Source organism: Macaca nemestrina, chromosome 17 (assembly GCF_043159975.1).
Source record: "Macaca nemestrina isolate mMacNem1 chromosome 17, mMacNem.hap1, whole genome shotgun sequence".
NCBI classification, from domain to species: domain Eukaryota; kingdom Metazoa; phylum Chordata; class Mammalia; order Primates; family Cercopithecidae; genus Macaca; species Macaca nemestrina.
Window position 1 is genome coordinate 67,061,386 of NC_092141.1, and position 141,358 is coordinate 67,202,743.

General features: G+C 47.0%; 2 protein-coding genes, 1 long non-coding RNA gene, 3 other non-coding genes and 1 pseudogene across 17 annotated transcripts; 5 read left to right on the forward strand and 2 right to left on the reverse strand.

Moving 5' to 3' along the window:
- The first annotated feature begins 6,393 nt into the window (after positions 1-6,393).
- Positions 6,394-6,500, forward strand: LOC112424644 (U6 spliceosomal RNA). Its single transcript, XR_003015422.1, has one exon. It is a non-coding gene; the product is annotated as a U6 spliceosomal RNA (small nuclear RNA).
- A 24,906-nt stretch (positions 6,501-31,406) lies between these two features.
- Positions 31,407-31,508, forward strand: LOC112424607 (U6 spliceosomal RNA). Its single transcript, XR_003015399.2, has one exon. It is a non-coding gene; the product is annotated as a U6 spliceosomal RNA (small nuclear RNA).
- A 3,199-nt stretch (positions 31,509-34,707) lies between these two features.
- On the forward strand, positions 34,708-35,175 carry LOC105485225 (large ribosomal subunit protein eL29-like; annotated as a pseudogene).
- A 7,725-nt stretch (positions 35,176-42,900) lies between these two features.
- On the forward strand, positions 42,901-87,291 carry LOC105469530 (DEAH-box helicase 8). Of its 3 annotated transcripts, XM_071083213.1 has the most exons (24): positions 43,172-43,310; positions 43,424-43,544; positions 48,635-48,720; positions 49,577-49,649; positions 50,353-50,438; positions 51,691-51,800; positions 52,187-52,552; positions 52,956-53,100; positions 53,194-53,397; positions 56,278-56,365; positions 59,291-59,388; positions 60,384-60,531; positions 65,138-65,319; positions 67,495-67,689; positions 67,996-68,181; positions 68,304-68,514; positions 68,825-69,006; positions 73,599-73,739; positions 77,698-77,853; positions 80,650-80,787; positions 81,274-81,402; positions 81,891-82,087; positions 82,572-82,751; positions 84,131-87,291. In XM_071083213.1, the coding sequence occupies exons 4-24, from the start codon at positions 49,616-49,618 to the stop codon at positions 84,348-84,350; spliced, it is 3,396 nt and encodes a 1,131-aa protein (XP_070939314.1). In that variant the 5' UTR covers positions 43,172-43,310; positions 43,424-43,544; positions 48,635-48,720; positions 49,577-49,615; the 3' UTR covers positions 84,351-87,291. The 3 variants fall into 3 exon arrangements, with proteins under 3 accessions (XP_070939313.1, XP_070939312.1, XP_070939314.1); XM_071083212.1 differs by lacking the exon at positions 43,424-43,544 and having other exon boundaries at positions 42,901-43,310; positions 86,724-87,291; XM_071083211.1 differs by lacking the exon at positions 43,424-43,544 and having other exon boundaries at positions 42,902-43,310.
- LOC112424631 (U7 small nuclear RNA) lies at positions 45,541-45,601 on the reverse strand. The gene has a single exon (XR_003015414.1). It is a non-coding gene; the product is annotated as a U7 small nuclear RNA (small nuclear RNA).
- A 1,050-nt stretch (positions 87,292-88,341) lies between the features above and the next one.
- Positions 88,342-106,837, reverse strand: LOC105469507 (ETS variant transcription factor 4). 8 transcript variants are annotated; one of them, XM_011720638.2, is made up of 13 exons: positions 106,682-106,837; positions 106,068-106,178; positions 105,784-105,877; positions 105,509-105,556; positions 97,003-97,056; positions 94,387-94,513; positions 93,714-93,875; positions 93,202-93,467; positions 90,602-90,676; positions 90,379-90,447; positions 90,002-90,174; positions 89,634-89,735; positions 88,342-89,259 (listed from the first exon to the last, which is right to left on the reverse strand). In XM_011720638.2, exons 2-13 carry the CDS (start codon positions 106,125-106,127, stop codon positions 89,035-89,037), a joined length of 1,455 nt encoding a protein of 484 aa, XP_011718940.2. In that variant the 5' UTR covers positions 106,128-106,178; positions 106,682-106,837; the 3' UTR covers positions 88,342-89,034. The 8 variants fall into 8 exon arrangements, with proteins under 8 accessions (XP_011718940.2, XP_011718914.2, XP_070939315.1 ...); XM_011720612.2 differs by having other exon boundaries at positions 90,379-90,477; positions 106,682-106,812; XM_071083214.1 differs by lacking the exon at positions 106,682-106,837 and adding an exon at positions 106,382-106,452 and having other exon boundaries at positions 90,617-90,676.
- Positions 97,030-112,671, forward strand: LOC105469527 (uncharacterized). 3 transcript variants are annotated; one of them, XR_979960.3, is made up of 3 exons: positions 97,030-97,075; positions 109,333-109,408; positions 111,513-112,671. It is a non-coding gene; the product is annotated as an uncharacterized lncRNA (long non-coding RNA). The 3 variants fall into 3 exon arrangements; XR_979959.3 differs by lacking the exon at positions 97,030-97,075 and adding an exon at positions 105,288-105,350; XR_979958.3 differs by lacking the exon at positions 97,030-97,075 and adding an exon at positions 105,350-105,563.
- The last annotated feature ends 28,687 nt before the right edge of the window (positions 112,672-141,358 follow it).

The window sequence follows — 141,358 nt, forward strand, 5'->3', positions numbered from 1 at the left end:
TTTTGCCCTAGAAAACAAACCTGACTCCTTTGTTTTAAGTCCAGGGGCTGATGGTCCACCCTCAGGGATGGGGGGTGTGTCCTGTCACACAGGAGGTGGTGCTTTGTGTGGCTTCCAGTCTCTGCTGGCTCTTTAGGAGTTCAATTTGGGAAAGGGAAAAATAAGGCAACTTAAGTTGCTGCCATCAGTTCCTGGGATGAATGGCTAAGGATGATGGTGCTGATGAACAATTTGCATCTAAGAGGCTGTTTGGGAGTTGGAGAATAGCCCATGATTGCAGATAAACACCACCTGCCATGCTGTCCACCGCAGCCCCCCTTCTACTTGGGAGGCAGAGGTTCTCCTTTTCCTTCTCTCTCCATTGTTTTTGTGCTAATGCTTTGGAGCTGGATGAGAAAACTGGATTTATCGAAAGTCTAGTTGGTTCCTCTGGAAAGAGCCATTTCCAGTTGAGGCTTGTCTACATTTTAACTAAATCAGAAAAATGGTGGCTGGAGAGGCTCTTTAAAAAAAAAAAAAAATTATTGGCTGGGCATGGTGGCTCATGCCTGTAATCACAGCACTTTGGGAGGCTGAGGTGGGCGGATCATGAGGTCAGGAGATCGAGACCATCCTGGCTAACAAGGTGAAACCCCGTCTCTACTAAAAATACAAAAAATTAGCCAGGAGTGGTGGCGGGCGCCTGTAGTCCCAGCTACTCGGGAGGCTGAGGCAGGAGAATGGCGGGAACCCAGGAGGCAGAGCTTGCAGTGAGCCAAGATTGAGCCACTGCACTCCAGCCTGGGCGACAGAGCGAGACTCCATCTCAAAAAAAAAAAAAAAAAAAAAAAAAAAATTATGCTTACCCTACTTTCAAGCCAATTAGTTATTTTTTTGTTTATTATTATTATTATTTTTTATTTATTTGCTTTTTGCAGAGACTCTTTCCCAGTCCTTGATGGTCCCCTTTGTGTGGACTGCGGACATCATGATTGTTGGAATGCAGATTCCATGGCCCTACACCAGATCCCTGGTTGACTGGGAATCTGCATTTTGGCAAGCTTGCCTGGGTGATCTTATAAACCCTAAGGCAGTTGGTCCTAAACCTAGGTGAGCCTCATAATTAATTGGAGGGTGTTAAAAACTATAGATCTTCAAGCCCTGGTCCCTGGAGATTCTGATTCCACAGGCTGGAATCTGTACATGGGAAGAGTTCTCCCAAGGGACTCTGGAAGCAGCCAGGTATAGGAATCACCACCTTAAGGAAATTACTGGAGGTGAAATACTCAGACTCTCTTATTAACTCTATAAGAGTTAGAGCAGAAGAGGCCAGGAGGGGGCCGGAGGTGCCAGGATCCTTTCTGGGGCTGTGTTTGTGTCCTCTTTGGACCTGGGCTGATTGCTTGGAGCCAAGCAAGCATTAACTGCAGAGTTTAGAAACACTTTGGATCAGCCTCTCATTTGCTTGTGGGAGGGAATTGCAACCCCAGAAACTGGTTTCATCACTGAGCATGTCTGAGCTGGGGGAGGATATGGGGTGGGATGGAAAGGGCATTGGACTAAGCAGGCCTAAAATATTTTGGGTTTTTGTTTGTTGTTGTTTGAGATGGAGGTCTTGCTATGTTGCCCAGGCTGGTCTCAAACTCCTGGGTTCAAATGATCTGGCCTCAGACACCTGAGTAGCTGAGACTGCAGGTGCACACCACTGTGCCTGGCTAGAAAATGTTTATTCTAAGTTTAGTCAATTCTGTCAACTTGAGCAACTTTACCTAATGTCTCTGATCTTCGGAGTTTTTATTCGTAAAATGAATATAACTCTCATTGTAAACTTATATACAGCCAGGCGCGGTGGCTCACGCCTGTAATCCCAGCACTTTGGGGGGCCGAAACGGGCGGATCACGAGGTCAGCAGATCGAGACCATCCTGGTTAACACGGTGAAACCCCATCTCTACTAAAAATACAAAAAAAAATTAGCCGGGTGTGGTAGCGGGCCCCTGTGGTCCCAGCTACTCAGGAGGCTGAGGCAGGAGATTGGCATGAACCCGGGAGGCGGAGCTTGCAGTGAGCCGAGATTGCACCACTGTATTCCAGCCTAGGTGACAGAGCAAGACTCTGTCTCAAAAAAAAAAAAAAAAAATTATATACAATTTATTAATATAAGAAGGAATGGAAATAATAAACAGCATTAGGACAATGCACTAAATCATAGAAATGCAAATTCAAACCAACCTGAAGTACAATTTCACATATATGTAAGTTTTTTGTTTTTGTTTTTGTTTTTTTTGAGATGGAGTCTCACTCTGTTGCCCAGGCTGGAGTGCAGTGGCATGATCTCAGCTCACTGAAGCCTCTGCCTCCCAAGTTCCAGCGATTCTCTTGCCTCAGCCTCCCAACTAGCTAGGACTACAGGTGCCCACCACCACACCTGGCTAATTTTTGTATTTTTAGTAGAGACAGGGTTTCACCATGTTGACCAAGCTGGTCTCGAACTCCTAACCTCAGGTGATCCCCCCGCCTTGACCTTCCAAAGTGCTGGGATTACAGGCGTGACACACCGCACAGGGCCAAGATTTTTAATATTAAAGTAGTCAGGGTGTGGTTCATGCCACTGGATAGGTTACACTCTATACAAATGAAGGATTCTGCCCAGGACCAATCAGAGGCATCCCGCCTGTGACCTATGAGCAAATGAAGTCTTCAGAATGGACCATTTACAGAAATTCCCGTTTTTGACATAAGGGAGGGGAGGTTCAGAGAGGGAGGGGCCTACCCAGTGACTCATGTCTGAAATCCCAGCGTTTCGAGAGGCTGAGGTTGGAGGATGGCTTGAGGCCAGGAGTTTGAGGCTTCAGTTGAGGCAGGAGAATAGTGTTTGGAGGCAGGAAACCTAAGGCCAACCCACAGCTGCCTTCTTGGAATTGGACTGAAAGAAAAACCCCACCTTTCCATGATCAAGTAATGAGGGGCCAAAGGCCCCTCCCTCTCTGAACCTCCCCTCCCTTATGTCAAAAATGGGAATTTCTGTAAATGGTCCATTCTGAAACCTTCATTTGCTCATAGGTCACAAGTGGGATGCCTCTGATGGGTCCTGGGCAGAGTTCTGCCTCTTATTGGTCCTGGGCAGAATCCTTCATTTGTATAGAGTGTAACCTATCAGACGCTGCTAAAGGGTACTTAGGGGTGTCACCATGCTCTTTTAATTTAATGAAAACCCCAAGACACATTACAATCAGGGTTCTTGAGCCACTCTGTGGAGTGTACTTTCACTTCAATAAATGTATGCTTTCATCTTCTATTGTTTTGTTCTGGGCATTTTGTTCAATTCTTTGTTCGATGCGCCAAAACTCTGGACAACTCACAGTCAAGGCTTCCCATCCTAAAACACAGTGAGCTATACTTATGCCACTGCACTCAGCCTGGGCGACAGAGTGAGACCCTGCCTCTACAAAAATAGTAATAATAATAATAAAATAAAAGTAGATTTATGCAAAGGAACACTATGCAGACATTTAAAAAAAATCATTCATTATGAAGACCACGTAGCAACAAGGAAAACATTTATAAATGTTAAGTGAGAGTAGCAGAACCCCAGATGGTACACTCTTTGACTATAACCATGCACACCAAGAGAGAGCGTGTAGACAGGACCAGGAGGTAACATGCAAAGCAGGATAATTGTGCAGAGGATAGGCTTATAGCTGCTTTTTTCTTTGCCAAAATTAAAAACAATTTTACTGTTACATTCTTTTTTCATAATAGGAATGACTAATTCCTGCCCTTCCTACCATGCTGGCTTGTTCGGGGGACCAAATGAAAAACAGAAAACTGTTGTGTCTTCCTGTAGGATGTTGGAGTTAATCTACCATGCATGACTCATGTTTCCATCCCTATCATCCTGGGTAGGGAAGCACCAAGCTGAGGACTCTGGGTCCTTTCAGGCTCTAATGACAATGCACACCCAGGATTTGTGGAGTATGTATACAGTTGTCTGGGCCAACTACTGTGGGAGGAGAAAAAGAAGTCACATTGCTACTAGCCATCAAGAGCTCACAAAATAGAGATGTAGACATCATTTGGGGCTATCTACTTATCCTAGTGATTCTCAACTGAGGTTGATACTTAAAAAAATTTTTTTTATTTTCCTTTTTTTTAAAGTTTGAAGAGATTGATACTTTTGATTGTCACAGTGATTGGCTTTTGATTGTCACAATGGTTGGGAGGGTTACTACCACTCACATATAGTAAATGAAGGATGGGATAGTACTACACAAAAAATTGTCTAGCTCCAAATGTCCTTAGTATCTCTGATGAGAAGCACTGATCTAGTCCATAGTCAGGGCTGCCAGGTATGGGTGTGCAGGTTGCCCACTATACAACTCTTGAGGGAACCATTCCCCTGGTGGCTAAGTGTGTGAATTCTGAAACCATACTGCCTGAGTTCAAATGCAAACTGGAACTGGCCCCCATCCCCTACTTCTTCTTCTTCTTCTTTTTTTTTTTTGAGACTGAGTCTTGCTTTACTACCCAGGCCGGACTCCAGTGGCACAATCACAGCTCACTGCAAACCCTATCTTCTGGGCTCAAGTAATCCTCCTACCTCAGCCTCCTGAATAGCTGGGACCATAGTCACCACCACCACACCTGGTTACTTTTTAAGTTTTTTGTAGAGATAAGGTCTCCCTATGTTGCCCAGGCTAGACTCAAACTCTCAGGCTCAGGTGATCCTCCTGCCTCGGCCTCCCAAAGTGCTGGGATTACAGGCGTGAGCCACCAGACCTGGCCTGGAAGCTCTTGAACATATTGCTTATCTTCTGTGGACCTCAGTTTACTCATTTATAAAATGGGAAGAGCAATAGTAACATAACTCATAATGATAACATAAGAATATGTTATCAATAATGTATGTGCCTGGCACATAGTAAACATTCAATTCATGTTCAGTGATTATTATTCTCTGAGATCTGACCTCCCCATTGACTGGGGTGGGGCCCTGGTGTCTACCCCCTGATAAAGATCACGTATGTCTGGATTCCTGCTCTCCCTGAGGCTTAACTTTCCTGGTTCCACCTGTAATCTTATTGAGAACTCCCCTTGTTGCCTAAACTTGCTTGAGATGGTTTTTGTAATCTACAACCAGAAGCCTTAATAACTAAGGGCTTTCAAGTTAGTGTGAGATTGCTTGGCATAGAGAGACCATAAATGCCACAGACAAAACCTAATCATAACTGAAAGAAATAAATTCAAACAACAAATTGTTAAGTGAATGGAATGCAGCTAGCTAGGATCCCATGCTCTGTTCTAAGAAAACAGACAGGTCAAACAATCAGGACCAGTCCAGACATGTGTCTGGGAAGTTAAAGGAAAGAGACCCTGTCCCTCAAAACCCTCCTTACTAGTACCTGTAATTCCATCATTAGTGACTCACATCTTCATTTACCAGGAGGTCTTCTTTGAAAATATGAATGTCTCTGGGAAGGGTAATCCAGAAAACCACTGAGGCTCACCCTACTAGGAATGTATTTACTGTTTTTCTTTTCATTCATGTCTGTTTATTGAGAACACAGAGAATGTATTTATCAAGTGACTTTCTCTCTCCTCCACTTCCCAACCCCAGCTACAAATGGGGACAGCAAGAGAGAGAAAACCTGGGGAGAACGGAAGAAGCCACGCTTTGTAGAATTGCTTCAGAATGGCTGATCTCATCAACCACATGTTTAGAGAGAGAGTAGTGGCCCTTAAGGAACTGGAGAGAATGTTCTGATCTGCATCTGTCCGACATGGTAAACAGCAGGAATGACTGTAGCTGTTCTCTTTGCCAAGGACAGATCTGATCTGATTGCCTTGAGGTGAAAGTGAGGTAAGGTGGGGCAGGGATTGGCTTTTGGCTCCCAAGAGTGGTTGTTCATCAACCTTTTGCTAAGCCCGTGGTTCTCAATTTTTGCTGCATGTTAGAATCACCTGGGAAGCTTTTTAAAAAAAATCTCAGTACCCAGGCTGTACCTCAGACCAATTAAATCAGAATGTCTGGGGGTGGTTGCCAGGCATCAGAAGTTTTCAAAGACCTCCCCCGGCCAGTGTACCCATGTCCAGGAACCACTGTCCTCAGCATTTATTGTATGAGGCAACTTAGATGACACACAACAGGTGAGAACCTGGCTCCTGCCGTTCAGACGCAGGACTGAATTTTTTTTTAATTTTTAAAATTACGCAGTAACATTTTTTCTGTTGGTGTACAGGTCTATGAATTTTTTCATAGTGAGTTTTTTATACTGCCTAAGTACAATTTTATGGTATACCATAAAATTTTATATACCATAATTTTATTTTTATAAAGTATACCCATAATTTTATGGTATACCACAAAATTAGTATAGTATACCATAAAATTTACCCTTTTAAATTATACAATTCAATGCTCACTTCAGCAGCACATATACTAAAATTGGAATGATACAGAGAAAATTAGCATGACCCCTGCTCAAAGATGACACTGCAATGTGTGAAGTGTTCCATATTAAAAATAAAATTTTTTTTAAGTGTACAACTCAGCCATATGCTGTGGTTCCCACCTGTAATCCCAGGGTTTTGAGGCCGGGTGCGGTGGCTCACGCTTGTAATCCCAGCACTTTGGGAGGCCGAGGTGGGTGGATCACCTGAGGTCAGGAGTTCAAGACCAACCTGGCCAACATAGTGAAACATCATCTCCACTAAAAATACAACAACTAGCCAGGCATGATGGTGTGCGCCTGTAATCTCAGCTACTGGGGAGCCTGAGGGGGGAGAATCACTTGAACCCAGGAGGTGGAGGTTGCAGTGAGCCAAGATTGTGCCACTGTACTCCAATCTGGGTGACACAGCAATACTCTGTCTCAAAAAAAACAAAACAAAAAAAAAGCTGGGTGCCGTGGCTTACGCCTGTAATCCCAGCACTTTGGGAGGCTGAGGCGGGCAGATCACCTGAGGTCAGGAGTTCGAGACCAGCCTGACCAACATGGTGAAACCCCGTCTCTACTAAAAATACAAAATTAGCCGAGCATGGTGGCGCATGCCTGTAATCCCAGCTACTCAGGAGGCTAAGGCAGGATAATTGCTTGAACCAGGGAGGTGGAGGTTGCGGCGAGCCGAGATCTCGCCATTGCACTGCAGCCTAGGTAACAAGAGTGAAGCTCTGTCTCAAAAAAAATAAAATAAAATAAAAACAATCCCAGGGAGGCCTGGGCGGGAGGCTCACTTGAGGCCAGGAGTTTGAGACCAGCTTGGGCAACTCAGAGAGACCCTGTCTCTACCAAAAAAAAATAAAAAAAAAATTAACTGGGCATGGTGGCAAGTGCCTTTAGTCCCAGCTGCTCAGGAGGCAGAGACAGGAGGATCGCTTGAGCCCAGGAGTTTGGGGTTACAGTGAACTCTGATCATGTCACTACACTGGCTAGGGTGACAGAGAAAGACCTTGTCTCTTAAAAAAAAAAAAAAAGGAAAAAAGTTATCAAAGTGTACAATTCTCTGTGCAGACCTAGATTTACAAGAAAAAAAAATGTAAAATTTCATGGTTTTCAGTATATTTGCAAAGTTGTGCCACCATCACCACTAATTCCAGAACATTTTTATCTCATCTCCCCAAAATACCCCAAATCCACAGTGGCTTCTCCCCATTTCCCTCTCCCCCAACTCCCTGGCAAATATGAGCCATAGAGACTCTCTCTATGACTTTGCCTATTTTTGATATGTCACATAAATGAAATCACAGAATCTGTGGCCTTTGATGTCAAGCTTATTTCACTTAGCATGCTGTTTTCAGGGTTTATCTGTGTTGTAACATGTATTAGTACTTCATTCCTTTTTATTGATGAATAATATTCCATTGTATGGATATACCACATTTCATTTATCTTTTCATCAGCTGATGGACATTTGGGTTGTTTGCACTTTTTGGCTATTGTGAATAATGTGGCTATAAACATTCTTGTACAAGTTTTTGTGTGAATGTATATTTTCATTCTCTTGGTCTCGGATACTTTTTTTTTTTTTGAGACGGAATCTTGCTCTGTCGCCTAGACTGGAGTACAGTGGTGTAATCTTGGCTCCCTGCAACCTCTGCCTGCTGGGTTCAAGCAATTCTCCCGCCTTAGCCCCCCAAGTAGCTGGGATTACAGACGTGCTTCACCACGCCTGGCTACTTTTTGTATTTTTAGTAGAAACAGGGTTTTGCCATATTGGCCAGGCTGATCTCGAACTCCTGACTTCAAGTGATCTGCCTGCCTTGGCCTCCCAAAGTGCTGGGATTACAGCCATGAGCCACCGAACCCAGCCCATAAATCTTTTTATATAGGAGTGATTTCAGCTTAACATTAGGAAAAAAAATTTTTCATAAATTTATTTTCATTTGAGCTATTTTGCAATAGAATGAATGACTGGCTGCTTCACTGGGACTATTAATTCTACAAATATTTATTGAATGCCTACTATATGCCAAGCACTGTTTTCCTCCCATTTGGTGATTATTTATTTATCCTTTTATTTTTAGTTGACATGTAATAATTGTACATATTTATGGGATTCAGACTGATACTTCTTTTTTTTTGTGGTTTGAGACAGTCTTGCCTTGCCTCCCAGGCTGGAGTGCAGTGGCACAGTTACGGTTCCCTGCAGCCTTGACCTCCCAGGCTCATGCGATCCTCCCACCTCAGCCCCCTGAGTAGTTGGGACCACAGATGTGTGCCACCATGCCCAGCTAATTAAAAAAATGTTTTGTAGAGACGAGGTCTCACTATGTTGCCCGGGCTGGTCTCCAACTCCCAGGGTCAAGCAATCCTCCTGCCTTGGCCTCCCAAAGTGTTGGGATTTCAGGTGTGAGTCACTGTACATGATGATTCTTTTTTAAAAATTTATTATTTTTTTAATAGAGATGAAGTCTTGCATGTTGCCCAGGCTGGGCGAACTCCTGGCCTCAAGCAAGCTTCTTGTCTCAGTAATTGTACTGGAAGTGACCCATTACAGGCCTGAGCCACCTCACCTGGCTGTTGAACATCTTGTCATGTGCCTATCTGCCATCTTAATATTCTCTTTGATTAAGTATTTGTTTACATCTTTTGCTCATTTTTCAACTCAGTTATCTGTTTTCTTATTTAGTTATGAGAGTTCATTATAAATTCTGGTTTTTGTTTGTTTGTTTTTGTTTTGTTTTGTTTTTGAGACAGAGTTTTGCTCTTGTTGCCCAGGCTGGAGTATAATGGTGCAGCCTCGGCTCACTGCAATCTCCACCTCCTGGATTCAAGCGATTCTTCTGCCTCAGTCTCTTGAGTAGCTGGGATTACAGGCATCCGCCACCATGGTCAGTTAATTTTGATATTTTTAGTAGAGACAGGGTTTTGCCATGTTGGCCAGGCTCGTCTCAAATTCCTGACCTCAGGTGATCCGCTCACCTCGGCCTCTCAGTGCTGGGATTACATGCATGAGCCACCCCGCCTGGCCTATTATAAATTCTGGATACAAATCCTGTGTTGCACATATGATTTGTAAATATTTTCTCTTAGACTATGTTTTGGACACAATACTTTTTGTACATGTGTCTGATGAGAGAAAGGTATGGAATTAACATTTACTGAGCACCTACTATGTGCTGGACATAGTAGTGGATTGCTGGAGGAACAGGGATATAAGTAAGATAGAGTCCCTATCCTCAAGAGAGGTTTCCTGGAGGAGGGGTGAAGTTTGGACACTACTGTCTATACTACAGGCAGAAATTTTTTGTAGAGATGGGGTCTCACTATGTTATCCAGGCTGGTCTTGAGCTCTTGGGCTCAGGCGATTGTCTGAGCCACAATGAGGCAGAATAAGGAAATGTAGAGCCAAGTGGTTACAAGTAAGGACTTTGGAGTCAGTTTGTCTGGTCCTAGCTGCAGCAGTTACCACCTGTATGTCCATGGGCAAGTTACTAAATCTCTCAGTACCTCAGTTTCTTCATTAGCAAAATTAGGGCAGTAAAAATGCCCATGGAAGGGCTGGGGGGTACTAAATGAGAGGGTGTAGGTGGCAAACAGAAACTCTCCACTAATGTTAGCTACTGTATTATCATGTATTTGTGTAGCAACATTGTTCTGTGGTAATCGGGGGAAGCTACCCTCCACCTCCCAGAGGAGGTGTCATTGGAGCTGAACCTCAAGGCCTGGAAAGACTTCCAGAAGCTGAGATGGGTGCATTGAAGAGGTGGAAGCTGCTCTTTAGAACCATATATTTTGCCCGAAACCATATATTCCTCCCCAAAGAGAGACGTTTTCTTCTTTCTTGTTCCATCCCCTCCTCTCTTCGTCCTGCGCTGTCCTCTCATCAAGTGTTTTTCTTTCTTTTCCCTGTCTCTCCTTCTCACCTGCCAGAGGCTTCTGTGGGCCTCTCTCGTGTCCTTGGCCTTATGAAGTCACCGACACCTGCGTTATGGGCTGCTGCTCTGAGGCTGCACGGTCACCTTCTTCCCCTCGATGGGGACTTTACACTCCACTCTAAACAGAAGCAGGATGCTGTCATGGAGGTTTTTCTCCCCTGCGTTCTGGTGCCCCTGTGCCAGTGCTCAGGGAATGAATTTAGTGCTGGGTCACTTCCAGTATAAATTATTGAGCAATTTTTTGTGTGGACATCAGGCCTATGTTGAAACTACAGCTCTGCCAGCTTGAGCTTGTTCCTTTAATAATTTGCTGCCAGAGAAATGGGAGTTAAATGAGCCAGGAGGCATATTTTGCATGAACTTTGGGGGTACCTCTGATAGCAGTTCAAGTAATTTGTCCAGGAAGATACTAAAGCTGTCTGAATTCTAATGTTCTGCCTGCCACACTGACCCTTCGGATCCATTTTATTAACACGGTTGGCTTTGATTTATGTTTATTTTATTGCTTTGGTTTCTCCTCTGAACTCATAACCAGAGTAGTGGTGCATGTGGAAAATGGCTGTATGAGGAATTAGGTCCCAGGTGTGCTTGTGGAAGGAAACCTAGCAGCAGCTGTGGGTTTTTCTCAGCTTTGCAGGACTGGGACGTCTTGCGGCAAAAGTGCCCCTTTCTGAGTGACTGGCCACTGTGTGTGTGCAAGGCCAGCACCATTGCTGTGTGACCTGTGCAGTTAAGCAGGACCCCATGTTTAGAAGGACCCCCTGCTTGATGTAATGCTCTGCTGTCACCATTTAAACTTTTTAATAATTTAGAAACAAGGAGTCATACTTTTTTTTTTTTTGACGGAGTTTTGCTCTTGTCACCCAGGCTGGAGTGCAATGGCGCGATCTCAGCTCACTGCAACCTCCGCCTCCCGGGTTCAAGCGATTTTCCAGCCTCAGCTTCCCTAGTAGCTAGGATTACAGGCACCTGCCACCACGCCTGGCTATTTTTGTATTTTTAGTAGAGACGGGGTTTCACCATGTTGGCTGGGCTGTTCTCAAACTCCTGACTTCAAGTGATCCACCCACCTCGGCCTCACAAAGTGCTAGGATTACAGGTGTGAGCACCGTGCCTGGCCGGAGTCACACATTTTATACTGGCCCCTGAAAATTCTGTAACCAGCCCTGAGTGTGTGCCGAGGTCCACATTCCCAGTTCTCTATGTTGAACCTAGGTAATCCGCCATGTTCATTCTGTTCTTTCTGGTGCCATCCCAAAATCCTTAAAGAGGCTATGGCAACTCTGTCCAAGTGTCTTACAGGCCCACCAGCCAAGATATCTGAAAACACATACAGATAAAAAGTTTGTTTTAAAAAAAAAAGTCAGTTACTGCCAGGCTCAGTGGCTCATGCCTATAATCCCAGCACTTTGGAAGGCCAAGGAGGGTATAAGGAACATGGCTGTGATTTGGTCAAAGATAGGCCAAGGTAGGATGTTTACATCTTGCATAACTCAGCGAGTTTGTAGCACAGGAGTGAGCCAGGACATTGCTTGGCTCACTCGTGCCCAGAGAGAGAAAGAGTTAAGCCGCTAACCCTGAAGGCAAAGGAGAACCAGCCGTGCAGCTGCGTGTGAGAGCCATTGTACTAAGCAGCCGAGACAGGGAGGACAGTATGAGAAAGTTGTTAATGAAAGTTGCTGCTGAATAAAAATCATCTTTCACCTGCCTATGGCCCCCCGAGTATTCTTTCTGCTCATCCACCCACTCCCTTTGGACCTCAGCATAACGACTGGCATAGTCATAGACCTAACAGCGGGCAGATCACTTGAGCTCAGGAGTTCCAGACCAGCCTGTCCAAGATGGTGAAACCCCATCTCTACCAAAAAGATACAAAAATTAACTAGACGTGGTGGTGTGTGCCTGTAGTCCCAGCTACTTAGGAGGCTGGGGTGAGAGGATTGTTTGAACCTGGGAGGCAAAATTTGCAGTGAACTGAGAATGTACTACTGCACTCCAGCCTGGGCAACAGAGTCCCTGTTAACAAAAAAAAAAAAAAAAAAAAAAAAAAAAGGAAAGAAAATAAAAAAAAGAAAGAAAGAAAGAAAGAAAAAAAAGAAAGAAAGAAAAAAATCGGTTAAGTATAGATATATTTCAAAATTCAAAAGGTAGAGAAGGCCAGCCTGGGCAACATGGAAAACCCCCCTACTCTACAAAAAATACAAAAATTAGCTGGGCATGGAGGTGTGCACTGGTAGTCCCCACTTGGGAAGCTGAGGTGGGAGGATCACCTGAGCCCAGAGATGGGGGCTGCAGTGAGCCGAGATTGTGTCATTGCACTCCAGCCTGGGTGTAGGTTAATGCTTCCCTATTATTCCCTGGTTCGTTCGTTCATTCGTTCTCTCTCTCTCACTCTTTCTCTCTCTCTCTCTCTTTCTTTCTTTCTTTTTTAGATGGAGTTTTGCTCTTGTTGCAGGCTGGAGTGCAATGGCGCAATCTCAGCTCACTGCAGCCTCTACCTCCCGGGTTCAAGCGATTCTTCTGCCTTAGCCTCCCGAGTAGCTGGGATTACAGGCATGCACCACCATGCCCAGCTAATTTTGTATTTTTAGTAGAGACAGGGTTTCTCCAGGTTGGCCAGGCTGGTCTCAAACTCCTGACCTCAGGTGATCCGCCTGCCTCAGCCTTGCAAACTGCTGGGATTACAGGTGTGAGCCACCGTGCCCGGCCTCTTCCCTAGTTTTCTTGTTCCATTTCTACAGAAGCAAGTACTGTTACCCATCTTTGAGCATCTTGCAGAGAGTCTATGCTTTGAATGAAATACATGTACATATCTCCATATTTATTGTTCTTTACCAGATGGTGGGATAAGTTGTACACTATTTTGAACCTTCCTCTTTTCCACCTAACTGCATTTTGGAAAGAATTCCAAGTCATCATATAAATCTACTTCATTATTTCTTTGGTAACAGTTTCCTGTTGTTTGGATTTACCGTAATTCACTTCACAGGTCCCCTATTGATGGACACTTAGGTTATTCCCTAACCTTTCCTTCTATAAACAATGTTCTTAGAATAGGCTGGCCAGATTGAGCAAATTAAAATACAAGCTGCCCAGTTTTGAATTTGAGATTCGATTTTTTAATTTGAAATTTCAATTTTGAATTTGAAATGCAGACAACAAGGAACACAGTAGAACCCCCTTATCCATAGTTTCACTTTCTGGGATTTCAGTTACTCACGGTCAACTGAAGTCTGAAAGCATTAAATGGAAAATTCCAGAAATAAACAACTCATAATTTTTAAATTACATGCTTTTCTGACTAGTGTGATGAAATCTCACACCTTCCTACTGTGGCCTGCCTGGGACTTAAGTCACCCCTTTGTCCAGTGTCTCCATGCTGTACATGCTCTCTGCCTGTTCGTCACTTTGTAGCTGTCTGGCTTATCAGATTGACTATTTCAGTATTGCAGTGCTTGTGTTCAAATAACCCTTATTTTACTTAATAATGACCCCAAAGTGCAAGAGTAGTGATGTTGGCATATTGTTACAATTGTTCTATTTTATTGTTGTTGTTGCTAATCTCTCTTACTGTTCCTAATTTAGAAATTAAACTTCATCATAGGCATGTATGGGAAAAAAACATAGTATATAGAGGGTTTGCTACTATCTGCAGTTTCAGGCATTTACTTGGGGTCTTGGAAAGTATCCCCCCACGATAACAGGGGACTACTGTAATTCCTTAGTATAAACACATTTCATACTTATGACTCAAGAGGGTAGGATATTTGAGGAATAGTAATACTAAACAAAATGTTGCTGTTTATCTGAAATCCAAATTTAACAGAGAGACCTGTATTTTATCTGACAACCCGATCCTAGAACAAAGTCTAGTACACAGTAGGGGCTCAGTAAAAATTTATTGAGAAAGAGTGCTGTGGCTCAAAACCTTTGGGCACTTTGGGAGGCTGAAGTGGGAGAATTGCTTGAGCCTAGGAGTTTGAGACCAGCCTGGGCAACAAAGTGAGGCTCATCTCTACACAAAATTAAAAAAAAAAAATTAGCCATGTATGCTGGCATAAGCCTGTAGTCCCAGCTACTTTGGAGGCTGAGGTGGGAGGATTGCTTGAACTCAGAAGTTTGAGGCTGCAGTGAGCTGTGATTGTGCAACTGCACTCCAGCTTGGGCAACAGAGACCCTGTCTCTAGGAAAAAAAAAAAAAAATGAATGAATGAATAAATGATCCCTCTCCTGAGTGAAAGCCCATGAGGGCAGCTACTTTGTTATGTCCCCTGCGCTTTCTTCAATGTTTCTTAGGCATTTGTTCAATAACTGGACAAATGCTGTAGTGAATGTCTTCATGAACGCTTCATTTGGCCCATGAGAGAATATGTTTGTAGAATAAATTCATTTGTTTGAATGCCTGATGGATTCTGCCGAATTGCCCCTCCACAGGCCTTCAACACTTCTTAGCCAAGTTGTCCAGTTGTATTCCTGCTGTCACCTAAAGTTGTTTAACCTTTGGGGAACTTCCTCCCTGAGGCTGCCCTAAATGGGGTTCAGAAAGGAACTGAAAGTTCCAGCCCCATTATACCACCCCTTTATGTCCCTTCCATCAATCCACGCCAGGAAATGAGGAATTTTAGATGCAAATGGCAGGACATAACATCTGGCTCATCAGAGCCCCAGACTGTCTCGTCCCCAGAGGTGCTGAGAAGCCCAGTGGGCTCTGCCAGCTCCTGATGATAAATGGTTCATGTGGGTTGAGCCATCCTAGAAGCTCACTCGGTTCATTGTCCACCTGCCTCCAGTCCTACAATCTGTCACCAGCACAGGACGATTTAATCATCCTAATGAGGCTGTCACTGACAGCATGCTCCACCACTTTCCAAGTGAAAGTCAGTTCTCCCTCTTCCCCCAGCCAATCTAAGCACATGTGGTCTCTGTTTGCCAACCACAGAAATGTGGGTGGAGGAGCAGCTGAGGTTACACGGAGCAGCGGGGACACAGGGTTCAGCCTTTTGGACTAGGAATTGAGAAGCTTGGATCCGGGTCCCTATTTCACCACTTCCTGTATTAGCTTGATAACCTTGGACAAGTTACTTAACCTCCCTGAGCATCAGTTTCCTCTGTACATTGTCCAGTTTACAGCATGGATACACTGGACAAAGGGGTGACTTAAATCCCAGGCAGGACACAGCGAGAAGGTGTGAGATTTCATCACACTATTCAGAACAGACGTAATTTAAAAATTACGAGTTATTTCTGGAATTTTCCATTTATTTTACTACATTTATTTCTGTAGTAAAATGGGGCTAATAGCCCTGAACTATTATCTCATGGGTTCATCATGAAATTAAATCAATAACTTAAAGGGGAAAAGGATGTATAAATTATGAAGCATTCTATAAATATAAAATACTTTGAGGTTGAGTATGGATAGCAGACGGTCTTAATCAGCTTCCAAGCTATTGCTATTATTATTTGTACTAGTGTGGCTTCAAAATTTCTATCCAGTAGGGCATAAAGGGTGACAACATGTAGGGTAGGAGGGGGGCTTGCCCTTTACAAAAGATTGGGGAACAGTCAGTATCAATAGCACCCATCAATGTCAGGGGGCAGGGCTGGCTTATTACAGGACAGGGGGAAGCCTCTCTAAATCATCTTTTGGTGACCCCATTGTCTCTTCCCAGGACTAGGCATTGGGGTCCTGCCCTACTGGGGTCCTCTTTATGTAGAAGCCTCTCTCGAAGCTGTTCATGGAAACAGAAGATACTAACCCCATTAGCTTCTGAAAACCTGCTATTCTAAGGAGGCAGCTGTCCAACCTAATTTAAGATGGGGCTTCTCCTACATTCTCTTGCACTTTAAGAAGCCAGTTTCTCAGCACCCTTGGGGAAGGGAGAGCCTTCCCAGAAGTGGCTGGGAAGCAGAGGAAGTGCTGAGCCCTAGGGCGAGGGAGGGTGGGTCATTCTCAATCAGTGAATGTTGAAGAGAAGGCCCTGACCCACCCCGTTCTGCCTGCCAGCTCTGGGGTGTGACTCTGAACTCTTTTTTCCCTCTAAAGTAAACGGAAAAGTGGCAATTCACAGTTGTGTGTGTGTGTGTGTGTGTGTGTGAGAGAGAGAGAGAGAGAGAGAGAGAGAGATGCAAAAGGCATCAGTGACCTGGCCTAGAGGGGCCCCTTTCTGGGAGTACCACTGTGTTTTTATCATTGTGTGAAACGCCAGCAAGCTGCAAATTAAGAATAACTTTCAACATGTCCTTTCAGTGTAAATTACCCCCAAAAGCATCATGTTGCACCTTTACAGGGTGGCTGCTGGCTGCCCCGTGGAGATGCCTTTGCCAGTTGTTGGCCCTCACACCCAGAGGTGGAAAATACACAAGACTGGCAATGGGTTTGTCTAGGCTGCTTAGGGGGTGGGAGGAATTCCCTAAGTGGAGAAAACAAACAGACCTAACAAAAGCAGATCAAAACCCAGCTTATCGCACATGGGGGCAGAAAAAAAATTAGAGCTCTAACAAAGCAGGGAAGTGAGAGGCCATGTTTGGCTGCTGGAAAAATTTAGTGTACCTATTACAGCACGTGCCTGGGTGCCTCGACTCTCTCCAGAAAGGGAAAGGTAATGCACCCAGCAGAGGAAGCCTCTGTAGTTTGGAGAGGGATGACTGGCTCCCAGCATGGCAGGCAGTAGCACACCAGTGTCTCCTCACCAGCACTCTCACTTCCCCGGGAGTTTGGGATTAGGGAACTGTTCTGTTCCTTTCAGAGCCCTGTCCCAGGCACAGAAACTAGGTAAGTAGAAGGAAGTGAAAGCTTTCCTCCTCCCCAGTGCCCCCAGATCCTCCTGTCCAGCTACAGTTTGAAAGTTTGGGGACCTGGGGCGGGAGCGATGGCTCATGCCTGTAATCCCAGCACTTTGGGAGGCCAAGGCAGGAGAATTGCTTGAGTTCAGCAGTTCAAGACCAGCCTCGGGGACATAGCAAGACCTTGTCTCTATTAAAAAATAAATGTAAAAGCAAATTATCCAGGCGTGGTGGTGCGTGCCTGTAGTCCCAGCTACTAGGGAGGCTGAGGCAGGAAGCATCACTTGGGAGATCAAGGCTGTAGTGAGCTATGATCATCCCACTGCACTCCAGCCTAGGTGACAGAGTGAGACTCTGTATCAAAATAAATAAATAAATAATAACAGGCGTCAGGCACGGTGGCTCATGCCTGTAACACCAGCACTTTGGGAAGCCGAGGTGGGCAGATCACAAGGTGAGGAGCTCAAGACCAGCCTGGCCAATATGGTGGAAAAAAAAAAGTTTGGGAGACCTGTGAATTTTTTCACAAAGCATGAGTTCTGCGAAGCATTACTTCAGCTCCACTAGCCTCTTTTTTTTTTTTTTTTTTTTTGAGATGGAGTCTCACTCTGTCACCCAGGCTGGAGTGCACTGGTGTGCTCTTGGCTTACTGCAATCTCCGCCTCCTAGGTTCAAGTGATTCTCCTGCCTCAGCCTCCTGAGTAGCTGGGATTACAGGCATGCACCACCACACCTGGCTAATTTTTGTATTTTTAGTAGAGACCGGGTTTCACCTGTTGGCCAGGCTGGTCTCAAACTCCTGACCTCAAGTGATCTCCCCAGCTTGGCCTCCCAAACTACTGGGATTATAGGTGTGAGCCACTGCACCCCGCCCACTAGCCTCCTTTCTATTCCTGGAAGCTGCCTTCCTGCCTCAGGGCCTTTGTACCTGCTGTTCTCCTTACCAGGCTCTTGGAGAGGCTCCCCCTTCAGCTAAAGTCCCTTTCTCAGAGAAGCATCCCCTGTCCACTGCTTCTAAAATAGGATTCCAACCTCCAACCCCACAACTTCTGTCATCTCTAGGAGCTGGAACATAAGGTTCAGGGAGCAGGGATCTCTGTCAGGCTTTGCTCATTGATGTGTCTCCAACACCTAGCACAGTGCCTGGCCCATTGTTGATGCTCACTACAGTTTATTTGAATGAATGCTGGATTAGTGAATGAATGAATGAATAGCCATAGCCATTATTGCTATTGTCAGGGCTCAGAAAATGATACCCCCAGAATATGGCACTTTGGCATGCTGAGTGCTTTGAATTAAAGGAGACTGGAAGACCTCAGAGGCAAAGTCTGTCTGACTTTCTCCTGCCTTCCTGTCTTCCACCCCTTTTTCTCCCCTGAAGTGAGTCATAGGAATCAGAAGTTCCTTTCCCGATGGCAGCTCATAGAAGGTAGAACCCCTCTCTCCCAAAGTAAGACATAAAACTTAGAAAAGTGACTCTCTTCCTTCTCCCTGGAAAACCCTCATTCCAGAGGGGTCCTGCCTCATATGAATTGGGGAGGGAAGGGGGAAGAAATGCTACACAGAGAGGCCAGGAAGAATCTGAACAGATGGATCTTGGTAGGTTTTCTCCCTCAGTCTATTGCCATTAGATCATACTCTTTCCTTTCTTTTCTTTTCTTTTTTCTTTTCTTTTCTATTCTTTTCTTTTCTTTCCTTCCTTCCTTCCTTCCTTCCTTCCTTCCTTCCTTCCTTTCTTTCTTTCTTTCTTTCCTTGTCTCTCTCTCTCTCTCTCTCTCTTTCTCTCTTTCTTTCTTTCTTGCCCAGGTTAGAGTACAGTGGCACAATCATGGCTCGCTGCAGCCTCAATTTCCCGGACTCAAGCAATCCTCCCACCTAAGCCCGCTGAGTAGTTGGGACTACAGGCACACACCACCATGCCCAGCTAATTAATTTTTTTTCTTTCTTTTTTTTTTTTTTAGAGGTGAGAGTCTCACTATGTTGCCCAGGCTGGTCTTGAATTCCTGGGCTTAAGCAATCCCCCTGCCTCAGCCTCCCAAAATACTGGTATTACAGACATGAGCCATTACTCCCGGCTAGATCATACCGTTTTGTGCAATCACTTCTACATGGCTATCTATTCTTCACAGAATCTAAGTGTCAAAATAGTTTTCCGTGGGTCTATGGGTCATTATTTCTGAAGGCAACCATATCATGTAAAACTTTGATTAAATTCATTTGTTATTCTTTTCTCTTGTTAATCTGTCTTTTGTTTTGAGTGTCAGCCATGACCTTTATGATAGAAGGTGAGGAAAGGTATCACACCTTTCCGCCCCATACTATCAAACACCATCCTGTTTACTTATTGATTTGTGGCCAGATTGGAAGCTCTGTGAGAGCAGAGATATTTCTGTCTTGTTTTCCAATGCTTATCATCAGTGCCTGCAAGAAGAGTGCCTGAAACACAAAAAGTTCTCAGTGTTTGTTGAATGCATGGTCCTGTTCAGGGACTATGTTTGTCACAGACAGATGTGTCCAGATTAAAGAGAATATCCTCTTTAGAAAAAAGGAAGAAAATGCTGATGCACAGATAGATTGGGGTTGTGGTAGAACTATTCCCATTAATCCAGAATCATTTTCTATACTACAGCATAGATTTAGGGTTTCTTTGGCTAAATTTTTTAAAAAATAGCTTATATATGTTTGAGAATAGACGAAGTTCCAGATATGGATTTTTCTGGTGTTAAAGGAGGGCTAACAAAAATCTCTTTTTTTAGACCAGGCCTGGTGGCTCACGCCTATAATCCCAACACTTTGGGACACTGAGGCAGGTGGATCACCTGAGGTCAGGAGTTCGAGACCAGCCTGGCCAGCATGGCGAAACCCCGTCTCTACTAAATATACAAAAATTAGCTTGGTGTGGTGGCAGGCGCCTGTAATCACAGCTAGTTGGGAGGCTGAGGCAGGAGAATCTCTTGAACTCAGGAGGCACAGGTTGCAGTGAGCCGAGATGATGCCATTGCACTCCAGCCTGGGCAACAAGAGTAAAACTCCATACCCCCCCAAAAGAAAAAAAAAAACCTCTTTTTTAGGATGCTTCTTGTAAATTTTTATTTATTTTTAATTTTTTATTTTTTTGAGACAGCATCTTACTCTGTCTGTCACCCAGGCTGGAGTGCAGTGGTGCAACCAGGGCTTACTGCACATAGCTTCGACTTCCTGAGCTCAAGTGATCCTCTCAGCTCAGCCTCCTGAGTAGCTGGGACTACATATCTGGCTAATTAGAATTTTTTTTTTTTTTTTTTTTGTAAAGATGATGTTTAACTTTGTCACCCAAATTGTTCTCAAACTCCTGGCCTCAAGCGATCAAAGTGCTGGGATTATAGATGTTAGCCACCTGGCCTGGCCTACTGTAAATATTTTTTCTTTTCTTTCTTTCTTTTTTTTTTTTTTTTGAGATGGAGTTTCACTCTTGTTGCCCAGGCTAGAATATAACAGTGCGATCTCGGCTCACCACAACCTCCACCTCCTGGGTTCAAGCGATTCTCCTGCCTCAGCCTCCCGAGTAGCTGGGATTACAGGCATGTGCCACCACGCCTGGCTAATTTTTTTGTATTTTTAGTAGAGATAGGGCTTCTCCATTTTGGTCAGGCTGGTCTCGAACTCCCGACCTCAGGTGATCTGCCCACCTCGGCCTCCTAAAGTACTGGGATTACAGGCGTGAGTCACTGTGCCCAGCCTATTGTAAATCTTTCTACATTGTCCTGGCCCATGATTCTAGAAGAGTGTAGTAAAGATGATGGGATGGATACTTTTAGATTTAGGATCAAGGGGTTTGCTTTGGAGTGATTATGTTTAGCATCAGCAATGCTATACATGACAGCAAATGTATGTAAGTGATTTGGGCTAAAACCATAGCAACACCTAAGACTAAGCCTGGACTTTACATTTAGTTAGAACAAATTATTGGCTTGTTCTGCTTTTGTACTGCCAGTTAAAAGGGAAGTACTAAAATAAAAAATATATATTTTTTTGGTTAAAGATACACGTTAGAGGTCGGGCGCGCTGGCTCATGCCTGTAATCCCAGCACTTTGGGAGGCCGAGGCAGGCGGATCACAAGGTCAGGAGATTGAGACCATCCTGGCTAACATGGTGAAACCCTGTCTCTACTAAAAATACAAAAAAATTAGCTGGGCTTGGTGGTGGGCACCTGTAGTTCCAGCTATTCGGGAGGCTGAGGCAGGAAAATGGCGTGAACCCGGGAGGCGGAGCTTGCAGTGAGCCAAGATCATGCCACTGCACTCCAGCCTGAGCATCAGAGAAAGACTCCGCCTCAAAAAAAAAAAAAAAAAGATACACGTTAGAATGTGTCTGGTCAACAAAGATTTTATTCTATTTTTTTTAAGAGACAGGGTCTCGGCTGGGCACGGTGGCTCACACCTGTAATCCCAACACTTTGAGAGGCCAAGGTGGGTGGATTACCTGAGGTCAGGAATTTGAGGCCAGCCTAACCAACATGGTGAAACCCTGTCTCTACTAAAAATACAAAAATTAGCTGGGCATGGTGGCAGGTGCCCGTAATCCCAACTACTCAGGAGGCTGAGGCAGGAGAATCGCTTGAACCTGGGAGGCGGAGTTTGCAATGAGCAGAGACCACGCCATTGCACTCCAGCCTGGGCAACAAAAGCGAAATTCTGTCTCCAAAAGACAGAGAGAGAGATAGAGAGACAGGGTCTCACTCTGTAACCCAAGCTGGAGTGCAGTAGCACGATCACAACTCACTGCAGGCTTGAACTCTTGGCCTGAAGCGATCCTCCCACTTCAGATCCCAGAGTAGCTGGGATTATTGGTGTGAGCCACTTCACCCAACTAATAACAGGGATTTTATTGAATTTTGCTGTCTCAAAAAAAGTAAAAAATAAAATTCAAAGCACATTCAGATTGTGCTTTGATATTACACAACTTTGAATCAGTAATAGTGGGTGACATATGTCGTGCAGATACTACGTCCCAAACAATATCCTGAACTGTTTACATTTATTAACTCATTTAATTCTCACAACAATCCTGTGTAGGTACTTGTATTATCTCCATTTTACAGATGAGAAAACAGAGGCTCAGAGAAGTTAAGTAATTTGTCCAAGGTTGCACAGTTAGGAAACAGCAGAGTGAGAATTTGGAGCCAGGAAGGCAGGACTAGGCGGGGTGGAGTGGGGGCAGAGCTCGGACACTGGGCTCCTCCACAGCTCTGACTCTTTCAGCCACCACGTACCAAAAAAAAAAATTTGAATCCAGTTTCCAGAGCCTACATTATGCTCTTCTGCCTATGGTGACCAACTTGTCCCAGTTTGCACAAGACTTCCCCGATTTGGGCACTGAAGATCCTGTGTCCTGGGAACCCAGTCAGTCCTAGGCAACCCAAGATAGTTGGTTACTTTGGTCTTTCAAATACAGCTTTTCAACGTCAGCTGTTTTGTAAATAAAGTCATAGTTACCTCTAGCCTATGTGACATTCAGTTTGCTGATCACTAACACAAGATAAGGGGGTTGTGAAAATGACCTTGTTAGGCTCTTGCTATTAAAGTAACACATGGAAGGCCGGGCGCGGTGGCTCAAGCCTGTAATCCCAGCACTTTGGGAGGCCGAGACGGGCGGATCACGAGGTCAGGAGATCGAGACCATCCTGGCTAACATGGTGAAACACCGTCTCTACTAAAACATACAAAAAACTAGTCGGGCGAGGTGGCGGGCGGCTGTAGTCCCAGCTACGCGGGAGGCTGAGCCAGGAGAATGGCGTGAACCTGGGAGGCGGAGCTTGCAGTGAGCTGAGATCCGGCCACTGCACTCTAGCCTGGGTGACAAAGCAAGACTCCGTCTCAAAAAAATAAATAAATAAATAAATAAATAAAGTAACACATGGAAATAACATATGGATAATATATGGAAAAAATATGTGCAGAGTACAAAAACAGGAGCCATGGAAAATATTTCCAAATGAATAATAAATAGTGACTGAGAAAGAATAGGATTGGCAAAGAACTGACTGTGAGGGAGGCAAGGACAGTTGGAAATCCCAGAAATAATGATGGTGATGGCGGTGTCATCTCTAACACAGGCTGAGTGTTATGTGCTAAGTTCTGTCCAATCGTTTCACCAGCGTTAACACATTTAATCCTCAGGCAGCATGTGAGGTAAGCACTACCTACTATTATCTTACTGTGCAGGGGACACAATTGAGGCTCAAAGAAGTTAGGTTAGGCAAATCCTTTTAGCAGCAACGGAAGCAGCTGACCTTGGCAGGGGATTACTTGAGAAAGCACCAGGTGCTGGGGCGGGGTGCAGTCGCTCACACCTGTAATCCCAACATTTCGGCAGGCCGAGGCGGGTGGATCACCTGAGGTCAGGAGTTTGAGACCAGCCTGGTTAACATGATGAAACCCCATCTCTACTAAAAATACAAAAAATTAGCCGAGCGTGGTAGTGGGCGCCTATAATCCCAGCTACTCTGGAGGCAGAGGCAGAAGAATCGCTTGAACCCGGGAGGCAGAGGTTGCAGTCAGCTGAGATCCCACCACTGCACTCCAGCCTGGGCAACAACAGCGAAACTCCATCTCAAAAAAAAAAGAGAAAAGGCATCAGAAAAAGGGATGTGGACTCAGGTTTGTTCTTGGCTCAAAAAGCTTTTTCTAAATGTTGCCTGCTTGCAGTTTTTCCAGAATTTCTGAGGACAGACACACTTTCTCTAGTCCTGTAATCTTCTCAGATTTGAACTGGAAATCAGAATAAGGACTGAGTACCAGCCTGCTCCTTTCACTCACCAAACAGATTACTTCCCTGCAATCAGTAAACAACTACTTCTTCTTCTTCTTCTCCTTCTTCTTCTTCTTTTTTTTTTTTTTTGATGGAGTCTTGCTGCAACGCCTGGGCTGGAGTGCAGTGGCACCATCTCAGCTCACTGCAATCTCTGCTTCCCGGGGTCAAGCGATTCTCTTGCCTCGCCCTCCTGAGTAGCTGGAACTACAGGCATGTGCCACCATGCCTGGCTAATTTTTGTATTTTTAGTAGAGACAGAGGTTTCACCACATTGGCCAGGCTGGTCTCGAACTCCTGACCTCAAGTGATCTGTCCACCTTGGCCTCCTAAAGTGCAGGGATTACAGGCATGAGCCACCATGCCCAGCCCAATAAACACCTTTTGCCTGCAGAGCTTGCCACATGTTCCGGGTTTTTCTGAGTTAGTAGGAGTCAGGCATCTCCTGAGTGACTTGGCCAGACAAGTGGATGTTAATGAGTGACTGATGAGAAGACATGGGAACAATTGCCCCCGTTGGATGTCCCAGTGTGCAGGAGAAGCTGTGCTGATATCTGTGTTCAGGCCTCTTTGGAACGCCATTATGATTTTATGTACCAAGATGTATTATTGTATTGTAAGAGTTTCGGTTACCCTTAAGGGCTTGCAATTAATTTTCATTTGTCCTGGTCTTTTACAAGAGGGTTACAAATGGCTCCTTTTCTAGTGTTCTACAGAAGTCTTTCCTTTTAAAATAGTACCCTATGACACGGACACATGGTCCTAGAGCCTGTGTAATATATATATTTTTTGAGATGGAGTCTTGCTCTGTTGCCCAGGCTAGAGTGCAGTGGCGCGATCTCGGCTCACTGCAAGCTCTGCCTCCCGGGTTCACCCCATTCTCCTGCCTCAGCCTCCGGAGTAGCTGAGACTACAGGCGCCCGCCACCACACCCGGCTAAATTTTTTGTATTTTTAGTAGAGATGGGATTTCACCGTGTTAGCCAGGATGGTCTTGATCTCCTGACCTCGTGATCCGCCCTCCTCAACCTCCCAAAGTGCTGGGATTATAGGGGTGAGCCACCGCACCGGGCCGAGCCTGCGTAATTTTAGGCTGGAGTCCTGCTAGCACTGGAAAGCTTTGCCCTCATTATAAATGGTCAACTTGGCCTTCTGATTTCTAAGCTCATCTCTTGATGATTTTGGCAAGTATCAATAAATTATCTGGAGACTGCTCACCAACGTAGGGGGACTGATATGATTTAAAATCCAGTCTCTTTACTTGAAGCTTGAGTGATCAACCAAAGTTTAACTGTCCTAAGAAGCCCTGCTTGAAAATCCTTTCCTGGCTGGTCATGGTGGCTCAAGCCTGTAATGCGAGCACTTGAGGAGGCCAAGGCTGGAGGATTGCTTAAGCCCAGAAGTTTGAGACTAGCCTCGGCAACACAGTGAGACTGTCTCTACAAAAGATAAAAAAAAAATCCTTTCCAGCATGTTCTCGTCTTTCCTAATACTTGTTCTTGGTGGATGTTCTAAGAATGTCTATTAAATGAATTAATTGCCATTATGTGATTTACCTCCTCTGAAGATTATAAAAAGAAGGCTTTTCCCAGTCAGGCACAGTGGTGCACACCTGTAATCCCAGCACTTTGGGAGGCCAAGGCGGGCTAATAACTTGAGCCCAGGAGTTCGAGACCAGCCTGGGCAAAATAGTGAGACCCTGTCTCTACAAAAAAATAAAAATAAAAATTAGTCAGGTGTGGTGGCACACACCTGTAGTCTGTAATCTCAGGTACTCTAGAGACTGAGATGGGAGGATTGCTTGAGCCCAGGAGGCAAAGGTTGCAGCGCACTCCAACTTGGGTGGTAGTGTAAGACTCTGTCTCAAAAAAAAAAACAAAAAAACCCAAAAACTTTTCTGGGAGGTTGCAGTGAGCCGTGATTGTGCCACTGCCCTCCAGCCTAGGGAACAGAGCAAGACCTCTGTCTCAAAAAAAGGCTTTTTGCCACTGTTGAATCTTCCACAGCTCCTAGCACACACGGGTGCTCACTCGCTTTTCTCATTTGCTTGCTTGCTTATATGACCAAATGCCTCCAGCCACCCTGTGACCTGGGATACATTTGAGTTCTCATTTATCCCAAACTGAGAAGCATCCCAGGCTGGTCTTGTTTGACTCAGAAGAGTCTGTCCAAAGGAGCAAATTATCTCCCCATGAGGATTATTCTATTTATTTCCTCAAGATTGGGTCTGGTTGGAATCTAGCCAGGAACTCAGATGGTCCAAGACAGATTTGAGTTAGATATTCACACCCAGCTGATTCTGCCTGCCCAGGGAACAGGAGCATCTGTCAGGTGCCAGGAAAGTCAATGACAGATGTCTCCCTGTGGGTGCAGGGAGAGCTTCTGCAACTTCAGCCGAGGGAGATTCCCCAAGTGACAGCACTGCCGCCGCCCCCATTTACATTTTGATCTAATTTCTGCATGTGATATCGGAACTGATATTCTTCTGGTGGCAAGGGAATAAAGCAATGACAAGCCTGAATCATCTTCATGTGCTCATCAGCAGAAATCATGTTTTTCTACTGCTGGGATTGCCTACTAATAGAAGGGCAGGGTTTTCCCCTCCATGGGTTTCAGGCAATGGAATGTCCTGCTGCCTCCTCAAATTAGCTTCAAATGCCACTGGCAGCAGCAAAAGGAGCCTGGGCCACGTGTCTGGTTCATAAATTATTTGCTAGCTCCTGTGGTATTGACTTTTTTTTTTTTTCTTGAGCGTTTTTGTGCTTGAGCCATAGGTTTCTGATACAGCTTGCTTGAGAATCAAGATCTTTCAATGCTGGAAGTTCTAATAATTTCTAGGGCCAGCAAGCATTTATTTGAAGAATTTTCTGCAGGGCTGGCAGGCATGAGAAATGCCTCTTTCATGCAGTGGGGAATTAAGGTCTCTGAACTTGCAGTGCATGAATTCAAGAAGCGGGTAGAAATGCTCACAGTTTGGGATGTAGCTTTGTGTACTGTGGCCCAGGGCGAGATAATCCAAGTTTAAGTGCCTCCTCTGCCCCCCCCACCCACCTTATTAGCTGTGTCACATTGGATGAGTCACTTCATGCCACTGAGCCACATTTGTTCATGCATCATATGGTCACTGAGCATCCAAAGCGCATGAAATGGAGGAAGGAGTTTACTGAGCATCTGCTCTGCCCCTGGCACTGTGGCAACTGTTTTTTCATAGTTTTCTTTTCTGTAAAATGTAGTTGATACTATACCTGCTCTTTGTCCCTCCGGGATTGCCATAAGATTCAAAACAAGATAACGTGGGAAAGTACATTGGGAGCCGCAAAGCATATAACCATGTAGAGGCCTGTTACCTTTGCCTTAATTCAGATTTTCCACATTCTCTCACTCTTCCAAGTATGTACAAGCTTGTCTGGGTGTGGCTTTGTGGGGCTGCTTATTCACCATACCCCATCTAAGTTCAGTGTAGACACACAGCTGGGAGTGTAGTATTTCCTTCTGAACCCATGCCCCTAGGTGCACGTGTCATCTTGAAATGAACAACACCAGTGAGAACACCAGCTTCCCACCAGAAGACTGAGGCTGAAATGGGTATGAGTCACGTGAAGTTGAAGGGCTGGGTTTGGTACCTTTGTGCTGTTCATTCGCATGTTGTCAGAGATAAGATCTGAGTGATTAGATGAAACTTGGTCTCCTGCAGCGAAAAGAGCATGGGCTCAGGAGTCAGACTTACCCATCCAGGCCTCTTTGCTCTGCCAGTTACTAGTTATATAAAGATGGCTTGACTCAGCTTGGGCAAAAAGGAGAATGTAGTGGTAGGATCCTAGGGCATCTAGAATAAGGGATAACTGGAATGAGGACTAAAATGTCCTCAAGATACTTTCTCCTGGTTTTGTTTGTCCCCCTCCCCACATGTTGGCTTTATTCTTTCAGCCCAGCTTTTTCCCCAGAGAGGGGATCATGGCTTTTGGTGTCTCTTGTGTCTCATGGATCTAGCTTCACTATCAAAGAAGGCCTGGCTTCTTCCCTCAATTCCAGTTTCAAAAATCCTGGGGCTGAGTGTGGTGGTTTTTGTTTGTGATCCCAGTGCTTTGGGATCTGAGGTGGGAGGATTGCTTGAACCCAGGAGTCCAAGGCTGCAGTAAGCTGTGATTGTGCCACTGCACTCCAGCCTGGGTGACAGAGTGAGTCCCTGTCTCAAAAACAAAACAAAACATAGGTTGGGCACGGTGGTTCATGCCTGTAATCCCAGCACTTTGGGTGGCCATGGTGGGTGGATCACGAGGTCAGGAGATCGAGACCATCCTGGCTAACACAGGGAAACCCATCTCTACTAAAAATACAAAAAATTAGTGGGGCGTAGTTGCAGGCACCTGTAGTCCCGGCTACTCAGGAGGCTGAGGCAAGAGAATGGCGTGGACCCAGGAGGTGGAGCTTGCAGTGAGCTGAGATCGCGCCGCTGCACTCCAGCCTGGGCAACAGAGCAAGACTCCATCTCAAAAAACAACAACAGCAACAACAACAAAAAACCAAAACAACAACAACAAAAAAAGCAAACTTACCTGAATAATATTATTACAGAACTGAAAAAAAAAAACCCTAAAAATACTAGCATAAGTATATAAGAACATAATCTAATGTGAAATATTTCTGTTTTATGTAAATTACGCTTAAAGCTAATAAAGGGGAAATGTAGAAAATTATAAAGAATTTAAGAAATAAATCAGGAATTTCAAGCTATAATAAACCAATATATTAAAATAGATATCATTATATATGCAATTTATAATATATGAGTATATGCAATTAATCAGTTTTTCCTTTATATTTATAGAAATAGCTGAATGACACCCAAAGAACATATTTCTCTGTGTTCTGGAGGAAGAAAGTTATCATAAGCAGAAATTATAATAACTTTGAGCACTGTCTCCTAAGTGCCCAAGGTAACAGTTTCTTGATCACAAACCCGGCTGGCATTTACAGGTACTGTGAAAGACTAGATCAGGCCTTGGCAACTGAGGGCAATATGGCTCTTAGAAAGAACTGAAGGATATAGTTCAAGGCTTAAACCAGCCCTGCTCAAATTTGCCTCTGAAAAGCAACCAAAATTGAGGCCCCATCATTTGAGGTCTGGCCAAATGGCCTTGCTGCCTGTCTCTCCACCTCCTTGTATCTTCTCGTAGTTCCCATCTACTTTCTAGGGTCATGGTAATAATGGTCAAAGTATCTAGTCATATGCCTAAGTAGGTACTCAATAAACATTGCTTCGTTTTCTTTCTCCTATGGCTCTACACATCTTTTTTTTAAAAAATCATGAGCACACAAACAAGATTGGCTATAGACATTTCGTTGTAAGAGCCGGCTACATGGCTCAAATATTGGCTGTGGTACTTTCTGATTTGTTTTAAATTCGCCCAGAGGATCCCACAGTGATTCTCGATTTGATCTGAGCAAGCACAGTTTGAAATATATCTTAGTGTTCTAAATGCTTTCCTGGCCCATAAGGAATCAGGCAGGCTACAGCATGTTTGGATAGAGTCACATCTAACCCATGAACATACATAAAGTGCTTATATCGTTATCTGGTGTTACACAGACACAGGGACAAAATTATAGTGCATGGTATGCCAAAGGCTCAAAATAGCAGGACAGTTATTTAAATTGTAGTTTGGAATTCCTCAAATCACTACCTTTTCCTAAGAAGTCCATATCCTTATGACATTGTAAGCCCAATAAAGGAAGGAGGAAATATAGTGTCTCTCATCTGAATGTGCAGACTCCATCATATGGCAGAACATCTGTAACTAGCCATGTGACTTGGGGCAAACCACTTTATTTCTTCAATCTGAAAAACATTTGCATACCTACCTCATATAAGGCTTTGAGATGGACTTCTGGGGGATGACTCAGACATGCCTTTAAAGAGAAGGGCCTGCTGGGTATGGACTTTCAGTAGAGTTAAGTACAGAATCTACAATAGTTCTAGAAGCAGAATGGTATGTTCTGGAATGGGGATAAGCAAGTGGTCTGATTTGGTTCAAGTATATGGGACATGCAGAGAGTGCAGGGGACTAAGGTTGTTGGGGGGCTATTTATTGGATGTAGAGGTCATAAGAGGGGAGGTATCACAGATGTGGAGCCTAGGTGACTTGGAAAATGGGTTGCCCCTTTTAAATTTAATTTTTTTCTTTTTTTGAGACGGAGTCTCTCTCTGTCACGCAGGCTGGAGTGCCATCTTGGCTCACTGCAACCTCCTCCTCCCGGATTCAAGTGATTCTCCTGCCTCAGCCTCTCGAGTAGCTAGGATTACAGGCACCCACCACCAAATTAGCCTGGCTAATTTTTGTATTTTTAGTAGAGATGGGGTTTCACCATGTTGGCCAGGTTGGTCTTGAACTCCTGATCTCAGGTGATCCACCCACCTCAGCCTCCCAAAGTGCTGAGATTACAGGCATGAGCCACTATGCCCGGCCAACTTTGGTTTTAAATGTACATCCTAGGTTTTAAGATTCTAGTTGGACATTCAGCTGGAAAGTCCAGAAGGTAGCTGAAATGTGGGATTGGATCTTGGGAGTGTTTCAGTGGACGTATAGATCTGAGAGCTGCTGAAAGTGAAAGTTGAACCTGATTGGGTCTACTTACTAGGATGTAGGTTCAATTAATGCAATCATGATACCCAAATAATGGTAGGATTAAACCAGACAGAGGGTTTTTTTTTTCTCTCTCTCTGTCTCTCTCTCTTTTTTTTTTTTTTTTTTTTTTTTTTTGAGATGACGTCTCACTCTGTCGCCCAGGCTGGAGTGCAGTGGCGCGATCTCGGCTCACTGCAACCTCCGCCTCCCAGATTTAAGCAATTCTCTGCCTCAGCCTCCTGAGTAGCTGGGATTACAGGTGCCCGCCACCACACCTGGCTAACTTTTGTATTTTTAGTAGAGACAGGGTTTCACCATCTTGGCCAGGCTGGTCTTGAACTCCTGACCTCGTGATCCACCCGCCTCAGGCTCCCAACATGCTGGGATTACAGGCGTGAGCCACTGCACCTGGTCTTTTTTTTCTCTTTCACATAATCCAAGAGTAAGCAGTCTAGGGTTGGTATGGTGGCTCTGGGATGTCAGAGACTCAGGTTCCTCCTATCTTTTTGCCTCACCAAGCCCAGGGTCATACCTTTGCTCACATTGTCCAAGATGTCTTAACACTACTGTAACTGTACTTCCAGGCAGTGGGAAGGAGAAAACGAGTTAAAAGTATGACCTGGAAGTACTGTAGGACCGGAACCCTGGTCTTTAGCTGAACTCATGCTAAACCAAAAATAAAGATTACATTTCCAGTCTCCCTTACAGATAAGTGGCCAATCAGAGGGGAGCCAAATACACATGAGCAACTTCTAGATCCATTCTGCAAACATCTTTTGAATATCACTATGTCCTTCCATACTGAGTCACAGAGAACAGTGCTGTGAAAGCCAAAGGAAAGGAGAGCACTTGCTTCAGCAGCACATTTACTAAAATTGGAACCATACAGGAAGATTAGCACATCCCCTGTGCAAGGATGATGTGCAAATTCGTGAAATGTTCCATATTTTTTTAAAAAGGGCAGGTGCAGTGGCTCATGCCTGTACTCCCAGCACTTTGGGAGGCTTAGGTTCAAGAACAGCCTGGTCAACATAGCAAGACCTCATCTCTATAAAAAATTTTTTTTAATAACGAGAGGCTTCTGAAGGAGGGGTTTCACAATATTACAGACAGATCAAGGAGGAGGGGAACTGAAGACACGAGGGCAGTGCTTCTCAACCAGGGCCTATTTTGCCACTTCCAAGGGACATCTGGCCATGTCTGGAGACATTTTTGGTTTGTAATGACTATGAAGGGAAATGTGTGTGCTTCTAGTATCTAGAAATTAGAGGCCACGGGTGCTGCTAAACACTCTGCAATGCACACGAAAACCCCCAATAACAAAGAATAATCCTGGCCCAAAATAGCAATTGTGCTGAGGTTGAAAAACCCTGCATTAGGAGATTAGGACAGGCCAGGCCTGGTGACTCACGCCTGTAATCCCAGCATTTTGGGAGGCCAAGGCAGGCAGATCCCTTGAGGTCAGGAGATCGAGACCAGCCTGGCCAACATGGTGAAAACCCGTGTCTACCAAAAATACAAAAATTAGCCAGGTTTGGTGGCATGCACCTGTAATCCCAGCTACTAGGGAGGCTGAGGCCAGAGAATCGCTTGAACCCGGGAGGCAGAGGTTACAGTGAGCCAAGATCACGCTACTGCACTCCAGCCTGGGCAAAAGAGCCAGACTCTGTCTAAAAAAAAAAAAAAAAATCCTGAAGCCCAGGTCACATCCAGGCCAATTAACTCAGAATATCTCAGGGTGGGACCCAGGCATCAGTATTTTTAAAAGATGCTCGGCCGGGCGCGGTGGCTCAAGCCTGTAATCCCAGCACTCTGGGAGGCCGAGGCGGGCAGATCACGAGGTCAGGAGATCGAGACCATCCTGGCTAACACGGTGAAACCCCGTCTCTACTAAAAAAAAAAAATACAAAAAACTAGCCGGGCGAGGTGGCGGGCGCCTGTAGTCCCAGCTATTCGGGAGGCTGAGGCAGGAGAATGGCGTAAACCCGGGAGGCGGAGCTTGCAGTGAGCTGAGATCCGGCCACTGCACTCCAGCCCGGGCGACAGAGCGAGACTCCGTCTCAAAAAAAAAAAATAAAAAAAGATGCTAAGTGATTCCAATGCACAGCAAAGTTTCAGAAACACTGGATCAGGAGGTAACTGGTAAGCCCTCTGAGAGGGAAGTTTTGACAATTACTGGCACACAGAGGGTTCTTGACAACTATCTGTTGAGAGAGCAAATACATAAATGAATAACACCACAAGGACAGAAGCGAATAGTCAGTGGTTGAGGAAATAAGTTGGAAGTGGAGGTTGGGGGAGAGCTTTAAGTACAGATTACTCTTCCCTAAATTCGGTTGTATCAGGAGAAAGAGAAGGGGTAGCACACTGAGGGAGAAGCAGATACGAAAAAGATTTTCTGTATTTTTATTTTATTTTATTATTTTATGAGACAGGGTCTCACTCTGTCACCCAGGCTGGAGTGCAGTGGCACAATCACAGCTCACTGCAGCCTCAACCTTCTGGGCTTAGGTGATCCTCTCAACTCAGACTCCTGAGTAGCTAGGACTACAGGTGCCCACCACCACACCACACCCAGCTAATTTTCATATTTCTTAGAGATAGGATTTCACCATGTTGCCTTGGCTGGTCTCGAACTCCTGTACTCAAGCAATTCACCTGCCTCAGCCTCCCAAAGTGCTAGGATTACCTATGTGAGCCACTGCGCCCAGCCGGGAAAAGATTTTCTATTTTTAGGTTGATGCAGAATTGAGCATGTTTGTGGGAAGAGGGTAAGAAGTAAGGAGAGAGAAAAAGGGTAAGAACATGAGGGATAAGAGGAGTCGTCAGTGGAGGGGATGAGATGAGGCTTGTGCTTTCTGCAGGGGAAGAGATGCTCCTAGAGACAGAAGGTGAAGATATGGACTAATCTAAGGTGAAGGTGATGACAGGGTGGGGGTGGGGTCTTGAATGACCTCCATCTTCCCTATAAGTAGAAAATGAGATCTTATAATAAGTGTGGCAGGGGTGGATTTTTGGGCTTGAGGGAGTTGAGAAGTCTTAGGTAACACTGTACAGAAAGCCATCGTCAAAAAGAGCCCAGGCCAGGCGCGGTGGCTCATGCCTGTAATCCCAGAATTTTGGGAGGCCGAAGCGGGTGGATCACCTGAGGTCAGAAGTTCGAGACCAGCCTGGCCAACATGATGAAACCCCCCCTCTCTACCAAAAATACAAAAAATTAGCCAGGCATGGTGGCAGGTGCCTGTAATACCAGCTACTCGGGAGGCTGAAGCAGGAGAATCACTTGAACCCGGCAGGCAGAGGTTGCAGTGAGTGAGTTGCAGTGAGCTGAGATCACACCATTGCACTCCAGCCTGGGCAACAAGAGGGAAACTCCATCTAAAGAAACAAATAAACAAACAAACAAACAAACAAAAGAGCCCAAGTGGAGCCCAGGTGAGGTTTGGAATTGTGAATCTATACTGGGTCAAACCAGCATGACCTTGGGACTTTCTCCAGCAATACCCTGAAGTGTGGGAGGGGAGAAACAGGGCAATAGGAGCCAGCTGGGGCTGGGAAAACACAGACAGTAGAAAACTAGTGAAGGGAAGAAATCCTTGTCATTTATGAGCAAATTTCAAAATGGCTGAACATGAGGTCTAAGCCAGGAGAAAGTATGAGTGAAATGGAAGAGTGCTGATAACTGGAGAGAAAAGCGTAGATGAATGACTTAGAGACACCATGAAATGTTCAGTGGTGGGCCGGGCGTGGTGGCTCACACCTATAATAATCCCAGCACTTTGGGAGGTCGAGGCGGGCGGATTACCTGAGGTCGGATTACCTGAGGTCGGGAGTTTGAGACCAGTCTGACAAACATGGAGAAACCCCGTCTCTACTAAAAAAAAATACAAAATTAGCCGGGCATGGTGGCACATGCCTGTAATCCTAGCTACTTGGGAGGCTGAGGCAGGAGAATCGCTTGAACCTGGGAGGCAGAGGTTGCGGTGAGCCGAGATCGTGCCATTGCACTCCAGCCTGGGCAACAAGAGCTAAAAACACTTCATCTCAAAAAAAAAAAAAAAAAAAAAAAAAGAGAAATGTTCAGTGGTGGAGAAAAAGAAGAATACTTCCGGTTCTAGATGCTTTGGGAGCCACAGCTTAAGGTGCCGACATGGCCAAGTCCAAGAACCACAACACACACAACCAGTCCCGAAAGAGGCACAGAAATGGTATCAAGAAACCCCAATCACAAAGATATGAATCTCTTAAGGGGATGGACCCCAAGTTCCCAAGGAACATGTGCTTTGCCAAGAAGCAAAACAAGAGGGGCCTAAAGAAGATGCAGGCCAACAGTGACAAGGCCATAAGTGCACGTGCTGAGGGTATCAAGGCCCTCGTAAAGCCCAAGGAGGTTAAGCCCAAGATCCCAAAGGGTGTCAGCTGCTAGCTCGATCGGCTTGCCTACATTGCCTACCCCAAGCTTGGGAAGTGGGCTTGTGCCCACATTGCCAAAGGGCTCAGGCTGTGCTGGCCAAAGGCCAAGGCCAAGGATCAAACCAAGGCCCAGGCTGCAGCTCCAGCTTCAGTTCCAGCTCAGGCTCCCAAAGGTGCCCAGGCCCCTACAAAGACTTCAGCGTAGATACTTCTGTCTGCCAATGTGAGGACAGAAGGACTGGTGTGATCCCTGCTGGGCTGCCATCTACATGGGGCTGGGGTCCTCCTGTGCTATTTGTACAAATAAACCTGAGGCAGGAAAAATAAAAAGAAAAGAAAAAGAAGAATAAGTTGGGTCAGAGGGAATTTCATAGAATGAGATTTAGAAGTCAAGCCACTTTAAATATTGATAGAATCTAATGTGTGGGTAGGATTATATTATCTCTTAAACCCTTTCCAACTCTAAAACTCTACGAGAAATATGAGTGAGTGAATACTGCACTTACATCCACATTTCCAAGTGGCCGACAGTGTGACCCCAATTGATCCTTGTTACATGTGAAGTCCCATCAAGTCCAAGTCCATGGGAACAGACTTGGACTATTTTAGGAATTTCTGCCTGTGTTCAATGATAAGGATAATCAATCACTATTGGACCTCTATGTCTTTCAAAAAAAAATTTTATTTTTTGAGACAGGATCTCACTCTGTTACCCAGGCTGGAGGCAGTGGTGACATCATAGCTCTCTGCAGCCTCAAACTCCTGGCTCAACCAATTCTCCAGCCTCAGCCTCCTAAATAGCTGGAACTACAGACTTGAGCCACATGCCCAGCTAATTTTTAATTTTTTTGTAGAGATGGGGGTTCTTACTATGTTGCCCAACCTGGTCTTGAACTGGCCTCGGGGAATCCTCCTGCCTCAGCCTCCCAAAGTGCTAAGAATGGCCGGGTGTGGTGGTTCATACGCGTAATCCCACCACTTTGGGAGGCCAAGGTGGTTGGATCCCTTAAGCCCAGGAGTTTGAGACCAGCCTGGGCAACATGGACTCCATCTCTACAAAAATTACAAAAATTAGCTGGGCATGGTGGCCCATGCCTGTAGTCCCAATTACTCAGGAGTCTGAGGGAGGAGGATTGCTTGAGCCCGGGAGGTTGAGGTTGCAGTGAGCCATGATTGTGCCACTGCACTCCAGCCTGGGACAGAGCGAGATTCTGTCTCTAAATAAATAAATAAATAAATAAAACAAAGTGCTGGAATTACAAGCATGAGCCACCATGCCCAGCAAAACTTTTAATATAAATTCTAGTCTCACCAGTATTTGAGAGTAGACTGTGGAAGTTAGGTAAGATCAGAGTCTGTGTCATGTAAAAAGCAAATGTATGACAAAGAAGAAAAAAAAATCTTTGCTTCACACGTATCCATGTGATAGAGGTTTATCCTCACTTCCCCCTTTCCCCTCCCTCAGTCAATCTGAAATAATAATAATAATAATAATAATAATAAAAGGTAAAATGGCAATGTCGTGGAACAAATTACTTTGTTTGAAAGACAGAACCGCAGGTTGGTGTTTATGGGGGGACTCAGACTTGACATGGTATTGTGAGGCAAAGAGGATGCTTGTTAGGAACTTGTGATCATTATTGAACCGGGCAGGGAAACCTGGGCCCCTGAACTCTGTCTCTTTACACTGCATTTTGAAAGCAGCGCTTGGCTCTCTAATTGCCCCATATGCTGGTTTTATTTGGTGGCTCAGCTGGGTGGAGTGAACTCTGGGAAGAGATGCATTCATTTTTAGTTACCTCGCCAGCTTGCTAATTTTCACTCTGGAGGCATAAATCACCATAAATTACTGTAATCTCAAGATGAAGGGGCTGCTATTCTGGCACAAGGGCAGCAGCTATTGGTACTGCCAAAGCTGTTCTACCTGAGAGCTGGGGAAAGAGTTGCATATGGCTGGTTCTGCCAGGACACTCTTAGATTTGGGGTGGAGGATGTGCTGGGAACCCATTCTCCTTTACCTGAGAGAAATGGGGATCCTGGAGGAGCAGCTTCTTCTGTGTTAGTGGCAAGCCTGTGGCTTAAGACAGAGCTTTGGCCCTGGGCTCACTGCACAGCCCACACTGCACAGCTGTTGACATGTTTGACTTGCAAACAGAACATCAATAGAACTTCAGTTCCTCTTCTCTCATCTTTTCCCATCAACTCATTTCTTGGTTTGGCTTGGTTTTTGTTTTTGCATTTCTCCTGAGGAAATCCTTATTAATTTCTGAAGAAATTACCTCAAACACAAACCAGAGGCTACAAAAATCCCTTGTCCCCTGGAGCAGAGGCTAAATATCATTAGGGAGGGGAAAAAAAAAAAAAAAACAGTGTAACATGTCACTTTGTCATTCATACTCATAATATTGATTAAAATTGTTTTCGTTGGCCTCCCAAAGAGCTGGGATTGCAGGTGTGAGCCACCATGCCTGGTCAATGTTGTTTTTTTTTTGGAGACGGAGTCTTGCTCTGTCACCCAGGCTGGACAGGCTGGAGGACAGTGATATATGATCTTGGCTCACTGCAACCTAGGACTCCTGGGTTCAAGCAATTCTCCTGCCTCAGCTTCTTGAGTAGCTGGGATTACAGGTGCACACCACTACGCCCAGCTAATTTTTGTATTTTTAGTAGAGACAAGGTTTCACCATGTTTGGCCAGGCTTATCTTGAACTCCTGACCTCAAGTGATCCACCCGCCTCAGCCTCCCAAAGTGCTGGGATTACAGGCATGAGCCACTGCGCCCAGCCTGTTTTTTGTTTTTTGGTTTTTGGTTTTTTTTTCTTTTTTGGAGGCAGAGTCTCATTCTGTCGCCCAGGCTGGAGTGCAGTGGCACGATCTCAGCTCACTGCAAACTCTACCTCTCAGGTTCAAGGGATTCTCCTGCCTCAGCCTCCTGAGTAGCTGGGATTCCAGACGCCCACCATCATGCCCGGCTAATATTGGTATTTTAAAGTAGAGACTTGGTTTCACCAGGTTAGCCAGGTTGGTCTCGAACTACTGACCTCAGGTGATCCACCTGCCTTGGCCTCCTAAAGCGCTGAGATTACAGGGGTGAGCCACCGTGCCTGGCCCAGTGTTTCTCTTTTTAAATAAAATAAACATAAACTAAGTATAAAAAATACCAACTAGATCTGAATCAAGGTCACTTAAAAGATTAATAACTGGCTTGGTGGCTCATGCCTGTAATCCCAGCACTTTGAGAGTCTGAGGCAGGGGGATCACGAGGTCAGGAGATCAAGACCATCCTGGCTAACATGGGAAACCCCGTCTCTAATAAAAATACAAAAAATTAGCCGAGAGTGGTGGCAGGCACCTGTAATCCCAGCTACTTGGGAGGCTGAGGCAGGAGAATGGTGTGAACCCGGGAGGCGGAGCTTGCAGTGAGCCAAGATCATGCCACTGCACTCCAGCCTGGGTGACAGAGCGAGACGCCATCTGAAAGAAAAGAAAGAAAGGAAAGGAAAGGAAAGGAGAGGAGAGGAGAGGAGAGGAGAGGAGAGGAGAGGAGAGGAGAGGAGAGGAGAGGAGAGGAGAGGAGAGGAGGGAGGAAAGAAAGAAAGATGAATAACTAATGAATAAATATGAAAAAATTCCTTACCATTTCCACAGAAGGTGGAGAGGCCGAGATGGGGGAATAACATTTTCTTGACAAGTTCACATCATAATGGTGTCTGGGTGCCTGCCTTTGTGTTTGTGTTTGCCTGACATTTTAAAGAGTCTTAAAACGCAAGAGAAAGGGGAAACCTGACTATACCAAAAAAGAAAAAAATCTGCTTAGGAGGAACACTTTTTTTTTCCCCCCTAATACTATAAAGCTTTGGAGAATTTAGAATCTAAAGCATCTGTTATTGCTGATGACAGGTTGATGGCCTAAGAAGAGAGGGAATTGTAGGTCAGGAATGTTTTGCACAAAAATGAGGCCACACTTGGGCATTAGAAAATAAGGCAGACAAGGCCGGGCGCGGTGGCTCAAGCCTGTAATCCCAGCACTTTGGGAGGCCGAGGCGGGCGGATCACAAGGTCAGGAGATCGAGACCACGGTGAAACCCCGTCTCTACTAAAAATACAAAAAATTAGCCGGGCGCGGTTGTGGGCGCCTGTAGTCCCAGCTACTCGGGAGGCTGAGGCAGGAGAATGGCATGAACCCGGGAGGCGGAGCTTGCAGTGAGCCGAGATCGCGCCACTGCACTCCAGCCTGGGCGACAGAGCAAGACTCCATCTCAAAAAAAAAAAAAAAAGAAAAGAAAATAAGGCAGACAAATAACAGATTGCAACAGGATAAACTGCCCTGTGAAGTGGACTTGCCCCCCAACCCCAACCTGCCTGCCCTCAGATGACGGGAAACAGACCAGCTTTTTTTTTTTTTTTCTGTCTTCCAATCATCTGCCCTCATGTTTAGGCAGCAGAGATCTAAGTTATAAACACAGCTCTGCCAGGAGATCCCTTGGCTGAGAATGGCATTTAGAGTATTCTAGTTCTTCCTTGATGTTTTTCACTTTCAGACCTCCTATCCTTTTTAGAACCTGCCACACAAGCTTGATGTTTAATACAAATTCAATAAGTTGGTCCAAATTTGGAGATGAATTCTGGGGAAAAGTCAAACAGTGAAAAATAAGGAATTTTACTTTCTCTGGGGCTCCCAGGCTCTCTGGTTGGGTCAGGGCCCAAGTGGAGCAGGGAAGAAGGGGCCACTCTTTCTGAAGTCTCCCTGCATGAATGAAAATAACAGTTGAGTGGCAGTCACACACTTAGAAGCAAATCATTCTGATTTTGCCTTCTAGAGCAGAGATGTCTCCCCTAAGATCCATTTTACCCCAGCAGAAAAAGCCAGGGTTGTCTGGGTTGTAGCAACACTGTTTTGACAGAAAGCCCTATGATTTTTCTCACAAACTTCCCTAAGGATGCTATCTTTCAGCTACACATACTTAGATTATTTCTTCTCCCTCACCAACTCAATCTAATGTTGCTAAGGGGTTCAGTACTTTCTCTCTGCTTCTTACCTCGTCCCAACCCCCAAGTTCTTTCCCAAATTCCAGCAGCTGGGACCAGTCTCTGGGACAGAGCAGAAATAACATGGAAATTGGGGGTAGGGTTAAACACATCTATCAGTCTAGGAACAGGCAGAAAAGCAACACCCCCGTGACTACAAGTTTGGTAGTGGGCAACAATGTCTTATCCATCATGGGTGGTGGTGTGGGTAGTAACTGAGCATAAGTTATTTGTAGAGGTGAATTGTTTACTGGGCTATTAAAGGGTCACATGGAGGCTGTCCAAGGAAAGACATACAATAATAATGGAAATTTATTATTATTTTATTTTTTGAAACAGAGTATCACTCTGTCACCCAGGCTGGAGTGCAGTGGTGTGATCTTGGCTCACTGCAACCTCCGCCTCCTGGGTTCAAGCGATTCTCCTGCCTCAGCCCTGGGATTACAGCTGTGCACCACCACGCCCGGCTAATTTTTTGTATTTTTAGTAGAGACAGCGTTTCACCATGTTGGCCAGACTGGTCTCGAACTCCTGACCTCAGGCGATCCGCCTGCTTCAGCCTCCCAAAGTGCTGGGATTACAGGTGTGAGCCACTGCACCCAGCCTAATAATGAAAATTAACTGTATCTGATATTATGTTGAAAACTATTCTATCCAAAGGACAGTTAGGATACATTTACTTTTGCTCTGCGATCGATTCACAGTCTCTTATGGGGAGGAACAGTAGGAGGATTCCATGTGCATCTGTGTTTGGGCTGTCAAGTTATCTGTATCTACATAATTGTTTTCCTTTGGCTTCAAAGAAATTTTTGGTGTTGCAAGTAATATGTATATTGCATAAAAACTGTCACTTCTTAAAATGTGCAGTTAATGGCATATGTAAATAAAAAGTAATGTTTTGCTGTTAATATTTACTATTGATATATATGTTCAATAATTCCCAATTATAACATTTACTATTAATTAATTCTAGTATTTATTGCTACTACTGCTACTACATGTTATGGTTCCATAGCCCTTTTCTGACAGAGCTTTAAAAACAAAACAAACTCCCTATCTGTTCCTCCTTCCGGTTAAATATTGGAGGAAAGCAGAATAGAAATATGAATTTTTAAAGGGAAGGAAGTACAGAGAATGAACATCAGATAGAATAAGCCCTTGAAATCGTAACTCCAAGCTGGCAAATTGAGCACATTGGATCAAGTGCAGAGTTTTCCGTTCTATTCATGGGGAAAAAGAAGCAGCGAAATGTGGAGGAGTAGGAAGAACTCAGAGGGTACAGTAGTGATTCCTTAGGAACCCGGCAACATGGAGCTCCTGGAGGCAGAGAGAACAACTGCTGGGTTTTTCTCTGCCTGTCATTTTTCAGTCTATGATGAGATGTTCAAGAAACAGAGTCCAAAGGTACACCAGTGTAAAAATGTTGCTACAGTGAAAAGTAGGAGACTGATTTCCTCCTTTTGATTGATTGGAGACCCATTCACTTGAGGGTGCTTCTGTTTCCTTACTCATCACACAAAGCACTGGAGTGTGGGAAAAATCCCCATCCCACTTTAAGGTTGCCACAAAGGTAAAAAGGACCTGAAGCAGAAGTTGGGAGACCTAAGCTTATGACCTTGGATTTACAGCACAGCTGATATTTGGGGGAATAAGGTTTGTTGTTGTTGTTTGTGTGTGTTTTGTTTGTTTGTTTGTTTGAGATGGAGTCTCACTCTGTCACCCAGGCTAGAGTGCAGTGGCGAGATCTCGGCGCACTGCAACATCCACCTCCCGGGGTTCAAGCGATTCTCCCGCCTCAGCCTCCCTAGTAGGGGGGACTACAGGCACATACCACCACACCCAACTAATTTTTGTATTTTTAGTACAGACGGGGTTTCACCATGTTGGCCAGGATGGTCTCTAACTCCTGACCTCAAGTGATCTGCCCATCTCAGCCTCCCAAAGTGCTGGGATTACAGGGGTGAGCCACAGCGCCCAGCACCTCAGGGAATAAGTTCTGAGAGGACTCAGGAAAACTGGGGATTGAAACGCAGGTTTTCACGAGAGTGGAGGCAGCTGGCTCTGTGGGTTCCCAGACTAAGGAGATCCGTGCTTGACAGACCAGAGACCAGCTCTACTGTGACCATCGTCTCAGCCTTGGTTTTTTTTTGTTGTTGTTGTTGTTGTTGTTTTTGAGACAGAGTCTCACTCTGTCGCCCATGCTGGAGTGCAGTGGTGCAAACTCAGATCACATCAACCTCCACCTCCTGGGTTCAAGCGATTCTCGTGCCTCAGCCTCCAGAGTAGCTGGGACTACAGGCGCCCGCCACCACCACGCCCGGCTAAGTTTTCTATTTTTAGTAGAGATGGAGTTTCGCCACGTTGGCCAGGCTGGTTTGGAACTCCTGACCTCAAGTAATCCACCAGCCTCGGCCTCCCAAAGTGTGGCATTACAGGCGTGAGCCACTGCACCCGGCCTAGCCTTGAAATATTAACAGTAACTGTCATTTGCGGTGTGCCTACTCTGTGTCACACTCCTTGCAGTTATTCCATTTAGGGTAGAACAACATTATTCTAGTTTACAGATGAGAAAACTAAGGCCCCAGAGATTGATTTGCCCAAGCATCCAGCTGGCAGTGGAAGTGCCAGTTTCGTCCTGTGTAAAATGAGAGAAGTCAATCTACTGCCTACTGGCTTGTCAAGGGTCGCTTGAGATCGGACGACAGGAACCACAAAGAAGTGAGGCCAGGAATTTGCGGATCCACAGTAAAGCAAGTTTGTCTTTTTCCAGACGTGCATTAAGATTCCTTTTTCAAGTGTTCTAAAGCGCAGGCGCAGGCTGTTTTGCGGTTTCCTCCCGGCTTCTCTTGTGCAGGCCGGGGTCGCCCTCTGCCGACCCAGGGTGGGAGGGCGCTGAGTGAACGTTTCCGGGCCTGAGAGCGGGCGGAGATTTTTCTCGCCTGTAGAGGGCGCAGGTCGGCGTGCAGAGTAACCCACTCTAGCTGTCCCTTCTTTAAGCACTTCCTGTCCGTTCTCTATGATCCATCCAGTTGTGACTTGATTTGTTCCTCAAATTTTCAATTTCCCGTAAACAAAGGGGACGCGCACTGACCCGGAAATGAAAGCCGGAAGCCGGCCCGAGTAGCTCTGATCGCCGGCCGTGAGGTCCTGGGTAAGCTATAGCCATGGCTGTGGCTGTTGCCATGGCGGGAGCCATAGTCGGGTCGGAGCCGGGCCCCGCGGAAGAACTTGCCAAACTCGAGTACCTGTCTTTGGTGTCAAAGGTTTGCACTGAGCTGGACAATCACTTGGGGATCAACGACAAGGACCTTGGTGAGCCCGGGGAGGTCCCTGTGGCCTCAGTTTGGGATTGAGGGAAGCGGAAGGAGAAAGGTGGTTGGTGGACAGAAAGTATGTTCGTATGAGTCTGTCTCTCTCTGTCGCAGACACCCGGACCCAGGGTACCCGCTGCCGTGGCCTCGACTTGAGAGACCTCAAGAAACTTTAGAAACTTTTCCAGAGCTGTCAGTGAAGTCCCGGGCGATCATCTCTGCTTGATTGTTTTTTGTGGGTTTTTTTTCAGCCTCAATTAAACATGTTTAACAACAACAACAGCATCAGGTGCTGCGATGACGATGATGATGGCTGACGTTTATTGGGTGCTCACTGTGTGCTAGATGCGATGCTCAGCTCCTTATGGACATTTGTCTTATTTGGTCTTCACGCCACTCTGTGACATAGCAGTCAGCGTCTGTGCTTTTAACTGTGTTCTTTGACCGTTCATTCTGTACTCTTTTTTGAGACAGGGCCTCGCTCTGTCGCCCAGGCTGGAGTGCAGTGGCACGATCTCGGCTCACTGCAGCCTCCACCTCCTGGGCTCAAGCAATCCTCCCACCTCAGCCTCCCGAGTAGCTGGGACTACAGGCGCGCGCCACCAAGCTCACTAATTTTTAAATTTTTTGTAGAGACAGGGGTCTCACTGTATTGCCCAGGCTGGTCTCAAACTTATGGGCTCAAGCAGTCCTCTTGCCTCGGCCTCCCAAAGTGCTGGGATTACAGGAGTGAGCCATTGGGTCCTGTACTATGTCTTAAACACCAGTCACTAGATGTTTTGGGGCAAACTACATCTGGGGAACCCAAACTGAGGAATTAGAAAAGTTTAGGGTCCTAGAGCTAAGGCCATAGACAGATGAAGCCCTTATAAACGTAAAGAGGATGGATGGGATGAAGGGCAACCAATGGAGGGATTGACCTTTGGTAAGTACAGCATTTCTTCCTCAGTTGTAACAGGAGCGAGGACAGAGAATGTAGTTGCAGATTCAGATGAGTTTAGAGATTGGTGGTAGGAAGATGAGTGAGAGAGTTTCAGCCCACTCTTCAGTTTTCTAAATGAAGATGAAATCATCAATTGGAGGGATGGAAGGGAAGGGACCGGTGACAGGAGGAACCGGGTTAGGAAAGTTAGACGAGTGACCTTTGGTAAGATTCATAGTTTCTCTGAAGCTGTTTTTCTCATCTGTGAAGTGGGACAATGTCTTCACAGGGTCACCATGTAGCACTTAGGAAGATGCCCGAAAGTATGATGCCAGTATATTTTTGTTTACTTTTTTCTCTTGCCTCCCAGGCAAGATGTGTCTGTCATATGTAATTTTTCCGCAGTATTCTTCTCTTTCAGTTAATAATGAGGTGATAATTTTGTCGGTTTTGCTATCTTGTTAATATGTTTCCTTTTTTCAGCAAATATTGAGCTGGGGGCTAGGCATACCACAGAGAAAGAGACAGATTTCTGCTTTCAGGGAGCTTACTTTTCTCTCTGTTTTCATTTTAACTCCTAATACCTTGGCCTTTTAGAGGAAACAAAAAAGTTATTGACATCTTCCAGTGTTTGTTTTGATGTTCACTTCATTTACGTACAAAAATAGAGCAAGGTATAAACTCCGTATTCTTTTAATTTATATATAGCTAAAGATCTCAATTAATTTGCAGAAAACCCACAAATATGCTTTTTCTGTTAAATACAGAATTATAAAACCAGTAACATTAAAAGTACTAACATTGGCCGGGTGCAGTGGCTCATGCCTGTAATCCCAGCACTTTGGAAGGCCAAGATAGGCCGATCACCTGAGGTCAGGAGTTTGAGACCAGCCTGGCCAACATGGTGAAACCCTATTTCTACTAAAAAAAAAAAAAAAAAAAAAAAAATTACAAAAATTAGCTGGCTGTGGTGGTGGGTGCCTGTAATCCCAGCTACTCAGGAGGCTGAGAAAACAATCGCTTGAACTCAGGAGACGGAGGTTGCAGTGAGCCGAAATTGCGTCATTGCACTCCAGCCTGGACGACGAGAGCAAGACTTTATCTCAAAAAAAAAAAAAAAAAGTACTAATATTGGTTTAATGTGATAGACTGTTTTTTGTTGAAACTAAATTGGCAGAGTTGGGTTTAATAACAGAAAGGCATATATTTGCTTCTTTTATGTTTTGTTTGCTGACTTGATTCTTTTGCTTTTGACCCTGATGAATGACTTACTAATTTATGTATTTAATTTTTGGGGGAGTTGAGATAGTAGAGTTTCCGATGAATACTGGAAAACCTGCTAGACAAATTCTGAAAGAGCTGTAATACTGGATTATCATTTAAATTAATGTTATTTTTACTGTTTTCACCAATGAATTTTTTTAAACTATGAATTAATTTTTTATAATGGATTCAGTTAATTTAATGATTCCCCTGTATAATTGTGAAAACTAAAAATACTGATTAATGGGACCAGGCACAGTGGCTCACACCTGTAATCCCAGCACTTTGGGAGGCCGAGGCGGGTGGATCACGAGGTCAGGAGTTCAAGACCAGAGCCTGACCAACATGGTGAAACCCTGTCTCTACTAAAAATACAAAAATTAGCCGGGCATGGTGGCGCACACCTGTAATCCCAGCTACTCAGGAGGCTGAGGCAGGAGAATCGCTTGAACCTGGGTGGCGGATGTTGCAGTGAGAGGATCGTGCCACTGCACTCCAGCCTGAGTGACAGAGCAAGACTCTGTCTCAAAAAAAAAAAAAGGCCGGGCGCGGTGGCTCAAGCCTGTAATCCCAGCACTTTGGGAGGCCAAGACGGGCGCATCACGAGGTCAGGAGATCGAGACCATCCTGGCTAACACGGTGAAACCCCGGCTCTACTAAAAAATACAAAAACCTAGCCGGGCGAGGTGGCAGGTGCCTGTAGTCCCAGCTACTTGGGAGGCTGAGGGAGGAGGATGGCATAAACCCGGGAGGCGGAGCTTGCAGTGAGCTGAGATCCAGCCACTGCACCCCGGCCTGGGCGACAAAGCGAGACTCCGTCTCAAAAAAAAAAACAAACAAAAAAAAAACTGATTACTGATGGCTGGCAGTGTGAATGTGCTGCTGACTGCTTTGGGAGGGGCTCTTTTGAGCACGACATGCCTAGCACCATGGGACTTAGTTCTCCCTCCACATTTCTTGAAAGAATATGGGCTCTGAAGTTAGATTGCCTGGATTTTATTCCTAGCTCCCCCTAGTTATTATTGGGTAGGTCAGTGTCTCAAACTGTCAGCTTCCTCATTGTAAAACGGACAGTAGTAGCACCTACTTGTGAGGGTTGTTTTGGGGATCATGAAGTAACCCATAAAAAGTACTTAGCATAGTGCCTGGCACATGGTAATGTTCAAAAAGTATTAACCATTGACAATGTTACTAACTTATTATGCATAAGATGTGTTCATGTAGCCTGATGGCATTTGGCTTTCCCTTCATCAGAAAGATAAAGGCAAATTCCAGGATGGAAATTGTATGGTAGTACTACTTTATGAGTTAGTCATCTAGATTTTTCATGTTATTTATTCATTTACTTTTTTAGGATTAGTATTCAAATGAAAGCATTACAATTTTTTTGTGGGTCTCAGAGTATGAGGCTTATTATCTCAGTCTCCTCCTGAGTAGCTAGGACTACACATGCACACCACCACCACCAGCTGATTTTTGTATTTTTTGTAGAAATGGGGTTTTGCCATGTTGCCCAGGATGGTCTTGATCTACTGGGCTCAGGCAATCTGCCCACCACGACCTCCCAAAGTGCTGGGATTGCAGGCGTGAGCCACTGTCTGAAAGTCGCTTAATTAATAAATAGCTCTAATATTAGAAGTTTCAAGAACTAAGCCGGGCACAGTGGCTCATGCCTGTAATCCCAGCACTTTGGGAGGCTGAGGCAGGAGGATTACCTGAGGTCAGGAGTTCAAGACCAGCCTAGCCAATGTGGCAAAACCCCATCTCTATTAAAAATACAAAAATTAGCCAGGCATGGTGGAGGGCACCTGTGATCCCAGATACTCGGGAGGCTGAGACAGCAGAATTGCTAGCTGGGCACGGTGGCTCATGCCTGTAATCCCAGTACTTTGGGAGGCTGAGGCAGGCAAATCACAAGGTCAGGAATTTGAGACCAGCCTGGCCAATATGGTGAAATCCTCTCTGTACTAAAAATATAAAAATTAGCCGGGTGTGGTGGCGCACGCTCGTAGCCCCAGCTACTCGGGAGGCTGAGGTAGAAGAATCGCTTGAACTCAGGAGGCAGAGGTTGCAGTGAGCCAGGATCACGCCACTCCACTCCATCCTGGGTGACAGAGCGAGACTCCCTCTCAAAAAAAAAAGTTTCAAGAACTAGTCAGGTATGCCGAGCGCAAGTCTTATGCCTCCAATCCCAGCACTTTGGGAGGCTGAGGTGGGCAGATTACAAGGCCAGGAGATCGAGACCATCCTAGCTAACATGGTGAACCCCTGTCTCTACTGAAAATACAAAAAATTAGCCAGGCGTGGTGGCGGGTGCCTGTAGTCCCAGCTACTCAGGAGGCTGAGGCAGGAGAATGGCGTGAACCCAGGAGGCAGAGGTTGCAGTGAGCCGAGATCGTGCCACTGCACTCCAGCCTGGGCGACAAAGCAAGACTCTGTCTCAAAAAAAAAAAAAAAAAAAAAGAATTAGGCAGATTTGTGGAAAAAAATTTGGGGGAAAAGTAAGTCTTTCATCAATGTGGAGATTGCACCACCCAGCAGCTGCCTGCTGTCACATACAGATTGGGTCTGTCCTTCTGTTGTGTGCCGGGCTACATTGAGCCATTTTATAGTAATGTCTTCCTTTCATTTGTATAAATTCACTAGAACACGCGTGGATAATTTCAGCAGTCTAGATTTTATCTCGTTTTCTTTTTTGTTTTGTTTTGTTTTTGTTTTTTGTTTTTTTGAGACGGAGTCCCACTCTGTTACCCAGGCTGGAGTGCAGTGGCACAATCCTGGCTCACTGCAACCTCTGCCTCCTAGGTTCAAGTGATTCTCCTGCCCCAGCCTCCCAAGTAGCTGGGATTACAGGCGCCTGCCACCACACCCAGCTAATTTTTGTATTTTTAGTAGAGACGGGGTTTCACTGTGTTAGCCAGGCTCATCTCAAGTGATCCACCCACCTTGGCCTCCCAGAGTGTTGGGATTACAGGCATGGGCCACTGCACCTGGCCAGATTTTCTCTCTTTACCCTTATCAGATGGTGGTCTTTGTTTTTTATGACTGTTGGATAACCTAATTAGTTTTGTTTTTACCATACTTAAAACTGATTTCTTGCTCATGTCTCTTCTTTTCTGAATTCTGTTTCTTATTTGCAGCTGAATTTGTGATCAGTCTTGCTGAGAAAAATACCACCTTTGATACTTTTAAGGCTTCCCTCGTCAAAAATGGTGCAGAATTTACGGTATGTATATCTGGAGAAGACAATCTGTAGATATTAATGTTTTAATTTATGGGGTTTTTTTTTGAGACAGAGACTTGCTGTGTTGCCCAGGCTGGAGTGCAGTGGCGTGATCTCAGCTCACTGCAACCTCCATCTCCCGGGTTCATACCATTCTTTTGCCTTAGCCTCCCAAGTAGCTGGGACTGCAGGCGCCCACCACTACGCCCGTCTAATTTTTTGTATTTTTAATAGAGACAGAGTTTCACCATGTTAGCCAGGATGGTCTTGATCTCCTGACCTTGTGATCCGCCCGCCTTGACCGCCCAAAGTGCTGGGATTACATAATTTATGTTTTAATGTCACTATTGAATTTAAATTTTGATAGGATTTAATATAGGAGTTTGATATAGGAAGGAGACAATTTTATACGTATCAATTAAATAAGCCATTAAGTGTGTAATGTTTTCATGCCATTAGGTAGGGGTAATGTAACTAGATTTTCTGTGATACCTCTCTAGGAAAACAGGGCAGGATTTTCATCATTAGGTTTTTGTAGGTATTTACATTCTTGTTCTGTAAGTCAGGAAGTTGGAAAGGAGTTTTGGGGATAGTTCTAAACCTTGTGAAATAAAATGGTTGCAGGGAGCCTAATAACTTTTCTCCCCAAAGAGTCCTAAGTATCGGCTTTCTCTGAAGCTGCTATACTAGGTTCATGCTACACCAGGTTGATACTCTATGTTTCATTTATTCCAATTAGCTAAATTCCAGTGCATAACCACCCTTCTCTAAAGGACATTCTTTGCCTTTTCCTTTTTCAAAGTGTATTTAAGCACTGGTACAGGAGCTGACCATTTTTGTTCTATGTTTCTTTTCAAAGGATTCTCTTATTAGTAACTTGCTGCGTCTCATACAAACCATGCGGCCTCCAGTGAAGCCTTCCACTAGCAAAGGTAAGCAGAGCTTCCAGCTGAGCTTAGCTTCTAGAATGGTGTAGATTTTGAACATCCTGTAAATTGCATTTGTTTTCCTCTCAGCAGTTGCTGAGCAAGTAAATGTTCCAGTAAGATTTTTCAAATGGGCTGGGCGTAGTGGGTCACTGCTGGAATCCCAGCACTCTGGGAGACCAAGGTGGGAGGATCACTTGAGCCCAGGAGTTTTAGACTAGCCTGAGCAACATAGAGAGACCTCATCACTACAAAAAAAATTTAAAAATTAACCAAGCATGATGGCGTGCCTCTGTAGTTCCAGCTACTTGGGAGGCTAAGGAAGGAGGGTTGCTTGAGTCCAAAAGGGTGAAGCCGCAGTGAGCCATAGTTGCACCACTGTACTTCAGCCTGAATGACAGAGGTTTTTTCCCCCTGTTTCAAGGGGAAAAAAAGTTTCAAGCGACTTAAGACAAAATCAAAAAGATAAGACATAACCAAATGAGTATTGCTACACTCCTCTCTCTGCTACATTTTGAGATAGTTTGTGATCGATGTATTTAGAAAATTAAATTACATTTATAGTAACAGGTACGATTAATATATAGCAAAATGCCATGTTCTGTTTCGGTTTGATACAAATCTAATGTTGAAGTTATTTTGTTAATCATTAATAATATTAAATATATCTTTTTTTTTTTAACCCCTTCATGCTCTTTAATGAAACAAGATCCAGTTGTTAAACCTAAAACAGAAAAAGAAAAACTGAAGGAACTCTTCCCAGTCCTTTGCCAACCGGACAACCCTTCTGTTCGGGTACTGACACCATTTTGAGAATGTCTACTATAAATATATATTCCCAACCCCTTTGCTTTGTCTCATTAGTAATTTTATTAAGTTTAAGTTTGCCTTTGTTGTAACTTATTTTTAAGAGTGAACGTGTTTGATCAGCCTGGGCGCGGTAGCTCAAGCCTGTAATCCCAGCACTTTGGGAGGCCGAGGTGGGCGGATCACGAGGTCAGGAGATCGAGACCATCCTGGCTAACGTGGTGAAATCCCGTCTCTACTAAAAAATACAAAAAAACTAGCCGGGCGAGGTGGCGGGCGCCTGTAGTCCCAGCTACTTGGGAGGCTGAGGCAGGAGAATGGTGTAAACCCAGGAGGCGGAGCTTGCAGTGAGCCGAGATCTGGCCACTGCACTCCAGCCTGGGCGACAGAGCAAGACTCCGTCTCAAAAAAAAAAGAAGAAAAAGAAAAAAAGAAAGTGTTTGATCACTCCCTGAGCATGTACTATGTATTGAACATGTTAAGGGGTTCTGAGAATGATATTCAAGGGAAATGAGATTGGGAATTTGGGGAAGTAGTGCTTAGGAATATGAAATAAGGTTCTGGAACAGATGCCAGATGTGTGAAATTAGATTTCTTTTTTTGCTCTGTTACTTGTTAAGGGTCTAATTTTTAAAGCGTTTTGATTTTTAAATTTCATTTTAACAAATATTTATTGAGTACTTACTGTATGCCAAACACTGTTCTAAGTACCTGGGTAACAGCCGTGAACAGAACAGACAAGAGTTTCTGCCTTTGGAGATTATATCCTAATTTTGGGGTAGGGAGCAGGAAATAAACATGTAAACATTCTGGTGGGGAGGAGATAGGCAATAAACAAACAAATAAGTATGTAACATAGCAGATAGCAATAAGGACTATGGAAAAACATTAAGCTGGAGTGGGGGGAGGGAGGCAGAGAGTACAGAGGGAGAGTTGTTTTTTAAAATTTTTAACACCTGTTTTTATATAATCATCACTTGCATTCTTTCATGGCAGGGATGATTAATATCTAACTGCCTTTCATAGAATTGTATTAAGGACAAAGGGGGTTTGTCAAATGTAGCAGTGATTCTCAAGAGCCTTCTTTCCATTTCTTCTGCATCTATCTTGAATCAAGCTGGAAATCTCTGCCCCTCTTCCATTTCCCTCACATAGTGGTTAGTGATTTATAGATGTACCTGAGCTGATTCTTGAGTGGTTTTTTTCTTTCTCCTAACTTTGCTGGCCTCTACCTCTGCAGACCATGTTGGATGAAGATGATGTGAAAGTTGCTGTGGATGTCCTGAAAGAACTGGAAGCTTTAATGCCCAGTGCAGCAGTCCAGGAGAAGCAGAGAGATACTGAGCACCGGTTTGTCCTTAGTGTCCTGTCCTTTGGAAGTTTAGGATACTGTGACAGTTGAATTTTGTGGACCAGCCAAGCAAAATTTGGGGCAAGTTTACAGAATCTGGACTGGTCATATATCATATTGTTGGATCTATTTTCATTGCTTCCTGCTAAGTGTATCTAGCAAATGCTAGGATATTCAGAATATAGAAATCAGGGTTGAAAAAGGCTGAATATGTTTGTGGCTTGATTCTTTATTGGCTTATAGGGATGTCATAGTTATTGAAACTAATTCAGCTCAAAACCTAGTGGGCACCTACCATGTGCATGGCACTGTATTGGGTACTTGGGGATGCAAAGATGAAATTGGATTGGTTTTTTTTTAAGACAGGTGCTTATTGATTTGTTAGGGACAGGACAAAGAAGAAGAAGCGGAGTCGAAGCCGAGATCGAGACCGAGATCGAGATCGAGACCGAGATAGGGAACGAAACCGAGAGAGAGACCACAAGCGGAGACACCGATCCCGCTCTCGATCACGTTCCAGGACCCGGGAGAGGAATAAAGCAAAGTCTAGATATCGGTCCAGGAGCAGGAGTCAGAGTCCCCCCAAAGACCGGAAGGACCGGGACAAATATGGAGAGCGGAATCTGGATAGATGGCGGGATAAGCATGTGGACCGCCCTCCTCCAGAAGAGCCCACCATTGGTGACATTTATAATGGCAAAGTTACCAGCATCATGCAGTTTGGTTGCTTTGTGCAGTTGGAAGGACTCAGGTAATGACTGGTGCTCTTCTATCCACACCAGTGATGGGCAGAATTTCTTTTATCACTGAGGATTTTCACATTCTAAAAAGTTACTTTGATTAATGACACTTTAGTCAAATCAGCCATACACGATTCTTAGAAATTGACTCTTTTGAAATGTTACAGAGCCTTTTATTCCTTTCTCTGTCTTCAGGAGATCTGTCCTTTGCTTGTTGGGACAGATAGAATTTGCTTCCACACCCCATGTCTCCCCATGGAGAGAATGATAACACTATTTGATTGTTTGACCACCTTCATGGTACTTTTCTCTTGAGTTTGAGGCCATTTTCTTTTGTTAGTTCCAATAAGGGTAGAAATTGGTTGGGGGATAGTATTTTTTATCATGTTCCAGATGTGTCTGACTCTCCCTCAGGAAGCGATGGGAAGGCCTGGTGCACATCTCTGAGCTCCGGCGGGAGGGTCGTGTGGCCAATGTAGCTGATGTGGTGAGCAAAGGCCAGAGGGTTAAAGTCAAAGTGCTCTCCTTCACTGGGACCAAGACCAGCCTGAGCATGAAGGTAAGTGAGATGGTCAGCCTTTTCTTACATCTGATGGCCAAGGGAATGGAAGAAGACAGCAAGTGAGCTGGCCCCCTTGTTTTTGTGCCTTAGGATGTGGATCAAGAGTCTGGAGAAGATCTAAACCCAAATAGACGGCGAAATCTTGTCGGGGAGACCAATGAGGAGACCTCAATGCGGAATCCTGATAGACCCACTCACCTGTCCCTTGTCAGTGCCCCTGAAGTAGAGGACGACTCACTGGAACGCAAGCGCCTCACCCGAATCTCTGACCCAGAGAAGTGGGAGATCAAACAGGTTGGGGCCATTAGTTTTCGTGGCCAGATAGTCATTCAGTATGTAGCATGGTGCTTAGGGGTGTGCCCTGGAGCACGATGGCCTGGGATAATTTTTGGCCACTGTATTTGTCTGTTTTCACACTGCTGATAAAGACGTACCTGAGACTGGGCAATTTACTAAAGAAAGAGGTTTATTGGACTTAGAATTCCACGTGGTTGGGGAGGTCTCACAATCATGGAGGAAGGTGAAAGCCACATCTCACATGGCAATAGTCAAGAGAAGAGAGTTTGTGCAGGGAAATGCCCCCTCTTTTTTTTTTTCCGAGACGGAATCTCGCCCTGTCGCCCAGGCTGGAGTGCAGTGGCCGGATCTCAGCTCACTGCAAGCTCCACCTCCCGGGTTTTACGCCATTCTGCTGCCTCAGCCTCCCGAGTAGCTGGGACTACAGGCGCCCACCACCTCGCCTGGCTAGTTTTTTGTATTTTTTAGTAGAGACGGAGTTTCACCGTGTTAACCAGGATGGTCTCGATCTCCTGACTTCGTGATCCACCCGTCTCGGCCTCCCAAAGTGCTGGGATTACAGGCTTGAGCCACCGCGCCTGGCTGGAAATGCCCCTTTTTAAAACCATCAGATCTCATGAGACTTACTATCATGACAACAGTGTGGGAAAGAGCTGCCTCGATGATTCAGTTACCTTCCACTGGGTCCCTCCCACACATGTGAAAATTCAAGATGAGATTTGGGTGGGGGCACAGCCAAACCATGTCAGCCACTTACTAGCCGTGTAATCCTTAGCTAAGCTACTCTACCTCGTGCCTCAGTACCCTCATCTATAAAACAGGACCAGCGTTGGTGGTATGATGATTAAATGAGTTAATAAAGGTGAAAGTCGCTGGGCATGGTGGCTCACACCTGTCAGGAGTTCAAGACCAGCCTGACCAATGTGGTGAAACCCTGTCTACACTAAAACTACAAAAAATTAGGCGGGCGTCGTCGTGCGCACCTGTAATCCCAGCTACTCAGGATGCTGAGGCAAGAGAATTGCTTGAACCCGAGAGGCGGAGGTTACAGTGAGCTGAGATCATGCCACTGCACTCCAGCCTGGGTGACAGAACAAGACTCTGCCTCAAAAAGAAAAAAAAAAAAAGTGAAACTCTTAGGTTAGTGCCTGGCATATGGTCATTACTATGTAAGTCTTCATTATTTTTTTCTTTTTTTTGAGACAGAGTCCTACTCTGTCACCCAGGCTGGAGGACAGTAGTGCGATCTCAGCTCACTGCAACCTCCGCCTCCTGGGTTCAAGCGATTCTTGTGCCTCAGCCTCTGAGTAGCTGGGATTACAGGCAACCACCACCACGCCGGCTAATTTTTTTGAATTTTTAGTAGAGACGGGATTTCACCATGTTGGCCAGGCTAGTCTTGAACTCCTGACCTCAGGTGATCCTCCCACCTCTGCCTCCCAAAGTGCTAGGATTACAGGCGTGAGCCACTGTGCCCAGCCTATTATTTTCATCTTTCTTCACTAAATATCATAACCGTGGTGTGTCAAGCACCATGCATAGCTAGGGCTATAAAGACGAATATGTCATGGTTCCTATGCTTAAGGAGCTCAAAGTCCAGCAGAGGAGACAGATCTAAACAAATAATTGTGAGGGGTTACGTATTTTTTACTTTATTTTTGAGACAGGTTCTTGCTTGCACTGTCGCCCAGGCTGGAGTGCATTGGCGTGACCATGGCTCACTGCAGTCTCAACCTTTCAGGCTCAAACCATCCTCCCACCTCAGCCTCCCAATTAGCTGAGACCCCAGGCACATGCCACCATGCCTGGCTAATTTTTAAATTTTTTGTAGAGACAGTCTTGCCGTGTTACCGGGGCTTATCTTAAACTCCTGGGCTTAGCCGGGCGTGGTGGCTCATGGCTGTAATCCCAGCACTTTGAGAGGCCAAGGCGGGCGGATCATGAGGTCAGGAGGTCGAGACCATCCTGGCTAACACGGTGAAACCCCGTCTCTACTAAAAATACAAAAAATTAGCTGGGCGTGGTGGTGGGCGCCTGTAGTCCCAGCTACTCAGGAGGTTGAGGCAGGAGAATGGCGTGAACCTGGGAGGCGGAGCTTGCAGTGAGCCGAGAGCACGCCACTGCACTCCAGCCTGGGCAACAGAGCGAGACTCCAAGACTCCGTCTCAAAAAACAAACAAACAAAAAACTCCTGGGCTCCAAGTGATTCTCTTGTCTCAGCCTCCGAAAGTGTTGAGATTATAGGCATGAGCTGCTATGTCTGGCCTACATATTATATAATAAATGTACCAGAGTGCTGTGGAAACAAGGGAAGAGCAGATAACTCTTCTTGGAGATGATACTTTTGAGCTTATACTTTACAGCGCCATGTTGGAGAACCACCTCCCCAACCCTGGAACGGGACATAGGACATTTGAGGTCCCGACATCGTGGGTCAGAGGAGAAAAAAACTGGGTTTCTTACATGAAACCTCTGTAATTAACTCTCCTAGAAAAGAAGAGTTTTGGCTGGGCATGTGGCTGACACATGTAATCTCAGCACTTTGGGAGGCCAAGGCAGGAGGATTGCTTGAGGCCAGGAGTTTGAGACCAGCCTGGACAAATAGTGAGACCCTATTTCTAGAAAAAATTTAAAAATTAGCCAGGTATTATGGTGTGCGCCAGTAGTATCACCTATTCAGGAGGCTGAGGTAGGAGGATTGGTTGAGCCCAGGAGTTTGAGGTGGCAGTGAGCTTTGATCAGGTCACTGCACTTCAGCCTAGGTGACAGAGCAAGATCCTGTCTCAAAAAAACAAAACAAAACAAAACAAAACAAAAAGAACAAAAAAAGTTTTGATCTTAGCAGGTTACAAATGCTGCCTTCTCTTCTTTGGCTAGATGATTGCTGCCAATGTCCTTTCCAAAGAAGAGTTTCCAGACTTTGATGAAGAGACTGGCATTCTCCCTAAGGTGGATGATGAGGAAGGTAACTAGTCCAGTTGGATTGAGAAGGATAATTGGCAAGTTGAGCCATTGGATTGGGTGATTTGCTTGTAGTTTAACCCAGTGGCTATTAATCACTTGTTCTTTGGATCTCACTACTCATCTCTCAAAAAAAAGGATCTCACCATGATGGAAGCAAGTAGTTCATTTTTCTGACAAGTGCTTATGTATTATTATACTTGTTGCTTATAATAATCTCTCGGCCAGGCGTGGTGGCTCATGCCTGTAATCCCAGCACTTTGGGAGGCCGAGGCCAGCAGATCACCTGAGCCCAGGTAAGCCTGGCCAAGGTGGTGAAACCCTGTCTCTACTAAAAAAATACAAAGATTAGCTGGGTGTAGTGGCGCACAGCTGTAGTCCCAGCTACTCAGGAGTCTGAGGCAGGAGAATTGCTTGAACCCAGGAGATGGAGGTTGCAGTGAGCTGAGATCACGCCACTGCATTCCAGCCTGAGTGACAGAGCGAGACTCTATCTATAAAAAAAAAAAAAGCTTTCAGGTTATAAAAAGTTATAATTGTATTTTTGGGTGTAAATTTGATCTCATATTCTTGGTAATTATTCTGAAAATCCTGGATCCACCTAGATTACCTCTGAGTTGCCCTGGAAACAACTTTTAACTCAGCCCATAATGACTTTTTTGAAATTATGAAGTCTTATAATAGAATTCTATAATTTAAATTATAATAGTAAGTGAGCACCAACGTGCTCGCCACCCAGCTTAAGAAGTAGAATTTTACAAGCACTTCTGAAGCCCTTATGTGCTCCCCTCTGCTTAGATCTTCTTTCGTCCTCCTAGGAGTAACCACCATCTCATATTTGTGTTAATTACTCCCTTGCTTTTCTTTAGTTTTACCATCTACATATCTATTCCTAAACATTATGTTGTGTTGCCTATTTTTGAACTTAACTCATTTTTCTTTTTTTTTGACTTACATATTTTTTATATTTATGATGATATTTATAGTGGTATTTTATCCATTTTCATTGCTTTAGAGTATATATAAATTGTCTATAATTTATCCATTTTACTTTTGATGGACATATGAGTTGTTTCTTGGTTTTTGGTTAATCTTTGTGAATAATAGTATTTTGAAATTGCTATATTGTCTCTCAGTGCTTATGTGCAAAACATTCTTTTTTTTTCCTAAATACATAGACTGGGTAGGCCAAGTGTCATGGCTCAGCCCTGTAATCCCAGCACTTTGGGAGGCTGACTGAGATGATAGGATTGCTTGAGTCTAGGAGTTTGAGACCAGCCCTGGCAACATAGCTATGCCCTATCTTTACAAAAAAAAAAAAAAAATTAGCCAGGTATAGTGATATGTGCCTGTACTCCCAGCCATTGGGGAGGCTGAAGTGGGAAGGTTGCTTGAGCCTGGGAGGTCGAGGATGTAGTGAGCCGTGGTCATGCTGCTGTGCTGTAGCCTGGGCAACAGAGGAAGACCCTGTCTTAAAAATTACTGGGTAGTAAGAAATGTGTGTGTTTGACTTTACTGGGCAGTTCCAAATTGTTTTCTATTGGTTTCTGTACCATTTATACTTCTGCCATAAGCGTAAGCAAGTTCCGCCTGGTGTTGTTCAATTGTCCAACTAATTTTTTGCAAATTTATTATGGGTTAAAAATTATTCCATAATCAAAAAAAAAATAAAAATAAATAAAAATTTAAAAAGCCGGGCGCGGTGGCTCAAGCCTGTAATCCCAGCACTTTGGGAGGCCGAGACGGGTGGATCATGAGGTCAGGAGATCGAGACCATCCTGGCTAATACAGTGAAACCCCGTCTCTACTAAAAAATACAAAAAAATAGCCGGGCGAGGTGGCGGGCGCCTATAGTCCCAGCTACTCAGGAGGCTAAGGCAGGAGAATGGCGCAAACCCAGGAGGCGGAGCTTGCAGTGAGCTGAGATCCGGCCACTGCACTCCAGCCTGGGCGACAGAGCAAGACTCCGTCTCAAAAAAAAATAAAAAAAAATAAAAAATAAAAAAGAATTATTCCATAATGAAGTTGGGTGGCAAATGCCTTAGTACCATTTAGAATGTCAGGAGAGTATTTTCTCACAGGTTTAACTTCTTTCGAAAGTAGGTCTGATCAGTTGTTGGACTGGAGCACAAATGCCCTAGAAATGGCTGGTGGTAGGGGGAATAGTCACCTAGGTTAGAGTTTTACTTGTATTGCCATCCTTTGACCTGGGAAGCTTTTTTTTTTTGAGATGGGGTTTCATTCTCGTTGCCCAGGCTGAAGTGCAGTAGCGCAGTCTTGGCTTACTGAAACCTCCGCCTCCTGGGTTCAAGTGATCCTCCTGCCTCAGCCTCCCAAGTAGCTGGGAGTACAGGTGTGTGCCATCATGCCCAGCTAATTTTTTTGTGTTTTTAGTAGAGATGGGGTTTCACCATGTTGGCCAAGCTGGTCCGGAACTCCTGACCTCAGGTGATCCACCCACCTTGGCCTCCCAAAGTGCTGGGATTACAGGTGAGAGCCACTGCACCCCGCCCTTTTTTTTTTTTTTTTTTTTTAAAGACAGAGTCTCACTCTGTCACCCAGGCTGGAGTGCAATGGCTTGATCTCAGCTCACTGCAACCTCTGCCTCCTGGGTGCGAGCTATTTTCCTGCCTTAGCCTCCCAAGTAGCTGGGACTACAGGTGCCCACCACCAAGCTGGGATAATTTTTGGATTTCTAGTAGAGATGGAGTTTCACTATGTTGACCAGGCTGATATCAAACTCTTGACCTCAAGTGATCCTCCTGCCTTGGCCTCCCAAAGTGCTGAGGTTACAGGCATGACCCCCACACCCCACCAGGGGAAGCTGTTTTTGATAAAGATTGTTGGTGTCTATGGAAATTAATTGTTTTGGTGAAAATTGTTATTCTCTCTTGTTTATGGCTAATTCTTCTTTTGGGGGGACTTTTAGATGAGGACCTTGAGATTGAATTGGTTGAGGAAGAGCCTCCATTCCTGAGAGGACACACTAAGCAAAGCATGGACATGAGCCCCATTAAAATCGTCAAGGTGAGAACTTCTGAACCTTCAACCTGGAAATGTCAAGTGGACTTCTTTTTCTAAAGTAACGGGTCAGGTTATTAGATCTGCGTAAGTAGAACTTAGGCCACATAAAGTATTATTGGCTGTTAGCCAGGGTCTAGAATAATTTTGTTTTAAATGGAGGTTGGGTTGGCTTTATTGCTTTTGCCTGTTTTATTCTTTTGTGCTCCTTTTGTGTATTTTGGGTGGAAGCAGAGATAGATAGGAATGCTTAATCTACCATCATTGCCTTTGTATGGTTTCCTTAGGTCTTGAATCTTGCAGATTTAAAGGCAATTTTGAAGAATTTACTTGAGCAGTTAGGGCTGGCCACCATAGAAAGCTGTAGCACTGGGTGTTGGGGAGGGCAGAGCTGTGAAGGGAATCTAAACCAGAATCTATAGAACGGTAAAAATTTTAGGTATGGAAAAGGGTATCTTAAAGGTCTCCCAGCCCAGCACATATGTAATGCTCGTAATCCACACATACGATTCTTCTGTAGTGTTGTTCTCATGTGGTCATCTCATAGCTGCATGACATTGTTAGTGACAGGGAATTCACCAGCCCTTAAGGAGGTACCTTTCATCATGAGATGAATCTGATCCCTACTTCTTCTTTAGGCAGACCTGAAACCTCGCTCACTGAAGTGTCCACATTGGTCTTAATTTTGGTTCCCGGGGTCATACAGAAAAATTCTTATCCCTTTCTTATGTCCTTCATACATTTAAAGGTAGCACATCATTCCTATCTCTTTTGGGATTCTCATTTTCAAACTAAACATTCAATTCCTTCAATGATTTATTATTGTCCTTGTTCATTTTATCTGAATGTGCTACGGTGTATCCATTTCTTTCGTATAGTCTGTTACACTGATAGGAACTTCATTCCAGATGTGTTCCCATGTTTTAGTTTACAGGGGCTTAACATCTACATTTTATTTCATGGACATTTAATCCCTGTCGTTTTTTCTTCTGTTGCACCAGAACCCAGATGGCTCCCTCTCCCAAGCAGCAATGATGCAGAGTGCCTTGGCCAAAGAAAGGCGGGAACTTAAGCAGGCCCAGCGGGAAGCTGAGATGGATTCTATTCCCATGGGACTCAACAAACACTGGGTTGACCCTCTGCCTGATGGTAGGACCCTTGGAGGGGTGTACGGACCTTGTTTAAAAATCTGAGCCTTCCAGAGCACAGGGAGGGGTCACTCCCAGCACACACTAAAAATTTATCCTTGGGTGGGGGGTGGTGGCTCATGCCTGTAATCCCAGCACTTTGGGAGGCCAAGACAGGTGGATCACCTGAGGTCAGGAGTTCAAGACCAAGCTGGCCAACATGGTGAAACCCCGCCTCTACTAAAAAAATACAAAAATTAGCCGGGCGTGGTAGCATACATGTGTAATCCCAGCTACTCAGGAGGCTGAGGCAGGAGAATCGCTTGAACCCAGGGGTGGAAGTTGCAGTGAGCTGAGATCAGGCCAGTGTACTCCAGATAGAATGACACTCCGTCTCGAAAAAATAATTTACCCTTGGTTTTTCACTTCAGTTAGAGCATGTTTGGTTTTTTTCTTAAACACATGTTTAAAACCAAAAATGTTTTAATAGCCATGGTCAAATCATTAGACTGAGTTTTTCTTCTGAATAACTTTAAAAATTTTACTATAGCCGGGCACGGTGGTTCACACCTGTAATCCCAGCACTTTGGGAGACCAAGGCAGGTGGATCACGAGGTCAGGAAATCGAGACCATCCTGGCCAACATGGTGAAACCCCGTCTCTACTAAAAATACAAAAAATTATCCGGGCATGGTGGTGTATGCCTGTAGTCCCAGCTACTCAGGAGACTGAGGCAGGAGAATCGCTTGAACCCTGTAGGTGGAGGTTGTAGTGAGCTGAGATTGTGCCGCTGCACTCCAGCCTGGCGACAGAGTGAGACTCCATCTCAAAAAAAAAAAAAAAAATTTATTCTAAAGATAATACAGCTTTGAAACTTCCTTTTTCATATATTTTTTTGTGCAGAAATTTTAACTACTATATGTAGTCATAACAAATACTTACTAATTTAATTTGTGTTTGGCAATTGGAGATACAGATGTGAATTAAACAGATACTACCCCTGCTTTTAGACACTACAGCTTAGTCGGGAAAATTGATGTTAATTAAATAATTACCAAATAATTAAATTATGATTAGTGCTATGTGAAGAAGTACAGGCAGTGTAATTGACTGTGGTTGGTCACTTCCCTGGGGAAATTGAGACCCAAAGGATAAATGGGACTCAGTCTGTCAAGTGGGGATGGGATGGAGGTTGGGAGGTGTGTTCCAGCCTGAGGAGTAGCCCGTGTTGGGTTTGTGGGGTGGGAAAGAAGGAACTGAAAGGAAGCCTGTGTGGATGGAATAGAGAGAGCAAGGGGCATTGGTAGGGGATGAGATAAGAGCATTGGACCAGGGCTTTGTAGGTGGCATTAGGAATCTGGGTTCAATTCTTACAGCACTGGGAGATGTTGAAAAGTTATTTTGTTGTTGCTGTTGTTTTTGGTTTTGAGATGGAGTTTTGCTCTTGTTGCCTAGGCTAGAGTGCAGTGGCATAATCTCGTCTCACTGCAACCTCCACCTCCCTGGTTCAAGCGATTCTCCTGCCTCAGCCTCCCAAGTAGCTGGGATTACAAGCATGCACCACCACGCCTAGCTAATTTTTTGTATTTTTAGTAGAGATGAGGTTTCTCCATGTTGGTCAGGCTGGTCTCGAACTCGCAACCTCAGGTGATCCACTCACCTCGACCTCCCAAATTGCTGAGATTACAAGATGCCACCGCATCTGGCCAGATGTTGAAAGTTCTCAGCTGGCACATGGTATGACCAGAGTTGCATTTCCAAAGGATGATTCAGGCTGCCCTGCAGAATGAGTTGGATGGGGCACATGTGATGATTTAGGAAGCTTTTCTAATAATTCAGAAGAGAGAGGATGGTGGCTTGAACATGGAGGTAGCAAAGAGGAGGGATGTACTTGAGAAAAGTGATTCGTTGAATGTGGGGTATCAGGAATGGTCAAAGATAACTTCCAGGTTTCTGGCATGAGCACTAGGATGAATGATGGGAACACCGGAGGAGAAACGGGTTTGTGGGGAAAGATGGTGAATTCCGTTTTGGACTTGTATCTGAGACAACTAGAGGACATCTTAGGTTGAGGTATCCAGTGTAGAATTGAGTATGAGAGCTCAGAATAGAGGTCTGGGCTGGAGACAGAAGTTTGAGAATTGTGTTAATTTAGATATCAGTTTGGCTGCATGTAATAAAGATTTAAATATTAGATTAGGTTCGACATGATGGCTCACGCCTGTAATTCCAACACTTTGGGAGGATGAGGCCGGAAAATTGCTTGAGGCCAGGAGTTCAAGACCAGTCTGGGCAACCTAGTAAGACCTTGTCTCTTTTTTATTTTATTTTATTTTATTTTATGTTGTTAATGTTATGTATTTTATGTTATGTTATTTTATTTTATTTTGAGATGGAGTCTCACTGTGTTGCCCTAGCTGGAGTGCAGTGGTGCAGTCTCGGCTCACTGCAACCTCTGCCTCCCAGGTTCAAGCGATTCTCCTGCCTCAGCCTCCCAAGTAACTGGGACTACAGGCCCCCGCCACCATGCCCGAGTAATTTTTTTTGTATTTTTGGTAGAGACAGGGTTTCACCATGTTGGTCAGGCTGGTCTTGAACTCCTGACCTCCAGTGATCTTGCCCGCCTCAGCCTCCCAAAGTGCTGGGATTACTGGTGAGCCACCATGCCCAGCCCTTGTCTCCATTTTAAAATTAAATTTTTAAAAACAACAAAAATAAAAACCAAAATATTAGATTTAAAGTAGAAGGTTGGAAATATTCATTCATTGTTTAACAATATCATCTTCCATTTCCTCAGAATAAACCCATTCATTCCCTTTTACCCTTTAGTGAAATGTTCTTCGTGACCCTCCTTTGACCTCTGCCAAAGCTCACTTATTTAGTTAGTAGGCACAAGTATTTTTTCATAGCCAGCTTTTGGCATCAAATTTGTAAAATGTTTGCGTATTCTAGAGAGCCACTAAAATTCTGCTCATTTTTTTTGCTCCTCAAGCCACAATTCCAAGGTGAACCTTGAAAATATAAGCTAGGTCCGGGCAAGGTGGCTCACACCTGTAATCCCAGCACTTTGGGAGGCTGAGGTGGGCAGATCGCTTGAGTCCAGAAATTTGAAACCAGGCTGGGCAATGTGGTGAAACCCCGTCTCTGCAAAAAATACAAAAATTAGGCCGGGCGTGGTGGCTCAAGCCTGTAATCCCAGCAGTTGGGGAGGCTGGGGCAGGTGGATCACCTGAGGTCAGAAGTTTGAGACCAGCCTGGCCAACATAGTGAAACCCCATCTCTACTAAAAATAGAAAAATTAATAGACATGGTGGAGCGCACCTGTAATCCCAGCTACTGGGGAGGCTGAGGCTGGAGAATCGCTTGAACCTAGGAGGTGGAGGTTGCAGTGAACCAAGATCACGCCATTGTACTCCAGCCTGGGCAACAAGAGCGAAACTCCATCTCAAAAAAAAAAAAAATTAGCCGGGTGTGGTGACATGCACGTGTAGTCCCAGCTACTCAGGAGGCTAACATGGGAGGATTGCTTGAGCCCAGGAGGTAGAGGTTGCTGAGCTGAGATCTTGCCACTGCACTCCAACCTGCTGGGAACCAGACCCTGTCAAAAAAAAAAGAAAAAATTAATCTGAGAGAAGCCAGGCACAACAGACCACAACAGAAATATCCAGAATAGGTAAACCCGTAGATATAGAAAGTAGACTAATGGTTGCCAAGGGGAAGGAAAAGGGAGGAATGGGGAGTAACTGCTCATGGGTACGGAGTTTTTTTGGGGATGATGAAAATGTTCTAAAATTAGATAGTGGGGATAGTTGCACAGCTTTATGAATATACAGTAAAACACTGAGTTAAACACTTAAAAAGAGTGACATGGAGGCCAGGCTTGGTGACTCACACCTATAATCCCAGCACTTTGGGAGGCCAAGGAGAGAGGATTTCTTGAGCCCAGGAATTTGAGGCTGCAGTGAGCCATGATTGCGCCACTACACTCTAGCCTGGGCAACAGAGCAAGACCCTGTCTCAAAAAAAAAAAAAAAAAGAAAGAAAGAAAAGTGTGACATGGTTTGTGAATTACATCTCAATGTAGCAGTTATTTAAAAAGGGGAGAGTGCTGGGCATGGTGGCCACGTCTGTAATTCCATTACTTTGGGAGGGTGAGATGGATGGATTGCTTTAGCCCAGGAGTTCGAGACCAGCCTGGCAACATAGAGTGACCTCTTCTCTTCAAAAAACATTTAAAAATGAGGCAGGAGGATTGCTTGAGCCCTGGAGGTCGGGGCTGCAATGAGCCAGGATTGTGCCACTGCACTCCCACCCACTTGGATGACAGAGCAAGACCCTACCTAAAAAAAAAAAAAATTCCAGTGTCAATCAGGTCTTCACTTCTCTCAGCTAACCTTTTTTCTGACATCACAGGTGTGTAGCACCACTTGTTACAGTCTGTTTCCCACTCCCTGCTGCCCCTTCTATATTCTTTTTTTCACATTAATTTGTTTCTTTGAGTACTTTTGATCACGGGTCACTGAATAGAGATGCTCCATGTTCAGTGCCCACCTGCCATTTTATTTTTTTCTCTGGCACATCTTGAGGTAGCTTGAGGACAATCCTAAGTTGCCTGTTTTCCTTTCCAGCGGAAGGCAGACAGATTGCTGCCAACATGCGGGGTATTGGGATGATGCCCAATGATATTCCCGAGTGGAAGAAGCATGCCTTTGGGGGCAATAAAGCCTCTTACGGGAAAAAGACCCAGATGTCAATCCTTGAGCAAAGGGAGAGCCTGCCAATCTACAAACTGAAGGAGCAGTTGGTCCAGGTGAGAAGACTTTTATGATGTATTGGTGGGCAGTAGGGTTGTTTTCTAAAAGAGGGATATTTTAAAATTGAAATAACAGGACAAATATGTGCCTCCTTGAAGTGGCTCATCCAAAAGGGTTAAGAAATAAGGGGAAAACTTTCTAAATACTTTTTTAAAAAATGGGGCCGAGCACGGTAGTGCATGCCTATAATCCCAGCACATTGGAGGCCAAGGCGCAGAAGGATCACTTGAGCCTAGGAGTCTGAAACCAGCCTGGGCAACATAGGGAGACCTGTCTCTACAAAAATAAAAAATTTGGCGGGGCGTGGTGGCTGACGTCTGTAATCCAGCACTTTGGGAGGACAAGGTGGGCAGATCACGAGTTCAGGAGTTCGAGGCCATCCTGGCCAACATGGTGAAACCCCATCTCTACTAAAAATACAAAAAATTAGCTGGGCATGGTGGCGCATGCCTGTAATCCCAGCTATTCAGGAGGCTGAGGCAGGAGAATCGCTTGAATCAGGGAGTCGGAGGTTGCAGTGAGCTGAGATTGTGCTGCTGCACTCCAGCCTGGCTACAGAGTGAGACTCTGTCTAATAAAAAAAAAAAAAAAAAAATTACCTGGGTGTGGTAGTCCATGCCTGTAGTCCCAGCCACTCGGGAGGCTGAGATAAGAGGATTGCTTGAGCCTGAGAGGTCGAGGCCACAGTGAACTGCAATCACACCACTGCACTCCAGCCTAGGCGACAGAGTGAGACCCTGTATCACGAATATTTGTGTGTGTGCGTGTATAGACACACGTATGTATGTATATGTCTGTATATTTTCTTTTTCCTGGGGACCCTAGAAAAGTTCCAGGTGGGCAGAGTGTTGTGTTGCATGGACTAACAGCTCTGGTCAGTAATTAAAAACGAGGATACTCAGCCAATAAACTCACATGGGCAAGGCCTTTGCTTTGGTACTCTATATTCTGGAATTCCGATTTTAAGACCACCGAGCCTTCCTTGAGGTAATCAGGTTTACTAGTTTCCAGTGAATCCTTTCAACAATATCTTATATGTATAAAACAAGTACAAATATATGCACACACGCACACATTTTATAAGCATACTATATGTGTTTATAGGTGACAGTGATATATACACTGTTCTACATCTTGCTTTTTCCACTTAATGGTATATCTCAGAAATTTTGTGTGTGTGTATGTGTGTGTGTGTGCATGTGTGTGACAGAGTCTCACTTTGTGCAGGCTGGAATACAGTGGCATGATCTCAGCTCACTGCAACCTCTACCTCCTGGTCTCAAGTGATCTTCCCACTTCAGCCTCCCAAGTAACTGGGACTGCAAGGCATGCACCATCATGCTTAGCCAGTTTTTTGTATTTTTGTAGAGTTGTGGTCTCACTATATTGTCCAGGCTAGTCTTGAACTCCTGGACTCAAGCAATCTTCCCTCCTCGGCCTCCCAAAGTGCTTGAGCCACTGTGCCTGGCCTTATTTAAAAAAAAAAAAAAATGCCAGGCCAGGTATAGTGGCTCATGCCTGTAATCCCAGCACTTTGGGAGGCCAAGGCAGGCAGATCACCTGAGGTCAGGAGTTCAAGACCAGTCTGGCCAACATGGTGAAACCCTATCTCTACTGAAAATACAAAAATTAGCCGGGCGTGCTGATGGGTGCCTGCAGTCCCATTTACTTGGGAGGCTGAGGCAGGAGAATCACTTGAATCCGGGAGGTGGAGGTTGCAAGGAGCTGAGATCATGCCACTGCACTCCAGCATGGGCGACACAGTGAGACTTCATCTCAAACAAAAAGAAAGAAAGAAAGAAAAAAAGCCTTTTCTATTATTTGGATAGGCTGTGGTTTATTTAACTAGTCCTATATCCATAGAACCACAGTTGATTGTAATCCTTGGGTGTTACAAACAATGTAGAAATAAGAAATAATTTTTGGGGAAAGATACTAGAAATTTGGGAGTTACAGGGGAAAGGAACACTTTTTATTTATCTTTTAAATTTATTGTTGACTTCTTTAACCATATGGGTACATCCCCCTTTTCTTTGGTGTTAGAATGTAGTCATTAATTATTTTATTCTAGAGTAATGTAGATTTTAATGATCATATTTGTATTCTGTTTAATGACCATATGTATATTCTGGCAGATTTTAATGACAATATTTATATTCTGTTGCTTTCAGGCCGTCCATGACAATCAGATCCTGATTGTTATTGGTGAGACAGGATCTGGAAAGACAACGCAGATCACCCAGTACCTGGCAGAGGCAGGCTACACTTCCAGGGGCAAGATTGGGTGTACCCAGCCCAGAAGAGTGGCAGCTATGTCAGTGGCCAAAAGAGTGTCGGAGGAGTTTGGTTGTTGCTTAGGCCAAGAGGTAAGTAGATAGTGGAGTCACTCTAAAAATACCAGAAACAAAGGCCCAGATCTCTTAACCTATCAAATGGAAATATTAATAATACTGCCTTTTTTTCAGGTTTCTCCTGAGGGAGAGAGGGTTCCCACTGTCATAATCAGTCTGTTGAGGGTATAGTCTAAGACATACCTTACTATAAGGAAATTACTGTACATCTTGATTAAATTATTAAGATTGTGAGTAACAGTGACTGGGCTGAAATCTTCCCTGGTGATTGGGAAGAGGAGACATTTGTATCCTAGGTTTTCCCCTTCTCTTCTGCTTTAGGTGGGCTACACCATTCGATTTGAGGACTGCACTAGCCCTGAAACAGTCATCAAGTACATGACAGATGGGATGTTGCTTAGAGAGTGCTTGATTGACCCTGACCTCACTCAGTATGCGATCATCATGTTGGATGAAGCGCACGAGAGGACAATTCACACTGATGTGCTCTTTGGATTGTTGAAAAAGGTAACTAGATGCTCTTCAATGACCCCTCTACCTGTTGGAAACTGAATTCTGGGAGTTGGATTTGAGTATCTGTGTCTTTTTGGGTGGTCCTTTTCAGTAAGCCACATAATATTTCTCTTTAGACAGTTCAGAAACGGCAGGACATGAAGCTGATTGTCACCTCAGCCACCTTGGATGCAGTGAAGTTTTCTCAATACTTCTATGAAGCTCCCATTTTCACCATCCCAGGTCGAACATATCCAGTGGAAATACTGTACACAAAGGAACCTGAGACAGACTATCTGGATGCCAGCCTGATTACTGTTATGCAGATCCATTTAACAGAGCCACCAGGTAAAGGGAAAAAGCAATTTTTTCTCTCTTAGCCCAAAAGTCCTCATGTGGTTCTTTTTTGCTAATCTTTTTAAAAACACCTTCTAAATATTCATCTCTCTGCAAGCCTCAGGCTTGTATGTTTGAAATGGTGGTGGTTATAATGTCATATATAAATTGTTTTTTTACTGGTTTGTCTATTGTTTACTTACTGGTCAGAATATGAATGTGTATGTTCTGTTATTTGAAGTTTTATTAATATCACCATAGCCTTTGTATAGAACATACACACACAGTTAGAAAGTAAATGAATGCTCTATTCTGCTCGTAGGTGATATCCTGGTCTTCCTGACTGGTCAGGAAGAAATTGATACTGCTTGTGAGATCCTGTATGAAAGAATGAAATCCCTGGGACCTGATGTTCCAGAGTTAATTATCCTCCCAGTGTACTCTGCTCTTCCCAGTGAGATGCAGACCCGAATCTTTGACCCAGCTCCACCAGGCAGCAGAAAGGTAACATGGGCAAAAATGAAGCTTCCATGTGCCCTGAAACCATGTGTTGTGTGCAACCTGCCAGCCATAGTAGGGATTGCTTCAGGTGTATGTAAGTCTTGTTTGTTAGGTTTTAGAGACTGGTCCAAACAATTTGTTTAGGAATGAGGGCCTAGTATGTGACCTCTCGTCTTCTTCCTCTTCTTCCTCTTCTTCTTCGTTTGACAAATATTTTTTGAGCATCTACCAGGCTTTGGGCTACACATGGGAGCTGCATTGTGAGAACAGGCCTCTGTCTGCTATGGGGCATCCCCAGTCAACAGACTTTCAGCATATAGTGTGAAAATGCCACTCATGCTTGGATACCCAGGTGGGAGCACCCAACCCTGTCTTCTTAGGAGAAATAAGGATCTAAGGTAGTCCTGGAGAACTCATGAAAGGCAAGGGGACAAGCATTCTGAGGACACAGAACTGTCTATGATGGCCTGGAGGCGAGCAAGAGGGGCCAGTTCAGGGAATGGCATAGTTCCAGTGGCTGGAACCAAGTATATGACTGTGTGTATGAGACAATAGGAAAGGAGACAGATGGATATAGGTATATTTTTAATAACAGTTTTATTGAGATATAGTTTACATACCTTTCAATTAACTCCCCCACCCCACACCTTTTTTTTTCTTTTTTTTTTTTTTTTTTTTTTTTTGAGATGGGGTCTCACTCTATCACCCAAGCTAGAGTGCAGTGGTGTGATCTCGGCTCACTACAACCTCCGCCTCTCAGACTCAGGTAATCCTCCTGCCTAAGCCTCCCAAGCAGCTGGAACTACAGGCGTATGCCACCATTCTTGGCTAATTTTTTTTTTTTTTTTTTTTTGAGACGGAGTTTTGCTCTTGTTGCCTAGGCTGGAGTGCAATGGCACGATCTCGGCTCACCGCAACCTCTGCTTCCCAGGTTCAAGTGATTCCCCTGCCTCAGCCTCCCGAGTAGCTGGGACTACAGGTACCTGCTACCGTGCCCGGCTAATTTTTGTATTTTTAGTAGAGATGGGGTTTCCCCATGTTAGCCGGGCTGGTCTTGAACTCCTGACCTCATGTGATCCGCCCGCCTCGGCCTCCCAAAGTGCTGGGATTACAGGCATGAACCACCGTGCCCAGCCAATTTTTGTATTCTTTTTTTGTAGAGACACAGTTTCGCCATGTTGCCCAGATTGGAATTTACCGTTTTTTTTTGGTTGGTTGGTTGGTTGGTTTGTTTGTTTGTTTGTTTTGAGATGGAGTTTCACTCTTGTTGCCAAGGCTGGAGTGCAATGGTTCGATCTCGGCTCACCACAGCCTCTGCCTCGCCCAGGTTCAAGCAAGTCTCCTGCCTCAGCCTCCCGAGTAACTGAGATTACAGGCATGCGCCGCCAGGCCTGGCTAATTTTGTATTTTTAGTAGAGATAGGGTTTCTCCATGTTGGTAAGGCTGGTCTCGAACCCCTGACCTCAGATGATCTGCCCGCCTCAGCCTCCCAAAGTGCTGAGGTTACAGGCGTGAACCTCCACGCCCAGCCAGAATTTACCCTTTTAAAGTGTACAATTCAAAGGCTTTTAGTATACAGTTATCCCGTGATATGTGGGGTTTGGTTCCAGGACCCCTGAGGATACCAAAATCCAAGTATGCTCAAGTCACTTATATAAAATGCCATAGTGTTTGCATGTAACCTGTGCACATCTTCTTGTGTGATACTTTAAACTATCTCTAGGTTACCTATAATACCTCATACAGTGTAAATGCTATATAAGTAGTTGTTTTACTATATTTCTTATTTGTATTATTTTTTATTGTTGTATTTTCCCCAAATGTTTTTAATCTGCTGTTGGTTGAATCCACAGATGGGGAACCAGCAGATATAGAGGGCTAACTGTATTCACAGAATTGTGCAGCCATCACCACAATTGTGTTTAGAACAATTTTGTCTCCCTAAAAAGAAATGCTGTACCCTTTAGCATTCACCTCCTACCCCCATTTACTCCTCTGCTCAGCCCTTGGAAACCACTAATCTATACCTTCCATCTCTGTGGGTTTGCCTATTCTAGACATTTCATATAAATGAAATCATATATTTGTGGCTGGCTTGTTTCCAGTAATTTTTCCAGACTTAGCATGTTTTCAGAGTTCATCAACATTGTAGTATGTATCAGTACTTCATTTCTTTTTCTTGCTGAATACCGTTCTGTTGTATGGGTACAACACATTTTGTTTATCCATTTATCAGTTGATGAACATTGGAACTGAGCACAGTGGCTCACGCCTGTAGTTTCATCACTTTGGGAGGCTGAGGCAGATGGATCACTTGAGGTCAGGAGTTTAAGACCAGCCTGGCCAAGACGGTGAAACCTTGTCTCTACTAAAAATACAAAAATTAGCCAGGCATGGTGGTGGGTGCCTGTAATCCCAGCTACCTGGGAGGCTGAGGCAGGAGAATCACCTGAACCCAGGAGGCAGAGGTTTCAGTGAGCCAAGATCGTGCCATTGCACTCCTGCCTGGGCAATGAGCAAAACTATCTCAAAAGAAAGAAGAAGATAGACATTGGAGTCATTTCCACTTTTGGGCTTTCTTGAATTATGCTGCTGTGAACATTTGTTTACAAATTTTTGTGTAAGCCAGGCACAGTGGCTTATGCCTGTGATCCCAGCATTTTTTTTTTTTTTTTGAGACAGAGTCTTGCTCTGTCATCCAGGCTGGAGTGCAGTGGCATGATCTCGGTTCATTGCAACCTCTGCCTCCTGGGTTCAAGTGATTCTTCTGCCTCAGCCTCCTGAGTAAGTGGGATTACAGGTATGTACCACCATGCCCGGCTAATTTTGTCTCTCTTTTAGTAGAGACAGGGTTTTGCCACGTTGGCCTGACTGGTCTCAAACTCCTGACCTCAGATGATCCACCCGCCTCAGCCTCCCAAATTGCTAGGATTACAGGCATGAGCCACCACACCTGGCAGATCCCAACATTTTTGGAGGCCAAGGTGGGAAGATCCTTTGAGCCCAGAAGTTCAAGACCAGCCTGGGCAACATGGTGAGACCCCTATCTCTACAAAAAAAAAAAAAAAAATCAGCCAGGCGTGGTGGCACATGTCTGTAGTCCCAGCTACTCAAGAGGTTGAGGTGGGAGGATCACGTGAGCCTGGGAGGGTGAGGCTGCTGTGAGCCATGATCACACCACTGTACTCCAGCCAGGGCTACAGAGCAAACCAGAACCTGTCTCAAAAAAGAAAACCAAGTTTTTGTGTGGACATATGTTTTCATTTCTCTTGGACATATACCTAACAGTAGAAGGCAGATGGACTTGGCCGGGCATGGTGGCTCACGCCTGTAATCCCAGCACTTTGGGAGGCCGAGGTGGGTGGATCACGAGGTCAGGAGTTCAAGACCAGCCTGGGCAACATAGTGAAACCCAATCTCTACTAAAAATACAAAAATTAACCAGGCATGGTGGCTCATGCCTGTAATCCCAGCTACTTGGGAGGCCCGAGGCAGGAGAATCGCTTGAACCCAGGAGGTGGAGGTTGCAGTGAGCCAAGATTGTACCACTGTATTCCAGCTTGGGCAACAGAGTGAGACTCTGTCTCAAAAAAAAAAAAAAAAAAAAAAAAAGAAGGCAGACAGACTTGAGTAATGTTAAAGAGTTAAAATGGACAAGAATTGGTGGGTACTAGCAGGTAAAGGAGAGAAGGGTGAGGGAAGTCAGGCATGACTCTCAGGTTTCTGGCTTGGGCAACTGGATGGAAGATGGCACTGAGGAGGGAAACATGAAAGGAGGAGCAGGCTTGAGTGGAAAGATGGTGAATTTCTCCCCTATTCTATTCCTAATAATGAGAGTTCTTTCTAAGCAGGGCTTCTGTAGTTCTGTAGCAGGTAGAATCCTTTCAGGACCAGTAAGATGCTGGCATGATGTGTGATATTCCGGTGCCCCCAGTGATGATTTTTCCAAGCAGTTGTGTTTTATTAGCTGAACCTCTGGGTGGAAGAACAGTGACAGTGCCAAGCTGAGACTAATAATCCTCCAGATCACATAGACTGCTACACACAAACAAACTGTGAAATTCCTGTGTCATCTCTTGGTTCATTTTATGATCAGTAAAAAAAACAATCTCCCTCTTGTTCCACATACATATTCCACAAAATACAAGCAGCCCATATTTTAGTCCAGATATCTCGGTAGGGGAAAGAAAAATCTCATTTTGCATTGGCACATGTGATGCCAGGAAATCTCTGCTTTCCCAGGGTGCTAGAAAATTAAAATTGTTGTAATCAACATTGGATCTAGAAAATGAGATATACAGTAGCTATTTGCACCAAATGAAATTGGCTTTGATTGGCCTTAGCTTTTTCCTATTCCACTCACCTCTCAGGTACCATCCCTTTTCTAACTTTAACCCTTAAGCGGAAGGCACCTCCCTTCTGCTGTTGGAGGCTGAGCTGGGATTAAGTGTCATTTTAACCATCTAGAGAGGGAGATAGCCACATATTCCTTTGGGAAGATATCTGGGTTCGGAAGAACCATTTCATATCTCAGGGTATGAAGAACCATTTCATACTTGGGCACCTCACTCTAGCTTTGTCCCTGTTGCCTGCAGGTTGTGATTGCCACCAATATTGCAGAGACATCGCTGACTATTGATGGTATCTACTATGTGGTGGACCCAGGATTTGTGAAGCAGAAAGTTTACAATTCCAAGACAGGGATTGACCAGCTTGTGGTAACGCCTATTTCTCAGGTATGACGGCTTGTATCAACAGTTTTCCTGATAATCCTGGTTAGGGCCTTGCTGAAATGTTTTATGGTTATATATTTCAAACTTTATTGTTTTCAAAGATGAACTTTTATGATACTGGGTACTATAATGACATGAGATAAAAGAGTTTTTTGTTATTTGTTTTTAATCTTTTTTTATCCCCCAAGTCTGATTGATCCTTGAGGTTTTTAATCTTTAGAATAGTATTTCACCATTAAAATGCCCCATAAGGCCAGACACTGTGGCTCACACCTGTAATCCCAGCACTTTGGAATGCTGAAGTGGGAGGATTGCTTGAGGCCAGGGGTTCTAAACTAGCCTGGGCAACATAGCAAGACCCTGTCACTACAAAAAATAATAAAAAAAATTAGCCTGGCATGGTGGCATGTGCCACTGGTCCCAGCTGCTTAACAGTCTGAGGTGGGAGGATCACTTGAACCCAGGAATCTGAGGCTGCAGTGAGCTAGGATAGTGCCACTACACTCTAGCGGGGGCAACAGAGCAAGGCCCTGTCTCTAAAATAGTAATAATAATTTTTTAAATGCCCCATAAAACTAGAACATAAAAATGTTTGGATCCTAGTACCCTATATTACCTACTTTAGATGGAAAGATCAGTACTTTATTTTCTAAAATACTTTGCTTAGCTACGAGATAGATATCTAAGATAATAATAAATTACATGATTTTCTGTTTTTTTGGTAATTTGGTAAAATGTAATTTCCTGCCTAAATTACATTTAAAAATGAATTACCGATCACTTTTTTGAGAGAAGTTTGGCAACAGTATATCCAAAACTTAAAGGTTCATCTCTTTAACCTAACCGTTCTGCTTTTAGGAATGTATCTGAAAGTTAGAAATGATTAAATACATGTCCAAAGGTAATGGAAAAGGATATTCATTGAAGCGTTGTTTATATCGGGGAAACCTGGAAGAAATTCTAAATGTATTCCAAAAGGGAAGTAGTTTAATAAATTATGGTATATTCATGCCATAGAATATTGGTGGCATTAACATGGTGGTGTGTATCTATATTTAATGACATAAGCATGTAACTATAATATTTTATTTGAAAAAGTGAGCCTACAAAACAACATGAATGATATAATCCAATTTTTATTTAAAAATAGATGGTGCCGGGCGCGGTGGCTCAAGCCTGTAATCCCAGCACTTTGGGAGGCCGAGACGGGCGGATCACGAGGTCAGGAGATCGAGACCACCCTGGCTGACACGGTGAAACCCCGTCTCTACTAAAAAATACAAAAAACTAGCCGGGCGAGGTGGCGGGCGCCTGTAGTCCCAGCTACTCGGGAGGCTGAGGCAGGAGAATGGCATGAACCCGGGAGGCGGAGCTTGCAGTGAGCTGAGATCCGGCCACTGCACTCCAGCCTGGGCGGCAGAACGAGACTCCGTCTCAAAAAAAAAAAAAAAAAAAAAAATAGATGGTGAGCATTTCTACAGAGTGTGTGTGAGTGAGGTATGCCAAAGATTGAAAGCATGTAGTCTAAATGTTAGCCAAGATTATTTATGGGTGGTGCTAGTAGGTAATGTGCATTTTCTTTTTTTTTTTTTTTTTTGAGACGGAGTCTCGCTGTGTCGCCCAGGCTGGGGTGCAGTGGTGCGATCTCGGCTCACTGCAAGCTCCGCCTCCTGGGTTCACGCCATTCTCCTGCCTCAGCCTCCGAGTAGCTGGGACTACAGGCGCCTGCCACCACGCCTGGCTAGTTTTTTGTATTTTTAGTAGAGACGGGGTTTCACCATATTAGCCAGGGATGGTCTCGATCTCCTGACCTCATGATCCACCCGCCTCGGCCTCCCAAAGTGCTGGGATTACAGGCTTGAGCCACCGCGCCCGGCCTGCATTTTCTTTTATACTTTTATATGTTGTCTTAATCTTTTACAGTGGGTATATATTACTTTCATAATTTGTGAAAGCCATAAGGCTATTTTTATTTTGAACTTAAGTAATGATAATAGCTAACACTTTTTTTTTTTTTTGAGATGGAGCCTCGCTCTGTAGCCCAGACTGGAGTGCAATGGTGCGATCTCGGCTCACTGCAACCTCTGCCTCCTGGGTTCAAGTGATTCTCCTGCCTCAGCCTCCCAAGTAGCTGGGACTACAGGCGCATGCCACCATGCCCAGCTAATTTTTGTATTTTTGGTAGGGTTTCATTGTTATCCAGGATGGTCTCAATCTCCTGACCTCATGATCCACCTGCCTTGGCCTGCCAAAGTGCTGGGATTACAGGCGTGAGCCACCATGCCCGGCCCAATAATAGCAAACACTTTTAGTACTTAACGTACTAGATGCATGCATTGACTCAGTGCATTCTTGCATTGATCCTATGTGGTAGATATTATTTTCACAGATGAGGAGCCTGAGGCACAGGGGTTAGGTGACTTGCCTAACATCACAGAGCTAGTGGAGCCAAGATTTAAACCTGGGTAGCTGGCTCCAGCTTGTATGCTCTATACTACTTGTCAGGGTGATGGTGATCAAAAAATTAATTACACATGCCTGTCCTGATTTGGAGAGAGACATCTGTAGAATGCTGTAGAATCCAGTCACTGTGTGTGATTGCTGCCTGGATTTGTGTGGTTAGTTGTCCTTTCATAACCCATCTTTTGGTTTGGAGCTGGCATAGTAATTTGTAAATCCTGGTACTGTTTGTAACAACAGATGGTTTTGTCAGAAAACGGCCCTCTTCAGATTGCTATTCATGGTTTCTTAGCAACCTATGGCTAGACTACATTTTTTTTTTTAATAAAAAAAATTGGTGTTTTTGAAGTAGTGTTATACTATTTTTGAAAAATAGAAGAAAAGAATCTACCCATCATCCTACTACCTCCACTGTCATCATTTTGCTGTTTTTCATTCCTGTCTCTTTTCATGTTTATTTCTTTCATGGTTGCAATTTTAGTAGTCAAGTAAATATGCAGTTTTGTATATTTTTTTGAGTATTTAATTTTCCCGTTAGAATAATACATGTTCAATATTTGGTAAAGTCTAAAGAAAATAGACCTCATCTGCAAGCCTACTATCAGAGTTAGCCACTGTTAACATTTTAGGGTTTTTTTCCCCTAGTCATTTCCTTCTAGTAGTTGATATAGAAAGACTTTTTATAAAATTATTTTATGTTGTTTTGTAACTTGCATTTTGCATATAACGTGAGTGAACATTTTCTTCTGTCATTTAACATTGCAAACATGATTTTTATTTTTATTTTTTATTTTGAGTCAGGGTCAGTCTCTGTTGTTGCCCAGGCTGTAGTGCAGTGATGTGATCACGGCTCACTGCAGCCAGCCTCGACCTCCCCAGGCTCAGGTGGTCCTCCCATCTGAGCCTCCTGAATCCTGGGACTACAGGTGTGAGCCACCACACCAGGTTAATTTTTGTATTTTTTGTAGAGATGGAGTTTCAACATACTGCCCTGGCTGGTCTCGAACTCCTGGGCTCAGGCGATCTGCCCACTTTGGCCTCCCAAAGTGCTGGGATTATAGGCGTGAGCCATGATGCCTGGCCTGCAAACATGATTTTTAAAATGACTGCAGAGTCATCATTGGTATGATTGACATAATTTATTTATTTCACTTACATTTTTGGTCATAACTGTGGGGATGGTGTTCTGTCATCTTGTTTTATGCTTTCTCTTTTATATTGTGCCACACTGTTTTGAAGATATATGTCTGAGATCTGTATAATATTTCTTCCATTAACCCTGCTTGTATTGCCTCCCTTGAACAAACTTCCCCAAAGTGCTGCATATGGAGAGGGGAAGATAAGAGCATTGGCAATCTTGGAAGTGGTCCCAAAGGAAGTGAAATCAACCCCATTCCTGATTTTACCAGTTGCTAATTGTCCCCCTTTTAACAGATATCCTGGATAAAGCTGTTAAGCAGTGTTTAACAGATAGTTTGCTTTTATATTCCCACCCCTCTAGGCTCAGGCAAAGCAACGAGCTGGCAGAGCTGGGAGAACAGGCCCAGGAAAGTGTTACAGGCTGTACACAGAACGTGCCTACCGAGATGAAATGCTGACCACAAACGTGCCGGAAATCCAGAGAACCAACTTAGCAAGCACAGTGCTGTCACTCAAGGTAGAAATCACTGTCTTGTTAGAATGGGTTGGTGGAACAGTCTAATCCTGGCCTTCATAAATGAATCTCAGTTTTATGAACCTTGTTAAATACTTTAGTAACCTCATGAAACCAGTCCCTTTGAGTGAAATGCAAATGGCTCTGATAACAGCCTCTCACGGCAGGTCTGGGGCTAAGTTGGCATGTCTGCTGTGAACACACATTTTTTCTTAACCATAACAGCCAGCAGGATATTAGGTTGTAAAAGGTTCTAGTTAGGAACATTTTCTAAAAGGAAATTAGAAAAATATAATCAATGCCAAACTGTGGACAAACACACCTAACCTCAACCACTTTAGCGTTCAGATCCAATTCTGTTCTTTTAGAACGAGAGAAAAAAACCCTGTTCAAAAACTTTGCAAGGGAACTGTCAGTACAGATTTCAGACTGGCTCTGAGGGACTTGGTTTTCATTCTGAATCATTGTTCTTCCTCTCTCAGTCCCCAGTGAGGACTTCATTCTCTTTTGGCAGGAGGAGCCATATGAGTAATTTCCCAGCTGATGGCGTTTCCCCCGACACTGATGCTACCCTGGAGCCCTAGCACATTCTGGTGCAGAGTGCTCTGTTGTCATTTATTATTTATTCCCTGTAAAAGAGGCTAAAACAGAGCTTTGGAAAGAAAAAAGAAACGTGCTCCAGTCTCTGGAGTGCCAACAGAGAGGCATCTGTGGCTCGGACTTCAGCTCCAAACTGTGTGACTTTGGGCAAGTTTATTTACTTTGCCCTCTGCTCTGTGTTCTCCTCTGAAAAGGGGGCTGTTAATAGTATTTGTTGGAAAGATAAGTGAGATAATGTAGGTAAAGGCACTTGGCACAGTGCTTGATGATTGCTAACATAATTCCTCATAGTTATTATTCACACAATAAACATTTATTGAACACCTGCTGTGTTTATGGTCACGATCACTTTATGAGAAAGAAATAGAAAGCTTAGGTCCTACCACATCACACTTTATACACACTTGAATTGTGCATCATTCAGTCGTTTCTTTTATTCATCAAATTAACTAATGTATTGAATACCTGCTACGTGCCAGGCGTGTAGATTGTACTGTGGTGGTGTTGTGAACATAGTTCTCACCCAGTATGAACTCTCTGAAAGCAGGGGTCATATCTTGGCCATCTTTATATCCCTCCCACCTAACATGGTATGAGGTCCCTCATAGATGTGTAGTAGAGATGATGTATGCAAGAGACAGGACAAGCTGGTAGACTATATTATTATTATTATTGTAAAATACATAGCGACATTTACTGTTGTAACCTTTTTAAACTATACAATTCAGTGGCATTAAATACATTCACAATGTTGTACAACCATCACCAACATCCATTTCCACAACTTTTCATTGTCCCAAACAGAAACTCTGTACCCATTAAACCGTAACTCCCCTTTCCCCCTCCCTCTATATCCGTTGGTAACTACTCTTCTACTTTCTGCCTCTCTGAATTTGTCTATTCTAGATAACCTCATTTAAGTGGAATCATACAATACTCTTTTGTATCTGACCTGTTTCCCTTAGAATAATGTTTTCAAGATTTATTCATGTTATTTTAAAGGTTTATCCATTTATTTCATTCCTTTCTAACGGTGAATAGTATTCTGTTTTATGTATATACCACATTTTGTTTATCCATTCATCAGCAGATGGACATTTGGATTGTTTCTACCTTTTGGCTATTATCAATAATGCTGCTGTGAACATTAGTGTGCAGGTATCTGTTTGAGTCTGCTTTCAGTTCTTTTGGATATATACATAGAAGTGTAATTGCTGGGTCATGTGCTAATTCTATATTTAGCCTATTAAGGAACCACCAAACTCTTCTACAGTGGCTACCTCATCTTACATTCCCACCAGCAATGCATGAGGTTTCCCATGTCTCCTATCCTCACTGACATTTGTTAGTTTCTGTTTTTTAAAAAAGTTATAGCCATCCTAGTGGGTATGAAGTGATATCTCATTGTGGTTTTGATTTGTATTTCCTTGATTACTACTGATGTTGTACATCTTTTTATGTGCTTGTTGGCCATTTGTATATCTTCTTTGAAGAAATATCTATTCAAGCTCTTTGCCTATTTTTTAAATTGAGTTGTTTGTCCTTTTGTTGTTGAGTTGTATGTACTGTCATTTTGAGAGAGTGTTAGGCTTGGTTTTGTTTTTTTTTTTTTTTTTTTTTTTTGAAGACATTTTGTCATGTTGCCCAGGCTGGTCTCAACTTCTGGGCTCAAGCAATTCTCCCTCCTTGGCTCACAGGTGTGAGCCACCATGCCCAACTGAGAGAGTATTTTCGAAAAGTTTCCTGAGAAAGTATGTGCTTTCCTTTGGGAGGCTGAGGCAGGTGGATCACTTGAGGTCAGGAGTTCAAGACCAGCCCAGCCAATATGGTAAAACCCCATCTCTACTGAAAATACAGAAATTAGCTGGGCATGATGGCGGGTGCCGATAATCCCAGCTACTTGGGATGCTCAGGCAGGAGAATCGCTTGAACACAGGAGGCGGAGGTTGCAGTGAGCTGAGATTGGGCCACTGCACTCCAGCCTGGGCGACAAGAGTGAGACTCTGTCTCAAGTATGTGCTTTCTATTATAGTGGTCTGAGTTTTATGTGGCCCAGCCCTGGAAGTTATCACCAATCTCACCAGTGGCTTCCTAATTGCAATTGAAGAAATGGGAAATAAAGTAACAAGTAGCTTCCCCACATGCTGACACTGGCTAGACTGACCCTCTTATCACATGCCTTCTTCCTTTCTGTTCTAGGCCATGGGTATCAATGATCTGCTGTCCTTTGATTTCATGGATGCCCCACCAATGGAAACTTTGATCACAGCCATGGAGCAGCTGTACACACTGGGAGCCCTGGATGACGAGGGCCTGCTTACTCGCTTGGGCCGCCGGGTAAAGGACAGACTTAACTTCCTGTGCTTTTGGGCAGATTCCCTGGTCAGCCTTTCACGTCCTTCGGTCTGTACAAAATCAGGCTGAGGCCATGGATAAGCTTTGAGTAGAATTCTAAATGTGTTTTTTTAACCTGAATTTCTCCACTATCACTTTAAACTGTTTCTTCTTTATACAAAAAGGTGTTCTGTTCACAGTTAATTTTGCCTCAGGATGTATTACTGAATGTGGCCTTAATTAGAAACGGTATCTGCAAAATTCTCACCTACCCCGGCAGTAGTTATGTGCTTGGTCACATACATCCTGTTGGAGTTTATTTGGGAAAATAATAAACAACAGCATTCTTCTGATAGTGAAAGGCATCCCAAGGCATCATTATGCTTTGGGAAAATCTGTGTTGTTACCCACTCTGACCAAGGTCTTGCTATGGTGAATCCGAATGTGTCTTCCACAGGGAAGCAGTTGTAGTTTTTTTTCTCCCTCTAGATGGCAGAGTTCCCTCTGGAGCCAATGCTATGCAAAATGCTCATCATGTCTGTGCATCTGGGCTGCAGTGAGGAAATGCTGACCATTGTATCCATGTTGTCTGTGCAGAACGTCTTCTATAGGCCCAAGGTAGGAAATTCAGATCCAGTTTAGATGGGGGTGCTGTGAAGTTGGGGTAGTTGGCCTGTTACCATTCCAATGCTTGATGTGGACTTTTTTTTTTTTTTTTTTTTTTTTTGATGGATTCTCACTCTGTTGCCCAGGCTGGAGTGCAGTGGAATGATCTTGCAATCTCTACCTCCCGGGTTCAAGCGATTCTCCTGCCTCAGCCTCCAGAGCAGCTGGGATTACAGGCGTGCGCCACCATGCCCTGCTAATTTTTGTATTTTTAGTAAGAGACAGGATTGTACCATGTTGGCCAGGCTGGTCTCAAATTCCCGGCCTCAAGTGATTCTCTTGCCCCAGCCTCCCAAAGTGCTGGGATTACAGGCCTGAGCCATCATGCCTAGCCTGATGTGGACACTTTTGATAGGGTCTTGTAAGCCTCCCTAGAATTGCTCCATGTTCAGTTAGTAGCTGTTGAATCAGAAATGTTCCTCTGTCCCACTGCTTGGCAGGATAAACAAGCCCTTGCAGATCAGAAGAAGGCCAAATTCCACCAGACTGAAGGGGACCACCTCACCCTGCTAGCTGTGTACAACTCCTGGAAGAACAACAAGTTCTCCAACCCATGGTGCTATGAGAACTTTATCCAGGCTCGTTCCCTGCGCCGGGCCCAGGACATTCGCAAGCAGATGTTAGGCATAATGGACAGGTAAGCCAGAATCTGATGACACTCCATGTTTGAGTTGAACCACTTTGAGTATCGTGTCCATTCATCTCTGTGTGTACCTGTAAAGCTATAGGCACCTTTTCTCTTGGTCCTCACATAACCCTTTTCCTCCAGCTTTTCCATCTTTGTTATATTCCTTCTCCCCAAGCAAGGGTATGGCTGAGAATTACCTCAGAAAGTTCCTAAGAGGAAGATTATTTGTTAGTTGTTGAAAAAATGCTCTTTGTTTGCAACCCTCTGGAACATTATTACTGTGGAATTGAATACCTGTATAAACAAAGTACCCGTCTCTGAGTGCCTCCATCTGCCCACTGTGTAGAACTGCCTCTGTAGTACACTTAGGGTTGGAAGAAAAGTCCTCGTAACTACTCTGGGCACCCCAAGATGGGCGTATTGGGCACTGTCATTGTGGAAAATAGACCTGTGAAAGCCGAGTGGCCTCACATCTTTTGTCCCATCTTGATAGACACAAGCTGGATGTTGTTTCCTGTGGCAAGTCCACAGTCCGAGTGCAGAAGGCCATCTGCAGTGGGTTCTTCCGTAATGCTGCCAAGAAAGACCCGCAGGAGGGTTACCGAACACTGATCGACCAGCAGGTGGTCTATATCCATCCTTCCAGTGCTCTCTTCAACAGACAGCCAGAATGGTAGGTGGACATGTCCCAGGGTCTAGGGGCTTTTCTGGGCAGAGAAAAACCTGTAAATCTCCTGGTATTTTGTGATTGTGTCTTCACTGCTCCCAGTATGTCCTAGTATAACATTGCTTGCCTTTCTAGAGCAGCAGAAACCTGAATTAGGCACAGTGTATCAAACCCTATGAGAGAATTAAAATCATAGGGGTGAGACCTAGTTGAAAAAAAAATTGTGGTTTAAAAAAACTACCTAGTGGCCGGGCACAGTGGCTCACACCTGTAATCCCAGCACTTTGGGAGGCTGAGGTGGGCCGATCAGCTGAGGTCGGGAGTTTGAGACCAGCCTGACCAACATGGAGAAACCGTATCTCTACTAAAAATACAAAATTAGCTAGCTGTGGTGGTGCCTGCCTGTAATCCTAGCTACTCGGGAGACTGAGACAGGACAATTCCTTGAACCCGGGAGGCAGAGGCTGCAGTGAGCCATTGCACTCCAGCCTGGGCAATGAGAGCAGAATTCCATCTCAAAAAAAAACAAACTACCTAGTGGCCAGACGCAGTGGCTCACGTCTGTAATCCCAACACTTTGGGAGGCCAAGGCGGGTGGATCACCAGAGGTCAGGAGTTCCAGGCCAACCTGACCAACATAGTGAAACCCTGTCTCTACTAAAAATACAAAAATTAGCCAGGCATGGTGGAAGGCACCTGTAATCCCAGCTACTTGGGAGGCTGAGACATGAGAATAGCTTGAACCCAGGAGGCGGAGGTTGCAGTGAGCCGAGATCGCGCCATTGCACTCCAGCCTGGGAGACAGAACGAGATTCCATCTCAAAAAAAAAAAAGAAAGAAAAAAGAAACAACTACCTAGTGATGTAGTTTTTAAAAAAAAATTGTTTTAAAGTAGCATTTTTTAAAAATTGGACTCTATCTAGAACCCTAATATAAAACTGATTTAAAACCACCATGTTATCACAGTAGAAGGGTTAGAAATGTGGCTCCTTGCATGTTTGGCCTTCTCCATCCCTTGTGGCAGTGTGAGGCCCCTCTTCAGAGCCCTAGAATTCTGTGGAAACATTCTAATAAACCACCCTCACATTTTATAGAGCAAGAAACAGATTAGAGAAGGGATGTGATTGGCTGCATGTCACTTAACTGGTTAAGAGCCAGAGCCAGGACTAGAACACATTCGCCTGAGACCTTTCTTGTGGTTAGAGGTGTGCAGGTGCTTCAGTATTGGGGTGTGGCTGTCATAAACAGACTGCAGTCTTGTAGGGGTCAGACAGGAGAGGTAAGAGGATAAAATGTAAGCGCTGCTGAGGCCTACTAGGGACCAGGTCGACTGTAGAGTGGGGCCTATATCCAGAGGCTTGAGTCCTATCTCTGTCCCTCTTTAGGGTGGTGTACCATGAGCTGGTGCTGACCACCAAGGAATACATGCGTGAAGTTACCACCATCGACCCTCGGTGGCTTGTGGAGTTTGCTCCAGCCTTCTTCAAGGTCTCAGACCCAACTAAGCTAAGCAAACAGAAGAAGCAACAGCGTCTTGAACCCTTGTACAACCGCTATGAGGAACCCAACGCCTGGAGAATATCCCGGGCCTTCCGACGGCGCTGAAAGGCGAGCTTGTTCATTTGCCTCTCCAGCAGCAGTAACCCAGGGCTTGGACTTATTCTCACTGATGACAGGCTGGTCCTGAGGATACAACTGTCCTGTGACTGACTGTCTTAACTGAGCATTTTCTCAACTTGACTCATTTCTTCCCTGCTGGTAAAATAGAAACAGGGATTTAAGCCTGGCTTTCACAAGAGCCTCCAGCCCCCATCACCCCAAGTCCTTGGGGCCAGTTGGGAGCTCATATCTAACACAGAAACACATTGCATCAACTTCAAGAAAAGGACAATTTGTGTAGCCCCAGGATGGGAAAGGGGAGTGGGTGAGCATCTTGTGCAGGGACACGGTGAGGGCCCTGATGCCCCAGCTAACAGGAGCTACTGTGCTCATCTAAAGTGTTTGCCCCACTTCCCACCCCCTCTCCAGCCCCTGTACTTTGGCTTGACCTCCTGGAAATATTTATTTTCTTAAGGAAACAAAAATGGTTTTCTGTGACTGTTCCTTTTAGCTGAAAGGTTAGGATATTGGCCTGGGCTCAGGGTGAGGGAGATTTAGTATCTGTGCTCTGGTGCACACGATGAGAGTCCCCTGAATCCCCTAAAACCAGAGCACAGGGCCTCTTTGCGCCCAGAACATACAGCCCAGACCTCCAGCCTTGTCTTTCTGCATCAGCACTAGCTGGGCCATGCTGGGGGATCGCCCCATGATTAACCATGTCCTCTCCACAGAGCACTTCAGTCTGGAGTCCTGAGTGGTTACAGATGGCACATATTAAATGCAGAAGGTTTCCCCTTGCTCCTTCCACCTCCTACCACATTCACAATGTGCAGCATGTCCCATTTGCTTTTGAAACATACTAAGTAACAACACAGCTTTTATTTTATTTTGTTTTTATTTTTCTCCCCTGAGGTCCTGGATGGACTTTAACAAAGGGATTTTATGGTCAAAGCCTCCCTTTCCCCACCCCAAACAGAAAACAAACATAACACCTCTCCTCTCGGCTGGCTTGTGCTGCCCAGTAACTGTGCTCCAGGGTTGGTTCTTAGTGGTTTTTTCCTAGCACTTGGTTGGGGAATGGCCACCTCCTTGTACTCCCCTCACAGCGCCTGAGGAGGCTTTTTTTTTTTTTTGCTTGCCATAGAGATGGGTTCCCACTATGCTGCCCAGGCTGCTCTCCAATTCCTGGCCTCAAGCAATCCTCCTGCCTCTGCCTCCCAAAGCGCTGGGATTACAGTCAAGAGCCACTGTCCTTGGCACTGAGGAGGCTCCTTACCTGGCGGAACATCAGGCAGGTCTTGCCAGGCCAGGTTGCAGAACTTGTAGAAAGCTGGTCTGGATGTAGTGCTTGTAGAGAAGCCTCTGGGAGATTGGGCACATCCGTTATGGTGCTGCTTCTCCCATCCTTATGTTATTAGTAAGTTCTGAAGTGATGTAAATGCTAGAACTACTATAGAACTGTATGCCAGACACTAAAAGAGACTATACAACATTCCAGGATATAAAGGAATGTATGTTGTCACTGGGCAGCAAACCACACCCTAAAGACACAATTCAGAAAAAGTCCAGGGAGAGGAATATAGGCCAGGCAATCTGCTGACTGCATATCCCTGCCCCTTCATTAAGCTGAGTGAGTGCCTCCTGATTCTGTCTGAGTATGCGCCTTCCTAAATCCAGGCCAACAATCAAGGGGCAGGGCATTGTTGTTTGTTAACCTTGAAGGCCTTCTGGGGAGAGACAGTGCAGGAACTTCAAATGAAACCAAAGGGGAAACGGGGACTGGGCACCCACCTCCCCAATCTTGTTTTGTTTTTGTTTTTGTTGAGACAGGGTCTTGCCATGTCGCCCAGGCTGGCTTCAAACTCCTGGGCTCAAGTGATCTTCCTGCCTCATCCTCCTGAGTAGCTGGGACTACAGGTGCATGCCACCACACTTATCTCCCAGTCCTAATTCCAGCCTAAATTTTCCCCATTCAGAAACACTCCTGGATATGGTGGCCTAGCCTGTCCTGACTGAGTGCCCAGCACTGACAATGTTGGCACCTGGGGAGGGAGGTTTGGGTTTTAAGCTGAGGTTGAAAAGGGATGTTGAATGGGCCAAGGATAAGGGACAGCAGGGTTGGTTATCTTTCTGGCTCAGGTGAGGAAAAAGGATCCCCATTCTGTGGGTGTTCCTTGACCATCTCTACCCTAGAGCTGAGGTCACTTCTCTGCTATGACAACATAGCTGGGTTCTGACCTTTTGACCATCAGGAGAGCAATGGCGGCAGCTGAGCTGAGCCTGATCTGAGGGAGGGGGTGGGGTCCTGTCCAGATGCAGAAGGGGAGCTTGCCTGCTGCTCTCACACAATGCAGTCTTTGTTTCTCTTCCTTGAACCAGTATTTCCCAAGATTGAGTGACAGCCCAGGAGAGGATATGGGTCTATGCAGAGACCTGGGATCTTCTTGGCCATTAAAGTGCATTATTCACCCCGACCCAGCGGGAACCAAGCTCAGGAGTTGCCTGCCTCTGCACACGTGCTGAGCGTGCTGTTGTGTATATGGGAGGACCGTCCCTATGGGGCATGTGTGAGCTCCGCTGCTGGGTCAGGCTTCTCGTCCAGGTTTACTTCATCCCGCCTGGACGTGATTTGGCTTTGACTGTCTCTCCTGCAGCCCAAAGCACTTCCCGTGGTTGCTGTAGCTGTCTCATTGGAGCAGTGTCTCTCCAAGTTTGAGGATTTGAACAAAGAACTGGGACTGGTGACTTGTTAATGAACAGTTCAGAGGGCAGAGAGCAATCATCTCAGCTTGTGGAGGCCTTTCTTTCCCTGATGCTGCTTCTCAGCTAAATCAATCTCTCTTCATGTGTGTACTTGGCCCTCTGGGTTTCCACCTGACTTTTATACCTTCCCACCAAGATAGCTTGGCTTTAATGTGGAATTAAATTATATATTTTTAAAACTTGATTTAAAAAAATTTCTGTTTCTTGCACTAAATTGTGTCAGTACATTGATGTTTTGTGTTTCTAGGAAGAAGTAATGTTGCCTTTTATTTGTGGGTAGTGGTCAAGGGGCATCCCTTCCTGCAATGGATCATCTCAGGTTGGTGCTAGGCCAAGGCTGCTGGCAGTTCAGGCATGAACAGAGTTGGGCTGGCCCAATCTCAGCACAGCTGCAGTTTCTATTTAACAGGAGAGCACCTGTTTTTACCTGAACGTGTCTCCTGGGCAGCGGTTTACATAGGAGCTGGCTCTAGAACCACTCATTCTGCCCCTCCCACCTCTTGTCATATCTACTCAGTTATACTTCCTCCATAGGTGTCACCATGTCGTCTGCTTTGCCATTTCTACCTACCCCCAAAAAAGTCAGCCTCAGGACTCTGATCTCTCCCAAATTTGGGCAAGGAGAATCTAGGTGTTTCCCACTCCCCCGAAGATCTAATCTCCACTGGCCAGAATCCAGGGCCTGCTCTAGCCTCTCTCTGTACCATCTGGCCTGGGAGCCTTTCTCCTTTGCCCCATTCTCCAGACAAACACTTGTCCCCAACCCCAGCAAAAGTAGCAACCTAGAGCTGAAGTAGGATGGAGGACATGCAATTGGGGTCTATGTGGGGCAGCAGGGTCATGGGAACAATTAGGATCACAGAAACCAAAGACCAAAACCCTGTCTGAGGAGGTCCCAGGAGGGAGAGCCTTGCAACTCAGTAGCCCACCTGCCCCACCCGCAGGGGCAGGGAGACTGCTGCCGGAAGCAGGCCCAAAGTGCACAAGGGGGTACCTATCCAGGTTATCAAGTACCCCCTGTCCATTATTTCTGGATCCTCACACAGTAATGCTGGGAGAGGGGAAGGGCAGATATCATTAAGCCCATTTTTCAGAAGAGAAATAGTCAGGTGAACTGCCTTTTTTCAAATCCACATGGGGATTTAAGTGTCAGGGCATGGCCCCAAACCAGTCAGCTCTGCTTCAAGGCCAGAGCTCTTTCTACCCCCAGGTCTGTTCCCACATGGCAGCAAAGAGGACACAGGAGAACTAATGGGAGAAGTGGGGGCCTTTATTAAGGTCTGGCAGATGTGGTGGAGGTGGAAGTGGAAACCCAGGCCTGAGCCTAGGAAAGGGCAGAAGAAAGGCAAAGGGTCCCTTGGAGCAGGAACCCATCCCTCTCTGCTTCTACCCAGCACCCCCCATCCCAGGTTCCTTTCTTCAACCTCCCCCTGCTTCTGGGAACACAGAGCACCAAGAACTGACAAGCCGGGACACTCCAGGGCCATAGCGTGGGGCAGAGTCCAGGCTTCTGTCTCCCCGCAGTGGGAGATCTGGGGAGCTCAGTGAACCTCCTCACCCTCCTGCCAGTGTAAAGTTGGGAAGCGCCTTCTCTGTCCCCCAGAAGAGAACTCTTGTTCTCTGTGGTTGGGGAAAAGGTGTGGGGAGCTTGGACCTAGGAAGAAGATGAGCTGAATTCCTCTAGGGCCCAGGTGAAACCCCCAGGGGAGTTTCTGAGACTCTACCTTTAGACTTGCCATTTCTCCACTTTTCCTTCCCAATGACTCTGGTGAGCAGCTCAGAGTCTGGGCTAGGACAACTGGTAGGACAGTGGAGATCTGACCCAGAGACATCTGTGGGTTTCAGATGAAGGTTTCCCCAACACCAAATTCATCTATATGTACACAGGGCAGCACCCACCTGCGGCAGGGGGAACAGCCGCTGGGGGCTAGTAAGAGTAGCCACCCTTGGGGCCAAACGGCTGGGCAGGGCCAGCCAGCTCTGGGAGGTAGGCGGGGCTCTCGTCCAAGTGAGACAAAGGGACTGTGTCCTCCTCACTGACAGGCCGGTCAAACTCGGCCTTGAGAGCTGGACGCTGATTGTCCGGGAAGGCCAAAGAGAAGAGGGCCTCGGGCTCGCACACAAACTTGTACACGTAACGCTCACCAGCCACCTATGGGGAGAGAGAAGGGCTGGTCAGCCTGGCTAGCCCCCCAGCCTTTGTATGGGGTAAGGTAGGGGAGCAGGGAATGCAGCCCTTCTACCAGTCCAGGCAGATGCTCGGGGCATTTTCTCCTATGCTGGTTCTCCTGAGAAGCTGACTCTCCCTTCACAGTTCTTATCCCTTTTTCATCTCAACTTCTCCATGCTTGGGCTTCTGAGTTGCACTTTTTTGGGAGAGGAGAACCTTGACAATTTCTTGTCCCCCTGACTGATTCATTATCTGATCCTACAAAGTTGCTGAGAACTGCTCCGCTGACCCTCTCCCCCCATCAACTTCATGGCCACTGCCCTCCACCACCTTGTCCCTAGACCCACAGCCCCCACCTTCTGCATGATGCCTTTCTCGTAATAGTATCGGAGCGAGCGGCTCAACTTGTCGTAATTCATGGCTGGCCGGTTCTTCTGGATGCCCCAGAGCCTGGCGACCTGGGGACAAAACAGTTTTGGGGTAGAGATGCTACCTCAGCAGAGGAAAAAATGGGGTAAGGTCAGAAAGAGCACTTGAGATTCTTGGTGCAAAGTGCTAAGCTAGCCCTGCAACAAAGCATCAGCCCACAAACTTATGCTTGGCAAGAATTCCGGTTAGGTAAAGCAAGGATCATGGTGGAGGCACGTGCCACCATTTCCCAGGTTCTCCCACCTCCAGGCCCTAAACTTTGGAAAGGAGGGCTGGGGACATCCAAGAGGCCCACCTCCTCAGGCTCAATGAGCTTGAACTCCATTCCCCGGCCTGTCCAGGCAATGAAATGGGCATTTGTTGGGTCATCCAGCAGGGCCACCAGAAATTGCCACAGCTGTAGGGCACCCCGGCGCTGGTAGGGTGGCCCCTCTCGAAATGCATTGACCCCTTCCTGCTTGATGTCTCCTGGGGAACACGAAAATAGGTGTGGGGTTTGTGTCTTTTGGTCCCCCAAGCAACCGCCTCCCACCCCAGGGATTTCTCCAAGGGGTCTTCCCAGGTACTTTTCTATGGGTCCCACCCTCTTGCAACAATGAAATGTGATGTGACTCCTGCAGGGACACAGCATGATAAGATCTTGACCCTCCCATGAACAGTCACTTCTCTGACCTTCAAACTTCTCAGGGACAACGCAGACATCATCTGGGAATGGTCGCAGAGGTTTCTCATAGCCATAGCCTTGTAGAGGAAGTTGGGGGTTGCTCAGATCTAGGGGTTCACCGATGAGACCCCAGAGAGTCCAGAGGGACTCCTGGCCAGGGAGACCCTCCCCAATGGCAGTGCTCCCTCCCCCAACATGGAGGGCTTGGCAGGGGAAGGGGGGCTGCCTTACCCATGGCCCCGTCACCTGGAGAGGGCCCAGAGAAGCCCTCTGTGTGGAGGTACATTGATGCGCACCCGGTGACATCTGTGGGGGAAGAAAGGGTGATGTGAGGTGGCTTGGGGTGGAGCTAGAGAGCAGGAGAGGAGGAAGTCCTATCTACATTCATGAAGTTCTTCCTTCCAGCCTGCTTCCTGTTCTTTGCCCAAGTTGCCTGCCAACCACAAAATCCCAGGGAAAGTTCACCTAGAGGGAGTGTGACACTGGAACCCCTCCTCAACTTGAGGGCTGGGGCAGAGGCCGTGGAAGGCAGCAGCGGGGGCCGGGCAAGCTGTTAGGCAGGGCCCAAGCTGCCAGGGAGCAGCTGTTTCCTGCTAGTTCAGGGGGAGGAGGGAGGGTGAGATGAACGTCCGGGGAAAGGGTTCGGTGTCCACGCCTAAGACTCCCTCAGAATGGACAAATGGCCGGTCAGCAGGTCAGGTTCCCAGCCCGGGGGGGGGGGGGCGGGGCGGGGTGTGTGTGTGTGTGTGTGTGTGTGTGTGTGTGTGTCTATGGGACAGAAACTGAGAGCATGCGCCTGCATGAGCCTGGCAAAGAGGTAGTGGGCACTGGGCCTTGTTTTTTCAGGTCTAACAGAGCACATTCCACTTCATTTCATTCCATTCCATAGGATAGGAACCTCCCCACTCCACATCGGGGAGGTGGCTGTGTGAAGCCACCCGTTCAAGTTCCAACCCCTTCCCGCCCTCCCCCCACTCCACTCCCACCTATGAATGAGAAGATGGTGAAACATGACACCTCCGGGAGAGGGCGGGAGGGTGGGCTCATTCATGCCTCCATTTTGTGAATGGAATTCCTGACTCCATTCAGGAGTAGCTGGGGGGAGGGGCAGGAGTTCAAGGGCATGTAACACAATCCCCTCCGGTCTACAGCCTTTGAAGGTCAGCAGCAAAGAATGCCTCCCTCTTCCTCTCCCCAGCTCACTGCCAAGCCTGGCTCAGGCTTATGCCCTGGATTTGAGGACAGGAGCACCATCCGGTCCTCAGTTGGACAGCCTGGGGGTTTGTGGTTCATCCCCCTGCCCCTGAACGGTTGTGGGCACCACAAAAAGGGAAATTCTAACATTCTAGCTAGCTCTGGGCCTACTCTAATAAACTCTGGGGCTAGTAATGTAACAAAAGCTAGGAGGAAAGGAAAAAAGGCAGGGTTTTCTGGACCCTTCCTGGGACTGGCCCTCCTTCGGCTCTTGGGGCTTTGAACTATAGCTATTTATGAACATAGCTGAATGCATCTCACTCCAGTCAACAGCCAGGTGGAACTAGAATTTAAAGAAGTTCCTACTTCCAGTGCCCAGCCTCTGGCCTGGGCAAACATCAACTGGGAGGCTCAAATAGGATGTGTAAACCACGTATTAACCTGTGCTCCTACCAGCCTGACCAACATGGTGAAACCCCATCTCTACTAAAAATACAAAAATTAGCTGGGCGTGGTGGTGGGTGCCTGTAACCCCAGCTACTCGGGAGGCTGAGGCATGAGAATCACTTGAATCCAGTGGCACTCCAGCCTGGGCGACAGAGCAGGACTCCGTCTCAAAATAAACAGAGCAAGACTCCGTCTCAAAACAAACAAAACAAAACAACACAACAACAAAAAACCCTGCGCTCCTATTGAGAACTAGCAAGAACCATGAGCCTGGCTAGTTTCAAATTCATGTTTCTCTTCATTCAAATCCCTTTGTATTTTTAAGCCTCTATGGGGATAGGGACCAGACACATCCTATTCATCTTTGTATTTCCCAACTCTGCACACTCATGTTCCTGTCACAGTAGTTTGGTCTTAATAGGTAATTAAAACCTCAAACACCTGTTAAATAGAAATAAATGCCTTAACTTTCCTATTAAGTCACAAGCTACCTGAAGGAAGGCTCTACATCCCCCTTTATTTTAGTTTTATTTTACTTTTTTATAAATAGACACGGGGTCTCACTTTGTTGCCCAGGCTGGCCTTGAACTAATTCCTGGGCTCAAGCGATCCTCCCACCATGGCCTCCTAAAGTACTGGAATTACAGATGACTCACCATGTCCCGGGGTGGGGGTGGGGGCCTTATCTTTTAATCTGAATATAGGTTTGCTCATTGAAAAGTAACAATTTGTCCTGGTGAGGTGGCTCATGCCTATAATTACAGCACTTTGGGAGGCTGAGGCGGATGGATCACATGAAGTCGGGAGTTCGAGACCATCCTGGCCAACATGGCAAAACCCCGTCTCTACTAAAAATACAAAAATTAGCTGGGCATGGTGGCTGGTGCCCGTAATCCCAGGTACTTGGGAGGCTGAGGCACGAGAATCGCTTGAACCCGGGAGGTGGAGGTTGCAGTGAGCAGAAATCGTGCCACTGCACTCTAGCCTGGGCCACAGAGCAGGACCCCGTCTAAAAAAAAAAAAAAGAAAGAAAAATAACAGTTCTTTTGAAATTGTGAAGAAAAAAAGTGGGTGGGTGGGTTGGATGTATGAAATGGTAAACAGCAACGTAAAAAACTGGGGAGACATTCTGGGCTTAACTGAATTCTTCACTTGATCACATGCCACCCTGCCCCACCCTAGTCTCTTACCTGAGTCGTAGGCGAAGTCCGTCTGTTCCTGTTTGATCACCACCCCCGCCCCTGGGTACCTGTGCCCGTTGACCCCACCCTGGTCCACAGCTGGCTGGCCCGCCTGTTCATACAGGGGGTCATGGTATTCTTGCTTAAAGCTCTGCTGGGGGTAGGGTGGGCAGGGCTCCGACAGCTGGTGTTGGTAGGGGGCTGGAAGGGGTTCCCGGCCCCCTCCCTGAGATGTGAAGGAGTGGCAAATGTCCAGGGGCTGCTGGAAGACGGAGCTGGATGTGGTTGGAGAAGGAAGAGAAGAGAACTTTAAATTAATCCCTCCTCGAGCCTGTTACTCCTAGGCTTTTAGAGTGGGCTCTGGAATTGTGGGTAGGGGGTTGGGGCGTCAGTATCTCTCCCTCTCTATTCCGCCGCCCCCCGCCTGCACCACCCCACAGCTCAAGTCTTTAAGGAGAACACTCGGGAATTAAAGAAAAAACACCTGGGCCCATGAGCAGTGCGCTTCCCTGTCTCCTTACCTACGTTCCCCAAGGTACCCATGGCCAGGGTGGGGTTGGGAGGTGCCAGAGGATCTCAGGAAATTCCGTTGCTCCGCCCGGGGAAAGGGCTGCAGGGGCGACTGTCCAAGGGCACCAGGGGCAGGGGACTTGATGGCGAGTTGTCTGGGGGGGTCATAGGCACTGGAGTTGAGAAGGAAACAGGGGTGAGGGGGCAGAGAAGCTGGCAAGCATCTTTGAACCCTTCATTCCAAGGAAAGTGAGGTCACAGGGATTACGGGAGAAGGAAGGATAGAGGGGGCTGAGAAAGAAACAGCAGGAGCCACAGACTCAGCCCTAGCCAATTCTTTTCTTTTTTCAGAGACAGTCTCCCTCTGTTGCCCAGGCTGGTCTTGAACCCCTGGGATTCATAAAGGGGGGATTCGTTGCTCAGAGCAATGGTTTAGGTGGGACAGTGGGCCTCTTGGTGGAAACAGAATCTGCTCTGGCCTCAGTATGTATTCCTGAGGCCCTCTGCTGCATTTTCCGTCTATTTAGAGGAAATCCTTAGCTGTATCGCTTCCTTACAGGAGCTAGAAAATCCTTTCTGTTGTCTAACTTGCATCTCAGCTGCTACCTCTGCTGATGGGTGCCCCCTGCCTCCCTCCTCAGGAACCCTTCCCCTACCCTTCACCAGGTCCGGGCTGGGGCTCACCTGGAGTAAAGGCACTGCTCGCCATGGTGGTAGGGGAGTGGCGGCTTCCTGCTGCAGGACAGGGCCGGGTCTGTGCGGGGACTCTGGGGCTCCTTCTTGATCCTGGTGGTGGGGCTGTGGAAAGCTACTGTGGGGATAGTAGAGGGGGCAGAGCAAGGCCAGAGCCTGTCACACAAGCGGCAGGCAGGTCTTCTGATACCTTCTGCACTTTGAAGACTAGCTGGGTGACTGGTACAGCCTCCTTCCCTCTCTGGGTATCAATTTTCTGAGATCCGCAGTGAGACAAGAACATTTTGGCTATTTACATTATGTCTAGTTTATACATCAGAGTAGTGTCTGATTATTAACCAAAGAAACCATCTAAAGTTCAACATTTAGGCTGGGCACGGTGGCTCACACCTGTAATCCCAGCACATTGGGAGGCAGGAGTCCAAGACCAGCCTGGCCAACGTGGTGAAACCCCGTCTCTACTAAAAATACCAAAAAAAAAAAAAAATTAGCCGGGCATGGTGGTGGGTGCCTGTAGTCCCAGCTACTCCGGAGGCTGAGGCAAGAAAATTGCTTGAACCCGGGAGGCGGAGATTGCAGCAAGCCAAGATCATGTCACTGCACTCCAGCCTGGGTGACAGAGCGAGACTCCATCTCAAAAACAAAAAACAAAAACATTTAATGCAACCCCAGGCCCCAGAAAACACTTTCAAGGAGTGAGCACCTCCAACCTAGGGCCTGTCATTTTCCTAAGTGCCCTGGAAAATTCCAAGGGAGCGACATGTTTTCTTATTTGAGGATATAAAGAATCTTTCTTGGCCGGGTGCGGTGGCTCACACCTGTAATCCCAGCACTTTGGGAGGCCAAGGCGGGTTGATCATCTGACGTCAGAAGTTGCAGATCAGCCTGACCAACATAGAAAAACTATGTTGGTTTTTCCCTCTACTAAAATACAAAAAAATTAGCCGAGCATGGTGGCGCATCCCTATAATCCCAGCTACTCGGGAGGCTGAGGCAGGAGAATCGCTTCAACCTAGGAGGCGGAGGTTGCAGTGAGCCGAGACCGCGCCATTGCACTCCAGCCTAGGCAACAAGAGCAAAACTCCGTCTCAAAAAAAAATTAATTGATTTAAAAAAACTTTTTCTCGTTGAGGTTGGATATTGGCCCACTTGAATGTCAGCTGACTAACATTATACACATGTTCCTACTTATCTGTGAAGAACACTGGCCTTTCCTGTGGCCCCTGCTGGGTTCCCAAACTCTGGCCACGCAGCTGAGCAGCAAAGAGTTGGTTCCAAGTCAGTGTGAGTGAGATTCAGTTTTACCTGCAGTCCACTCAAATGCCCTGCTTATAACCAACTATTCTCAGGTGTTTTTGATTCTTTGTGCCCGTTCTGTTTCACAGGTGAAGACAGTTGACAGCAAAGTATCTGACATTAAAGCAGGGTTTCTTTGTTTTCTGATTTTTGTTTTTTTGAGATGGAGCCTCACTCTGTCGCCCAGGCTGGAGTGCAGTGGCTCAATCTTGCCTCACTGCAACCTCCGCCTCCCAGGTTCAAGCGATTCTTGTGCCTCAGCCTCCTGAGTAGCTGGGATTACAGGTACACACCACGATGCCCGGCTAACTTTTGTATTTTAGTAAAGACAGAATTTCATCATGTTGGCCAGGTTGGTCTCAAACTCCTGACCTCATGTGATCCACCCGCCTCAGCCTCCCAAAGTGCTGGGATTACAGGTGTGAGCCACCCACACCCAGCCTAAAGCAGGGTTTCTCAACAGTGGCACTACTGACATGTGGGCCAGATAGTGTTTTATTAATATATTGTAAGGAGCTGTCCTGAGCATCATAGGATGCTTTTAGCAGTATCCCTGACCTCTCTATCCACTAGACACCAGTAGCACCCCACCCTCAATCGTGACAACCAAAAATGTCTACAGATATTACTAAATGTCTCTTGGGGGGCAAAATTGTCCCCAGTTTATGAAAGTGACTTAGAACACTAGAACTGGGGCCGGGCACGGTGGCTCATGCCTGTAATCCCAGCAGTTTGGGAGGCCGAGCTGGGCGGATGACAAGGTCAGGAGTTGGAGACCAGCCTGGCCAACATGGTGAAACCCTGTCTCTTCTAAAAGTACAAAAATGAGCTGGGTGTGGTGGTGGGTGCCTATAATCCCAGCTACTCCAGAGGCTGAGGCAGGAGAATAGCTTAAACCTGGGAGGCAGAGGTTGCAGTGAGCCGAGATCGTGCCACTACACTCCAGCCTAGGCGACAGAGCAAGACTCTGTCTCGGGGGAGAAAAAAAAAAAAACAAACACTAGAACTGGACTCTGCTGAACTGGCCCAGGCCCCTCACTTCAGATAAAAGGCAATGGAGAACCAGAGGGATAGTGTCTGCTCTAAGGTCACACAGCAAGAACATGGCAAGCCCCAGATTTCAACCAAGGTTTTCATTCCAGTTATTGCCTTGGTCTTTGAGATCAAATCCCAGAATGGGAGCCCTGACCTTCACCCCCACTGTTTTTTTAGGAGAGAACAAGCTGATCTCCTGTGATTCTCTATTATCCTATGACTCACTTCCTGCCATCCTCCACTCTATATACCCTCTCCTCAGGGACCTCTACTCACGGTTTTCTGAATGGAAATCAGGAACAAACTGCTCATCACTGTCTGGTACCTGAGCTGCAGAGAGAGGTGAGAGGTGAGTTTGGGGCGGGGCCCTAGTTGTCCCCTGGGAGGCTCCATTATTGCAGCCCTGCAGATTAGCAACAGCCAAGAAAGGACCAACAGCCTTTAGACCAGGGGTGTCCACATTATAAGAATAGTCTTGGGCCACACATAAAATACACAAATACACTAACAATAGCTGATGAACTTTAAAAAAAAAATCACAGATCTCAAACAAATCTCATAATGTTTTAACAAATTTCATGAGGAATTTGTGTTGGGCCTGGGCCACATTCAAAAGCTACCCTGGGCTGCAAGTGGCCCACAGGCCCACGGGTTGTACAAGCTTGCTTGAGACTAAAGGCTGCTCCACCCTAGGTCCTAGTGCCCTCCAGCTCTGGGCTCCACTAAGACCCAGAAGTGAAGACTTTCCCAGAACCTGTCTGAGCAGATTCCAGTCTCTCTTTTTCTAGATGCTTTGTCTTTATTTCCTCCATTTTTCTGAAGTGAAACAGCCTCGCCCCTCAGAGTTTACAAAACTCCCTTAAAGCTCACAGCAGTCATATCTAGGATGGGCAGACATTACAAGCAGTGGGATCCTGTGGATTTAAAAGCACATAGAAAGCAACGGGGCGTGGTGGCTCACGCCTGTAATCCCAGCACTTTGGGAGGTCGAGGCAGGTGGATCACCTGAGGTTAGGAGTTCGAGACCAGCCTGGCCAAAATGGCAAAACCCCTCTTTACTAAAAAGACAAAAATTAGCTGGGCGTGGTGGCGGGTGTCTATTAATCCCAGCTACTCAGGTAGCTGAGACAGAAGAATCGCTTGAACCTGGGAGGCAGAGGTTGCAGTGAGCTGAGATTGTGCCACTGCACTCCAGCCTGGGCAACAAGAGTGAAACTCCATCTCAAAAGAAAAATAAAATTAAATAATAAATAAAATCACATGGGGGGTGGCTGGGCGCAGTGGCTCATGCCTGTAATTCCAGCACTTTGGGAGGCTGAGGCAGGAGGATCACTTGAGGTCAGGAGTTTGAGACCAGCCTGGCCAACAAGGTGAAACTCCCATCTCTATTAAAAAAATAAAAAAATGGCCGGGCGCGGTGGCTCAAGCCTGTAATCCCAGCACTTTGGGAGGCCGAGACGGGCGGATCACGAGGTCAGGAGATCGAGACCATCCTGGCTAACACGGTGAAACCCCATCTCTACTAAAAAATACAAAAAACTAGCCGGGCGCGGTGGCAGGCGCCTGTAGTCCCAGCTACTCGGGAGGCTGAGGCAGGGGAATGGCGTGAACCCGGGAGGCGGAGCGTGCAGTGAGCTGAGATCCGGCCACTGCACTCCAGCCTGGGCGGCAGAGCGAGACTCCGTCTCAAAAAAAAAAAAATAAATAAATAAAATAAAAAAATAAAAAAATTAGCCAGGCGTGGTGGGGGGTGCCTGTAATCTCAGCTACTTGGAAGGCTGAGGCAGGAGAATTGCTTGAACCCAGGAGGTGGAGGTTGCAGTGAGCTGAGATCATGACACTACACTCCAGCCTGGGCGACAAAGTGAGACTCTGTCCAAAAAAATGAAAAATAAAGGCCGGGCGTGGTGGCTCATGCCTGTAATCCCAGCATTTTGGGAGGCCGAGGTGGGCGGATCACGAGGTCAGGAGATGGAGACCATCCTGGCTAACACGGTAAAACCCCGTCTCTACTAAAAATACCAAAAAAATTAGCTAGGCATTGTGGTGGGCGCCTGTAGTCCCAGCTACTCCTGAGGCAGCAGTATGCCTGAGGCAGCAGAATGGCGTGAACCCGGGAGGTGGAGCTTGCAGTGAGCTGAGATCGCGCCACTACACCCCAGCCTGGGCGACAGTGCAAGACTCCATCTCAAAAAAAAAAAAAAAACAAAAAAAAACATTAGCTGGACGTGGTGGCACGCCTGTAATCCCAGCTACTCCGGTGGCTGAGGCAGAAGAATAACTTGAACCTGGGTGGTGGAGGTTGCAGTGAGCTGAGATCGCACCACAGCACTCCAGCCTGGCGACACAGCAAGACTCCATCTCAAAAATAAATAAATAAAATAAAAAAGAAGGATGACAGTGGAAGAGCAGGAGGCTAGTGACTGGGACTGTTGCAGAAGGCAAAGGACACTGGCTGAGTACATAGGTTCCTCATCCCTTTAATGTGCAACTAAGGAGGGGAGAGATTCCCAAGGTTGGAGATCTGAAGAGCTGTCCCAGGGTGCTAGGATGGGTGGAGCTGGGTTTGGGAATAGGCAGGAAAACTGAAATACAGCAGCAGCTCATCCATGGCTTCTAACCTGAACATCAAACTCTGACTTCTAGTTCCTATTCTGGCCTCCCCAGAGGGGGCCTTCTCAGGTGGTTATACAGCTAAGTATCTCCCTTGATCCCGGAGTCTTTGCCCACTTTTGCCCCTCTCTCAAAACTAAATGGCTCACAGCAGGAAGTGTAGACACCAAGAAGAACTTCCTGATATTATTCCAGGAAGACAGTGGTTCTCGGGTGATGCAGTGGAACCTGTAGCCCAAGGAGGCTGGACTCTCCTTCCCTGGAGACTGCTCTCAGATTGGACAGTGGGGAAACGGATTGATAAAATGCCCAGAGAGGTCAAAAGGGCTGGTGAGAGGTATGAGATGGCTAGAGAAAACCTCCACAGCCCTGGCCTATACAAATACACATCCCATCTCTTTTGCTTCTCTCTAGGCTTCTCTCTAGGCTAAGGCTCCATCATTTCTTATTTGGATTTCACCCACAGCCTCTTACCAGGATACCCTACTTTCACTCTTATCCTCTGTAGTCCCTTGCTCTCCACCTAGCTGTCACAGTGATCTTTTTACAACAGAAATCAAATCATTTCTCTCTGTTATTTAAAGCATGAAACCCAAACGCTTGCCCTTGGCCTCCAAGACTCTGCATGACTCGGCCTTGCCTACCTCTCTGACCTGCCTCTCCTTGCCTGTGAGTCTGTGGCGCTCTGGTCTCCTTTCTAGCCCCCAAACCTGCTGAGCTTGTTTCTTCTTCACCAGATGCTTTCCTGCCTTTTTCTTTTTTTCCTGGCCATCAGCGTCTCAGCTCACTTTGACATCTCTGGAGAGGCCCTCTCTGACCACCCCTAAACCAAAGTGGTTCCTCCTGGCTCTCTATTGCATCTCTGTTTTGTTTTCTCCCTAACACATATTTCCACCTGAACATATTATGTTTACCTGTTTATTATCTATCTATCTCCTCCACCAGGAAGTTAAGCTCTATGAGGGCAAGAGCTTTATCTTTCTTGTCATCTGATGCCCCAGCACCCAGCACAGGGTCAGAGTAGACAGGGTGTTAGAGTAGATGCTCAGTGCATTATTTCTGGACTACATGAATAAACATGCAATACTCGTTTGTCCTCAGGCTGGCAGGAGTCAGCACTGTGGGCCTGGGGGCATGCACTGAAGAGATTCTGACCATCCTAGCCCTTCCCTGCAGCTTCCCCCTCTCCACACACAAAGCAACACTAGAGGCAGGTCCTCTTCAGGAAAGCACATCTCACAGGGGATACTTTAGGTTGTGATATGTTGCTTGGCAAGAATACTCTTCAACAATTTGCTTTAAATATCAGAGCTGCCAAGTGTTTATAAACATAGGCTTATATTAATAGATAGTTGGTTTCCTGACAGAAGCATTACGGAGAGGGAGTTTAAGAATCAGGAGCCACCAGCAGCTAAACGAGAACTTAAGAGGAGTCAACATAATAATACTTTGGTCTGAAGTGACCAAAGATATCAATGAGACATGAAATCCGATGGCAAGAACAAACAGAAAGACACAGCCAGCACACATCTTTTCAGGAACACAAACACAGCAAAAAGACAACCATTCCCAAACTGGCCTGATTCAGGAGTCATCAGGGCATTGTTAAAAACACGATTACAGCCAGGTGTGGTGGCTCACACCTGTAATCCCAACACTTTGGGAGGCTGAGGCGGGCAGATGATCTGAGGTCTGGAGTTCTACATCAGCCTGGCCAACATGGCGAAACCCCGTCTCTACTAAAAATACAAAAAATTAGCCGGGTACGGTGGCGGGCGCCTGTAGTCCCAGCTACACAGGAGGCTGAGGCAGGAGAATGGCATGAACCCGGGAGGCGGAGCTTGCAGTGAGCTGAGATTGCGCCACTGCACTCCAGCCTGGGCAACAGAGTGAGACTCCGTCTCAAAAAAAAAAAAAAAAAAAAAAAAGGCACATTTGGATAGAGGGTAGGAGGCCAAATCCGTCCACCTGCCCAGGGATGCAAAACCAGGCTTGTCCCTGCTGTGCCCTTTGGTCCATTCTGAGGCAACATTTCCCCAGGGTGGCAGGAAGCAGGGGTGATGGGAGCAGAGTCACCAACATTTCCCTCCCTCCTACTAGACAAGAAAAGTCCCAAGGGAAAGGGTGGTGCAGAACTCAGGGGTGGTTGACGCACTCCAGCCCCACCGCTGGGGCCTCATTAACTGCTACTTTCCATTGAGGTAATGGGCTGGGGGTATCTCCTGCTGCCGTCAATGGTGCTGGAGAGCAGAGAGCCCTCAGCATCATCCTGCCTTTCTTCTTGCCTCGGGCCTGACAGTTTAACCAGGGACCCCTCCGGCCCAGCAGTCCAGGAGGCGGCTTCCTCCAGCCCACAGACCACACCCCAAAAGAGGTGGTGCCATCCTCTTCCCAGAGCCAGGAGAAATCGGTCCTAGCTCAGCCCCTCCCCCAAACACTGGCCTTCTCCCAAAGGGGTAGGCCAGGGCCCTCAGTCATCCAGAGACTGTCAACAGGATAGAAATAGGAACACTGAGCCTCGCGTTCCTGGAGAGCAGGAGAATTTTTAATTACCATGTTTGGTCTTGAGTGTACACCACTCTCTCTATTTATTTGTTAACTTGGCTGAGTCTTGGCTGCCAAGCCAGTGTGCCAGGGTCTGTCCCCAGCTCCATCCTGGTACTAAGATGGAGTTTATCTGTCTGGGGATGAGGCAGATGATTAAGGAGGGGATGGGAAAAGTGCCAAGACAGCATAATGCTCAGAGAGAGAGAAAGAATTTTAGGGACTCTCCTTTCAAAATGGGGGTCAGTAAAAAAAGAGGAGGGGGTTGGGGGCCTCCCAAGCTGGATTCTGGAAGAATTGAGAGGTTAAAACAGAGACACACTGAAACCCACCATAGGTTAGCCACCCACACTATATATGCTCCGTCACCCTCTTCCCAGGATCCAGTCATAGGGTGAAGGGGGTAGAGGCATTCTTCAGAGCTTCTGCTCCATTGTGTCACCGCTGTCCCTTACCCTGCCCCCACCCTGGCAGCCTCTGTACTGGAAGAAACCAGTTCTCTAGTTGTGGAGGGGACACATTTGTCCCCAGGAGTCTTCTGGAAAGGGAAGAGACAGAAAGATGGAGAAGGAGGCATTGTAGCTGGGAAAGATTAGGGAGGGGATTAACCTCATCCCTCCCCACAGACATGCCGAAGCACCAGTGTACATGCACTTGAACACATATTCAGGGACGCACACACCCTAATTCCTTTTACTTCACTCTTGCGGCAGCACAACAGCACATGTGCCCTCCATGCACGCCTTCCACACATGGGGTCTTTTTTTGGACCTACAAATATGATTGGGAAAGTCAAAGGGCAAAGGGACTGGAGCCCTTGGAGGAGGGTTGGGGAGCAGTGATTCCTGTGAAAAGGGCAGCCCAGATCGATCCCTTCCAGAATCTGATAAAAGCTATGGGTCATTTTCTTCCTAAACAAATCCATACACCTTTATGTATGGTGCACTTCCAGCAATTTTACACACAGTGTCAGAGGGATCATGATCCCAGCAACTTATCCACAGAGCTTCTGGGAATCCACAGACCCCAGCCTCACACAAAGGAGTCATGGCCTAGAGTCAATGGCCCTTACTACCAAATAGACAACAAAGTCTTTATCCCCAAAGGTTCAGGGCTCCTGAAAAGCCTGGAAAGGAACCTTCAACAAGAAACCAGCAAGTCTTTTACCATAGCCAGACACATTTTGGGTTCAGCCTGCCTGAGCCTGGGTCTCCCTGTAGCAGCCTGATTCTTTCCCCAACATCTCAACAGATTCCAGGCACCCCCAAATCAGACACGCCCTCCGAGCCTCACATCATTCCCTGCTATTTACAAAAACCCAACCCCAAGGGTATGTGAAATGCCTCCATAAAGCCGCACTCACACTCACCCTTCAACGCACGGACACAGGACACTGAACCTGCAACCACATCGGAATCTCCCTATACCTGCCTGGCTCCAACCTGTGCCTCCTCCAAATGCTAAGTCTTCACAGCCCCACCCACACTAGCTGCTTCTCTCCACACTGGGGGTTTGGAAAAAACCAAACTGAGAGAGGGAGGTTGGGCTCTGGTCCCCATTCCTCCTAATGCATCCCACCACTGGCAAGTTTCCAAAGAAGCTAGTCCCTCCCTGCCACCCCAAAGCTCCCCATGGGTTGCCGGGGTCACTGACCTGGTGGGAAGAGACAGGAGAGGAGACTGGGGTGGTGCTGGGATGGTGCAGGGGGACAGGGCCCCGGCAGCTGCATCTGTCTCCGCAGAGAAAGTGAGAAGGAGCAATCGGCCTCAGCATCCCCCCCTCAGGCCTGGCCATCCATCGCCAGCTGGGAACCTGAGCTGCTCCCTCAGAAGGAAGGAGAGGGAACCAAGGAGATCCCAGCGCGCCCCCCCTACCTCCGCCTTGCAATCCCCACCCCCACCTCCCCACCCACTGAATTTAAATGTACAGGGCAGCAGCATGTAACTGACACACACACATGCACACACACTCTGTCTCTCTCGCACACACACTCACACACTTGCTGTCACACTGACACTGCCACAGGCACGCCTACCCTCTCCAGACCCCTGGCCAAGGGGTGGGACTTCCAAAGTAGAGAGATGAGAGCATTTTCCTCCCCCTCCCATCTCAAACCCAGGCACAGATGGACCAGCTGCTGCCAAAATGCCAACCTCAGCCCACCCCTAGCTCACAGCCCCAGGAGCTGCCCACTGTGGGGACTCTCAACTGACAGGCAAGGAATGAAGCCCGGTGAGCCAGAGGGAAATCAGGCGCTGGGAAAGGAAGTCTTTAAGAGCCCATGGAAACTGACACCTCTGCGTTCTTCAGCCCAGCTCTGGAACCTCAGGAGGAGGATGGGGAGACGGGGCAAAGCTCTGCCTGTAAATTGGAGCTGGACATGCAGGACTTGCAGGGTCAGGGAAGAGGCACACAATACCCACAGAACCCCCAGATCCCTCTAGCACTCACACAGCCATTCAGCCATTAATTCCACAAAATGTCTTGACTGCTTGCTCTATGCTAAATAGTCATTCTGTCAACATATATATTTTTAAAATATCATAGTGGGGAAGACAGACCTAGTCTCACTCCAAGGATCTAGTCAGGGGTCATTTTCTTTTTACTCCAAGCTTCTATGGAGAGTTCCAGGGCAGTTGGATTTGAGCTTTAAAAAAAATCATATACTCAGGGTGGAGGGATGAGGAGATCCTAAGGAAAAGACCTTAAAAAGACCTCAAAAAAGAAGTTCCTAGTGTTTTGGCTTCTTCATTTTCATAGCGTTAAAATAAACCCTAAGATGGGGGTAGTTAACCCTTCCCTCTCTGAGACTGTCTAAACCACCATTTTCCCTCCCACCTGCAGCCCCACCAGTGACACCCTCAGGCCCCACCAAAACGCACCGAAGAATCCAACCAGGAAACCTCCCGAACACACCAACTCCCCATCAGGCCCAGCCACGGTCCCCACCCCGGCCAGCACACAGGAAGGGGGGAATTTGCCTGGGGGCGGAGGTATTCAAGCGGGATGGAAGAGGGAGGAACACTTGCTATTAGAATTACAATCAAGGCTATTTGGGGAGGGAGCCCTGGGCTCTCCGTGCCAAAGGACTGCCGAAAAGAATTATTTAAACTTTTGTTGTTTTTTTGGCTTGGACAGTAAATTGTTTGGTGCTGGGGGTTGGGAAGAAAAGAAACCCAGGGGATAAGAATCAATGCTTGGGCAACTCCGGAGGATAGGTGACAAATTAATTGCTGCCCCCCGCCCCCACCAACAACACCCCAACACGCACCTTGGCCCGGCAGCTTCTGTAAGACAAACTTTGCAAATGAAAATTTCAACCAGGAAAATGGGCCTGAGGCCAAGTTCCATTCAAATAAGCAAATACCCCACACAATGGTCTGATTCATCCTCAAGCCTAGTTACACAAGCCTGGCTCAGGGTAGAGAAAATAAATATCAATATAAGTATCCACGCTGGGTGCTGGGGTGAGTAGAGTGGCAAGGGACCTGGGGAAAGGGCCTTGGAGAACTCCTTAAGGCAGGGAAGGGAGAGGAGCCCTACACGGCTAGGGTGGAATACCAGGGGCTACGGAGTGTTCCCCTGTCAAGCCTCCCAAAATAGAAAAGGTCACAAAACTACTCACCTTCAGCGAGCCACGTCTCCTGGAAGTGACTTAGATCCTGGAAGAGATCTGAGGGGTAAATAGTGGGATTGGAGGTGAGGTGGAGGGGACGGTAAGAGAGAAGGAGCCTAGCAAGCCCCGGTGACTCCCCTGCCTTGGGAGTAGGGACCAAGAAGAATCCCTTGGAGGGCGAGCTTTTTGGGGAAACAGGCAGGGGGTCCAGGATCGGCCGTGTGTGTGTGCGCGCGTGTGTGTGTGGCGGGGGAGGGTCGCGGTTTGTCTCTCTTGCTCTTTACCTTCAGAGTCGAGGGGCGGCAGGGAGCCCGGGTCCATGAGCTTCCCCTGCGGGACCATCAGCGCTTCGCGCAAGCTCCCATTTCCGGGCGATTTCTGCGAGAAGCGGGGAGAATACCCCCGAGTCACCCTGAGGCGCTTAGTCTGGGGGACGAGGTTGGGGTCCGCGGGTGACTCAGGGGCGGGGCAGCCCAGGACTCCGCTGGGACCGCAGGGAGGGGGACTGTGGTGAGAGTAGGGGCTGGGTGCGGGGCGGGGCGGGATTGGAGGCTGGCGCGGCGCTCACGCTGCTGAAGGTGTAGGGCACTTGCTGGTCCAAGTATCCGGCTTTCATCCTCCGCTCCATCCGGCCGCTCCCTCCGGCCGCACGGCCTGGGCCCCAAGCGGGGGCCGAGACCTGGGGGGGAGGGGTCTGCGTTCGCACACCGTCCAGGGAGGGCTGCGATGGGGGCGGGGAGGGGTGGCGGGAGGGGGCAGTCCCAAGGCTCTGGGTCCGACGGCGAAACTTCTCCGACTCACTGGGGCGATGGGGAGGTTTCCGCCTGCCAGGCCGAGCGCCACCACCACTCCCCTCCCGCCAAAGGCTAAAGGAGGTCCCACCTGCTCCCAGGAGCCGGGCTCGCGGTTTCTGCTTTCTGCAGCCCTGCGCTACCCGGGCTCGGTTACATAAGACGTGTGTGTGTGTGTTTGTGTGTGTGTGCGCGCGCGCGCGCGAAGCAGGCGAGGCGCACACCATCGCATGCCCACAACTCCCGCGCCCCCTCCAACCCCGAATCCCAGAGCCTCCCACCCCCGCCCTGGAATCTGCGGAGGCGGATGGTGAGAGTGAGTGTGGTGTGCGTTGGAGGCGAGGCGGGGAATCACAGACACTCTCCCTCCCTTTCCCTCCCGCAGCCTCACCTGAGGCCGGGGCGTCTGGGCTGGAGCCGCGGGGGGTCCCGAGCATGCCCTGGGGCCCGCACCGAGGGCCGCGGGGCTAGGCCGGAGCAAGGTGGCCCCGGCCCCGGGTCCCCAGCGCACCGACTTGTTTTTCGGGCGCCGCAGACAGTTGTGAGCCCGGGGGAGCAGCTGATTGGTGCATTTCCTTCGCTCGGCCTCGTCTCTTCCCCCCCACCCCACCGCCCCCCGGTTCCCTTTGTTTCATTGACTTTTGTGAATGGAACCCCAGGGCTGGGCACGCCCGCCAATCCGGAGAGTCGTCCGGCCTGGCCGGGGGGCGGAGTTTCCCAGCCGCGGGGGCCAATCAGAATGTAGGGGTTGGCTCCCGGCTTCATTCACTGCTCCGGCTCCCATTCATAAAAAAATAAAACTCGCGGCCGGAGTTCATTCATAAAGAACCGAGAGAAAAAGAGAAGCTGAGGACCCCGCGGCTTCTCCCCCGTCTCCGCCACGGTCTTGGGTCTGATGCGCCGCGAGCTCCTCCGGCTGGCGTCTGCACATGTCTCTGCATCTGCGTGTACGTGGGAGTATGAACATGTCTGTGTGTGCCCAGGAGGGAGGCGACCGGGCTTGTGTGCCCAGAGGAACAATAATAACTGGCATTTATGAAGCGCTCCGTTTCCACGTGCTCATTTCGTTCCCATAACCCGGCGGAATGGATCGTTTTTATCTTACAGATATTAAAATTGAAAGCTCAGAGAGGGATGGTAACTCGCCTGAGGTCACTCAGCTAGTCAGCACCTCTGGGGTTTAGAACCTCAAATCCCTCACACTCTCCTGTACACCCCTCTGAAGCCATGATTAAATGAGTTAAGCTATGTAACAACTGATACACAGTAGGTGATCAATAAATGTAAACTGGCACAGAAACCAGGCTTTTCCTCAAGGGTCTGTTCTCTGCAGAGCTGTTTTGTGACCCACTTTCTATTGATTGCAGCAGAAACCAGAAGCCCCAGGTAGATGATTTCTGAAAGTGTAGCTCCCTCTCTGCCATATTCCCTCTTATCTGAGGATGATCTGGAGGCAGGATGGGTTTCAGTTTTAGCTAAGAAGCTGGTCATAGTCTCTGTCATCTCATCCATTCATCACTTCTTTCAATAAGCATTTATTGTGTCAGATACAGTGCTGGGTTCCAGGCAAGCAGCTATGACCAAGACAGACATCTGAGGGGAGCTGGGGTGCTTGGGCTGTGGCCATGGGGGCACAAAGGACATGAATCCTCAAAGGCCTTTTTTCTGAGACAATTCTCTGTGTCTCCAGCCTATGCACTCCTTTGAGGACAGCCTGATTTTGCGTCCTGCCTGTTTGTGATAAACACAAAAGAATGTTCAAATGCCAGGCCAGCAGGAGTGGCTTCCCAAATTCATCTAACCTAACACCCGCCACTTTACAGATGAGGCAGTGGAGTTTCAGAGAAGGAAATGACACATGGAAGCTCTTTGGGCCTGTCTGGCTAGAACTGGGGCTAAAACATAAAATTGCTGTTTAACGTTCTTAAGGGCTCATTCCATGAGATCAGCTTGGGCAAATGAAAATAAACTTCCCTTTCTATAGGTGCTATAATATTCTATAAGACTCGTGTCTATTGTCCCTCCCCTCCAGGAAGCCTTCCATGATAACCTCAATCAGTTCCTTTTATCCCCATACAACATTCTTAACTCTATCTCTGGTGTGGATGTTTTTCATTCTGCCTCATGGTGTAGACATCCTTATCTATGGAGAGCTCTCCAGAGCTCATTTGCCTCTGTAAGTCCTCCTCAGCCTGTCTGCATGCTTATGAGGGTGGCATGAAATGCTTGTGTAGTGAATAGGTACAATAAAGACCAAACTAATTGATCTTAGCAGGAACCCTGCCCAAGGAAGGAGAAACAAGCCCAAGCAAATTCCAACTTTGGGTTGGATGGAACCAGTTTAGAGACAAGTGTGAGTTCTGGCCAAGAGAGGTGGAGAGGAGGACAGGGTTCTTCCTGGAAGGCAGTTCTGGTGTGATCTCCATGACAACGAAGAAGAGTCCAGTGGGTCTTTAAGTTGGTACTGGGCACTTCAGTAGGATGGGGCCTCTCTAGGGGTGCCAGTGCCCCTCTGGTTCTGAGTTACTTTGTTTTTGTTTTTGAGACAGAGTTTCACTCTTGTTGCCCAGGCTGGAGTGCAAAGGCACAATCTCAGCTCACTGAAACCTCCACCTCCCAGGTTCAAGCAATTATCCTGCCTCAGCCTCCCACGTAGCTGGGATTACAGGTGCCCGCCACCATGCCTGGCTAATTTTTTGTATTTTTAGTAGAGACGGGGTTTCACCATGTTGGTCAGGCTGGTTTCGAACTCCTGACCTCAGGTGATCCACCGCCTTGGCCTCCTAAAGTGCTGGGATTAAAGGCACGAGCCACCAAGCCCAGCCTTTTTTTTTTTTTTTTTTTTTGAAGAGAGAAACAGGAGGGTCTCCATTTGTCACCCAGGTTGGAGTACAGTGGTGCCATCATAGCTCACTGTAACCTCAAACTCCTGGCTTCAAGCGATCCTCCCATCTCAGCCTCCCAAGCAGCTGGGACTACAGGCATGCACTATCATGCCTGGCTAATGTGTTTGTTTGTTTGTTTGTTTGTTTGTTTTTGTAGAGACAGGGTCTCACTATGTTGCCCAGGCTGCTGGTTCTGAGTTCTTACATTCTTCTGGAGGACCCCTGGCTCCCTGGTGAGTAAGTGTCACCTCCACATTCCCAATCCTCCCCAGCCCTGGCAGAGGCTGAGGGGCCTTCTTCCCTCAGGGTAAGAGAAGATACTGCTGCTGTCACTGACCTCTGATTTGATGTCCAGGCTCAGAACAGTGATATTTCCAAGGGGAATACTCGCCTCTTACACCACTGGAAGTAGTTGGGGAGGAGGAAATAGAGGGGCTGGAATTTCTATTGGGAATTGAGTCATAATAACTGACATGTACCGAGCCATGCCCTGCTGTAAGTGCATGACCTGCATTAACTAAGGCAACCTCATAACGATCCTGTGAGGTAAGTATTAGGATTTTCATTCCCATTTTACAAATGAGGAAACAGAGCCCTCACAAACACACATCTACCCCAAGGGCTCCCACAACAGACTGAGGACACCCCAAACAGACTCACAGGCATGCAAACACCTTGAAGGACCACATAACAGGCCAGATGGAGCCCACCCCTGAGCCAGAGATACACAGGAACACTCTTGGATGCAGGACGCTCACAGTCCCCTCCTGGACACACAGCTTCACGGACACATGCAGCCTACTCCCTGACCCCCTCCGACACATCTTTGGTGGGGGTTGCACAGGTAAATGCTTCTTTCCCGGCTATGCTAGTAGACTGGGGGCTGAACTCTGACCTGTTTCCCAGAAGCCTAAGTTATAAAATGTAAATGTGAGGCTTTGATATGCAAATGTTCATATAAAGGCAGGCTGTGGCTTGCTCAGGAGGCTGGAAGATCAGAGCACTGTGATGAGTAGGGAGAGGAAGCTATTGGATTCACCTGGATCTGATATCAAGGTGGCTCAGGAGCCATCAGAGAAGCAGGCTTTCCCCAGGGCAGGTTTCAAAGAATGAGCGGCATAGGGCTGGATTTGGTTCTCTGGGTTGGGTTAGCTGGGGACATCCTGTGGGTGACCTATGCCATGTGTCTGCGAGAGGAGGATGGAAGTATCCTCAAGGCCTGGCTTCCTCATGGTCTGGAAGAGCTGAGTTCCAGAGCCTTAAAGGGTGGAACCCAGTGGGGTAACCTTGGCTCCGCAAGGTCAGATGGACGAGATAAATAGGGTCAAGTAATGTCCTATGTCCCCTTAGTGTCTCCCAGACTGGAGACACAAGAGGAATGAACCAGACAGAGAGGTCAGGTGGTGGGGATGAAAGAGGGGGAGCCTGGGGTCCTCCCCATGGGCTGGTGGGCCAGGATAACCAAAACATGCCACTCTTTGACTTCTTTTGTCTTGTGTCGCTGTCCCCTTTTCACATTGTTTCCTCTAAACTGCAGGGCTTCTGAATGATGGGTACATGGATATGTACCCCTCAAATTAACTGCCTACACCAAAATGCCTGGTGCCCATTTTTCTTTTTCTTATTTATTTATTTATTATTTTAATGTTATAGAACTAAGCAGATTTTTTGTGTGTGTGGAGGAGGCGCAGGGACAAGTTGTCATTATGTCACTCAGGCTGGAGTGCAGTGGAACCATCATGGCTCATTACTGCAGCCTCGACCTCTTGGGCTCAAGCGATTCTCCCTCCTCAGCCTCCTGAGTAGCTAGGCCTACAGGTGCTCGCCACCACAACTGGCTTTTTAAATTTTTAATTTTTTAAATTTTTTGTAGAGATGGGGTCCCGCTATGTTGCCCAGGATTGTCTCAAACTCCTGGGCTCAAACGATTTTCTTGCCTTGGTCTCCCAAAGTGCTAGGATTATAGGCATGATCCATCATACCCAGCCTGGTTTTTATTTTTTAATCATAGATGTCTTTACAAATATCTTGTCAATATATATTACCTTCAACGTGGTTGGAAAGGCACCACTTTTGGAGAACGTGCTGGGCAGGGAGGTAAAGCAACTACTTCCCTTGTTCCTCTCCATCTTCTATTTAGCCTGAGATCTCTCTTGAAACTCCAAAGAAATGGGGCTCTCCCTCAGCCTGCTAGCTGGGAGTGTATTGGGCTAAAGAGGAAGCTCATAGATAAAGCTGATGTCTTGCTCAATTCCTAGGGGCATCCTGTGGAGGAGAAGAGCAGTCTACATATAAAAGTTCTAAAGATGAGGACTCTTTTTCCCTTGGGTGGTACAGGCATTGGACGTCCTCGAGGACCTTGGGAGAAACAGAAGGAGAAGATCAGATTGTCCAGCCGGACTCATGAAGGATTTCTTCTGGCAGACAGAGCAGACGGAGCTGCAGTTAAGAGTTTGAGGTGGGAGATTCTGATTCCCTCCTCACCCCAACTTGTGTGTGACAGTGTGACATTTCCAGGAGTAAAAGAATGAACATAATGACCTCTGTGGAGCCAAGTCCACAAGGGATTGTTTTAGAATTATTTATTGGCGGGGGGGAGTGTTACCTTTTGGGGAGCTGTAATTGGAACTTGTCAGGATCCCAGTGAGAAACATCTTAATTTTTTTTTTTTTTTTTTTTTTTTTTGAGACGGAGTCTCACGCTGTTGCCCAGGCTGGAGTGCAGTGGCATGATCTCGGCTCACTGCAAGCTCCGCCTCCTGGGTTCACGCCATTCTCCTGCCTCAGCCTCCTGAGTAGCTAGGACTACAGGCGCCCGCCACCGCGCCCGGCTAATTTTTTGTATTTTTAGTAGAGATGGGGTTTCACTGTGGTCTCGATCTCCTGACCTTGTGATCCGCCCGCCTCGGCCTCCCAAAGTGCTGGGATTACAGGCTTGAGCCACCGCGCCCGGCCTGACTTTAGCTTTTCATCCTTGCTATTTGCAGTAGCTCAGGGCTCTCTCCAAAATGCAAAGCATTCCTTGTCCTGTTCTGTCTCTTCCTGTTAGATTTCAACCCTCTCTGCTTCTAGATGAAGCGCCCCAGCTCAAGGACGGGACCTCTCAGAAAGCTGCAGGATATAACATTTTCTTTTCCTTTTGATTTTTTTCTCTTTCTGTTGAAGAGAGACAAACAGACAAATGTCAGCAGGCTGAAGGATGAGAATGGAATTGGTGCCAGTTGGGGAGAGTCCAGGATGCTCCCCTTTTTAATTAAGTACGGACTTGAATTATGAGGGGCCACAGCGCCTGCTGGGTGGGGCTCTGCTAAGGGAAGGCAATTTCTCTCGTTAAATATTAAACACCGCTTATTCCACTTAGCCTCTCCTCAGCCTCTGAGAGTGTCTATATTTGCTCTTGTCGTCAGGAATAATGTGCAACTGAGTGGACGCCCCAGCTCGATAAGGCAGGGACAGGGACAGCTCTGTCAGCACTGGCAGAAGCCTGGGGACTTGACTCTTACCTGAATCCTTTTGGGAGAATGGTGGTAATGGGTGGTGGGGAGAATTCCTGGTTTTATTTCTGAGATTTTTAAAAAATTATTTTTAATTATTATTATTATTTTTTTTTTTTTTGGCAGAGTCAGGGTCTTTCTCTGGTGCCCAGGTTGGTCTTGAACTCCTGGCCTCAAGGGATCCTCCTGTCTTGGCCTTCCAAAGTGTTGGGATTACAGGTGTGAGCTACCACACTGGCCTTGATTTTTTTTTTTTTTTTTTCTAAAAGACAGGGTCTCGCTCTGTCACTCAGGCTGGAGTGCAGTGGTGCAATCTCAGTAGGCAGGTGCCACCACTCCCAGCTAATTTTTGTATTTTTTGTTTTTGTTTTTCTTTTTTTTTTTTTTTTTTTTTTTTTTTGAGACGGAGTCTTGCTCTGTCGCCCAGGCTGGAGTGCAGTGGCGCGATCTCGGCTCACTGCAAGCTCCGCCTCCCGGGTTCACGCCATTCTCCTGCCTCAGCCTCCCGAGTAGCTGGGACTACAGGCGCCCACAACCGCACCCGGCTAATTTTTTGTATTTTTAGTAGAGACGGGGTTTCACCGTGGTCTCGATCTCCTGACCTTGTGATTCGCCCGCCTCGGCCTCCCAAAGCGCTGGGATTACAGGCGTGAGCCACCGCGCCCGGCCTGTTTTTGTTTTTCTGAGACGGAGTCTCGCTCTATTGCCCAAGTTGTAGTACAGTGGCGCAATCTCGGCTAACTGCAACCTCCACTGGTTCAACCAATTCCCTTGCCTCAGCCTCCCGTGTGGCTGGGATTACAGGTGCACGCCACCACGCCCGGCTAATTTTTTTGTATTTTTAGTAGAGACGGGGTTTCACCATGTTGGCCAGACTGGTCTTGAACTCCTGACCTCAGGCAATCCACCCACCTCGGCCTCCCAAAGTGCTGGGATTACAGGCGTGAGCCACCGCGCCTGGCGCGTAAATTGTATATGTTTTGTAGAGTCAAAGTTTTGCAATGTTGCCCAGGCTGGTCTCGAACTCACGAACTCAGGCAATCAAGCCCTGAGTCACCATGCCCAGCCTTGTTTTTGTTTTTATCCAAAACAGAAACTCCTCTCTCACTAGTCCCTGACTGCCCCCAGGCTATAGGGCTTTCCTGAAACTCAGGGAGCTTCTGCTGTAGATTTATTTCTCCTGTTGATTCTCATCTATCCTACTGGCGACCCCAGCCCAGATTTATCTGGTAATTTACAACCCCGGTTGTTAGTTAATGATCTGGAGCCACAGAGCCCAGAGCCCAGGAAATGATGCTCCTTCTGGGTAGGGGCGCTGCTTTCCTCTTGCTTTGTGGGGACCACGTGCCTGGGTGGAGAAGAGGATGGCAGAAAGAAAGGATGTTAGGGGGACGCAGGCTGAGAGGACATGATACCTAACCAGATGGGGACCAGGCATTCTGGACCCCAACTTGAGTTTCCAAAATACAGTGTTGGCCCGGGCGCAGTGGCTCATGCCTGTTATCTCAGCACTTTGGGAGGCAGAGGCGGGTGGATCATTTGAGGTCAGGAGTTTGAGACCAGCCTGACCAGCATGACAAAACACTCTCTCTACTAAAAATACAAAATTAGCTGGGCGTAGTGGTGCATACCTATAATCCCAGCTACTTGAGAGGCTGAGGCAAAATAATTGCTTGAACCCAGGAGGCAGAGGTTGCAGTGAGCCAAGATCACATCATTGCCCTTCTGCCTGGGCAACAAGAGCAAAACTCCATCTCAAAAAAAAAAAAATAAAATAAAATAAATACAGTGTTCGCATGTGTGCTTTACCCTTTATTGTTTTCCTAAGCCTTTTCAAATATCTTATTACATTTTCCCAGCGTTCCTCAAAGTAGGTATATTTAGTTCCATTTTATAGTTGAGCACTCTAAAGTCCAGAGAGCAATTTGCCTTATGTCACCCAGGGAGAGGGAACCAAATCACACGCTTCAGACTCCTCAGCTCCACAGAGTTCCAGAGATAGTGACTTCTGAGGGCTGAGTAAAAACAATAGCACGTTGTTCTTACTAGCCTGATACACAGTTCTCTGGGCTCCTGATCTCACCTGACCCTCCCCTTCTTGACATTTCCTTTTTATGTTCTTCCCCCGCCCCACCAAGCCCCACTTTCCTGTTAAGAAATGCCTGTTAGCCGGGCGCGGTGGCTCAAGCCTGTAATCCCAGCACTTTGGGAGGCCGAGATGGGCGGATCACAAGGTCAGGAGATCGAGACCATCCTGGCTAACATGGTGAAACCCCGTCTCTACTAAAAATACAAAAAACTAGCCGGGCGAGGTGGCGGGCGCCTGTAGTCCCAGCTACTCGGGAGGCTGAGGCAGGAGAATGGCGTAAACCCGGGAAGCGGAGCTTGCAGTGAGCTGAGATCCAGCCACTGCACTCCAGCCTGGGCGACAGAGCGAGACTCCGTCTCAAAAAAAAAAAAAAAAAAAAAAAAAAAAAAAAAAAGAAATGCCTGTTAGGGTCTTGTTAATTGTGTATCTTACAATGTGGTTTGGTATTTTCTTTTTTTTTTTTTTTTTTTTTTTTGAGACGGAGTCTCGCTCTGTCGCCCAGGCTAGAGTGCAGTGGCGCGATCTCGGCTCACTGCAAGCTCCGCCTCCCGGGTTCACGCCATTCTCCTGCCTCAGCCTCCCGAGTAGCTGGGACTACAGGCGCCCACAACCGCGCCCGGCTAATTTTTTGTATTTTTAGTAGAGACGGGGTTTCACCGTGGTCTCGATCTCCTGACCTTGTGATCCGCCCGCCTCGGCCTCCCAAAGTGCTGGGATTACAGGCGTGAGCCACCGCGCCCGGCCTGGTATTTTCTTAAATTGCATGTCAGACATGAATGTCTCCCACAAAGAGAAAACTGATGGAGAGGGGAGCATTTTGCTCCCTAGAAATTGAGAATGTAAAGTATATTTAATTAAAATGATAAATCTGATTTTCAGTTTTGTTTTTACTACTGCTAAAACTAATCTATTTTATGCACGTTTGCCAAAGGCTGCAGCCATCAAATCAGAGAATATTAGAGCCATGAGGCACCTTGGAGATCTGTCTGGGCCAAATCCTTCATTGCAGAGACAAAGAAACTGAGTCTCAGATTGGGGAAGTGCTGGGGATGCATGAGTGGCTGAGGTGGAGGCAGGCACTGCGGCTTGTTTTCCTGCGCACCACCTTCTCTTTCCTACTTCAACTTATGTGCATCACAGGGTGGGAGTCACCAGGCTCCGACTCCTCTCTCTTTAAATGTCTTTGCCCTCCCCATGCAAACTCATGCTGGGAGGGGGATGGGCCTCTGGAGCTCCCCTTCCTCACCTCCACAGTGAGTACTGTTAATTCTCTGTCAATTCTCTCCATCTGGCTTCTCTGACCCCCGTCTTTTCCCAGGCAGGATCCTTATTTGGCATGATCATTTGGTGAGATTTTATTTTATTTTATGTGTTTATTTTTGAGACGGAGTTTCGCTCTTGTGGCCCAGGCTGAAGTGCAGTGGTGCAGTCTTGGCTCACTGCAGCCTCTGCCTCCCAGGTTCAAGTGATTCTCCTGCCTCAGCCTCCCGAGTAGCTGGGATTACAGGCATGAGCCACCACACCTGGCTAATTTTTGTATTTTTAGTAGACACGGGGTTTCACCATGTTGGTCAGACTGGTCTTGAACTCCTGACTTCAGGTGATCCACCCACCTCAGCCTCCCAAAGTGCTGGGATTACAGGCGTGAGCCACCACGCCCGGCCTGGTGAGATTTTAAATGGCACTTTGTTCTCTGTGTTTTCCCCTCTGTCTTTCTAAACGGTAGTAAGTAACCAGATATCTGCTTTTATTGTCTCAGCTGTGCCTGCACAGTTGAAAACAAGCTATTGAATCCACATTTTATGTTGCATTTGCTTAAAACAACATTGCGCATGTTGTAAAACATTTATTTATTTGAATAGGTAAGATATCCATATGGCGGCTGGGTGCGGTGGCTCACGCCTGTAATCCCAGCACTTTGGGAGGCCGAGGTGGGCGGATCATGAGATCAGGAGATCAAGACCATCCTGGCTAACACGGTGAAACCCCGTCTCTACTAAAAATAGAAAAAAAATAGCTGGGCGTGGTAGCTCGTGCCTGTACTCGGGAGGCTGAGGCAGGTGAATGGCATGAACCCAGGAGGCGGAGCTTGCAGTGAGCCGAGATCGCACCACTGCACTCCAGCCTGGGCAACAGAGAGAGAAAAAAAATAGCTGGGCGTGGTAGCTCGTGCCTGTACTCGGGAGGCTGAGGCAGGTGAATGGCATGAACCCAGGAGGCGGAGCTTGCAGTGAGCCGAGATCGCACCACTGCACTCCAGCCTGGGCAACAGAGAGAGACTCCGTCTAAAAAAAAAAAGATATCCACATGGCACAAAATTCAAAACTCATGTAGCACTCGCCAGTGAAATTTTTAAATCTCTCCCCTCTCTGTCCGCTAGCAGCTCAGTTTGCCTTCCTGGAGGCAGCCACTATGTTCAGTTTCTGGTGTATCCTTGGTGAGACGATCCATACATATATACCCAAGCCAATTCAGACCTCACATACATACATTAATTCATTCCTTCCCCTTTGGTTACAACTTCTCCTGCATAATGTTGTCTTGGGGAAGCATCAACAACTGCTTAGTCATGGTTTGGGGCGTGTCAGGTTAGAGGCGATGACCTCTCTGATTTACAAGGTGGTGCTGACCGAGGTGGTGCTGGCTGCACTCGTTCGGGTTCTGTGGGGAGGTGGCTTTGAGTTCCTCGGGGCCCAGTCTGCAGTTACTTTTGGTACAAAAGGTCCCACCTTACTGGGCAGAGAAGAGGAGCCTCCACTTAAAGAGGCAGAAGGGGGCTGTCAGAAGAGGGAAGGGTATGTGTGTGTGTGTGTGTGTGTGTGTGTGTGTGTGTGTGTGTGTGTGTGTGCATGCGCACATGCGCGCGCAGGTTATAGTAATCACTGTTTCACATCTCTTTTTTTTTTTTTGAGATGGAGTCTTGCTCTGTCACCCAGGCTGGAGTGCAGTGGCGCGATCTCGTCTCACTGCAACCTCCGCCTCCCTGGTTCAAGTGATTCTCCTGCCTCAGCCTCCTGAGTAGCTGCGACTACAGGCACACGCCCGGCTAATTTTTTGTATTGTTTTTAGTGGAGACGGGGTTTCACTGTGTTGCCCAAGCTAGTCTTGATCTCCTGAGCTCAGGCAATCCACCCGCCTCGGCCTCCCAAAGTGCTGGGATTACAGGCATGAGCCACCGCACCCGGCCTCACATCTCATTTTTAAGAAGTCAGAAGGTTGTGGTAAGAAGTCAGAATGAGGAGTCCCCTTTAAGGTGGTCTAAGGTTGTGCCCAAGACAGTTGGCTCATTCCTTGGGAAATGTCTTTCTGGGCCTGAGGAGCTGGATAAAATGGAGGGAATGACCTAATCCATTGGGTCCAATTGCTCTTTTCTTTCTTTCTTTCTTTCTTTTTTTTTTTTTTTTTTTTTTTTTTTGAGACGGAGCCTCGCTCTGTCGCCCAAGCTGGAGTGCAGTGGCTGGATCTCAGCTCACTGCAGCTCCGCCTTCCGGGTTCCCGCCATTCTCCTGCCTCAGCCTCCCGAGTAGCTGGGACTACAGGCGCCCGCCACCTCGCCCGGCTAGTTTTTTTTTTTTGTATTTTTTAGTAGAGACGGGGTTTCACCGTGTTAGCCAGGATGGTCTCGATCTCCTGACCTCGTGATCCACCCATCTCGGCCTCCCAAAGTGCTGGGATTACAGGCTTGAGCCACCGCGCCCGGCCATTTTTTTTTTTTTTTTTTTTTTTTGAGACAGAATCTCACTCTGTTGCCCAGGCTGGAGTTCAGTGGCAGGATCTCAGCTCACTACAACCTCTGCCTCCTGGGTTCAAGTGATTCTCTTGCCTCAGCCTCCCAAGTGGCTGGGATTACAGGCACACACCACCAGGCCCAGTTAATTTTGGTATTTTTAGTAGAGAAGGGATTTCACCATGTTGGCCAGGCTGGTCTCGAACTCCTGACCTCAAGTGATCCGCCTGCCTCGGCCTCCCAAAGTGCTGGGATTACAGGCGTGAACCACCACGCCTGACCTCATTTGGTCCAATTCCTATCAGGAATCTTCTTTGTCATCATCTCCCCTAACTCGAACTTCAATTCAGTCTCAACAAGCATTTACAGAAATACACTCTGCAAAAAAACATGTGCTAGGCTCAGAAACATGTCCAGAGGCTCAGAAATGAGGAAGGCCCTTGCCCTCACCCAAGGAGCCTGCCTTCTGGTGATGGCATTATAGGTGTGTGGGGCTGGAGTATAGCTATAAGTCTTCAATGTTTTTATGCAAAAGCCAGGGGGCTGCCTTTCAGGAGGAAACAGTGAAGGGTGACAGCTTCAGTCCTGCAATTCCTATTCTTTTGTTTTGTTTTGTTTTGTTTTGTTTTTTGAGACGGAGTCTCACTCTGTCTCCAGGCTGGAGTGTAGTGGTGCAATCTTGGCACACTGCAACCTCCATCTCCCAGGTTCAAGTAATTCTTCTGCCTCAGTCTCCCAAGTAACTGGGACTACAGGCGCCTGCCACCATGCCCAGCTAATTTTTGTATTTTTAGTAAAGACTGGGTTTCACCATGTTGGTCAGGATGGCCTCCATGTCTTTTTTTTTTTTTTTTTTTTTTTTTTTTGAGACGGAGTCTTGCTCTGTCGCCCAGGCTGGAGTGCAGTGGCCGGATCTCAGCTCACTGCAAGCTCCGCCTCCCGGGTTCAGGCCATTCTCCTGTCTCAGCCTCCTGAGTAGCTGGGACTACAGGCGCCCGCCACCTCGCCCGGCTAGTTTTTTGTATTTTTTAGTAGAGACGGGGTTTCACCGTGTTAGCCAGGATGGTCTCGATCTCCTGACCTAGTGATCCGCCTGTCTCGGCCTCCCAAAGTGCTGGGATTACAGGCTTGAGCCACCGCGCCCGGCCGGCCTCCATGTCTTGACCTCGTGATATACCCACCTCGGCCTCCCAAAGTGTTGGGATTACAGGCATGAGCCACTGCACCCAGCCGGAATTCCTATTCTTTTAAGTCCATATCTAATGCCATTTCCTCCATGAAGTCTCTCCTGGTGCATTTCTTCTCCCAGGGAGCCAGCGTTCTCCTTCAGCTTTGTCAATGTAAGTTGTAAAGAAAGTATTTGTTGGCCGGGCACCAACAAATTACAGATCACGAGGTCAGGAGATCGAGACCGTTCTGGCTAACATGGTGAAACACCGTCTCTACTAAAAAATACAAAAAATTAGCCAGGTGTGGTGGCGGGTGCCTGTAGTCCCAGCTACTTGGGAGGCTGAGGCAGGAGAATGGTGTGAACCCGGGAGGCAGAGCTTGCAGTGAGCCAAGATCACGCCACTGCACTCCAGCCTGGGCAACAGAGTGAGACTCCGTCTCAAACAAACAAACAAAAAAAGAAAGTATTTGTTCATTGGAAAAGATAAGGTCTCTTTCATGATGCTGATCTTCCCCAACCTTGTGTTACCATTAAATCCTCTGTGGATCTGTCTTGGGTCCCCCCATTGGATTAGAAGTTCCTAGAGAGCAGGCTGGGTGCCTCACTTGTGTGCTCCCTGTGGCACCGAAGCCTGCCCCTGGAATAGTCAGGGCTTTGCGGACTCCCTGCTGAAGCTGAATCAGAGGGAGCAGCTTTGTGCAGCCTCTGGAACTGAGTTCGCAGCCAAGGAGTGCTCTCAGGAGAGACATGGAAGGACGTGTATGGCCTGTGAGGTGCAAAGTCCTTTTTTTCAATGATTGAAAAAAAAAAAAATTGTTAAACACAATATTTTTTGACATGTGAAAATATGAGAAATTCATTTTTTTTTTTTTTTCTTTTTGGAGTTTCACTCTGTCACCCAGGCTGGAGTGCATTGGCATGATCTCAGCTCACTGCAACCTCTGCCTCCCGGGTTCAAGCGATTCTTGTGCCTCAGCCTCCTGAATAGCTGGGACTACAGGTGCACGCTACCATGCCTGGCTAATTTTTTGTATTTTTAGTAGAGATGGGGTTTCGCCACATTACCCAGGCTGGTCTCCAACTCATGTGCTCAGGCTCCACCTGCCCTGGCTTCCCAAAGTGCTAGGATCACAGAAATGAGCCGCTGCTCCTGGCCAAGAAATTCAAATTTTAGTGTGCAGAAATAGTTTTATTAGGACACAGCCATGCTTATTTACCATTTTAGGTTGCTTTGTGTTACAGCAGGACAGTTTAGTAGTTGCAAGAGAGACAGTATGGCTTGAAAAGCCTAAAATATTTACTTTCTGGCCCTGAACAGAAAAAGTTTGCAGGCAGAGAACCTAATTCACAAATACTAGGAATCCACACTGAAGGTTGGGCAGCCCAAGGGAGGAGGTCAAGTGTCTCTGGGCAAGGCAGAGGCAAGGGCAGCCCAGCAGGAAGCAGGAAGGGAACTTGTCTAAGGTTGCCCTGCTGGGAAGGGGTAGAGCTAGCCTGTGAACCCAAGCTTGTTTGCTTTCAGAAGCCAAATACCTGTCCACAGCCACAGAAGAGGCCTGGACTTTGGTATCTAAAGGAGGGAGAGAGACCTTCCTCACTGAGAGGATCAGAGAAGACTTCTTGGAGGAGGTGGCATTGGAGCTAGCACTGAGGTGGGTAGGATTTGGGTGTGGGACTAGAGGCAGGATATTCTGGGCTTAGGGAATATCAGGACCAAGGGCAGGAGTCTGGGAAGCACAAGGTTAAATTACGGGAGGGGAAGGACTCTAGGATGCTGTGGAAGGGAGTGTTGGGAAGTGGGGAGACAGTCCTTGGAAACCCTTGAGATATTTGCCTTGGAATTTTCTCTTTGGAATCTTGGCTCTGTGGCCCCAGGCCTGATGTCTTTGCCGGCTGGTCACGAAGCTGAGAGTAATTCCAGGCCAGTGTGAGAGGCCCTGGTTGGTCAGAGTCTCTGGTTGCCTAAGCCTTTGTACATCGATGGCCTTGGACACGTTTCCCTGGACGCAGGCCTGGTCTCGGTGGCAGGGCTTTCCCTGAATGGAGCCTGGGCTAACTCCCTGGTAGAGATTCCAAGTCCTGCCTGTGAATTTTCCATGGGGCCATCACACCCCTGGAACTGAGGAAAGAAAAAGGGGGAAGTGGTTTTCCTTTGCAAGCATGAAGCTGGTGGCTTCTTACAGGCCCTAGCTGGACCCCATCCTCCCTTCTGGGATGGAGTGGAGGAAATTTTACCTTTGGGAATCTGGGAGGCCAAGGTTCTGGAGATTTAGCAGCTAACACCCCTAAAGGATAAGCCTCAGGCCTCCTGGCAACTACATCAATGCTTAATAAATATTTGTGAGTGAAGGAATGAGTGAGTGGGTGCTGGGGGAGGGGTTTGTCCATAGGGGTGCAAAACAGGCCTCTACCTGCCAGACACTTCCTGTTTAGTCGGGGAGGTGGGTGGGAGGTGGTACTGTGCTGTTATAATAATAACATTTTTCATAACTAAGGTTTGAGCACCAAAGGCAACCCAGGATAAGTACATATCAACAGGAGGGCAGAGGAAGCCACTCCTGGAGGCGTTCCCGTTCTAGCCCACAGAGGCTCTGAGTTCCCTCCCTGTTTAGCACTGGCTTGTCCTGCAAGTTCCATCGCTCTAGGTGCTAGATCCTCACTTGGTCTCTGCTGCTCTCTGTTCAGGATGGAGACTTCAGAACCATGGCCTCGTGCAGAGGGGTCACTGGTATATGTGGGTCTCCTGCGGGTAGAGGAAGGGGGCATTTGTGACTTTGGGTCCTGCTGGCCCCTCCTCCGGGAGTTACAAAGCTTACTTTCTCTGCTCAGACAGGGCGGGGGGAGTGAGTTGTTCTTTTTGCCCAACCCAGTTTCAGCAGCTGCATATGAGGGGGAACCACGGCAACTTCGAGCCACACTCCTGGTGCCCTGCTTGTCCCATGGTAGAAGGGTGTCTGCTCATGCTTCCAAGTCACTCACTTTTCCATGGCTCTGCAGCCCACCCCTCTTCCCTGGTGCCCTCAGGATCTCAAACTCTGGAGACCTCAAGGCATTCAGCTTTGACCCTGCTCTACTCCCTCTCCCAGGGCAGGCTGCTGCTACAGGGAAGGGAGCCCAAGAGAATCGTCTCTGTGCGGCTTTGCACCATGGAGTCTCACCCACCTCTCTATATTATTGTACCAAAACCTGGAGGCTCAGAAAGGTTAAGTGACTTGTCTGACTCACACATCAAGAATGGCAGTTGATGCTGGGCATGGTGGCTCAAGCCTGTAATCCCAGCACTTTGGGAGGCCGAGACGGGCGGATCACGAGGTTAGGAGATTAAGACCATCCTGGCTAACACGGTGAAACCCCGTCTCTACTAAAAAATACAAAAAATTAGCCGGGCAAGATGGCAGGCGCCTGTAGTCCCAGCTACTCCGGAGGCGGAGGCAGGAGAATGGTGTGAACCCAGGAGGCGGAGCTTGCAGTGAGCAGAGATCCCGCCACCGCACTCCAGCCTGGGCGACACAGCGAGACTCCGTCTCAAAAAAAAAAAAAAAGAATGGCAGTTGGAGCCTGAATGCCTCTGAACTTCTGTCTAGTGTATCAGTAGATTCAATGGACTGAGTACAGGAGACCTGAGGTCTGTCCCAGACACCCATGTCCAAAGGCGCAGGGCAAGGAGGCAGAGGCCCAGTTGAGGAATCCTAGTTCCTGGTAACAGAGATGACAGCTAGAGCCAGAGAAAGGAAGGTAAGAAACAAAGGGACTGCTGGTGGTGAAGCTCTGGCTTCTCTATGCTTAGTGGTTGCTGATTCAAGATGCCCTCTGTTGCCGAGTCTTTGGGGTCAGGTGAGGAGGAGGATAGGGATTTAATTTAGACAGAACCCTTGGGTCCCTGCTTTCCAGAGGAAATACCAGGGTAATGGAAACTGCAAATAGGTGTTATACCTGGAGTTTCAACTAGGGTTCCAAACAGGAATATTCCTGGAGCTGGGGTGGAGAGAGGAGGTAGTTAGTAATTGTTTCCATTTTATTCATTTATTGAGCAACTGCTACATGCCAAGCACAGTGTTAGGAGATGAGAATATAGGGTCAACGACAGCCAAGAACAACAGCAAACCTTTTAGCATTCATCATGTGCCAGGCTAAATGTTTTGTATGTGCTACTCATTTATTCCATATCATATATGTGTACAGCATAGAGAAGTTTTTTTCTAACTTCTCTATTAGAAAGTTTCTAAGTGGCCAGGCCCGGTGGCTCACACCTGTTATCCCAGCACTTTGGGAGGCTGAGGTGGGTGGATTACTTGAGGTCAGGAGTTCGAGACCAGCCTGACCAACATGGAGAAACCCTGTCTCTACTAAAAATACAAAATTAGTTGGGTGTGGAGGCGCATGCCTGTAATCTCAGCTGCTCAGGAGGCTGAGGCAGGAGAATGGCTTGAACCCAGGAGGCGGAGGTTGTGGTGAGCTGAGATCGCACCATTGCACTGCAGCCTGGGCAACAAGAGTGAAACTCCTTCTCAAAAAAAAAAGAAAGAAAGAAAAGAAGTTTCTTTTTTTTTTTTTTTTTTTTGAGACGGAGTCTCACGCTGTTGCCCAGGCTGGAGTGCAGTGGCGCGATCTCGGCTCACTGCAAGCTCCGCCTCCTGGGTTCACGCCATTCTCCTGCCTCAGCCTCCTGAGTAGCTAGGACTACAGGCGCCCGCCACCGCGCCCGGCTAATTTTTTGTATTTTTAGTAGAGACGGGGTTTCACTGTGGTCTCGATCTCCTGGCCTTGTGATCCGCCCGCCTCGGCCTCCCAAAGTGCTGGGATTACAGGCTTGAGCCACCGCGCCCAGCCAGAAAAGAAGTTTCTAAGTAACTTTCCCAAAGTCACAGAGCTAGTGAGTAGCAAGGGGAGTCAACTGAGTAAGCTCAGGCCAGCAACCCTGCAGATCAGATCTCCCTCCAGCTGAGGTGTGCTCTGGAGTGTCCTGGAGACTTGAGAGAGGGGCTGTGCTTGGGGAAGTGGGGAGGCAGCATTTGAGCCAGTCCTCATGGGATGAATGAAATTTCATTCTAGGAGAGGGGAGTAGGTTCCAGGTTTAAAGAAGCAGCATTTGCCAAGGTGCAGGAGCCAGAAAGGAAATCCTAGGGGAGAGACAAATTTGGGGGAAGTCCTCAAAATATCTACCCTCAGGCTAGGGAGTGAGCATTTCAAAGACTATGTTTAGGAGCTTGGGTTATATACTATAGATCATGGGAGTCACTGGGGTCGGGGACCAGGTGGCTGAGCATGGGTAGGTTAAAGCAATTCTGGCTGAATCAGACCCTAGGCAAGAGAAGGAGATCACTGCCTTGGAATCTTCCTTTTGCCACATAAGATGTGATGCCATCATTCAACTCATCATTCACCAACAAGCTGTGGGGCCTGGAACCTTTCTATGCCTCAGTTTCCTCATCTGTAAAACAGCAATACTAGTAGTACCCGCCTCAGAGACCTGGGTATGCAGCTAAATTGAGATGCTCTAGGGAAGCTCAGGCTTTCAGTAAGGGCTCAATAAAGGCTAGTTCCTGTTATCAGATGTCACCTCCCCACCCTGTCCCCGGTCCAGTCAGCACCTCGAAGTCCTGACTGTCAGGAATGCCCCCACCCCACCTACAAGTCTGATCTAAATCCCTCCTGCTGCAGATGGAGCCTAGCTTCCCTGACAGTCTTTCAGGACGGGAAGCTCCATGTTCAATGTTCCCCACCCTCGTCCAGCCTCTCTAATCTCAGCTCTTCCCTTTCCCCTCCCCTGTGATTATCATAAACCCTCTCGAGTTAGGCAGGCTTGGCTGGGCCCCATGCCCCTTTGAAGTCCCAAGCCAGGTTCCCAGCCCCACATACTGACTTCTGAGAAAGCTGCTTCCCATCAAATCCTGCCGCCAAAAAGACTCTCCTCTTAGGTATTCCTGCCAACTCCGTTTTATAATCTCCGTGCCGGGGAGGGAGGACAGTTCAGGCACTTTGTCTGCAGGAAGGAAGCAATTAAATTATTAGCACTTTGAGAAATTAAACGACATAACTTACGGCGGAATAAGTTTAGGAAAAAAAAAAAAACCTTGTAATGTGAGAAAACAATTAAAAAGAATTATATAAGGTTGGGCTCACTCCTTTATTGCAATAGAGTTAGCAGTTCATTGATTATCGTCCTGTTATAATGCAGCAGGATGGTGCGGGCTGCTGCGGAGGCAGCGACATTCAGGAAGCAAAGCGCTTAGTTGGGTCCTGCAAGAAGAAGGTGAAGGAGCTGAAAGGTTTTCCTGGAGGGCAAGGGATAGGGGAGAATGGGGTCAGAGGAGGATCACCAAAGCAGCTCTTCTTCCCTTCTCCCTGCTCCTGCCTTGGTAGACGTGGAAGAGAGCTGGTCAATTCCAGCAGTTTGTCAGTTGCTAGGGCACAGTCAATTCCCTGTGCCCAAGAGATTCTTTTCCTAGGTATTCATCCAGTGAAATGTTCACACGACTCTGTAAGGAGATGTGGATGAGGATGATCAGAGCAGCCTCACAGGAGGCACCCTGGGTGTCCCTTACTGGGAGAGTAGAAAGGTCAAATGGGTGGAAGCACCAAGGGGTGCCAGGTAGCAGCAAGAAGCACTGACGCCTGTACACAGAGCTCCGCGATTGATCTCAAAAACGCAGTGCTCCACAACAGCAAAAAATACAAATTCTTTCTACTCACAATGACATAGGGGAGTCTCCCAGACAAGTTGAGCAAAAGAAGCAAGACATGAAAGACAGGTACGATTCCATGCAGAGGATGTTCAAGAAAAAATTCATTGAATGGGTAGAGACGGAAGCTGGAAGAGTGGGTACCTCAGGCAGGGAAGGGGGCAGTTTACTGACTGAAGGGACACAAGGGAGACTTGCTGGGGTACTGGAAATGTTCTATATTTTGATCTTGGTGATGATTACACAGATGTATATATAGGCTAAAAATCGAGTTTCATATTTCAGATCAGTGCTCATTACTCACTTTACTGTATATGTGTTATATCTCAACAGGAAAGGAAAGAGCAAATAAATGCTGTAGAGGAAAAAAATTGTAGGAAACAAGGAGATATATAACACAATGCTATTTATGTAAATAAACCCCATGCCTATGAAATAACTACCTATCTTGAAAGAACTCAGCAAACAGACTGGGTGCAGTGGCTCATGCGTATAATCCCAAGCACTTTGGGATGCTGAGGTAGGGTGATCGCTTGAGCCCAGGAGTTCAAGACCAGCCTGAGCAATACAGTGAGACCCCATGTCTACAAAAAAATGAAAAAAATTACAGTGGCATGCCCTTGTAGTCCCAGTAATTTAGGAGGCTGAGGTGAGAGGATTGCTTGAGCCCATGAGGTCAAGGCTGCAGTGAACTCTGATCTCACCACTTCACTCCACCCTGGGTGACAGAGCAAGACCCTGTCTCGGCCGGGCGCGGTGGCTCAAGCCTGTAGTCCCAGCACTTTGGGAGGCCGAGACGGGTGGATCACGAGGTCAGGAGATCGAGACCATCCTGGCTAACACGGTGAAACCCCATCTCTACTAAAAAATACAAAAAACTAGCCGGGCGAGGTGGCGGGCGCCTGTAGTCCCAGCTACTCAGGAGGCTGAGGCAGGAGAATGGCGTAAACCCGGGAGGTGGAGCTTGCAGTGAGCTGAGATCCGGCCACTGCACCCCAGCCTGGGCGACAGAGCAAGACTCCGTCTCAAAAAAAAAAAAAAAAAAGGCCCTGTCTCAAAAAAAAAAAAAAAAAAAAGGGGAATGTATGAATGAATGAAACCAAGAGCAGGGCACTACACAGACCAGTTATGACAATTGGCCGTGAATGGAGAGTATGGTAGACTCAACCCTCTCCTTCTGAAGTAGAATTTTGTAGAAAAAGTGCTAATTAATCATATGAGGAGGTCTTTGGGCTGGGTGTGGTATGTGTAGGGTGTTGGGGCATTTTGATCTGGGGAGTCAGTGTAGATTCAGTCACTGATGCCTACCAGGAGGTAAGGGAGGTACGGATCTCACATTTGTAAACTTCTCTGCAGTTTGCAAAGCAATGCCATGTCCACCACCTCAGAGAGCCTCACTTAGGGTGTTTCCTGGAGGGAGTGAACTGGAGTCAGTCTACCTGCTACCACCTCAAGATGGGTTCACCTGGCAGGTGATCTAACCTCTCTGCATCTGGGCTATGAGGATGATAAAAAGAATGTCTAGAGTGAGAGGGGAGTTAGAACACAGTTTAGAGAATGGGTCAGCCCCCTTTTTCTTTTCTTTTTTGAGATGGAGTTTCGCTCCTGTCACCCAGGCTGGAGTGCAATGGCACGATCTTGGCTCACTGCAACCTCCGCCTCCTGGGTTCAAGTGATCCTCCTGCCTCAGCCTCCGGAGTAGCTGGAATTACAGGTGCCCACTGCTGTGCCCAACTAATTTTTGTACTTTTAGTAGAGACGGGGTTTCACCATGTTGGCCAGGCTGAGCTCCTAACCTCAGGTGATCCACCCCCCTTGGCCTCCTAAAGTGCTGGAGTTACAGGCAAAACCCACCGTGCCCGGCCCAGCCACCGTTTTCTACAGATGGTCAGGTGGTAAATATTTTAGCGGTTGAGGGCCATAAGGTCTCTGTCATACCTACTCTGGAAGCAGCCATAGATGTAAATGAATGAGCATGATTGTGTTCCAAAAAAACTTTATGGACATTGACATTTGAATTTCATGTAATTTTCATATGTCACAAAGTATTATTCCTTTTTTTTTTTTTTTTTTTTGAGACGGAGTCTGGCTCTGTTGCCCAGGCTGGAGTGCAGTGGCCGGATCTCAGCTCACTGCAAGCCCCGCCTCCCGGGTTCACGCCATTCTCCTGCCTCAGCCTCCCGAGTAGCTGGGAGTACAGGCGCCCGCCACCTCGCCCAGCTAATTTTTTTTGTATTTTAGTAGAGACGGGGTTTCACCGTGTTAGCCAGGATGGTCTCAATCTCCTGACCTCGTGATCCGCCCGCCTCACCCTCCCAAAGTGCTGGGATTACAGGCTTGAGCCACCACGCCCAGCCTCAAACCTTTTGAAAATGTAAGAATGATTCTCAGCTTGCAGGCTGTACACAAACAGGTAGGAGGCCATAACTACTGACCCCTGGTCTAGAGGATAAATGAGTTGGAACAGTCCTTGGCACATAGCAAGTGCTCAAGAGACCTCAGTTATTATCATTCTCACCCCTACTGTACAGATGAGGGGCAAAGTGACTTATCCAGGGTTACCAGGGAGTTCGCGGCAGAACTGGGCCTCTCATCTGGATCTCCTGAGTCTCAAGTCACTTTGAACAAATGCTCAAGAAGGAAAGAGTCTAAGTTGTACATGGCATCCCTTTTTCCAGGGCCCACATCTTGCAGCACGAAGCCTGGCTTCTAGAGAGACTGGAGCTTCTCTCTGCTCTTGTTTCCTGCAGCAGCAGTGTGCTGAATTTCCTGATGTGGATGTCATTATGGGTCATCCAAGTGCACCTCTAGTTACAATTACATGAAGTTCAAAACCAGGCAAAGCTAATCTGTGCTATTATTATTAGAAGCCAGGAGAGTGGGCTGTGCATGGTGGCTCATGCCTGTAATCCCAGCACTTTGGGAGGCCAAGGCGGACGGATCATGAGATCAGGAGATTGAGACCATCCTGGCTAACACAGTGAAACCCCATCTCTAGTAAAAATACAAAAAATTAGTCGGGCGTGGTGGCGGGCTCCTGTAGTCCCAGTTGCTGGGGAGGCTGAGGCAGGAGAATGGTGTGAACCTGGGAGGCAGAGCTTGCAGTCAGCCAAGATCGTGTCACTGCACTCCAGGCTGGGTGACAGAGGGAGACTCCGTCTCAAAAAAAAAAAAAAATTCAGCTGGGCGCTACTCGGGAGGCTGAGGCAGGAGAATTGCTTGAACCCAGAAGGTGGAGGTTACAGCCAGCTGAGATCGCGCCATTGCACTCCACCCTGGGCAACAGAGGGAGACTCTGTCTCAAAAAAAAAAAAAAAAACCAGGAGAGTGGTTATCTCTGAAAGGAGGCACATGGGGGCTTCTGGGTTTGAGGAAATGTTCTGCTTCTTGATCTGGGGATGGTCTTTGTGAAAAGGCATCAGACCTACACTGGGTACATTTCTGGGCAGAAATTTCTGGGAGCCTCCGCACCCGGCCGCAGATGTTCTATTCCAATAAAATGTACTTAGAAATAGCCCCAGCCGGGTGTGGTGGCTCATGCCTGTAATCCCAGCACTTTGGGAGGCCAAGGCGGGCAGATCACAAGGTCAGGAGATCAAGACCATTATGGCTAACACGGTGAAACCCCGTCTCTACTAAAAATACAAAAAAAAAAAAAAAAAAAAAAAAAAAATTAGCCGGCGTGGTGGCGGGGGGCCTGTAATCCCAGCTACTCAGGAGGCTGAGGAAGGAGAATGGCATGAACCCAGGAGGCGGAGCTTGCAGTGAGCCGAGATTGCGCGACTGCACTCCAGCCTGGGCGACAGTGCAAGACTCTGTCTCAAAATAAATAAATAAATAGTCCCAAAGGCATCTTGGTGAAGCAGTACACTTTTAGTGTTCACTTTTAGGGACAGGAAGCAGAACTGATGTCATCCAAGCACTATTGCTGTGCTGATCAGCAAAGGACATCACCCACAAACCTTGCAGGTGGAACAGAGGGTCCTCTCATCCATACACATCTGGCACCTTGACATGGAAAGTGTCAGTTTTGTTTGGCCTGGCGCAGTGGGTCATGCTTGTAATCCCAGCGCTTTGGGAGGCCGAGAAGGGCAGATCACTTGAGGTCAGGAGTTAAAGACCAACCTGTCCAACATGGTGAAACTCTGTCTCTACTAAAAATATTTTTAGGCCGGGCGCGGTGGCTCAAGCCTGTAATCCCAGCACTTTGGGAGGCCGAGGCGGGCGGATCACAAGGTCAGGAGATCGAGACCACAGTGAAACCCCGTCTCTACTAAAAATACAAAAAAAAAAATTAGCCGGGCGCAGTGGCGGGCGCCTGTAGTCCCAGCTACTCAGGAGGCTGAGGCAGGAGAATGGCGGGAACCCGGGAGGCGGAGCTTGCAGTGAGCCGAGATCGCGCCACTGCACTCCAGCCTGGGCAACAGCGTGAGACTCCGTCTCAAAAAAATATATATATATATTTTTAAAAATTAGCTGGACATAGTAGTGCACACCTGTAGTCTCAGCTACTGGGAGGCTGAGGCAGGAAAATCAGTTGCACCCCGGAGGTAGAAATTGCAGTGAGCCGAGATTGCACCACTGCACTCCAGCCTGGGCAACAGAGCAAGACTCTGTCTCAAAAAAAAAGTCTGCTTCCCTGGAGCACAGAAAATGTGTGAGTGTATGTGTGTGAGACTGTATATGTGTGGTGTGTGTGTGAGATGTTTGTGTGGTGTTTATGTGTGAGTATGCGTGTGTGAAATGTGTGCGTGTGTGAGCAACTGTGATTGAGTGTAGGGTGTATTGTGTGTTTGGGAAGTGTGTGTGAGTGAATGTGTGAATTTTGTGTATGCATGAGTGGGTGTATTTGTGAAGATATGTGTGGTGTGAGCTGTGTGTATGTACAAGTGGTTATGATTGTGTTTGTGAGCGTGAGGTGTATGAGTATGTGTCAGTATATGTATGAGTTGTGTACGAGTTGTGTATGTAGATAGGATGGGTGTGTGTGTACCTGTGTATGGGTGTGATTGTGTATATGTGTGTATATGTGTGATGTGTGAGATGTGTGTAAGTGGGTATGAGTGTGTGTGTGAGTCTGTGAGAACCACCCTAAAACAGAGCCCAGAAACTTTCCCCTCCATTTGGAGTTGGAATGTGGGACTTTCTGGGGGCCTGTGTGGGCACACGTGTGTAGTGTGTGGTATGGCAGAGATGCAGGGACTCATCTCTCTGGCGCGAGTGCCTGGCAAACACTTGCTGCTGCTCCTCCGGTGAGCAGCCTTTATGTGTTTTTGTAATGCACGTCCCTTGATTGCTGCAGATTTATGCAGAGAAAATGGGTTCTGGTAATGGGCTGACCCTTTTAGCTGTTGTTCATTTGGGTGGATCTCAGGCTCTCTATTTGTTTCTGGAGGGTTTGCTGGAATTCTCTCTGAAATGTGCCAAGCTTCCTGCCTAGGAGAAGACATTTATTTAAATCAGATGATTTAATTCTCTCATTCAGAAGGAACAAAACACACAATTTGCATTACAGGGGCCTGAAGGAGAGAGTGAGGAAGACAGAGGGATGCAGAAGGTTGAAATCTGGTGATTTCAGCTGGAGCTGGGAGAGGACTTCTGTCCAAGGGAACACATTTCAAATTGGGCCTAGTTATGGTGACCCAAAGAATAAGGGCCTGTCTTTGGGACTTTTCTATGAAAAACAACTGGTCTCGTTGGCGAGATTTGAGAAATAATATTCCCTCCTTCCACCCTCTGTCACCCAGCTTGGCCCTCCTGGAGATCGGGCTTCCCCCAGTCTCAGCCTGCCCACTGCGATCTCCTGGCCCACCTCTGCGGGCTCCTCTCTCTCCCTCCCTTGAACTTGACTGCTTTGCTTCCAAGAACATACCACAGCCCTGCATGTTTTTCTCTATTGCTTGGAACGTCCTCCTTCACTCTTTTTCCCTTCCTTCCTTCCTTCCTTCCTTCCTTCCTTCCTTCCTTCCTTCCTTCCTTCCTTCTTTCCTTCCTTCCTTCCCTCCCTCCCTCCGTCCCTCCCTCCCTCCCTCCCTGCCTTCCTCCCTCCCTCCTTCCTTCCTTCCTTCCTTCCTTCTTCTGAGACAGAGTCTCATACTGTCACCCAGGCTCGACTACAATGGCGCAATCTCAACTCACTGCAACCTCCACCTCTCAGGTTCAAGTGATTCTCCTGCCTCAGCCTCCTGAGTAGCTGGGCTTACAGGCACCCACCACCACACCTGGCTAATTTTTATATTTTTAGTAGAAACAGGGTTTCGCCATGCTGGCCAGGCCGGTTTCAAACTCCTGACCTCAAGTGATCCACCCACCTCGACCTCCCAAAGTGCTGAGATTATAGGCTTGAGCCACCACACCCCGCCCTCCTTCACTCTTGGCCTACTTGATAAACTCTTATTTGTCCTTGTTATGTCCTCAGCTCAGACTTTGTTTTTGTTTTTTTTTTTGAGACGGAGTCTCACGCTGTTGCCCAGGCTGGAGTGCAGTGGCGCGATCTCGGCTCACTGCAAGCTCCGCCTCCCGGGTTCCCGCCATTCTCCTGCCTCAGCCTCCTGAGTAGCTGGGACTACAGGCGCCCGCCACCGCGCCCGGCTAATTTTTTGTATTTTTAGTAGAGACGGGGTTTCACTGTGGTCTCGATCTCCTGACCTTGTGATCCGCCCGCCTCAGCCTCCCAAAGTGCTGGGATTACAGGCTTGAGCCACCGCGCCCGGCCCAGACTTTGTTTTTTATGATGTGCTTTCCCATTTCCTCTCCCTTGCAAATATCTTTTTTTTTTTTTTTTTTTTTTTTTTTTGAGAGAGTCTTGCTCTGCCGCCCAGGTTGGAGTACAATGGCACGATCTCACCTCACTGTGGCCTCCGCCTCCCCGATTCAAGTGATCCTTGTGCCTCAGCCACCCGAATAGCTGGAATTATAGGTGTGCGCCACCACACCTGGCTAATTTTTGTATTTTCAGTAGAGACGGGGTTTTGCCATGTTGGCCAGGCTGGTTTCAAACTCCTGGCCTCAAGTGATTCGCCTGCTTCAGCCTCCCAAAGTGCTTGCATTACAGGCATGAGTCACCGCACCCAGCCATCCCAGCAAATATCTTGACTGTGGTGCTCACCACACTGAGCTCTAATTCTTTGCACATGTGTTTTTCTCCCACATTCAGCCATCAGTTTCTCTTGGGTAGAGATTGTGTCTTATTCATCTCTGAATCACCAGATCCTAGTGCAGTCCTTGCCTCTCAGGAGATAATGGACTAGAAGCTTGCTGAATGAATGAATGAATGAGCACACACAGACAGGCACATAGTTCCTCACCATCCCACCTCCTATGCCAGAGTCATTACACAAATAATCACTCCTGCAAACGCATACTTGTCACCCCTAACTCACAGCGGCTGAATTGAATTCTAACAATTGATTCTTGTTCTGCACACGTTGGCATTTTGCTTTCAGAAGAGCTCTGGTAGCTGTAGCAGTCCTTTAATTCATTTATTTATTTATTTTTATTTTTTACTTTATTATTTTATATGTATTTTTTGAGACAGAGTTTCGCTCTTGTCACTCAGGCTGGAGTGCAATGGTGCAATCTTGGCTCATGGCAACCTCTGCCTTCCGGGTTCAAGTGATTCTCCCACCTCAGCCTCCTGAGTAGCTGGGATTACAGGCGCCCACCATCATGGCCGACTAATTTTTCTTTTTTTTTTTTGAGACAGAGTCTCGCTCTGTCGCCCAGGCTGGAGTGCAGTGGCGCAATCTCGGCTCATTGCAAGCTCCGCCTCCCGGGTTCACGCCATTCTCCTTCCTCAGCCTCCTGAGTACCTGGGACTACAGGTGCCCGCCACCACACCCAGCTAATATTTTTGTATTTTTAGCAGAAACGGGGTTTCACCAGGTTAGCCAGGATGGTCTCAATCTCCTGACCTCGTGATCCGCCCGCCTCAGCCTCCCAAAGTGCTGGGATTACTGGCATGAGCCACTGTTCCCAGCCTAATTTTTGAATAGAGACGGGGTTTCTATTTAAAAATCCCCCCATGTTAGCCAGGGTGGTCTTGAATTCCTGACCTCAGGTGATTCGCCCACTTTGGCCTCCCAAAGTGCTGGGATTACAGGCATGAGCTGCTGCGCTCAGCCTTATTTTTATTTTTAATTATTTTTTTTTCACTCTGTTGCCCAGGCTGGAGTGCAGTGGCGCAATCTGGGCTCACTGCAAGCTCCGCCTCCTGGGTTCACGCCATTCTCCTGCCTCAGCCTCCCAAGTAGCTGGGACTACAGGCACCCAGCACCAAGCCCGGCTATTTTTTTTTTTTTTTTTTTTTTGTATTTTTAGTAGAGATGGGGTTTCACCGTGTTAGCCAGGATGGTCTCGATCTCCTGACCTCATGATCCACCTGCCCTGGCCTCCCAAAGTGCTGGGATTACAGGCGTGAGCCACCGCACTCAGTCTTATTTTTATTTTTTTGAGACAGAGTCTTGCTCTGTCGCCCAGGCTGGAGTGCAGTGGCACAGTCTCGGCTCACTGCAACCTCCGCTTTCCACGTTTAAGTGATTCTCCTGCTGCAGCCTCCGCATAGCTGGGATTACAGGCATAAGCCACCACATTCAGCTAATTTTTGTATTTTTAGTAGAGACAGGGTTTCAGCACATTGGCCAGGCTGGTTTCGAACTCCTGACCTTGGGTGATCCACCCACCTCGGCCTCCCAAAGTGCTGGGATTACAGGTGTGAGCCACTGCACCCGGCCTAATTTTTATGTTTTTAGTAGAGATGGGGTTTCACCTTGTTGGCCAGGCTGGTCTCGAACTCCTGACCTCAGGTGATCCACCTGCCTCAGCCTCCCAGAGTAAGCCACTGTGCCCGGCCTAGCTGTTCTTTTAGACAAGATTTACCTGAGCAGTGCAGGATGAGGGAGAAAAGTGGGACTGGAGGGGCATTCCAATGTTGAACCAAGACCAAGCTGGGGGGCTTGGAGCTTTGGGGTCCTGGTCGGAAGTGGGCTACTCTGAATGTGGTAATGGACTGGGGTGGGAGAGCCTGTGGTGAAAAGAGATCAGTGACTCAGAGTAGAGAAGGATCAAAGGCTGCCTACAGATACTATCTCTATAAAGATGAGTGTTCCTGCAGGCAACCACCACTCCTCTGCTGAACCCTCTTAGGCTCTAGTGAGACCAAAAACAAGTATCTGGCACATTGAATGAATGAATGAATGAATGAGTGAATAAATGAATGTTGTCTGACCTTGAACACGCTATTTTACATCTCTGGGACTCACTTTTTCTCACCTGTAAATTGTGGGGGGTTGAACTAGATGCCTCTAGGGTTTCCACTGCCACTTCTCCCACTACCCCTTTGTCAATTAGTGGTACATGCACTGCACATGCATCAATAATCATATACTTCCATCAAATATGAATTTTGCCATCCGGGCATGGTGGTTCATGCCTGTAATCCTAGCACTTTGGGAAGCCGAGGTGGGAGGATCACTTGAGGTCAGGAATTTGAGACCAGCCTGGCCAACATGGTGAAACTCGTCTATACTAAAAAAAATACAAAAATTAGCCAGGCGTGGTACCACACACCTGTAATCTCAGCTACTCTGGAGGCTGAGGCAGGAGAATCACTTGAATCTGGGAGGCAGAGGTTGCAGCAAGACAAGATCCCGCCACTGCACTCCAGCCTAGGCAGCAGAGTGAGACTCTGTCTCAAAAAAAGAAAGAATTTTGCCTAATTCCTCTTCATAGCCCCTTGAGCTCTTAGTAGAGGGGATGGAGACTCTGGAGTCAAACAATGCTTTGTTTAAATTTTTGAGTTTGCCATTAGCTAACTATGTGATTTAGGACAGGTTTCTTCTCTTTGCTTCTGGTCTGTCATCCACGAAGTGGGAATAATAATCATTCTGTTTATCACTCAGGGTTACAAGCATCAAGTGAGATAATACGTTCAAAAGAGTTTTGAAACCTGCAGACGTCACTAAGGTGTATTTATGATTATCCCACATAGTAGGTGATCAGGAAAGGCTCACTAAATGCATAGGTGACTTTCTGGATTTGTTTCTATTTTTACTCCAGCTCTGTGAACACAAATTCTGTTGTGTTTTTTTTTTTTTTGAATGGACTTTAACCTAACTCTGCAGAGACCTTGAGGCAATGCAGCCAGGAGTTCCCCATCACTTCATAAAGCTTACCACCTAAGTGCTCCAACTTTGTCCCTCTCATAAGTCAACAGGGTGGGTGGGGGCTGGGAGGGGAAACAAAGGAGCTGTTAGCAGGTAGGAGCAAGTCAGCCCATCTCTGTGCAAGTCACCACCAATAAAACCTAATCAATGCAACCCCTTTTAAGTTGGTTGGATCAGTGACCCAGAAAATAGCTCCCCTGCAGAAAAGGAAATGATAGTCAATAAACTGAGACGTCAATGGGAAAAATCTATTAAAGAGAGTGAGATATCAGGAGACCTCTGGTGTTAACGGAGACCCTTTGGAATGGAGCCATGGATCCAAGAGCAAGTTTTTAACCCTCTCAAGGCCCAGAATAGCCTCTGCCCCAACTCAGATGGCGGCAGAGCCTGCAGCTGCTGCAGCATAGCTGGGCCCCTGGGTCTCCCCACACCGTACTGAGGAGTACATGCTGTCTAATTTCTTTGTCCTACTTGCCTGTTCAAGCTGGTGCTTTGGGGTGCATGTGTTCCCTTCTAAGTGGTCAGCAGGTGGGGCTGGCCTGAAGCTTTGTTTGGGGTGCTGCCTAGAGATGACACCTCTCTGGCCCACAGAGAAATGAGCTGGAGGTCTCTGCCCCAGCTTCCTCCGAGTTATAACAGCTGCTCTGGCCTGGGTGTTGGGAGCTAGAGGTCAATGCCTTGCCCTTGACCAGGCCTTCTGACACTGCCCTGCCAGTTAGCAGGAGCCACTCCTCTAGAATTTACAAGGAAATGAAAGCTGTCCCCAAGAAACCAGCTGAAGATAAGGTAAAGTGCATGGCACAATGGCGTTCGCATGGCACAGTGGCTTTCTCTTAGCCTGCACACTGCTTCAGTGACTCTTCCAGCTCGCTGTCATCAAGCAGGGCGGGGAACGAGGGATACTGTGGTGGGCTGGTGGGTTTCAGGGTAAAGCTGTGTTAAACAGAAAAACTTGGGAGCACATCAGCAGGAGAGCAGCTCTCAGGATAGTGTGCGCTGGTTCTGGGAATACTGCACAGCCGGTGCCATGCCTGTTGTCACCAGCAGCACCAGGTTGCACGTTCTGTGTCTGTCTGTGTCTGTGTCTGTGTGTGTAGCTGCTGAGTGTGTCTCACAGAGCCAAGGCTGCTGCTAAAGAACGTCACCACAGACAGTGACAGTGTCTTCGGTAAAGGACATTTGGACATGCTGATGTATTGTGAATAAATGTGAAAATGTTAGAGTAAGTTAAAAAGGGGACATGTTTATATGGAATTGGGGTGAGCTTGACAGGGCCTGGCTTGGGCAGAGGGTTGCAGGGAGCAAGACTTGTGCCTTTCCTCTTTTCATTTGCTTTTGGACACAACCTTTTGCTGGTGAACTCTCTGTCCAGTGACTGTATCCACCCTTTATTATTATTACTGCTATTGTTTAATCTTTGAGTTTTACAGTCTCTCTTCGGAAGCAGGGGAGTCATAGAGCCATGGTATTCACACCATCTAGATCAGCCGACTGTAGGGGAGATATTGACAGTTTCCTGGTCTATTTGGGACAGTTCCAGGGCCCACAGGTGGGTGTCTATGCTTCAAGAAGCCACAAAGCTCACACGAATCAGCTAAGATTAGCTTAGCTAAGATTAGCTAAGCTAAGATTAGTTGATCACAGATACATATCCCTAGATAGAGGTAAAGGGCATCCTCACAGCTCCCTCCTTCCTTCTCTCCTGCTGCTGCCCATGTTGCTTATGGGATGTCAGCTGTTATGGGGATAGGAGTGGTTAAATGCAGTGGGGGTTGTGAAAGATGTTCTAATATGTTTGTGGGGGTTGCTTATAAGCAACTTTATGAATATATAATTTTTGGAACTGGGCTGGTCCTGTTCCTATAACACAGGAACACATCAGGAAAATCACTTTTCCTAAGAGTATGAGAACCAGATGGGTCTCTGTCTTCATTCACCCCCTCAGATTGGCCATAGATGCTGGGAGGTTGGGGGAGGTTTAGTGGTAAAAGAATAATTGACAAATATGCCCCAGACACAGGAGTAGAGTCTCTGGTTCCTCTGAGTCATGGGTTCATGCCTTTTTTAGGGTCTGGTGGTTTTTCTTTGGCATTTCAGGGAGCATTCAGAAAGCACTGATGTGCCCCAAGTCAGCATGGTGAGCCCGGAGGCTAGGGTGAGGCTTCCTCCACTCCCATCCCAGGAGTAGGGCAGGGGCGTTCCTTAGAGACCTCGCTCCCTCATCCCCTTCAACTCAGTGACCCCCTCAACTGCAGAGGCCTGTGAAGATGGAGTCTGATGTAGCTGAGGATCATGAGCTACTCATTCCTGGGCAGGCCGCCTGCACTCTGGAGTTAGGGGAGCTTTCTCGGAGTTTCGCGGTGATCTCGTTCTCACTGTGTGAAATTGGGCATCACTTTACCTCACTGAGCCTCAGTCTCCTCATCTGTAAAATGAGGGCCGATAATATCTCCCTCACAGTGTTGCTTTTAGGATCAAACAAGGTATGTATAACATATTTATCGTGGTCACTGGCACAAAAAAAGGGCTTGGAAATGATAGGTTTTTTTTTTTTTTAATTTTAAGACAGAATCTCGCTCTGTCGCCCAGGCTGGAGTGCAGTGGCGTGATCTCAGCTCACTGCAACCTCCACCTCCTGGGTTCAAGCGATTCATTTGCCTCAGCCTCCCGAGTAGCTGGGACTACAGGCGTGTATCACCATGCCCTACTAATTTTTGCATTTTTAGTAGAGACAGGGTTTCACCATATTGGCCAGGCTGGTCTACGAACTCCTGACCTGTGATCTGCCTGCCTCGGCCTCCCAAAGTGCTGGGATTACAGGAGTGAGCCACAGCACTGGGCTGGAAATGGTAGTTCTTTTACTCTTCCAAGATAGGATCTTATTTGCAAAAACGAGCATCCTATGTTACAGTCTGTGAGTGACGGATTTTTTTTTTTTTTTTTTTTTTTTGAGGCCGAGTCTCGCTCTGTCGCCCAGGCTGGAGTGCAGTGGCGTGATCTCGGCTCACTGCAAGCTCCGCCTCCCGGGTTCCCGCCATTCTCCTGCCTCAGCCTCCCGAGTAGCTGGGACTACAGGCGCCGCCACCACGCCCGGCAAATTTTTTTGTATTTTTAGTAGAGACGGGGTTTCATTGTGTTAGCCAGGATGGTCTCGATCTCCTGACCTTGTGATCCGCCCGTCTTGGCCTCCCAAAGTGCTGGGATTACAGGCTTGAGCCACCGCGCCCGGCCATGACGGATTTTTTGAAACATTCACTCTGCTGATAGGAATGCGTGTCCATTGTAGAATGGGGGTGGGGTGGGCAGGGGGCGTGCCCCTTGGGGGTGCCAAGTCCAGACGTCTGTTGGGAGTTGTGTGCTGCTACCACAAGGTGGCAGTGTTGGCAAACAAACCACATCCTCCGCTGCTACAAGCTCGGAAGAATCTTACCTCCAGTTTAAATTATTTTTAGAATGGGAATACTTAGGGATCACTTAATTCCATGACTCTACACCTTGGGAATGGAGGCCTAGAGAGGGGAATAGCTTTGTCCAATATCACAGAATGAGTTGGTGGCAGAGCTGTGCCCTTTATCCAGGACTCCTGACAGTTTATTCATAAAACATGTATTTGCCATACTGCTCTTCCCTCAGCTTCATTCACATCCTTGGCTTGGGGTTGGGGGGATGGGGCTGGGAATTACTTGGGGGCTGCAGAGCCCTTGGTTCAGTCTTTGCATCTCTGTTTTCAGTGGAGCCAATGGGACCCAAAAAGGTTTACGTGATTACCTGAAATAAATTGTTGGATCCCAGAGTCCCCAAGATCTTGATTGGATATCCACACCTCACTTACAGTTTATCAGTATCCTAGTGACAGAGGCAATGAGAAACCCATGCTCTCCCCTCTACCATCCCCTCCCCAGCAATAGCTTGTTATTCCCTTAAGTCCAGGGTGAATGGGTGGGGTGGGCTGGGCTGGTTTGTCCTCTTAGTCCCAGGATTAGGAGGACCCCGTCGGGCTGTGTTTAAGGAGGCGCAGCCTGAGGTGCATTTGCCTTCTGCTACACATTAGGAACTAGGTGAGTGCTAATCCCCTGACCCTCGTTGAGTAACTGGGAGAAGATTACACCCAACTCCCAGCTGAGGACCTTGAGGCTCAGAGAGGTGAAGTAGCTCATCCAGGACTTCCTGAATGCTGAGCCCCTATTCTTCAGGAACTGACCCAATAGGGTGAGGAGGGATGAGATGGCCCACCTTTATGATCTGTGTACTGAGACCAGCTTCTTTGTCCTGCCACAGAAAGTCCCCTATGAATAGAACCTTCTTTGCACAAACTCCTTCCCTCCTGCCACTTCACCCCCTCCCCACTGCAGCTTCCCACGAGTTCCTTTCCAGAGCAGTCGCTTGCTGAATGGGTTGCTAGTGGAAATGTGGTTTTCAAATTTGGGAAATCTCCATTAAGTCCTTTTATTTAAGGAGGATGTCATTATCGCGCCTCCCTGAGGACTATTACGGTTCTATTAGGCAAGGCCGCAGACTTCCTAGGTACTGTCTGGGGCCTGATTCCTGGGCAGGAAAATGCAAGACAGGAAGAAGGGGAGGGGGGTTCAGAGAGAGAACAGAGGCTGGGGAGGGGGAGGAGAAGGAAGAAAGGAGGAGAAAGAATGAAAGAGAATGCAGGAGGGAAAGAGAAAGGAGTGAGGAAGTGACAGAGGGAGAGGCAGAGAGCCCCTCACCCCCCAGGCTGAGGAGAGAGGGCAGAGGAGACCTTGGGCCACCTGGCCATCTGATAGTCTAGAGGATTTACAATGAAACTGGATGCGAGCTGCCCGGGACTGGCTTCTCTCTTTCATTACAGACAGGGGCTCCTGGGGAGTT

Excerpts from the sequence above, each read along its gene's own strand:
- LOC105469507 (XM_011720612.2), bottom strand. The coding sequence starts at position 106,127 with ATGGAGCGGAGGATGAAAGCCGGATACTTGGACCAGCAAGTGCCCTAC. Across the intron at positions 105,878-106,067 it reads TGCCCTACACCTTCAGCAGC|AAATCGCCCGGAAATGGGAG; the intron begins GTGAGCGCCGCG and ends CGCTTCTCGCAG. Across the intron at positions 93,876-94,386 it reads GAGCAGTGCCTTTACTCCAG|TGCCTATGACCCCCCCAGAC; the intron begins GTGAGCCCCAGC and ends TCTCAACTCCAG.
- LOC105469530 (XM_071083211.1), top strand. The coding sequence starts at position 43,163 with ATGGCTGTGGCTGTTGCCATGGCGGGAGCCATAGTCGGGTCGGAGCCG. Across the intron at positions 52,553-52,955 it reads GTGCAGTTGGAAGGACTCAG|GAAGCGATGGGAAGGCCTGG; the intron begins GTAATGACTGGT and ends ACTCTCCCTCAG. Across the intron at positions 68,515-68,824 it reads CCATTTAACAGAGCCACCAG|GTGATATCCTGGTCTTCCTG; the intron begins GTAAAGGGAAAA and ends TTCTGCTCGTAG.